The following is a 144,179-nucleotide window of genomic DNA, read 5'->3' on the forward strand; positions in this document are numbered from 1 at the left end:
AATACCGATGGGTTTGATGGATTTATACTGCATGTAAATTTCTGCATTGGAGAAAAGCATAGATCTAACGTGACAATGGGAAATTTAGAAGAACATTTGCGACAAGTGTAGAAGATGAATGATAATGACCATGTGAATGAGGAAGAGGCTGAGTTCCCCAGAAGGAAAGTGGACAGAGACATGGACAGACAAACTGACTGGAACACACAGCCAGTGAATGCATGCGAATTCATTTGGCCTCAGTGGCAATGAGTAAACAGAAGGAAGATAACTACCTGGGCCATGACCTCCATGCTGGGTTGGCTGTGCACAGGGTCAGATGAAGGCCGGGCCGCACGTGCATTGTCAGCTGCCTTCTCTAGGCTCCTCCGTGAGGACTTTCACCCACACCCCTCAGTCAGCCTCCCAGGCCACTGAGCATCTCCCTGCATGAGATAAATGTGTCATCCACGTGAGCTCTCCGTGTTTCCATGAGAGACCTGTTTGTTTTTGTTTTTAACTTAAAAAAAAAAAAAGAACTTAATCAAATCCTGCAAGCATATACCACTGTCTAGAATGAATGCCTCTTGCCTGTGACTGTCTTTTTGCTTCTAGGAATCTATCCTCTAATGTCATCGAACACGGGCCGAGGGTGACAGCTGTAATGAAGTTCGAGTTACTTTTCCAAAGATATTTTTATGAAGAAAGAAGACTAGAGAAGTGGCTCAGGGGCGAAGAGCATCGGCTGCTCTTGCAGAGGACCTGGTTCGATTCCCAGGACGCATATGGTGGATCTCAACCTCCTGTAGCTCTGGTTCCAGGGGATGCAACACTTTCCTCTGCCTCTATGGGCCCCAGGCCTGCAAATGATACACAGACTCAAATCTGTCTACTTTGTGTGAATTAACTCATTTAACCCCTGCCCCCCCCCAAAAAAAAAGTTGTAGAAAGCAGATCCTGTATCTGTACACACTGCAAAGGCAAGGGGAAAAAATGCATGTATCTGATTCCATTGGCTGCTCTGCTACACTGCCACAAGCCTGGTGGCCTAACACAGCACAAATGTCTTCACTTGGTGTCTCTGGAGGCCAGAAGGTAAAAGTCAGATTTAGGAACTGAAGTCCAGGAATCACCAGTTAACTCCATGCAGACTTAATGGAGGATGCATTCCCAGCCTTCACCCAGCTGCATCGGCCACCTGTGTTCCCTGGCCTGTCACCTCTCCCTCCATCTCCAAAAGTCTCACTCCATCCCTGCTCCAGTCTACACACTGCTTGACTTCTGCTTCCACCTGACCGGGTTTCTATTATGTGAATGCTTGTGATTGTATTGTGCACCCTGATAATCAAGAACACACCTTCTATGCCATGAATTTTAGCCTGATCACCTCTTCTAAGTCTCCTTTGCCATCGGGGCAGAGGATGAGTGTGGCTCACAGCAGCAGCCATTATCTAGGCCACCACCTGAGACGGTGCTTAGTGCTAAGCCAGAGAGACAGCACTTACTGGCAAATGATGTGTTGGAGTTCACAGATAGTATGTTAAAGTGCTTTATTTTTATTTGCTTTTTCTTTTTTTGAGACAGAACCTCATGATATAGCTTTGGCTGTCCCGGAACTCACTGCGTAGTCCAGGCTGGCCTCAAACTTTGTGCAATCCTCTTGCTTTTGTCTTCCTACTCTTGGGATTATAGGCATGAACCACCACACCCAGATAACTTCTTTTTCACTTAGAACACCAAGGAGTGCATTGGCAGTCCGTGTTGGGCTGCTTCTACCAGGATCTCAGCCCATGAAAGGGGGAGTGCAGAGAAATGGATGAGCACCAGATTTGGGAACATGATGTCTCTACAGCTCCACACCCATCACTCAGAGAACTCCTGCCTTGGATCTGGCAGGGACACTGAATGTATGCACCATAGCACACTTGGAGGACTTGTTGCCCCGTATTATGAATGCATCGATAAAGACCCTCCCAGGCATTAGGTATCTGGCCAAAGTCACACTGAGGGGCTGTGTCCTAACTGGTTGCATAAGACCACACTGCCCCCTGGTATTTCCAGACAGTGAGTACATGGTTGCTGTTTTCTTTCCTGTAATGCTTTGCTGAGTTTGTACACACACAGTCTCTCTCTCTCTCTCTCTCTCTCTCTCTCTCTCTCTCTCTCTCTCTCTCTCTCTCTCTCTGTGTGTGTGTGTGTGTGTGTGTGTGTGTACATGTATTTGTGGGCAGCTTTGGGTTTCAAATGTTATTTATATCCTACAGAGAAAGAGAAGAAAGCCATCTCTAGAAAGCTCTTGACTTTGAAAGTCCAGATTGCTAGAACACACAAAATATGATATTCCTGCTACAGAGGTCCTCCCTGGAAGTTATAGACCCCCCAAATCCACCTTTTGGGTAGTGTTTCCTCATCACTCCCTGGACAACCTCTCTTCTAGCCTTGTGCCACTTCTCACCTGTCTTTATGAGACCTGTACCCTGTGTTCTGTGCCTTGGCCAAAACTCTTCCCTTCCTTTGAGAATGCCTGGCCCTAATAACAACAGTTCCTGGAAGAGTCCAAAGGTCACCTCCTCTGTGACTATTCCTGGATCCTTGATGAAAACTGACGCTGCTGTGCCCCTCTGCTCATGTACCAGAGCACTCACAGTGGCCAGCACACTTGGTCTAGGCTCACATGGTCAGGCTGTAGTTACCTAGAGGTGGAACTCTGCCTCCTCCGTCCTCATCCCTCCTGGATGCTGGAGAGTTTCTCCTCAGCTTTCATCATACCTGGATACAGAAAGGCTTCTCCTCAGTTCCCACACACTAGGAGAAGAGATTTCATCTCCTCGGCCTCCATTACTCCTGGAGATGGGAGTGCATCTCTTTAGTCTCCATCACACCTGGAAACAGGACCGCTTCTCCTCCACCTCCACATCTCCAGAGCACTGGCTGGCTAGGGGCAGATATGAAGTCCATCAATGGTTATTCAGTGAGTAAAAGTTGAACAGAAATAGGTGGATCTTAACATGGACTTTTGCTTTCCTGAGGGGTTGTTTAGATGAGGGAACCACACAACACATGAGAGTTTCATCAAATCTAGTGGGAACCAGGAATTTCCCCTGAAAAAGAAACATGGGAAGCCCTTCAGATAAGGGAATTGAAAACATAAACTCTGGCTGCCAGAAAAGTTTTTTTTTCCTTTCTCCTAAATTACTACCACTTGGTTCAAGGATGATAGATCATGTTTGTCAAGTTTAAATAGATTGGATTCTCTCTGCTCTTGTCAAATCGAAGATCTGTGAGTTAAACCTTCTTCGTGAAGAACATGACCCTGTGCTGGTCACGTTGCTGTTCCCTGTGGAAAGCAAGAGCTTTACAAACACCACAGTGCTCTGTGGGATTCCAGAGCTGTGAGTCAACATACTTACACCCCCCCCCCCCCCCGGTTTGGGGCAGAAAATCTGAAACACAAGTGAAAAACAAAAGGTTTTATGCAGTACAAGACATGGATGACTGGCTGATGTTACAACATTAAGTATTTCACACCACTTTCAAGGGCTGCACATAAGACATACTCCCTGCCTACCATTCCCGAGTGTTTCCATTAAATGATTATGGTTTAAACCCTGCTCTGTGAATTGATTTGTAATACACATTTGAATAGACCCAGAGGTGAAATATAGTACTTGAGATTTATGACCTACAGATTAAAGAGTGTAGAAGCTCTTAAGAGAGGAGTGTGTGTGTGAAATAGATGACATGATTCTGCTGCATTCTAAACTCTACCTTTGTTAATACGGCAGGGCAATTACTCTGAGCTAGATTAATGCAGCATAAACCATAGAAAATGCTGGGTTTGGGCAGGAAGTTGGAGGTGGCAAGGTTGGGTTGGATGAGACAGAACTCTCCATGAAGGGATTATACAACACAGGTCAGTGGCAACCCTGTTAGGAGGGGAGGTTGAGAGATGATGGGATCCTACTCACCAGCAGGGAATAAAGGTTCAGAGATGGAGTGGGAGGACAGGACTCCTGTCTTGTGGCAGCAGGCCTTTGTCCAATACAGGGAGAGAGATGTTAGGACTAAAGAAGAGCCTGGTTTCTTCAGACTGCTCTAAGGAATGTGCACCTGCTCTTTAGGGGAGCAGAGGGGCACAGCAGCGTCAGTTTTCATCAAGGATCCAGGAATAGTCACAGAGGAGGTGACCTTTGGACTCTTCCAGGAACTGTTGTTATTAGGGCCAGGCATTCTCAAAGGAAGGGAAGAGTTTTGGCTAAGGCACAGAACACAGGGTACAGGTAAGTGAGAAAGTTCCTCTGGGTGAGTACACAGGAGCCAAGAGGGAGGGGATGCTGGCAGAAGGGAGCCCAGGCAGCAGAAGATGAAAAGCACGGGGGAGGGGAGGGGAACGACAGGGAAGATGGACGTCAGTGACCGGAAGGAGGCAGGTTTGCAGAACAAGACCAGAGGCTCAGGGGAAACTCAAAGAAGGAATACCAGGCCATGCTCAGGACAAATGCAAGGAGCACAATCCACTAGCCATCTTTAACAGACACAGCTGAGGGCAGGCTTCGGGACTGCTGATATTTCGGAAGGGGTAGTGGGGTGCCAGAGTCCTGGAGTGCTCTTCTGAGGGACTGAGCTCTCAGAAGGTGAGAGAGGCAGGCCATGGTGAGATGACCACTGGTTATGGCAGGAACACACTCAGGACATTGCCTCTGCGTGTGCTGATGGGAGTGCTAGAACATGAAACAAGGCCATGGCGGCAGTTCACAGCTTTGCTCCCTAGGGAGGTGAACCCTGTTTCCCTTCTGCCTGAAGCTCTTCCTGGAAGGAACGGACTGATTCGGAAGCCCACTTCTCTTCTGTCCACTGCAGGAATGTCAGTAATGACGTGGCAGATACAGGAGGGCATGGCAGAGAAGGTTGGAATGGTGGTAAGTCTGGCACTAGAGGTTCCAGACAAAACTGTTTGACCACTGAGAGCCAAAAATGCCACAATACAGCACAGCACATTCCAAAAGTCATTTTTTGGAATCGTCACTGGGCTCACTGAAGTCTCTGTCATGCCTGGCCATTATACCATGATTGCTGAAGACCCGGACGGCTTAGCTCCTTGCCTTCTCTTGCTCTGATCTCCCTTTAAAGCCCACAGTCTTTTGAGTTATTCCATCCATGGGTGACAGCAGCACATCCAAACATGGTAAACTATGCATCCAAAACCTAACCAGCAGGTCGAGCAAATGCTAAGCTTGTTTGGTGGGAGAGTCTTAAAGGGCACACGGTATCTTTCACACTCACTCAAGTCGGGGTGCACGTTGTGGAACAATCTTTTTGCATACTGTGAAGATGTGTTGTTCTCACTGGTTCAATAAAAAGCTAAATTGCCAATAGCTAGTCAGGAAGAGGTTAGGCAGGTCTTGTTGTGGACAGGAAGAGAGCTCTCTGGGATGAAAAAGTGTGGAGTCACCAGGAGACACAGGAAGAAGCAAAATGAACATGCTGTGTTTAAAAAAAGGTACCAAGTCATGTGGAATAACATAGATAAGAAATATAGGTTAATTTACGTTGTAATAGTTAGTTAGCAACAAGCCTAAGCTACTTGCCAATCATTTATAATTAATAAGTCTCTGTATAGTTATTTTGGAGCTGTCTGGTGGGGCAGAAAATTATGCCTACAGGTGCATTCAGGTACATTTGGAGTTGTTAACATTCTCCCTATGCGTCATAAGAGCTGGTGTGGTGACCAATGTATCAGCTACTCAGTTTTTTTTTTTTTTGTTGTTTTGTTTTTGTTTTTCGAGACAGGGTTTCTCTGTGTAGCTTTGCGCCTTTCCTGGGACTCACTTGGTAGCCCAGGCTGGCCTCGAACTCACAGAGATCCGCCTGGCTCTGCCTCCCGAGTGCTGGGATTAAAGGCGTGCGCCACCACCGCCCGGCCAGCTACTCAGTTTTAATCTTTCTATCATGTAAATATGTACTCCATAAAATAGACAAATATTATTTGTCAATTTAACATTTTTAAGAAGACATTCACTGTTTTGAGAAGAAAAAAATTTAAATACAGTTTTCCATAGACTTGCTGGGCACTAGGCTGGAACCTGGCTGCAAACTGGGCCTCTGGAAGAACAGCAGGCCAGGCCAGACAAGAGTAAAGAAGCAGGGAGTGCTCTCCAGTACTCAGGAAGGCTGAATGTAGGAAGAGAGTCACCACCTCCTGTTTGCATCAAGAACCTCTTTTCTTGTCCAGAGCAAGAAACTCTGGGTACCACGGCTACTGAGGGCTTTGGGGCTCATCTGTGAACTGCTAGGTACACAGCCAGCAAGACGTGTCCTGTCCTGTGAATGTCTAATTACCAAAGTACAACTTGTATCTAAACTTCAGTTACATTGTGTTTTGCTTAAATCATTGACACACAATAAAGCTGATGCACATTTATAAAGCACAGTGTGCTAATTTCCTTTGACTCGTTGGGTCATGATCAGTTCAAGATAGTTAGCATTTCCTTCCCCTTAACTGTGTGTTATTTTTGTCTTAGGAACCTTCAAATCCTTCTATTAGTTGTTATAAAACATATTATAAACCATTCTCTCTCTAATGTTCTATACAATGCCAGAGAGTTTCAGCTTTGAAGGTTTCATTGCGAAACGAGATGAAGGTGGGTTGAAAAATTGCTCTTCTGATCACCCAGTCTATTGCATTGATCCATCTTTGAAGACCAGACACAACATTAATTGATTGCCATCACTTTTGCATTTGATCTGAATTAATTCACCCCAGGTGTCGATTTTTTGTCACAAGCAGGAAACTATGGAAACCTGCTGGCTTCATCTCCTTCTCCAATAATCGCTAATCACTGTAATTTGAGTTTGGGTGTCCTGTTTGTAGTCACTTAATCAGAACCACTAATCTAGCTAGGAAGCTAAGTAAATGGTCACTAATCTAGCCTTTCTCTCATTCCCTCGTTTAAAATAATTACTTGCATGAGACCAGACTCTGAATGTCCCATTTGCATAAAGCTCTTTAAATAAATGCCTAGAGACATACAAACCTTTTTCTGTTGAAGTTTTTACCATATCTTTATAAAGACATTGTTCCTATTTCATAGCTTCAAAGACAGACATTCATGGCTCCAGGTTCAGCTATTTGTCTCAGAAGAGTTGAGGCAAGTATTGGCTGGGCTAACTTCTACTGTCTCTGTGAGGAGGTGAATTCCAGTGGAGGAGACATTTTGGATTTTTCTATTCTATGACCCAACTCTTGGCACAAGGTTTCTCAAAGAACAGAGTGATAGCTCTGTATAATATGTTGATAAATGAACCAGTGAAAGAAATTGGTTTTCAGCTGGGCAGTGGTGGCTCATGCCTTTAATCCCAGCACTCGGGAGGCAGAGCCAGGCGGATCTTTGTGAGTTCGAGGCCAGCCTGGTCTACAGAGCAAGATCCAGGAAAAGGCGCAAAGCTACACAGAGAAACCCTGCCTTGAAAAACAAAACAAAAAACAAAAAACAAAAAAAAAAAAGAAAAAAAGAAATTGTTTTCACAGCAATCCCCTCCCCCTAATATGGTGTCTCTTTACCACTAAAGTCCTGGCTATGAACAGTCACCTTAGGAGAGCCAGTGGGATGGCTTAACAGGTAGAGATGCTTGCCACCAAGACCAATGACTGAGTTCAATCCCCAGGACCCACATGCTAGAGGAAGAGAATCAGCTCCATCAGGCTGTCTTCTGATCCCAGTGAATGTACACACACCCTGACACACACAGGTACGTATGCACAAATAAATAAATGTTAAAATATCAGTGAAATTAGGAATGCCAAGTAGCCGTAAGTGTCCGCCTGGTTGGGTGCCTATCATCTCTAAACTCAAAGGTGTTGACAGTCTGCCCAGGAAGTGATACCTCCACCCTTCCCTTCATGTGGTTCAAGCTAGACTCCCAGGAGCCAACACAATCCCTGCCTTTCCCTCATCCCACCAGCCCTGCTGACCTCTCTTGCCAGCACCACTGGCATCTGTTCACACTGGGTCTCCTTCCCTCTTGTTCCCCTGTGTGGACAGCAGCCAAGTGTCCCCTGATGTCTGCACCACAGCTATGGCACAGTCTCTTTACTGTCACCTCCCTCTCAACTCCCTAGGACAACCTCGTTAATCATGGTTCACACAGCAACGCTCTTGCATTTCTAAACTCAGTTTTATAAAACTTCTCTCCCTCAGCTTGCGAATGCCTATCCATCCTGACCGGTGCCCACCTCTTGCCTCAATTATTCCCCGCGAGCGGCCTTTGTCCTTTGCCCCTTTGCAGACTGCTGTGTCTTCAACACACCAGATTGCCCCAGACTCAGAGGCTGCTGCTGTTCCCACACTTGGTTCTTGCTTGTTTTTCAAGCAGACTTGACTTTTTAAAGGTTTTATGTTTGTTTTAAAAAGCGAGTAGACAGTACAGAGAGTTTTTTTTCTTCCCATGCATTCCTGTCCCTGCCTGTGTGCAGCTCCCGGTAGGACCGACTTCTCTCAGTGCTGAGTCATGCTTGTTGAGGAGAGGTTAGCGGTCCACATGAGGCTTTACTCTTGAGTTGTACTTTCCAAGGGTTTGTAAGGCTCTACATGCATATATCATAAGAACAGCTGCCTGGCTGTGAAACTCCCCTCTGCTTGGCCATTTACCCTTTCTTCCCTGGAGCCCCCAGGACCTTCTCAGTAACTCTACAGTTGCATTTTTCCCGGGACCATGACATGGAGTCAGAGAGCATGCAGCCTTCTTACATGGTTCCTCTCACTGACGAATCAGCATTTAAAGTCCATCCCCCCCCCCCCATACCCTTTAATGACTGGTGGCTCATTTATCTTGAGTGTTCAATAATATTCTATTGTCAGGATGTACTATGGTTCATTTGTTAATTCACCTTCTAAAGGACATCTTGGTTGGTTTCCCCCCAAGTTTTGGGATTATCAGTAAAAGTTTTCTAGATGCTCACAAAAAAAAAAAAAAAAAAAAAAAAAAAAAAAAAAAACCTGCACTCTTCTGTGGTCCTAAATTTTCAAGCCCTCTGGGTCAATATCAAGGCACAGCATTGCCTACCTTTTCCATTCCTCTTCTCCTCAAATTGTGATTTTCTTCAGATACCAGCTGGAAAACTTCATTTATTCATTTCTTCAATCCTGCTTCTTTCAACAACTATTTTTTCAAATGATTGTCATGTGTGAGGAATGATGTCAGCCCTGGGACACAGTGACGAGGAAAGACACAAAGACACGGGTTATCCTCACGGAAGTCCCCACTCCTGGGGAGAGAGACAGTGAGCAGACACATAGGCAGGCACTGTCTGCTGGGGATGGTGGCTGAAAGGCAGGGAAGGCATGGGGTGGGATGCATGCCAAGAAACTCTCCGACAGGGTGGCCTTGGAACAGGGATATGAATGAGGTGAGGTCAGAGGTCAAGGGAAGGAAAGGAAGCCAGGAAAAAATGAAGAGCAGGAAACACGGTGGGTCGCAGAGGGGACACGGCAATACTGGCGAGGAGAAGACAGGCAGGCATGAAAAGAGTCACTGATGGTCTTCTAATTGTAGGGTTTCTTTTCTTAATCCATGGAAGATATTGTGGACTTACATTTAAAAACACATTTATTTCGACGTGTGCAGCATATGCTGGGCATTGGGATGGGAGTTGACACTGCTTGTTTTGAGTCATGGTCAAGGCTGCACAGGCCATTCCTCTTCTTGTACTGCTACCCTGAGAAGCTGGACATGATTGTCCACCTGGGGAAAAGAGAGTTATGTGGGAGGTCTCAGCTTTGGGTGCTAGCTGTAACCAACAGGGATGTAGTTACATGTAGAGGCATGTCAAGCCTAGCACATCCTGATGGAGAATGAGAATTTATAGCTTGCAAACACTGACATCATGAGCCCCTTAGAGATTCTCTTTCAGCTCTTCCACATCTTCCAAATTCTTCTAGAAGACTCCCATGAGAAAAAAATCCTACATCCAGGTTCACAAATGTAGAAGGATGTTTCCTCAGATGGGACCAAAGACATCAAAGGGGTATTGTGTGAGGAACATTGAATGGAATCCATCAGCCCTTGTTTTAGTGACCACAGAATGGTGATGTGGAATCTGTCTCACAGCAAGGTCAACTTAGAGATGTTCTGATTCAGTCAGCAAAGATGTTCCCTTGACATGATGAGACACAGGGATCACAAACAGGGGGCCTCCCTATGGGAGTATCTCTTTGTTTCCTTGGAATATTCCCAGTGGCAGCTTGTGGTTATCTTAAGGGTCTGATATATTTTTTGTCCTACATCCATATATGGTGTATGGCAGGAGTAATGTGCATGATGGCTCCTTTACAGGAAACACAGATGACTTGGGTAAGCAGACAGATAGGAAAGAGAGGCAAGACCTAGACACGACTTGGCTAGTGCAAGAAATCAATCAGCCAGCAATGCCCTTGGCCTCCTATGAAGAGAGATGGAATTGGACACAGGGTTAAAGATCAATGAGAGCATGTTTGAGAGTGGTGGTGGGCAGGCTTTCTCACACAGACCTGGAAGAACTGGGGTGGGGGTTGGGGGGATGCAGACAAAAGTGTTGGAGGGGAAAAGCCCCACTTGTGCTTGAGATTGTACCCTGGGGGACCTGTCACACAGGACCTGCCACTTGATGATGCTGACCCCCAAGTATGAACTGTAAATCATCACAGTCCTTGTTAGAGTTGCTAAGACAAACAGACTCATCTACTCATTCAACAGACACCATGTCCCTGTGTGGTACTTTAGGCTCTGAGCAATGGTGAAGAGCATGACTGTGAGTTCCTAAGCTCTCATGCTCACCTACTTTGAATATTTTATAAATTATTTCAGGTAGTGTTATCCAGAGACTGTGGGGGAGATACCTGGGGGTGCAGGCTTGGAGGACCTGAGCTGGTTACATTTGGGCTGAGGGTAGGCAGCCATACAAGACTTGGAGAATGATAGGGACTGTACACAGAAAGTCTGACTTGGAGCAGATCCACCAGAAGGAAATTTGGTTTTGCGTCTGCTGCAGAAGTATCTGGAACCTGTCCAGGCTCTGTGTCTCAGGCGATGCTCACAGCTGGGAGGTGAAGGACAGTGAGTAAGGAGGGTGCCAGCGGGAAGGACACGGTAGTGCTCCCTCCAGGAATCCAGGGGAAAGCGGGGAGCTTGGGATGGGAGTGTGGAGGTGATGGGGTGGCTGCGGAGGTGACAGGGTGGCTGCGGAGGGAGACACGGCTAGTTGTGGAAACAGCACCAGCAGGACTCAGATGCGTGGGTACAGGGAGGGGTGGAGGTGCAAAGAGAAGGATCCAGAAAGATCCAGCACAGCATTGCATGAAAACAATCAGAGAAGATGCACCGGCTCCAGGAGACCTCCCGGATGAAGTATATTAACTGGACCTTGGAATCCTGGGAGGATTTCCTCCTGGGACAGCAAGGTGTGCCTCCTGCATGCCCCAGGCAGTCCTTCAGAGTGGCCACCTAGAGTGGAGCAGGGGGTAGGACAAGGCCTGGAGACCATAGGTCTGGTGTCCTCCAAGAGTCATGTGAGAGGTGGACACACATGACGCTTGTCTTAACCAGGGAGGGTGGTACAGGGGAAGGGGTGCTAACTCAAAGCCAGTGTATCCATTGAGGATGAGTAATCACTGCCAAGGGATTTCACTGGGGTCTCTTTTAGCAGCCATCTCAGCATGGACCTTGGCCTTTATGGCCCCTCTGAGAAAACACAAAGTCCCTTTCAGCTTGCTGGTCAGACCTGTCTGTCTTATCTTCCAGTTAAAACTTCTCCAAGCTCTTTGTCTCTCTTATCTTCCAGTTAAAACTTCTCCCAGCCAGGGAATTCCAATGGGCTACTGAGGGTCTAGCTGGGATGGGGGTAGGGCAGGAGGGCTAACCTTTACTCCAGGAAGATCCGGTATTCTCCAGCTGGCTGGCATTCCTCCAGGATTGGACAGGGAGAAGCTGAACATCTCCCATGCAGGACTCATTCAGCTGTCACATGCATCTATGAGGTGTTTTAAACTAATCCAAGGCCACAGTACCCTTCCTCTCATGGCCCCACAAGGACTGTGAGACTCTGAAGATCCTGCAACTCTGCCATGTGGCTCTCCCCTGCATGGCCTCCATCAAGGTCAGTCAGGAGCCCCAAATCACCCCATGACTGACCACAGATAAAGCAAGACAGGACCATAAAGATGTCTCACATAGGGCCATTGCAGGAGCCTCAAAGGAAGAAGAAGAAGGCCAAAGCTGAGCAGCTTGAAGGAGGAGCCCTCAGGATTGGGCGCTGCATTTGGTTTTGGCTACCTGTGCTCTTCTCTGGGGAGATGACTTCCCCCACGCTCAGCACTCCTTAGCTGCCTGTGGTTCTTTGTGTAGGGTTGAGGCCTCAGGAGCTCTCCGCAGCCCACGTTAGCATGTGTCTTGGTGTCATGATTATTCGGGTCATATTTAGGCAGCCTTATCGTTAGGACTGCATGGGCGTCGCTGCTCTGACATTTCTCTGACAACCTCACAGCAAACTTCTTCCTCCTCCAGCTCTTACAGTCTTCCCACCCCCACTTCTGCTATGAGCCCTGGGTAAGAGAACTGCTTTATAGATGGATCAGTTAGGACTGAGCTCCACAACTCTGCATTTTGGTTGGTTGTGGTTTTCAGCAGAGGTCTCTGTCTGTTGCAAAGAGAAGCGCCCTGGATGAAGGGTGAAGATTAGACTCATCTGTGGGTTTAAGGACAAATGTTTAGATCGTCATTAGGGATGGTTATTGTTTAGTAAAGTGGTAGTTTTAGGTTCTCCTCCACAATCGATGAGTTCACTAACCTTGAGTAGTTGACTAGAGTTCCAGTACCAGGCATGATTTCCCTCTTGTTGAGAAAGCCATAAGTCCAATTAGCGAGCTCCTGGTTACAGCCAAGGTATACATGCCACTGCTGCCTCCTTAGTGTTGTCACACTATGCCGCTTGTTGCTGTGGCTCACAGGCATCATAGCTGGGTAGGACTCTGGGGGACAGAGGCTTTGACTTGAGGCGCTGCCGCTGTGGTCTCTGCACTGGGAGGTATGATTCCATGGAACTGGGACAATAGTATGGAACTGGTTCTGCAAGAGACACTGCATGAGGGATGCAGACGCTGCTGCATGAGGGATGCAACCGTCACTGCCAAGGTGCAAAAGCGAGGGTTCGGGCACAGAGATGAAGCAAACTGGAGCAGGCGGCGTGAAACTCAGTCACTGTGTGACATGTTGCTGCAAGGCACACAGCCTGTGTCCCAACGTCACTGACAATACAAGGAAAGGGTTGGGATTGAGAGGTCCGCTCAGCTTGCAGTTCAGAGCCCCAGAGTCATGTTTCCCCAGTGAGTAGAAGCGTCAAAGGGCAAAGGAGAATCTTCCATTAATGGGCCACCAGGAGAACTAAATGACGGATACAAGGGGCCTGGAAGTTGCCTTGATGTCCAGGACAAACAGGAACAAGTTTTAGTAAGCTGATGGCATTATAGACTGCTGCCAGCGCCCTGGGGTCACAGGAGAAGGTCAGAGCTCCAGACAGCTGTGGTTCAGGGGATAGTACAAACAGGAGCAGTTTAGCCTGCCTTGGCCCTAACTGCTACCGAACACCTGCTGGCCCCATTCCCTACCTCTTGCCGTTCTCTTGGGTCTAAGCCACTGTGTGGTCTATCATAGCACACCGAACCCTGCCCTTCTTACCCCAGTGTTGTGAAAATGTAGCTCATTACATGTGTGTACCTGTTTTCCATAAGCACAGGTACCTCTGATCAAGGTCCCATAAGCAACCCACAGCTTCCTGGAAACCAGTTCACGGAACATATTCAGCTCTAAGTGCATCATTTGGTGGTCCTCACTGGCCCCAGATAAAGAGAAACACTTCCTTCCCTTTCATATCCTCATCTAGAGGGCCCCCATGTTAGCCTATGTCCCCTCCAGGCCTTACTTCCTCCTATGGGACAGGTCATGACAATCACCACGTACGCACAAGCGAGCACAGAGGTCCTGCCTGTGTCAGGGTACGGAAGCATGGGAGCCTGTCTCATTTCTGCTTCCGTGTCTGTCTATTTTGCCTGCTGTCTAGGCCATGACTGATTTAAAACAGGGGAGGCCTTGCTGTTCTTTGAGCAAGCACAGGAATTGTTCCCAGAACTATGCTTGTCCTCTGGCTTTGCTCATCCTGAACGGTAGAGCTGAGGTTCGGAACACTCCACTCTTCCTTAGGGACACCTGCTGCCCACTGTCCAGACAGGGGTATTCCAGAAACTGGAGAAAGGCCTTTAGGAGCAGGCATAGTGGACTGGCAGTGGGGGGCTAGATCACTGCTACAGAATCCGCTTCTGTAGAAGGTCTTAAGGGCCACATTCCCCTCCCTAAGGAGCTCCTAAAGGCTGTTGGAAAGAGGCTCTTTCTAAAACACGCACAGGGAAAGATGGCCACCTGGCGGCCAGATACTAACATTACATCACAGAACGAGAAGGTCACACTATCAGAAGGCGTGACAGAATTGCAGGCTCTTAGGGGTGGTTGGGGAATTTAAAATTCATAACAAAATTCAGCCCGCTTTTGAGTGGTTGATCAAATGAAAGACTCTCCTCTCCTTGTGTGTATGTGTCCGGGTGAAAACACACCTATGTGAGCATGCATGTGGAAGCTGAGGACATCCTCATGTCTCATTCATCCTTCAGGGGCCATCCATGTTGTTTTTGGAGACAGAACCTCTTGCTGACCTAGAAATCACCATGCGCTCCACTCTGCCTGGCTAGAAAGCCTCTGGGATCTGCCTGTCTCTGCTTCCTCAGCACTGAGATTGCAAGCATGCCTGCTTGTTTTCTTTGTTTGTCTTTTAAATGTGGGTTCTGGGAATCAAACTCGGGTCCTCTCCTCCTGCCTGTGCGTTGTGCAGCAAGCACTTTGACGACTGAGCTCTCTCAGCCCACAATATATCTTATCATAAAGCAAAACATAATTTGAAATAACAAGTAGCTTTCCATGGGGAGTTTTCCTTGGTTTCTAAACCTAATCTGTCAGCCACTCCAGCTAAGGCACTTCACTCATTCAGGCAGCCAGCTGGCTACTAATCCTACCAACCTCCAAAGCTTTGCTTCCTAGAAGCTGCATATGTCTGGAGGAAGAGAAGGTATGAGGTGAGAATGCAGGCCTTTAGGTAGATTCTCCTAGTGGATGGTGGGATTTGACAGCACAGGGAATCTTCTAGAGTCATTGCTGGAATTCAGGTACCCCACCAGGGCTGAGGACACTGACAGAAAAACATAGTTCGTGAAAGTCTGACAGGAAATATGATAGGTCTCTTCTCTTCTCTTCTCTTCTCTTCTCTTCTCTCCTCTCCTCTCCTCTCCTCTCCTCTCCTCCCCTCCACTCCACTCCCCTCCCCTCCCCCTCTCTCTCTGTGGGTATGGGTGTGTGCATGCAACCACATGTATGCATATGTCTATGTACCTGTGTGTGTGAGGGGGTACATATGCAAGTGTGTAAGGACCCATGTGTTAAGGACAGAGTTTAGGTCTCTTCCTCCAGTTCTCTCCAGCTTCACCTTTGAGTCTCCCATGGGGCCTGGAGTTTCTGTATCCCACTAGCTTAGCTGCCAGCATGCCAAGGAACCCTTTAGTCTCTTCCGTGCCAATGAATGCTGCGTCTTGCTTTTCATCTGGACACTGGGTATCTTAGTCAGGGTTCACTATTGCTGTGAAGAGACACCATGATCATGGCAACTTTTATAAAGAAAACATTTAATTGAGGGGCCTCAATTACAGTTCAGAGGTTCAGTCAATTATCTCATCATGGCAAGGAGCATGGCAGCATGCAGGCAGAGGTGCTGGAGCTGAGACTGTTACATCTTGCAAGCAATAGGAAATCAACTGACTATCACATGAGTGAAGCTTGAGAAAAAGACTTCAAAGCCCGTCCCCACAGTGACACACTTCCTACAGAAGGTGTGGCCAAGTTAAAGGCGTGTCCTCCGGCCTCAAGGTCTGGACTAAAGGCCTGTGTCATTCAGCCTCCTCCAACAAGGCCACACCTCCTAATAGTGCCACTCCCTATGAGCTTATGGTGGCCAAATACATTCAAACTACCTCATTGGATATCAGAACTCACGCCATGTTCCCAGCCTAGGACATGTGCTTTATAAAGTGCTGTCGTTTCTTATGAGTAGGCTGAGATATGTCTTGGGCTGTTTTCTGTTACTAATACCGTATATCCACACCTGGGTAAGATTTAAAAAGAGGTTTGCTCTGTCTGTGGTTCTGTAAACATCGAAGGCCAGGGGAAGGCCCTCCTGCAGTCTCAAATGTGTCAGTGTGTGGTATCACAGAGAGGAAGCAGGTGTCTGTCTCCTTCCAAAGCCACAAATGGTCATCTCAGGGGCTCCATTCTGGTGGCCATATCTATTCTTAGGCACGTCTTCAAGTCTCTTAATCTAAACACCGAAGTCTTAACCCTGGTTGCAGCTTCTGTGAGTTGCTTTGCTGCTGAATGCAGGAAGATGAATCCAAGATGCCCTGGGCAGTGAGGCCAAGAGTGCACAAGGCTCAGTCTCGGGCCACAGCAGTTCCTTAGCCTGACCACTCCCTGCGGTTGCTGGCCTCTTGGACCACGTGTACACCCTCAGCTTATAACCTTCTCACTCCTTTCCTGCCAGGCTGCAAGTATTCCAATGGGTCATCACTTTCCTATTTTGTCATGACTTTTGCTCAACAATCTCACATTGACTCTAACTAACAGTAGCCAATATGCCCCCACGGCACAGCTTGAGTGCTTCATTTCGAAATCTCGTTTTGAATAACCTAGTGAATCACTTTCCAGTCCAGCCTTCCACAAGCCTCAGGATGTAGGTCCTATCACCAAGTTACTTCGTTGTGATGTTGTAACAAGGATGATGTTGTAACAAGGGTGAGGATGACCTTTCTTCCGATTCCCAGTAGGAATCCTTCCCACCTGAGAGTAGTTCCCTCCTCTCATCTTCTTGCAGACCCCTTAGAATAGCAGTTCTCAACCTGTGGGTCACAACCCTCTTGGGGGGGGTGTTGAAGGACGCTTTCACAGGGGTCGCATATCGGATATCCTGCATATCAGATTTTTACGTTATAATTTATATTTATAACAGTTGCAAAATTACAGTTTTGAAGTAGCAACAAAAATAAATTTATGGTTGGGTGTCACCACAAAATGAGAAACAACTGTATTAAAAGTTCGATGCATTAGGAAGGTTGAGCTTAAAACTTACTAGGGCCTGTTCCTCCAAATTCCTTCCAGTCTCAAGCTATCACTCAATTGTAAAGTCACTCCTACATTGTCAGATACTTGCTACCAGAAATCCTCTCCAAACTCGATAGGAACTTTGTCTAGGTCTGCTTGCCGTTGCAATAAGAGGCCACACACTGAGTGATTTAAAGGACTGATTTGGTTTCACTGACTCAGCAGCTAAGAGAGAACACCTGGCCTGCCTTAAGCCTGGGGACGCCCTGAGGCAGGGCCTTGCAAGGTAAGAAACAGAGTGCATCTGTGTTTCTTCTCTGTCACCGCTTCTTCTTCTAAAGCTATGGTACCCCATCAAGGGGCTCCTCTCCAATTCTACTGGTCTCCCCAGGTTTCTACCTCTAAACGCTCACCTAGTGGTGTAAATTTCTATTCTCTTAATAGCATGCTGAGGGAATTAAACAACAGCACATGTTTGGGACGGGACAAACTATAGCAAAATGTATTTATCTGTCTTCCAAGATGGATAGAGCCACTAGTGAATGACAAATACTTGGTTTCTACATAGTGAATCCTGTGGTTAAAAAAAAAAATCACCACACAATTCAAAATTTGATCTTTGAAAAACTTGTTGAAACTAAGAAGCAAGCAGGGAAACGGGTGTTAACTTAGGACCAAAGAAAACGGGGAGCCTGGAAGGCCAAGTGGGACCTCCACACACCTAGGTAGACGGCAGAGTGTTTCAGGAAAGAGGCAAGCGCAGGAAATGAGCTGTGGCAGGTGGGCAGCATTTAGCTTCTCAGGACCGACCCACTCATGGTGCGCTGTTTTCCCAGAATGCAGTAGAGTGAGAGGATGCTGATATCTTCTGCTCTGCTAAGGCAATTTGCAATAAAATAAATAAAAACAAACCCACCCAGTTGGGAAATACAATTATGGTGAAGAGAAATCTGCATGCATCAGGAGTGAGAACTAGACAGTTGCCAGGGTCCATATCCATTTTCCTAGTCTCTAAGGGATGACACGGTGTGCTTCACAAGGCACATGGCTCCCTCCTGCATCGACTCACTCCCCCGGCTCTAACTGCCCCAGAAAGACTGTATTCGCGAGAGGCACCAGTGTCCCCAGCCCCATCCCCACTGTGAGACCGTTCACAGGAATCCCATGATGGAAGAAGAAAATGGCTAAAGCTGAGGTCCAACCAGAAGGGGAGCCTGTATCTAGAGAAAGAAATTTCCTCAGCTTTGACAGCTTGTCAGATCACCTTGCAGCAGAAAGCTGGAACCAACGAGATGATATGTTAGGCAAGACCACACCCTGACCAGAGCTGCCTGGGTATGCGTACCCCCTGCTTTCTACTTAAACCTAAACCCATGCCATGATTCTGAAAATGGACTTGGGGTGACGGCTGGGGGTAGTTAGTGGATCTCTTTTTCTTCCTAATGTGACCACGTTGGGTGCATCTTTTCCTGCCTTTCACTATTGTGTCCTTTAATTTGACATGTGGTGGATGGGTGGCCACGCCTAGCTTGTTAGTTACCAGGGACTGGCTCTGACCATTAAAAACTATGTTCCTCTTATGTACTCTGTTCAGTAGCCTCTGAGGAGACCTGGACCTTCTATACAGACTGTGTACAGTGTGTCAGATCATGGGCCTGTCTTGCTTGGGTGCAAACAATTCTGGGTATCCATCTGGTCCTTCAACGTCAAACAAAGAGGCTTGAAAAGGGGACAGGGTGTGAGAGGTTTGAGTGTTATCAATGGCACTTTCCATCTCCAGAGTTAAGAGAGGACCGCGGGGTCTGGATGCCCACTTAATACCTGCAACACTATTGTCGAAATCTCAGAAATTGGGACTTTGTAACCAGCAGATGAGGAGCCGCCAGACTCCTCCAAGTAGATACTTAATGGCAACAAAGAACGTTTCTGAGGGCGGTGGATACAATGTTCGGAGGTCAGCGAGAGTTCCAACCCTGAATTCAAGCCGCCGCTAACGCCTAATGAGAATGTCTCCCTTTCAACCTCTCCAGCATAAGCACGACGGCGTCTGGGAAACCGCTCAGAGAGGTTGCGGGGCTTGGCTGTGTGCAGACAGGACCCACGGATCAGATGTAGGGCTCATCTGCTAGGAGCACGGGGCTTGGAGGTTAGCCCAGGAGGCTCTCCGTCCCCGCCTGCCGCGAGACACTCCGGGAACTGCCGTCCTTCCTCCGCCCCCGCACGCCCCCGTGCAAGCCCAGCGGGAGACCACTGCGGCTGTGGATGTAACTGCTGCACTTTCCTGCCCTAGGCTAGGGTCCTCCTGCGGAAGGCTGCGTCCTAGTGGCATCACAGACCCCGCCCCTTAGAGGCGGAAGGGACTTAGGTGTCTACGCAGAGCCTGTAATGCGGCGGGCGGGCGGGCTGGAGAGGACTGACCAGCCTCCGAGGCAGGACCTAGCTCTTGCTCAGCTCTCCCAAGGACGCGTCCTAGGGCTTTGTCCTTGGCGGGCCCCCCCGCCCTCGCTCCGCGCCGACTTTCTGCTCAGGCGGCGCCTCGGACAGCCCAGAGAAGGGGCGGGCCCGGGTGGGGCGGGGACCTGGTGTGCTGTCGTCGCGCTTGGGCCCTCCGGGCTACGCCGCTCCCCAGTGCTCCGGGCTGCTAGGCTGGTCGGAGCCCTAGGCCGCCTCCACGGGGACCTCTGAGCACGCATGGACCTGCCCGCGCCCGGCGGGAAGCGGCCAGGCTGGAGGTGGCCGGGGCGGCGGGGCAGGGCCGAGGCAGCGGGCCCGTGAGCGCGCGCCCTGCAGGCCTGGCCGCAGCACCATGATGCCCGGCGAAACGCACCCCGCGGCGCCGGGGCCAGCCGACCTCGCGCGGTGTCAGGGTTGCGCCTCCCTGCAGCAGGTAACGACGATCCCCGGCCGACCCCCTTGGCGCTGTCTTGGGAGCGGGTGCCTGTGCTTTGTTTAGTCACGGGCTCCAGAGCTGGTCCACCTGGTGCGATGCTGGTGGCGAAATGAATGCGCCCTGCAGGGCCCCTTCCTCCTCTGCCCAGATTCAGGGTTTGCAGGGCCGAGTTGGGTTGGTGGGTGACCCTAAGTGCAGAGGGAATCTTCCTTTCTGGGGTGAAGGCCTTCTCGCATTCCTAATCATTTGTTACTTGAAGGCAAGGCTTTTATGTTTTATGTTGCGTGCCCGGGTCACGAGACTTCACGATTCGGGAGCTGCATTTCGTTTTACACCTATCTATTAAAGTACTATCCACCGTAGCTTTGGTTAAATAACGTGTTAGTTGTCTGATTAAAATATTCCATTAAGATGTGTACGTCGTGGTAGTTTGTTACAGTAGCATGCTCTGTTCTCAATAGCCGCTGCAGATGAGTTGTGGGGTTTACTGATGTAGTGGAAATAGTCCCAGTTCACCTCATTCACCTTGTCCCATTCACCTCATCCCCTTTCTGCCTCGTGTTCTAGACACCGTTCACATTCTGGTGAACCAGGTGGACACGAGTAAGATGAACGTGGGCAAGTACCACTTGACAGGATTTTAGATGTTGGGAAGAAAATAATGGGACAATGTCAGGATGTCCGAGTTGGTGTTTTTGAGGCCGTGGCAGATGTGAATGTTGAAAAAGCAGCTCTGGAGATCGGTTTTAACAGGTGGGACGGTTTCTGTGATGAGGAAGAGCTGTGCATGTTTGATGTTTGATGAGCAAAGCCTGTGGAAGCCTCATGGTTGGTGAGACGAGGTAAAGTGCAGTGTCTTTGCGCCAATTTTTATATTCCACTTGTTCTGGGAATAGGAGGTGGGGGCATATATGCTGGCACTCTTGTATAAAGAAAATGAATGAATCAAGCCATTTTGTAGCTAGCCCACATTGTGAGGGCATCTTAGAATCCTCTGCTTCCATCTCAAGATTCTCAATGGCTTGCTCTTGTATCTTTAATAGACCATATTTGTTTTTTGATCCTGTTCATTCACTCAAAGAATTTTTTTGCATCCCCTGCTGTCTTATAGCAATGTAAGAAGCAGAGGAAAATTATATTAGAAGTAATATGTTGGTACAAATAGAGTTAAAAGTAGGAGGGAAGAGTACGCAAGGACCAGGATGGTGGTTGCTGGGATTTTGTGGTCTCTGGGAAAATCATATTTGAACAAGAAAATGAGTTCTGTTCATTTCTTTGGAGACACACATCCTAGTGGATGCCTCAAGGCCTGGAGTAGGTGCTTTCCCAGTGTGCTTAGGAAGAGCAAGTGTGGTAGTTTGAGTGTATTTGGCCCCCATAAGCTCATAGGGAGTGGCACTATTAGGAGGTGTGGCCAGATTTTGAGGCTGGAGGGCACATCTTTAATTTGGCCACACCTTTTGTTCAAGTGTGTCACTGTGGGGGCAGGCTTTGAAGTCCTTTTCTCAAGCTTCCTTCGATGTGATGGTCAGTTGATTTCCTGTTGCCTGCAAGATGTAGCAGTCTCAGCTCCAGCACCTCTGCTGGCATGCCACCACGCTCCCTGTCATGATGAGATTAGACTGAACCTCTGAAACTGTAATTGAGCCCCCTCAATTAAATGTTTTTTTTCTAAGAGCTGCCATGGTCCTGGTGTCTTTTCAGAGCAACAAAAAACCAAACTAAGACAGCAAGAAAGCCAGTGAGACTGAGGGTTCAGGGTTTGCGGGGGTCATATCAGCAAGAGCAGCCCTGGTTGTGTGAGCCTCACACACCAATGCATGGGCCTGGTCTTCTCTGAGTCACTGGAGGTTTCTGCACAGAACAGCTGTGTGAACTGTGCTTCTCTGCCCTCCTGAGAGCGGCCTGCACACACTGCCCACCAGGAGTCTCAGTCTTGTTGAATCAGCAGAGGCGTTGAGACCTTCAGGTTGCTTGAGACCATCCTGGTGCCTTCTCTCACAGCCTGCATCCATTTACTGGTTCTCTTGATTCCCCATTTTTAATCTTACCATCCTTACTGTAGGAAGCATTCTAAACTATGGCCTAGAAGCTACTGTTTCCACTTCCCAAGGGCGCCCCCTTTCCCCTCTCCAAGACACACTTCCACTCTTGGTTTCCATAACAGCAATTAGAGGAGGGGTTCCTTTAGATCTCTATAGGCCTGGTCTGTAAACTTTTTTCCTTAAGGGGCAAGATCGTAAATTATTGGGCTTTTGGGACTTGTTCACACCTTCTCAGTTGCCATTGAGGTGTGAAAGCAGCCATAGACAAGAGTAAAAGAGTCCATGGCTGTGCTCCTAACAATAGGAATGTAGCTTTTGAAAAGGCTTTTCAGGGCAATAGTGTTCCAGAGACTGCTGTGAGTTCTGTCTCTGGAACACTTATTTAATTTGCAAAGTGAGTCAGGGAAGATGGGTCTCTAGCGGACATAGCGCATCGCAGCGAGGCTCTATGCTCATTTCCTGTATGTGTTGAGAGATGGAAGCTTTGTCTATTAACACCACCAAGGCAAAGTGTTGACCAGGATGGAAGTGTGTAGTGCACGTGGAGGGCAGAGGATGAGTTGATGAATAGAAGCTGGGTTTGGTTAAGGGTAAATTATCTCAATAATGTGACCTAGTGAGAGTATTACAGCACAGAGTTCATTGAAGCTCTAGGAAATGATAACAAGAAAAGGCTCTTGAGTGTGAGAAGCAAGACAGGGTGAAGCCTGTTAGGCTGGGTCTTGTGTCCGGAAGTGAAAGGTACTAAGATTTTAGTCTTTGAATAATTATATGAACTGTGATGGAAGGAAGAAAGGAAGCCAGCTGAGGAAAGGCTGTTGGGAATGTGGGGCTACAGCTTTAAAATGACATTAGACTGGGGAGTTTTAGCCATTTTCAGATGTTTGCAAAGTGTCTGAAATGTCCTAATGCACTTCCAAGGAAGTGGAAGCTGGTTTCTAGGTTTCTATGGGTGCTGAGTTCATAGTAAGAATCTTTTTCATGGGAAGGGGTTAGGTAGTCCTTTGAGTCATTTAAGCTTTGAAAACCACGAGCATCTTAAGAGAATCTGGCTGCTGGGGCTGGACTCTTGAAGAAGAAAGCATGGAATGGGGAGGGGTGGAAAGAGATAAGGAGACTTAAACAGGAAGTGGGTCACTGGCCTGTTGGGAGGAGAGAGATGACTGGACATTGCCACAGCAAGCAAGTGCTTGCTATATGCAGCTTAAACTGGTGCAGGAGAGAAGCCTTGTAGTTTTAAACCACTGATACTCTGGATCCTATGGAAGAGGTCCACATAGTCTTCTCACAATGGCACCAACTGCAGTGCTGGGCCTTCAATCTGACTTGGAGCCTTATGGTAGCAGGTTCCTGTTCTGAACTGAATAGTCTTTGCTTGCAGAACATCTTCATGTCTGTTTGGCCCTTGTTTCCTTTAGAATGGAAGAAACAGTTGCCTTTTTAATCTATTCCCTCAGAAATGTATCCAAAGGCAGCCATGCTTCCTGACATCGTAAGTATCTCCTGATAGCTTCATAGGTGACTCTTGACCTTTGGATTGTAGTAGTTTGTTACTGATCTGTAGCCCAGCATTCACGTGTTCTAGAACCTCAGCAGTCACAAAAACTAATGTGGGGCCTGAATCTGATGATACTGTGTAAATTAGGCAGGCCCTGCATTGCATAGTTTTAGGTTAATTGATTGTTGGAAGTTACCACCCCCCACCCCCCACCTTGAGCGTTTGAGACTCTGCACTTTTGCGTTAGAACTGGTCTGCTTATAAAAGCTACAGATACTCCCAGAGCAGGAAACTGGTCAGAAGTATTTCACTACAGGATCTTCCATGTGTGGAATTTGGAGAGAACTATCAGGGAAACCTGCAGAGAGCAACCTCCTCCCTTTGCAAAGAGCACCCCTACCTTGAGCAGTGGATCCCACCTGCACACAGGACTTGTGGGTCAGAAGGACCCAAAGGGCCCTGAACCCATCATACTCTGTTAATCTTACTATTCAGAGAGTTCAGTTCCAAACAACGTAAATGAACCCAGATTTGACAAGGAGAAAAAAATGTTCAATTAGGAACATTGCAGTATAAACTGGTGGGTGGTATCTGGATGTCTGACTCTTCACACTGACATGCACACAGGCCTTGGGCGTAGTGCAGAAGGGGCTGAAACAGATCATTTGGAAGGTTCTCCTTTCCCTCTTGGACAGTGGCTGTCAGCCTTCCTAATGCTGTGACCCTTGTCCTCGTGTTGTGGTGACCCCCCACCATAAAATATTTTATTGCTACTTTATAACTGATTTTGCTACTGTTAGGAATCGTATGTAACTATCTGTGTTTTCTGTCTTAGGTGACTCCTGTGAACAGGTTGTTTGACCATACACCCTGTTTAGTGATTGGGCTTTAGTTTTAGTTTTTCTTGTTGTTATGACAAAACACTTAGCATTTGTCGTGGTTGGAGGGGATACAGTCCATGGGGAACCATGGCAATGGGAGGATGAGATATGTGCTCACACTGTGGAGCAGGGAGGAGGCTGGGGGTGAGTGCTAGTGCTCAACTAGCTTGATCCTTGTCATTCCATGTGGGGCCTTAGCCCCTGGGGTGGCGCTGCTCATATTCAGAACAGGCCTTCCACCCTGGGTTAAAAACCTCCCCGGAAACACCCTTACAGACACTCTGTAGTGTGTCTCCTAGCTAATCCAAATCTAATCAAGTTGACCTTGAAGATTAATAACAATATTTTCTCCTTTCATCCCAAATGTGATATTTACTGTATGTTGGAGATTGCAGTGGACTGAACACTTAACGTGGCTGATCCTGCTGCCATGTCTCCTGTTAACTTAGGCTTTTCAGTTTCCCTACCTGAAGCATACATAGAACTGAGCAGGTGGACGGTAAGAAACTTTGCCCCATCACTCAGTAAGAGAGGGAGTGAGGATTAGTGGTGCAGGTTCACATGAATGTGGAGCTAAGGTTTGTTAGCTGTCTCTGGCGTAGTACTTGACATTACAGTGTGGCACCTGGAAGCAAGGCAGGAAAGATTCCAGATGGAGTAGCAAAGGACTAGAAGGAAAACGAGAAAAAGAGAAGCATTTCTGTTGCAGAGTGATGAGGAGTGCCCTTTCCTGTTGCCAGCTTTGCCTAAATGCCCCTCAGTGCGGCTTGGCATAGTGGCACACCCCTGAAGTCCCAGCATGCCCAAGTCCAAGGTATGAGGAGCTACAGCTTCCGGACTCGCCTGGGCTGCTAAGTGATGTACTTACTGTCTGAGAAGCCAACCTTTAATGCTTTCGTTCCTCCAGAGCCTACCACCACCCCTCCTGCTGATCCAGGGCTTGTTTCTGCCTACACGTGTGTTCTCCATCATTCTTACTCTTGGGTTCATGCTCTGGGCAGACCTGCTCACATCTTTTGGTACCTCTCTGAGCAAGGATGTCCTAGGACAGAAGTTTGTGGCAGATTTGAAAATATCTCTTATACAGAAGTTTGAATTTTCTTTCCAAGATGGGAAGTATCCCTGTGTAGGGCCCTCGTCTCTAGTGAGGCCCTTCCAGCTTCAGATGCTTAGAAGGTCTTTACCCTGTCTCCACCACTCTAAAATCATAACTCTGTTCTAAGGGTGGTGTCCTGTTGGGATCCACAGGCTTCCTGTTGGATATTGGAGGAGCACTTTCCCTTACATAATGGAACACTGTCTCCCACGTCTGTCTGTCTTTCCATTGCTTTGTCCAGAGCACTTGTCACTGGGCCTGTGGGACTGTTTCCTCTGACACCAGTATTCGGTGTCTGTTTCTGTCTTCCATCTCTGTATCTGCTTTCTTTTCTGGGACCTTTTGTTGAATTCTGTGGTCAGAATTTGTGAGTCTGTAATTATGTTCTCCTGGTTAGGATTTAGCTATAACTTAACTAGTGTAAAATGTATTATTTTGATGTGTACAATTAGTCAATGACATCTAGCAGTTGAGTGATTACCCACAGCCTCCTCCTGAAACATTCCCTCCTGCCCTCAAGGAAGCCTTTCCCAGCCAGCAGTCATCCCAGCCCCCTCCCTGTGTTGCCTGCCAAGTCCTCAGCTGCAGGTTTGCTTGGTATGGACAGTGTACATGACTGGAGTTAGTACACAGTGTCTGCGGTGGGTGCTGCAGCTCACACGGAGTTCTAGGGGTTCGTGTGGTATCACTGATGGTTGCTCATGGTCAGTACTGGGTGGCTCACCCGTCCATCCTGTGATGGGCCTGAAGCTTATGTTTCTGTTTGTAGTGTGAGCAGCGCTGCTCTAACTGTTCCTATGAACTTGCCATGGCATATGTTTTCTGCCCGAGTGTGTGCCCAGGAGTGTGATGCTTAGTCCTGTGGCAACTGCTTAATGTCCCATCAGCCGCTAGTGATTGGGGGCCAGTATCCTACATCCTCAGCAGCACGGGCTGTCCTTTCTGTTTTAGGTGTCCCAGTGCCTGATTTTCTGAGCACTCTCAGTATTCCGGTAACTGTCACATGGCTTCTCCAGTGTGCCATCGCTTATGGCACCATGCTAGTGCTGTTGAGGTTTTCTTGTCCACTTGTGTTTTCCTCAGGTCTGGCTCTGGTTTCTCTTTTTCCATTCATTGTAGCTTAGGTTTGGGAATCTGGTGGTTCATTAAGAGCCTGGGGGTGGAGTATGCTGGCTGCAAACTGAGTAGGCAGGGCCTTCTGGACTGCTGTGTGGTAGTATGGCTGAGTCATTTACTGATGGAGGAATAGCCGGCACCAGCACTTGGAGCTTACCTCTATCCTCCCTGGAAGATGGAGGACTGGGGTGACACACGGCCATCTTCCCATTAGGTCATCACGGGTCAGCACTGGAGCATGTGTGTGTGTCGAGTAGACACCTTGGGAAGACAGACTTTCTGCTGGATGGAAGAGGAGCACTTCCCTCACAGAGAGGAAAGCTGGAGCTGGCCCCCAAGGCTTAACAGAAAGCTTGTGGCTGGTTCCTGCTTGAGCAGCATTCTCTTTCACCTCCAGAAGAAACAGCACAGAGCAGCCTGCTGAGACTGTAGTGTGCCTGGACCAGCTGCTGTCTTGTCTCTCTCTGACTCTGAGCTGACACACAGCTTGCATTCTGTCTTCTTGTTTCGGTTTATGTTTCAACCCTCTTGGTTTGTGCTCTGTGTAGAGACAGTGGTTCCCACATGGTTGTGTGGAGACAGACAGTGGTTCCTACATGGTCGTGGTCGTGTGCAGACATGGTTCCGACATGGTCGTGTGCAGACATGGTTCCCACATGGTTGTGTGGAGACATGGTTCCCACATGGTTGTGTGCAGACAGACAGTGGTTCCAGCAAGATTTCAGGTGCTTTCAGCAAAGCAATGCAAACACCAGCTGTTCCTCCTTCCTGACCCGGTGAGTCTGAGTTAGAGCTCACTGATGTTTCTGATCTATTTTAACCTGATGACATCTGCAGAGAGCTTTCTAGGCAAGGTTCTTCTGAGGTAGGATAGTGGTGGCGAGGTTAGCCTAGAGAACTTGAGCATACTATAGAGCAGAGGACAATGCTTCAGCCGTTGACACTAAGCAGACTGCTCTTCACAGCTCACGTGGGTCTACTGGAAAAGAGTGGCAGGTTTTGGAGTCATTTGTAACGTTGTTAGGAATACTGGACATAGAGCAGAAAACAGTAACACTCAGTAGAGTGACGGCAGCTAAGGCGGGATAGGGGTTTGAACCAAATGTGGTGTTGCAATCTCTGGAATTAAGGCTGCTTCAGCAGTAGAAGTATTGTCGAAATCCACTACAGGTAACGAGGGAATACTTAAATAAATGCTAAGTGTATCTCATGAGGGGCACTTTTAGTATGGATAGAAGTCTCAGTGCATGGCTGTGACCATGCCTGTGGTAAAACATCACTTCAGGAAGGCCAGGGCAAAGGAAACAAGCACAGTAGTGGAAGGGCAGCATGGGACCTCTGATGGTGTAGTCAGGCACACAGACTGTCTACTGCTGACACTATTGAGTGTACTTTGTGCATTCTGTTGTGCAAACTTTTGCATGTATTTGTAAGTGGCATTGCGAAATGAACAAGTTGTTGCAGTCAACAAATACAAATTAGTTACATTCCTTCACACATCTGAGACCCGCTTGAGAAATGTAAGAGACACAGCAAAAATAGCATTCATGCAGGTGATAGAAACTGACTTGGGTTTAGGAAAGCATCTAAGAAGGCCTCTTACATAGAGGTAACCAGCTAAGGTTAGAGATGGAAACATGCCCCTTATATCCCTACAGTACATCTATTTGAGTTTGGAGTGGAGGGGAGAGGTTAGTCTTTGCCATCTTAAATTGCATTCTCCTAATGCCACGAAGGTGGTCCATACTCCTCATCTGAGCTAATGCGCCCTCCTGATAATGCATGTGCCTGCATGGAGTTGGTGAGCCAGGCTTGCTTATGTTAGAGCGTCTTTGACTTCTTACGTGTTCCGACTGCATCAAGGTTATTGTGTTGGTGCTCAACGCATGGTGTTTAGTGCCTGTAGAAATGTGAAATGTCAGTGCTGTGGATGCATCAAGCATTGTGTGCTTTCCTGTGCTTTGACAGTGTTCAGGGGTCACCTTGATAGTGGTAAGCCACTCCGTAACTGTAGCCCATGTAGAAAGCAGGTAGTATATAATGAAAGGTTTAAGTGTTGGCACCTTAAATGTGCTGTTGCTGAAGAGTTCATCTTCTCCCTTTTGATTTATATTTTGTGAGGCTGCATGCATAAGAATAAATCCTAGGAGAGTTATTGTGTTCCCTAAAATATTGTGCACCCTAATAAATTTATCTGAGGTCAGAGAACAGAACAGCCATTAGATACAGAGGCCAGAAAATGGTGGCACATACACCTTTAATCCTAGCATTCTGAAGGCAGAGATCCGTCTGGATCTCTGAGTTCAAAGCCACACTGGAAACAGGCATGGAGACACGTGCCTTAAATCCCAGGAAGTGATGGCAGGAAGCAGAAAGGTATATAAGTCATGAAAACCAGGAACTAGAGCTGGTTAAGCTTTTAGGCTTCTAGCAGCAGCTCAGCTGAGATCCAGTTGGGTGAGGACTCAGAGGCTTCTAGTCTGAGGAAACAGGATCAGCTGAGGAACTGGCAAGGTGAGGTGGCTGTAGCTTGTTTTGTTTCTCTGATCATTCAGCGTTCACTCCAATACCTGGCTCTGGGTTTGATTTTATTAATAAGACTTTTTAAGATTCGTGCTACAGAGTTATAGACATAAATATGAAAAAAGTATGTAAGTGCTAGATAGCATAAAATAGTTCTCATTTTCATATGAGAAGGACCCTGCTAAATTTGTTTCTGGAAACAGAGCCTTAGCATGTACTCAGACATACTCAGTTGTGTCAGTATTTAGACAGTTGTGGTTGCTGCATGAGTGTCCTTGAATGGTTATTTAGCAAGCATACATATGTATGTGCATATGTGATGAGAGGATACTACCTATCAAATACTGTAGCTCACAATGGATCAGCAGCACTAAGCAAGTGTCAGGCTGTTAAGGAAAAAGAAAGAATACCCAGAAGTGACTGAGAAGACCTCTCATCATTGATGAGGAGTAGGGAAGGGCTTGGGAGATGCCTCTGCTGGCAATGTTGCTTTCACACAAGCCTGGCAATCTGGACTCCATCCATTGAGCCAACTCCACAAAGCTGTCCTCTGACCTCCACACACATGCATACACAAACACACAAATAAATGCTAATGGAAATACCTCTAAGACTATCCAAGATCACAGTTGTGGCGAAGCAAGGAGATCCATTGCTTGTTGTTAGGAATGACTGAGCAGGACCAAGTGTCCTTCAGAAGAGTACTGGGACATTGAGCCCCCTGGGATAGGTGATAACAAGCTAAATTGTATGGAGATTGCAGAGGACCCACATTTTTCAATCAGTTCTAGCCTGGGTTTGTACATGTAGCTGCCAAAAAAGATATAGGCACTCTAAGTGGAAACGTTACTGTTCCTCTCCAAATCCTCTGGATTGGTTAGAGTCTGACTGTTGAGATAGGAGGGCTGGGGATAGTTCTTGGTGTGAACTTGTCTGTATAAATGCTGGAAAGCTTCTGTAGTGTATTTAAGACTGTGCTGTTACTCTTGAATATTTTACTGATTGGAAAATTGACATTTAAGTCAGATAAAGAAAAGAAAATCTGTGTTTTAGTTGTTGGGAACATCTGAGCAGTGAAACTAATAATGCTTTGATCTTCAGTTTCCTAACAAGATTTGGAACCGGCTTGGGATTGGTCCCTGAAGTGTAATACAGTTCCTCACAAAACGGCTTTTTAACTTAGTTTTGATCTCACTATTTGTTCTCTGTCATGTTATCTCAATTTGTGTTATTTTGATGTATTTTTCAGGCAGTTTCTGTGTTTCTGCTAAGTAGTAATCCGTCAGTAACTTGTTACTGCCCTCTGACCTTGGTGTGGAGGTACATTGTAGTTCTCACAGATAGCAAGTGTAAACAGATGTTTCCTGTCCCAACATTTCCTGTCCCAAATGCCTGTTACCAAATATCCAGCAGCCACTTCCCGAATTACCACACAGAGGCTTATATTAATTATAAATGCTTGGCAGATAGCTCAGGCTTGTTACTAACTAGCTCTTACAACTTAAATTAACCCATTTCTGTAAATCTATGTATTGCCATGTGGCTCGTGGCTTTACCTGTCATCTAGCATGTCTTGCTTCCTGGGCGGCTGGCTGACATCTCTCCTCACTCCACCCTTATTCTTCCAGCATTCTCAATTTGGCTTTCCCATCTAACTTCCTGCCCAACTACTGGCCTGTCAGCTTTTTATTAACCAGTGAGTAATGCATATTCATAGTGTAGAAAAGGATTGTTCCACAGCATTTTCCCCTTTTTGTCTAATTAAAAAGGAAGGTTTTAACCTTAATATAGTAAAACTATATACAACAAAAAGTTACTAAGAATTACAGAAACAATATCCAATCCATTTGCATTTGGCAAAATTAGAGAAAAGACTTAATTATCTATCTTATCTTGGTGAGTCTAAAGTTTTGTATCTTTTTATCTTTTATCATGACTATGAAAAACTATGACTATCTAGTCTTCAACTACATCAAAGACCTAGAAGGGTGAAATGTTACCTAATAACGGGGATAATCTCACTGCCTAGACAGTCACCCAAAGTTCCTCTGTGACGTTGCAGCATCCATCTTTGACCTACAGGCCTGGAGTATCTGACAGACTTTTCTCAGAAGCAGGAAAATTTGAAGGACTGTCGTACCTTGTCTTGGCAAAGTTTGGTAGTCACTTTCTTTTGTATCCTATTGGTCCAGTTTGGACAGTAACTGTCAACAATTGAGGAAAGGGCAGTTTCTTTGTCCACATAGCTAGCTTTTGCCATAAAGAAAGCAAACTCCATATGGAGGTTCTTCAGTGCTCATCATCTTCTTTGAAGTAGATCGGTGCTGCCAGGAATAGATGTATCTCATTGTCATGAGAAGCCTTTTAGGTTATTAAACATGTTAAATGTCATATTCTTAGGTCTTTGAAGTGTTTAAAGACCGTCTATCTAAATGTATCCTGTGTATGACCTTGAAAACATACTTAACATGACTAAGTTTGACTATTATGGATGATTAACTATTAACCTGTATTTCTTAAATTATGCATTACATTTTTAAATGAGCTACATAAGCACAATATCTTAAACAAGAGTAGAAATATACATATAGTATAACATTAATTTTAAATCTGTATCAATAAACTAAAATCCATACCAATGTAAAATATTTTGAGGTCAACAGTTTTTTTTTTTCCGATTAAAGTAGATTCAAAAACCTACCTCCTTCCCCTATCATTTCTATATCATATTCCCTCCTTCTTTTAGAAAGAGATCTCTGAACTTAACTCCTTTGTTTAGTCCTTTTTTGACTATGGCCAATAACAATTTGTAACTAACCCCTTAAACAAACATCCATAATCTATTTTTTGGGGAATGTAGGTGTAGTTCTCTAGACTGATTGGGGCCACTGGTAATCTTTGGGAGACCCAGAGAAGATTTAGGATAATGGTTAAATCTTAGCTGGAGTAGTCTGGGAGGCTGGATCATCTCAGCCAGCAGCTTTGAAGCCTTTCTGGATGCAGAACTCAGGAAACTGCAATAGAGGCACTCTGAAATGTTGGATCATCTGAGCCATCTGTTCCCATTGGAGATTTTTCAGGGGGTTTTCCTCAATCAAACCTGATTTTTCTTACCCCAGAATGAATCCAGAGCCTCTAATTTCCTGTGGAAATAAGAACAGAACCTCTTTCCCAAAGTAGCATATCGTTTGACTTAAATTTCGAAGTCAGGATTTTTTTTTGAATATATAGGTTGGTTTAATCTAGCAACTTTCATAATCAAATGTATCTTAGCAGTTACCATTTGTTCATCAGTAGTCAGAAAATTTAAAGGCAACCCTGCAAGGGCCGTGGCTGCAGAGGAGTCCTGCAGTACATGAGGAGCACTGTGAACCACCTGCTTATATTTATGTGTTGTAGGACAGTTACATGTAATGAAATGCCATAGAAACATAAGTAGCTGACTGTAACTTTTTTCTTTCAGAACTTAAATGAATATGTTGAAGCATTAATTGCCTTGAAACAGAAAATTATTAATACAGAGTAAGTATACCTGCATGTTGGAAGACTTTTGCCAGTCTGTCCAACTGGTTGAAGTGGGTGGTATTTTGGAACCCCGAAGTGGACCCAGTGGGTTCAGAAACATTGAACCCCTTGCTTAGGGGCTCACACAGGCTTTAGTAGAAAATCATCTTTGCTAAGTTAGATTTTAGAAGCTGTTTTCTCTCTCAAACTGTTCTGTATGCTGGTGTCAGATTTCCTCGCACTATTTATGCTACATTACAAGATTTAATTCTTTTCAATATTCTTTGATAGTATCATGTTTCAGACTAAAAGCTCATAATACTTGTGGATTGTTTAGGAATCAAGGTGATGTCCTCCTAGCATGCTTTTGTTTTGGGGACCAAAGAAGAAAGGCCATCTAGAGCGATGTGAGCCGTAGCTTTCTGTGGTGTACTTGTCCAGTGACGCAGGAGCCTAACCTCTCTTTTCTCTGTTGCAGTAACCTGCTGACGGAATATCAGAAGAAATGCGACGATATCCTTCACTTGTTTTTCCCTTTGGATGTCAGCACCGACTTATGTATAATAACTCAAAAGATAGGAGGGCTCTCCTTTTTAATAATTATCTTTCAAAAGGCAGTGTCTGTTGACGTAAGGGAGCCCTTCTCAAACACAGACAACAGGCCTTTTAGTGCCGTAGCAATGGGTGTGTGGTGGGGGATCCTAAAGTGAGGCAGCTAGCATCTCTCTTGTTTCTGTTGCTTGTTCTGATTTTTATTATGGTCTTCAGCTTTTAATGAGTGGGTTTTCCTCTTGTACAGGGGGTGTGACATCAAGTGAGTGGATGCATTATTGTGGATGCAGTAGTGCTTGCTGCTTGGTATCTTTAAATATACTAAAAATAACCAAGATCATTGAAATGGTTTGGAAATTGATCTTGCTCTTATTGTAGAGCAGTAATGTGTGCATGCATGAATCAGACAAGTAATGGAATTTTATGGTTGTAAGACAGTGCTTAGTTTAGACTCATTGGCTAAGCAAGGGTTGAGCAAGCACCTTTGTGTAGTTAACACTGTTAGATGTCTTCAGCAGTAAGAAAAAGCTGGTCTTGCCACATCTGTTAGTAACACCCACCTTGGGTTAAATCTCTCAAAAGGCTATAGCATTCCGCCCACCACCACCCAAAAAATAAAGCATGCATAGACCTGTGGAGATTGGCAAAGAGCTGGGACAGTCCTGGGACAGATTCTGTTCTTGCAGAGGTCGAGTCCATGGTCTGCAGTACTGAGGCCATTTAGTTGTGGCACCAGAGCTTGCAGATTATTTGAGCTGTTGTAAAATCTGTGTCAGAGTGACTTTAGAGCCTAGATTTCACATTGAAATGAAAGTCACTGGAAATTCCCACAGTTGATTTATCTACTGAAATGTAAAATACAACAGGACTTTAGGAGTAGTATCTTCCATTGAATATAGATGCTGTCCAGAAATAGTTGTCCCAGCTGTTGATAGTGAAATAGTAACAGATGGTGGACTCAGTATTAGAGCAGTGATCTCCCAGCACTTCAGAGAAATGATGGAAACTTTTTGGTAATTACATTTGTACTCTCATGATAGATAAGTGGTCTGATTTTCTAAAAGTTTCCTATCAAAATTTAAATAAAAAATTCTTTTTCTTAAAAATTATTTTGTGTCTGTTTGTGGGTATGCGTTAGCATTTAGGCATCTGTACTGGCCTGCCCTTAGGGTCCTGACAGGATATACCTCATCTGCAGCCACTAAGAGCATCCCCCTGTGCGCATTTGCTGTGTTTCCTTATAAAAAAAGACAGGCCTTGCCCACCTCCCATCACTTTCTCTTTCTCTTCTTTTGCTCTCATCTCCAGGGACCGGTCTCTTTCCCCTTCTCTGCTCCTCCTCTCCCCTCCCCTCCATAAACCTCCCTCGTGAGACTGCTGTGTGTTGGACTCCTTCCCGCCCTTTTTAAAATACAAAATACTGGCCTGCTCTTGGTGGCTGCAGCTGAGGAGGGGTCCTGAAGTCCTGTCGGGACCCCAAGGCAGGCCAGTACAGATGCCTAATGCTAACAGTATGTGCACATGAGTGCAGTGCACATGAGTGCAGCACCCATGCTGGCCACCTGCTGTAGGTGCTGGGATCTGAACTAGACACTCTGGAAGAGCAGTGTGCTTACTCTGAGCCACTGAGCCACATCTCCAGCCCTAGAACAGCTCCTTAAGGAGATAAAACTTGCAGTTATATTTTGAGATACAGAGATTTGGCTTCAGCTACAGAAACTAATTTTAAAAATACTCTTGGCATTATCCTCAAGTATATATTTGTTACAACTCAGAACTGTAACTGTCCTACCAATAGGATGCCAGTGTCTAGTCTTAATGTAGCTTCTTCCTAATTGAATTACTTGTAGCACCTCTTCTGAAAGACTGGAGCATGTCCACATGAGGTCACTGCCACCACTGTGGGACTGAGGAGAGCAAATGTGCTCTTCTTGATCTTAAGAAGAAGTGTAGTCCTGCGTGGCTTTGTGGATGCCTAACTTTTGTCTACTAGACTGTTTGAGAAATGGAAAGTTTGGAGGTTCTGTTGTAAATTAAAGTATTTTCCTTCAGTCGATTAGTAGAGAAATAGATGTTTTGACTTGGGTTCTGTCTTAGTCACTATTATCATCATGGTAGGAGCATGGTGGCATGCAGGCAGGTGCTGGAGCAGTAGCTGAGAGCTACATCCTAATCTGTCAGCAGAGAGGAGTCAGAGGAAGGGATGCTGGGCCTAGTGTGAGCTTTAAACAGCCAAGCTCACCCCTAGTGACACACTTCCTGCACAAAACCACATCCAGCAAGGCCACACCTCCTAATCATTCTAATCCTCAAATAGTGCCACTCCCTGGTGACTAAGCATTCAAATATATGAGCCTGTGGGGGCCATTCTTGTTCAAACCACCACAGATTCATACATTGGTAAGTAGGGATAATGTAGACTCGCCACTGTTAGAGATGGGTGTGTGCATATTGTGTGGCGTTATGGTCCAGCCTAGGTGTACGTGATTACTGTAAGACAGAATTTATCTTCAGACAAATATCAGAAGATGAAGGTTCAAGTTTTCTTTAACAAATTTTACAACTGCAGTTTGCAAGAAGGTGAGCTGCCTGGCTTCCGTAACTGTTGACTGCGCCTGTGAATTCTTGGGTAGAGGTGGATATGTAGCAAGCCAGAGCCTGGGAGACCTGCCTCGAATTAAACTGCTTTGGGTGCTCCCCTTACAAGCAGCTTTGCCTTGTCCTATCAAATCCCTCAAATGTATTTATTGCATAGGTTTCAAATTGAACCCTCATGGTTTGCTTCAGTAACTGTGACCACATCGTGAGCTGAAACTGAAGTTCTATTATTTTTGCTCACACAATTACACTGTTCAACGCCATTTATCTTGTGTTGTTTATAACAAAATAAAGCCACTGAAATTGTAATGATTTTTTATGCTCTGACTACAGTTATCACTTAGAAATCAACATGAGGTTATAAATCAGATTGCATTTATATTATAGTTTACATTACAATTGTATTTAGATTATTACAGTGCTCACTTAAAAGTCAACATGAGGTTATACATCAGATAGAGCATCCGTGTATCACTTAATTGGAACAAATGGGGGAAGATGAAGATTGGATGTGCCAGATGTTTGGCAGACTGTCCTCAGACAGCTTCTCTGGTGTATTGAAGTCTGTTGGACTGGTTTCTGATGTTACTTTTTGGTACAGTCTCATTAAAAAGTTGGTTATGCCTAAAAGATCAAAAGCAGTCTGATTGTTAGTATGAACAGGAAAAATCATTAAAGTTAGTATTGAATAACTCACTCCAGCTGGTCTGCTCAGTGATGCCAATGCCTTGTCTGTTTTCAGAGAGAACAGCATGCTGCATCACCAAGTGGAGCAGATGCTTCAGAAAATCTCCCCTCTGCAGAAATGCCAAGAGGAGCTGGACACCTTGAGAGCAGAGCTGGAGGAGAAAAAGGTGCCCAGAGCCACTTTCCTGTAGAGGGTCATTGTCGTTTAGGATTGACTCGTGCACTTGCTGGCTGGGATTCAGGGGCGTTGACATGTTAGCAAAGGATGTGAGTGCTAGAGGAAACCCTTCTGTGTCTCCTGGAGAGCACCCTGCTCTGACTGATGTGTGGCTTCACAGTGATTCCTGGGACTCTGCACAAGTGTAAAAAGGGTTATGTGTAAACTCTTGTGGTTTTATATTCCCTGTAGTAATTATCTCTGGTTTTTTGTTTTTTGTTTTTTCATTTAAAAAGTTTTCTTGACTTAAGTGGGAAATAACATGTAGACATTCAGAATTAGTGGTAGGAGAATCATTGTGTGACTGTGGGTGGAGGAACTGGATTTCCATAGTAGTTCAGATCTAGCCTCAGCTCAGTACTCAGGGCCTCTGCTCTGGTAGAGTTCAAATGTCCTTGGAGGACCTCTGTTGAATCTTGAGCAGTTAATATGAATGAATGGTCTTGACAGATTGGTTTGGGGTTTGGGTAACTACTTAGTCCCTGCGGTTTCTCAGGGCTGTGAGGTCCACAGAGAGCCACTTTCATTCACATATCTCAAGTTCTTAGAGGTGAGTGGTCATTTCCTTTACTCGAGGGAGATGGAGCCTTGGGAGAGATGCTTCAGATAGGAAACTGATACTTTGACCTCTCATGGGCTCTCTTCTTCAAAGTCAAGCCTTTGAAGCAATCCACTCAAAGTGCTGTAAATGCTTTTCTGTGTAAAGTTTGTATGTCCTTTATAGGAATCCTAGGAGCACATCCAGTCCATGGAGTTTATAAGTAGAAGCATCTGAAGCCTCTAGCTAGGTGGCTGGCCTGAAAGGAGGTGGAGCTGTCTGGGTTATTATCCAGCCTGTGTGTGTTCTTTCTGGCTCTTTTCAGAGAAGATTGCTATTATCCATTATCCACCTGCCTCTGTTGTGGTTTCAGTATGTACAGTTGTCTGGGTTTTCATGTACTGTGTGCTTGTACATGTCAGCGTTCCTGTTTCTCTAGGAATTCTTTATGGTTTAACTGCAGTGAAAGCGAAACAGCCAATCACAGTGTTCAGTCCTCTATGCTCTTGGTTATATAATGTCCATACTATGCCCTCAAGGAAGTGTGAACCTTGGAGTCAGACCTCAGTGGTAGACCCTCTTAGTCACTGGGTGACATGTCTTGCAGGAATATGCCATCCTGTCAAATCCTTTGTGAAGAGGGCTTGATGAAGCTCATCTCTCAGAGCTTTTAAGGTTAGAGAAATGCCATGTACAGACCACAACATGGACGCAGTGTCTTTCCAGCCCATAGGGTCATCATGGAGGATGAGTCAATGTTCATACATTTTCCCAGCTAATTTTGATTAGTAACTTGTTTTCCTTTTCCTGACAGTAATAATGTAACACTTACTGAGCCCATATCAGCTTGGATTCTGTTACTATAATTGCTGAGGGGAACATTTTAGCTGTTTGGTGTTTAAGCCAGTGGTGTATTGTGCAGATTGGAGTTGTGTAGATTTGCTTGTCTGTACTGTCAGCTCTGTCTTCTGGGAACCTAGCCTACTCCTGGAGATGCTCAGTAACTTCTGGGCCTTGCTGACAAGTCTGGCTGTGTACTTGGTTAGTCTTGTGCTACCAGATGAGAATTTAGCTTACGGTGAAACAAATGAGTACCATGATCAATGGCTCTTGGGGAGATACTTACGTTTCCTGTTTCCTTGTTAGAGTTCCCTGAAGCTGTATCAGAACACTCACCAGGAGTACGCTCGTGTGAAAGAAGAATGCTTGAAAAGTGATGCCCAGTAAGTGGGTTACTGTTGATACGGGCTTTCACCGTTGAGACTAGATGTTTGTAAATAAGTGTTTTCTTCTGTTTCTATTCATTGGTTGTAATTAATTAGCTGTGCAAACTTGGGCTAATCTCTCAGCCACGGTTTTCACCACTGTCACACGGGGTCAGCACTGTTGTGACTAAGGTGGTCTGGTGCTGGAGGGCTGCACGAAGAGGTATTGTACATGCTCACTTTATCGTGTGTGAGCTGTAGCTGTGTGTCCACACACAGTCGTGGGCCTCCTGTCTTTACCAGCCTTGTACAGGCATCATCTGTTGTAGTATCTCACGGTAGAAGGAAGGGCCTTTGTTACCAGCAGTGAAGTGGGCTGAGCCTCTTGCTAGTTATGTAGAAGCTTGGTACCTCAGCCCCAGCACTAAGATCACTTGTGCAGCTGTGTGAGCCACCACTTGTTGGCTGTGACAGCAGCAGCATCTGGAGACTTTTCTGAGCTTCCTACCTTCTCCACTCTCGGAAATCCATCTCAGAGCAGGCGAAGCTCCCCCCTGCTGCTTCCCTTGCTCACTGTGCACGCTCTTGAAGAGTACCTGGTGAGTTAGATGCGTGAAGCAGGGAGATCGTTTGGACACACCCAGAGATGACACTTAATGTCCTGAAGGAGAGGCCTCGCATGTGTTTGTGGCAGAGACTCAGTAGACTCTCTTTGTGTTTCTCAAACAAATGTCAGGTCTTTAAAAACCTGTTTTAGGAATACTGTACAGTAGACGGATTAGTGTTCTTTCTCAGGCTTCTATCATAGCTCAATTGCTGGTAATTTAGTTGACATGTGATACTAATTATGAGTGAAAAAGTCTCTTATATACACCGTGTGTGCTGAACTGTCATTTCTGCGTCTAACTGACAAGGTTTTATTATCAGGAAGAAGAAGCTGGAAGCTAAGGTGAAGAAGCTGGAAGGTAAGTACGGCTGTTGTGTGTGGCCAGCAGAGCCCTGTCATTGTACAGACCCTGGTAAGTGTGCGGCTGTGAGTGTCAGCGGGGTGTGCCGGGAAGGGAGTTCTGTGCTGCTGTTCCAGTTAATCCCCTTCTCTGTGACCCTTTGCTGGAAACAGGCAACGTGGAAGGAAATGCAGTGATGCAGTTTTGAAAGTTGGATCTTGTAGCTATTTTTGTTTCTTTCATTTCCAGTTGAAGTTGGTAGTTACTAGAGAAGGTGCCACTTCATGTGTTGTCTTAGTTGGGTTTCCATTGCTGCGATGAACAAGGGGACCAAAGCGCCTTTGAGCAGGGAAGGGTGGTTTGACTTGTATATCAGAATCCATTGTGAAAAGCCAAGACAGGAACCTGGAGGCAGGAGCTGATGCAGAGGCCGCGGAGGGGTGCAGCTTACTGCCTTGCTCTTTGTGGCTTGTCCAGCCTGCTCTCTTATAGAACCCAGGACCACCAGCCCAGGGGTGTCACTGCCCACAATGGGCTGGGCCCTCCTGCTCAATCACTAATTAAGAAAATGCCTTACAGGTTTGCCTACAGCCTGAACTATGGGGGCATTTCTTCAGTTGAAGTTCCCTCATTTCAAATGACTCTAGCCTGTGCCAAGTTGATGGCAAGGAACTGCTATACATTGATAGTTCTGGCGCGTGCGCACACGTGCATACACACACACACACACACACACACACACACACACACACACACACATTTCTATGAAGTGCCCCACCCTGGCCCTCCCTCACACCCCACTTGAGTTAAGTGCTTCTTGTTTCCAAGTAACCAGAAGGGCATAAGCACTGGAATCTGTTATGTCCTTACATCTTAGCTAATTGTGCTTTCAAAAGTTGGCTAGGAATGGAATGTCCATTTTGTTTGCAGTTACTCAGGGATGGAATCAGGTAGAGGCAATGGCTGTGCTGTCACGCTCTGCCTATGTGGACTTCAACATCCCGGTGGTTGTACTCTGCTTCTGAATGAGGTGTTTCCATGGAAGGTGTGAACTTAGGAGCTGGGGACATTTAGAACAAGAATGGATGATGAGTTCTTAGTTTAGATATCAGTTCTACAGATGGTTGGATAATATCTCATGAATGCTGACAGGCACTAAGCTCATGGCTTTGCTCTCAGCTTGTCCTCTTGTATATGGGATAAGTGGAATGTCTGAGAGACTGTGTGCAACTTTGAGAAGAGACCTGTGGAGTCAAATGTGGCCTTTATTTTTATTGTAAGAAAATTTTCCCTAGAAATTGATAGGACAGAATAAAAGTGCTGAGCACAAGCTCAGTGAGAAAAGAAGTGTTGCTGGCGTCTTGCAGGACTTTGCTTTCCTTTGTATGTGTGCGCACGCGTGTCTTTGTGATGCCAGTTCTGGCTAGAGTCTTGCTGGTGTGTGTATTGTTTGGCTTTTGAACCAAAAAGGAATGAATGATTTGCTCACAGTCTAGGGTCTGCACACTGTCCTAGCCAGAGTATTGCATGGGAGGATTTGGAGTTGCTGTATCAGGGGTGGGAAGGATCTTCATAGCCCTAGTCAGTTCTGTAGCTTCATGAGAAGACGGTAACTGTCTGTGACATGTGTCGAGTTTTAGGGGAGGGAAAAAGCTGGCATGGATCACACAGGTCCGGGCCACTCACTGACTCTCCCCTTTTTCTGTTGCTTTGCTGTCCCTATTACACATAGAGGCTGCTGTCAAACACACTCAGGACTTCAAGCAATTGAGAAATGAAAAGAAAATACTTGAAAAGGAATTTAAGAAGACACAGGTACTGAGTAAAATGATGCACACACATTACATCCCTGACTTCTGGCCTCTGTGGACACAGGTACTGGGTAAAATGATGCACACACATTACATCCCTGACTCCTGGCCTCTGTGGACACAGGTACTGGGTAAAAGATGAACACACTTTACTTGCTCGACTTAGGGCTTCTGTGGCATCCAGGCTGTGGCTACAGTCACTGTCTGTTGCCCTGCACCCGTCTGACCTTTGTCCCACAGTGTTTGCTTCGTACAGCATAAGCACTCTTGGTATTTTTCTCCTCCAACACAGGAAAGGTTTGATGAATTTTCCAAACAGAAAAATGAGAAGGGTGAGTATTCAGTTAATGCTTACTTGGAGAGCCAGTTTTAATGTGCAGTGTTTATTTTAAACTCTTCTCCTTATGTGTTTTTAGAGTTGAGACACATTGGAACACAGATCTCAAGTGACTCTCCTGGAAGCATAGATAAAAGTGAGTATCCTAACAGTGTCTTTGGTTTTATGCATTGTTTACTGTGGTTAGTAGGCATATGTACCTCTTAACCTAACTGCAAAAATACTGCTTTGTAGATACTTTGTTGGAACAAATTTTGTTATTTTGGATGGCTGTTAGTTAGTTTGCATATATCCACATTTACTTATCAATGTGCATAAAGACAACTATTTTCGTAAAATATATGAATGGAAGAATCAAAGAAGACATTGATTGGGAAAGGAAAAGTACTTATATAAGCCCCACATTTTTCAGCAAGTAACGATAGGTTTCTGTCTAGATTACCGCCTATCAGATTAATTCATTAAACTTCCTGGGTGCCAGAGCAGTGTGAGGCGGGAGAACTGTAGTCACATCTCTGCAGTGTGTTTTCTAGGGATAAGACAAGGAGGAACCCATAACTGAGAAGTCAAACACTACTGGTTACAGAGCACAAGCAAGGCCGATGTGGCATGCTTACTTCCAATAGCAGGCATGGGGAGGCCAAGGCCGCAGGTGAGGGATAGGACTTGGCATTGAGATACTTTGTGGATTGTTTGACCCTTGGCTGCTTTCCTCCTCTTTCTGGTCTGTTTGAAAAATGGAGATAGGACTTTGAATTTCTGTTTAATCTTGGAAGTTTTTTTTGAAAATAAAATGCTACGGTAGCAAATGAAGGTATTTTAGTTTCACAAAGACTTGACTTTAGTCAAAGTCAAAACTGAGAAGTGACACCAGGTACATCGTATCTCAATAAGTTCCCCCTTTCTCCTTGTGTTTGCTTGTTTAATTCGGGAAATACGTTCAGGTTTTTCCTAGCTTAGAGTTTGGCTGACAGTTGCTGATGTGGATGGTCTTGGATTTGACTGTCGGGTGCTGATGTGGTGTGGGAGCCCATTTTCAGGTTTCCTAGTGGCTTTACCCAGCAGGTCTTCATAGAGAGGATGATTGGACCACGGGCCTGAATGCAGGTGTCTGAGATGGTCTGCACTTGGCTGTGATGGGGGGGGGGGGGAGGTCTTTTGCTCCACCCCTTGGCGTCTCTATAAAAACCCTGGGGCAGAGACAGTCTGGGCCTGTTGGAATAGGTTCCAGGCCCTCTCGAGGCTAGCCTGTATTTTCTATCTGTTTATCGCCACACTTTAAGTCCTCTGTCTAATATTTCCTGCTGCTCCTACTCAAGAGCACCCTAGGGAGATGTGGGGTGGTGGGTAGCCCCCCCCCCCCATGTCAGTGGTCTTGAGTTTGGCTGTCAGGTACTGATGTGGATGGTCCATGGAGTACTCATGCTTAGACAGTCTTTTCCTACCTGTGTGAAAAGTGGGGCCTTAGCAGGTTTTGCTGAGGTCTTACTGGCTCACCCCCCAGTCAGTGGTCCACTGTGGAGGTTGTCTTTCCTTCTGCAGTCTGTGTGCAGCCTTCCTGCTGAAAACAACCCCCATACCCTCCTGTCATGTTCTCTGTCATTATGTCCTGAAGTGTTTTAACACCAAAGAGTTCGTTACTGCCCCAAGTCATTTTATGTTGTGTTTTTAACCTTCCTTGTTGATGAGGACAGGAATGTTTTCTATTGTATATTTTTCAAGTCAATAAAGTCAGCTATGCACCTGGATGCACTGACTTCATAGTTCTTAGCTGACCCCTTAGGATTTTCCCTATTCATGCTTGGCTTTGGGAAGAAATTGACCAGTTTGTCACTGAAGAGTGTTAGATTGGATTTCTTTTACAAAAGGCTGACCAAGGCTGCTTTTTCTTCCTACTGAGTTCCAGTAAGCAAAGACTTGATTTAAATGGAAACAAGTAACTGTGTACCTGAGCCCAGCTGATGCTGTAATTCAGCATGTGGAATGTCCTGGAGAGAGCATCTTGAATCTAAAGCCACCTTGGCTACATAGTGATACCCTGTCTCCAAAACCAGAAGCCGCTCTCCTGGACACTTTAGGTCAGTGGTTCTCAACCCTTGGGACCCTTTCACAGGGGTCGCCTAAGACCATTGGAAAATGCAGATATTTACATTATGAGTCATAACAGTGGCAACGTTAAAGTTGTGCACTAGCAATGAAATTAGTCTTATGGTTTTGGGTCACCACAACGTGAAGAACTGTATTAAAGGGTCAGAACATTAGGAAGGTTGAGAACCACTGCTCTAGATGTTTAACATCAGTAGAGAAGAGGGAGTGTAGAGGATGGAAAGCTGATGGTCACCATAGCAGAGAAGAGCAGAGTTTCAGCAGTCACTCTTCCTAATCATGGGGCAGAGCATTAATGTTCTGCAAATAACTGATTAAAGGGGACGATAGACCAGCCTTCTAGTTTTAGAAGTCGTTGCTTGAGTTTTTTTCAGACACTGTTCCCAAGTGTAGTTTATTAAAGTATGACCTATGGCTGAGAATTATTAGAGATGAAATAATTGGGTAGTTAATGGCTGCTTTGAGTGCTATCCCCTTCCCCCTGCTCCCATAAGATGCTTATACATGCTGTATGAATTCTCATAAACGGGCCCACTCGCCAGCGCTTCCATGGGGTTTATGAAAGGACAACCTACAGTGACTGACAGGTAGTAGACTCGGAGTGTAGGGGAAGGAAGCAGACTTTGTCTGCCATCAGTGTTTGCCTAAACCTTTCACTAAACCTTTGAAAACTAGAATTGGCAAGAAAAAGCCCTCAGATTCCAGAAGATTGAAGAATAGTATAAACTCATAAATAAGAGAAATGTTCAGACCTGCTCGTATTCTTGAGCATGTTCAGGAACATGCCCCCAGCCACTGGCATCACGTGATGAGGAGCCCCTGAGAACTAAAACAACAGCCACGTAGATGAGTATGGACTGGACTAATGGGCTCATTTCCTGACCCAGGAGATGAAGTGTAGGGTGTCTGAGAATGTAGTCAAAGATGGCAGAGAAACAAATGCCCTGAAGTCTCGGCATTCATCTGTTAGAACGTTTCATAGCCAGGAGGGAGTCATAAGGAAGAAAAGGAAAGTCCCTGAGCAGAAGGCACAGGGTGTGTGTGTGTGTGTGTGTGTGTGTGTGTGTGTGTACACCACAAGGGTAAAGCAGGGCTCTTAGGGTGATATGACACATGCCTCAGATCAAATGAAGCAGAGAATTGATCATGTGGGACTGACTTAAGGTAGGCTCAGCAGTGCCTCTGTGAAAGTGGTAAGGCCAGTAGTAAGTCCAGTCTTCAGAACAATTCCATGTGGATTAAAGGTACTGCCCATTAAGAAAGTACTGCTGCTGTGTACCCAAGTATATGGAACTATGCCAGACAAACCTCGTAGGGGTTCCTGAGGAAATGAGACAGTCTTCATGGGGAACTTACATGTTTGTCTATGAATAAGGGGGTGTGAGAGGCTGGAGAAGCACCTGCCAGAATGACCATATATGTACACCATATACTCAGAGTTCTTTAGACCATTGTTCAAAACTTCATAAAGGTTGGCTAATACAACTAAAAATGTAAATATGATGTTGATAGAAGTTTTCTCCCTAAGTCAGTAAAGCAGAAAAACCATGCTGGTTACTGGGCCTTTGGAACTGGCTCTTGGTGGTGAAAACACAACCCCACTGTGAAAAGGGTTAAGGACAGGAGAGCCTGTGCTGGTGCAGGCTCCGCAGCCACAGCAGAGTTCAGTCCCCAGTGTTGTTGAGCTGTGGAAAGTAGAGGACAGATCGATTTCCAGGACATCATTTTTCTGGCCCCAGGATCTCCAGAAGTCTCACTTGGAAATGGGCTTAGAACTGATAAGAGTGTGAAGTTGTGTCAGGTATCATGCAGACCTGCAGTGTGCTTTATTGACCCAGCTGAAGATGAACAGAATAAGAGCTGCCCTTTTTCAAATGGCAGGTGAACCCTCCAGTGTCTAAAGACCTGAGGCAGTGCACAGCATCCATAGGAGAAGAAGGGTGGAGCATCCCTAAACATTTCTAACTAGTGTTGCTTCAGCTCAGCAGGTATTGAAAAGTGAAAGCTGTCCGAACAGTAAACTCCTTTAAGGAGAACTGAGCTGGACCTTGTTCTAGCCACATTCTGGCTCACTCATCATGACTTGAGAAGATGCTCTTGATCCCGAGAGTGGCAGTGGAGTGCAAAAGTCAGAAACAGTTGTGAGCACCTTAGATTGTGATAAAAGAAGAAATGCTTCGGAGATTAAACATACAACTAAGTTACAACTAAGTCACCCAGCCCTGAAGAGTTTTCTCTGCTTGTTGGGAAGGCTAGCCTGGGGACATCCATGAGAAGGCATGTGTGCTCCATGGTTTTCTGACTGTCCTCCAGGAGGATGGAAAAGGATCTTGTTTTCTTTGTTTTTAGGGGTCCTTGTTTGCTGCTTTGGGTATGTGTACTGAGCAGAGATCTGGTTAGGTCATGTAAACAAAGGGGAGGACAGTGTTTGGAAGCAGGCTCTGGGGTAGGTTAATCATAATTCAGATAAGCTTCTCAGCCGTAGGGATTGGAACTCAGACTTCTGGAGCCTCCAGTGATAACTGGGTTGACTTGGAATAGGAAAGGTAGGGGCCAGCTGTTCTGGACACCCTCTCCACCCACAGTCTCCTGTTATGCTTAAGCAGCCCTTTCCCAACTCGAACAGGTTTATCCATCTCCTGGGCCTCTACCTTTCCTTCTGCCTCTTCTACGATGTCTCTCCTGTCTCTCCTATCCCTCACAAATTCAGGGGATGCTATCCAGTGCCTTCCCCGAGCTAGAGAAGATATGGCCGAGGGCTCTCCCAGTGCTACTCTTCTGGTATCAAATCCAACAGGTGCCAGTTTGTTTAGAGCTGGGGCAACTTCCTGTGACCTGGGCTGTCCCATGCATGTATCACTCCTTTTAAGTTTTTCAAGCAATGCCAAGTAACGCTGAGTGTCCGCTGTGTATTCTTCTAATGCTGATTCCACAGAGGTTCTAAGTGGGGCGGAGTCACTGTCGCTGGAATCTGTGAACTCTCCAAAGTAGGATTCCTTCAAGTGACACAAAGCACACTGTCATACAGATGCTCAGTAGACCTACCCTGTCACGACAACTAAACACATTAAGAAGAGTGGGTGTGACCTCATTCTGTGGTGACCCCCAACCATGGAATTATTTTCATTGCTATTTCATAACTGTAATCTTGCTGCTATTAGGAAGTCATGTAAATATCTGTGTTTTCCGATTGTCTTAGGTGACCCCCACCCTCACCCCCATGAAAGGGCTGTTCAACTGCCCCAAAGGAGTTGGGCACAGGTTGAGAATCACTGTTCTAAGGAAAGGACTCAGAAGACTCAGCCCGTTTGTTTTTAAAGGCATTTAGGGCTTTTCTCTATTCGCGTGTGCCTTTGTTCCCAATGCTATGAGATGGGTACAACAGTAGCAGAGCGTTCCTCAGTTCCATGAGTACACCACCAGGTGACCTTGCAGCACCACCCAGGACTGGAGGACTGGACAAAGTCCATGGGTGTGAGGTGGGGTAGGGGACACGGCAGGAGTGCCTGCAGAGGACACCCACAGCAGCAGGGGAGGACACGCCTTCACAGGGCCGGAAATAGCTGCAGAAGCTCTGACTCAAGCTGAGAGGCCGGGATGTGAAGAAGGGCGGATGGGAAGCCTAGGATAGTACAGTGAGGGGGTAAAGTGCCTGCGACTCATTAAATACACAGATTCCAAAGTACCAATCGAGGCAGAAAATATCCGAACACAAAGGGCTTGAGGTGAAGCATGGATTAAAATAAATATAACCTATAGTAATTAAATTTCAATGTGAAACAATTTGGAGGCCAAACAAGCTAAGTTCCTAAATTAAGCCCTCACTTACAATAAAATATTTAACCCAGGGTGGCAGCATTATGAAGTTGAAAACCACTGCCCTAGAAGAAAAAGCAAGCAAACCTATGGCCAGTCTTCAGTTTTTAGGCAAAGCATTGCCTGACTTTTGTTGACAATGAACTGATGTGCGTGTGATTGTAGTGGGAAGGTTGGGTGCTGCTTCCTGAGTAGATAAGGAGTCCTGGCTCCACAGAACTATGACTGATCTCGGTGCTTTGCTGTTCCCAGGGAAGGTGAAAGTTCTCCTGAAAGAGCTGTGGCTCTGTGTGAACACGGCTCACAGGCTGGCTGGGGAGAGCGGCAGGCGCATCCCAGGTGAGAGATCCCACATTGGCTCCTCACACATGAGCGTGACAGCGTTTGCCATGGGCTGCACCACGGCCTCCGATGTGTAGCCAAGAGTGGGTACTTGAAACTGTGTGAAGTAGTGTGACTCTAATCCCAGCAGATTGCAGATTCAGTCTGCTTTCCATACCAGCTCTCGAAGAGCACTGGGAGGGGAGGCTTAGGCGTCTGTCTTTGGCCTTGTGTGGAAGACCAAGGAGTCCTCCTGTGCTACAAAGTAGCTTCTTTGAAGTTACTTTTATTTTCACACAAGAATGTTAAACAGTGGGAAAACTCCGTTAGAACTCTTTCCCAACCCTGTTAACTATGGGGTTCATGGAAATTGCACATTTTCTCACTTATACAGGATCCAGTCTCAGACTCCATTTCCCAATTCTGCTCAGGACTCTGTGCTGGAGACTGGTAACAGGATATATGTTACACTGTGACCCACTAAGGGTCGAATCCATGGTAGATCTTCCTTGCTTCCAATTTTCCCAGTGAAGATTTTTTTTTTTTAATCTCATTCCTTCTGCGTTTAGTTACTGGAATTCTTGCATAAAAAAGGCTGCCCCTCTCCACTAATGACTTTCTGGTCTGTTTCAAATCAGTGTAGCTCAACTGCTTTCCAGTGCATTGCAGTCCCATGCTCCTCTCTGACACTTCCCAGTGCATTGCAGTCCCATATTCCTCTCTCTGACACTTCCCAGTGCATTGCAGTCCCATGCTCCTCTCTCTTCACACTTCCCAGTGCATTGCAGTCCCATATTCCTCTCTGACACTTCTCAGTGCATTGCAGTCCCATGCTCCTCTCTGACACTTCCCAGTGCATTGCAGTCTCACACTGGAAGCTGCTCCAGAGCAGGTCCTATGTGCCTCAGACATACTTGTCCTGCTTGGATCACTCCTCTGTTCCAGTCTCACCTTGAGTTTCTGTACCACTAGCATAATCTCACTTCCCTGAAGAGGTCTGGCTCTTGTGTAAACACTTTCACAGCTTAAATGCAACAGATGGTGGTTGCCATGATGCCATGGATCCATATTTCTTGGCTGAATAATCATTATCAGCTGAAGTTCATGAAACTCAAAACTCCCTCTCCCCAAAAAATTGCCTCTTTGTCACACTATGCTAGCATTATTTGAGGAAGCTAGTAGGTGGCAGAGAAATAGATCAGTGCATACAAGCTGAGACAGTTTCATCTTCCAAAAGGAATCTCAAGCCAGCCAATGTCAAACCTACCCATAGGCATTCTGTCCAAGGTGCATGAGACTGTTGTTGACCGGAAAGCATCTCCCAGTGTGTGGTAAGGCAGTAAGGCCTCTGTCCCTGCCTCTGTGCTTCAAGCTGGATTGTGGTGCCTCAGTGGATCGCTCTCCATCCACATCCCTGTCCCAGTCCATGAGATAACGTTACAAGTTGACTGGTGACATTTTTAAAGCTTTCTACTCATTTCAGCTTAACTTTGCTAACAGTTTGATCTGCTGTCAGGATGCGATTTGTAAGTTTTCTGGGCATTAAATATGTGATGCTTGCTTCTCTCCTGCTCAGAAAACCCTGCCAAAGAAAACAGTGTATCCAGAACTCCTGGGGAAGATGAGTTGCTCCCAGTGCAAGGCAGTCCTGCCAGGACCTCTGATATGCGTTCTTTCTTCACCAAGTTGTCTATGGAGATGGAGGGTGACCTGACTTCCTCTGAAAGTACAGAAGAAGAGCTGCCCAGGGGAAGGAGCCCTAGCACTGAGCACGCTCTTCATGAAGAGAGTCATCCTGAAGTCTCGGGGCAGAGGCCTGGTGATGGCAACAGTGACCTCGGCAGGACCAACATCTGTGACCATGGACACTTTTTTGACGATGATCTGCAAGCTGCAATTGACTTCTTCAAACTTCCCCCTCCTCTTCTGTCTCCAGTGCCCTCGCCCCCTCCGATGACATCACCACACCTCTCTTCCTCCCTGGCACCTGTGAGTTGGCTTACTGAATTTAATTCCATGTGGATATGTTTGTACTATGTCCAAGGTATTTCAAAGGTATTAGTGTACTTAGGCAAAACTGTTCATTTTAGCCAGTTTTACGATGAAGTAACATCAGAAAATAAAAGGCTGTGCCAAGACTCTTTGCATCAACGTATGTGGTGTGATTTTCTTTACTGTGTATTATGGTTGCATTTTATTTGTCTTTAATTATGCATTTTATATAGGAAGATAGTGTGTATTTGTATTGCTAGTGTGTAGTACATGATAGACATGGAGAAAATGAAGTATATTCTTGCAGACATGGACTGTTTCCAGAGACAGAAAATCTCCATGTCTAACATTCCTGACCCTTTGCCCAGGAGAGTCTCAGCTTTGCGTATATCTTCAAACATTTAAAACCTGGGTGATATGTAGACTGGGACTCAGGAGAGCACTGGTTATAGGAAAGCAGTAAGAGTGGGATCCAGCTTCATTAAAGATTGGGTAGAACAAGCGCCATACCAGATCCTGCTCCACTCTTCACAGGTATAATTTTGAGAACTTCTTCAAGAAGTACCCACTCTTTTAAATGTGTTTAGTTGTTGTGGCAGGGTGGGTCTGCTGAGTGTCTGTATGACAATGTACTTTGTTGTCACTTGAAGGAATCCTACTTTGGAGAGTTCACAGATTCCAGCGACAGTGACTCCGCCCCACTTAGAACCTCTGTGGAATCAGCATTAGAAGAATACACAGCGGACACTCAGCGTTACTTGGCATTGCTTGAAAAACTTAGAAGGAGTGATACATACATGGGACAGCCCAGATCACAGGAAGTTGCCCCAGCTCTAAACAAACTGGCACCTATTGGATTTGATACCAGAAGAGTAGCACTGGGAGAGCCCTCGGCCACATCTTCTCTAGCTCGGGGAAGGCACTGGATAGCATCCCCTGAATTTGTGAGGGATAGGAGAGACAGGAGAGACATCGTAGAAGAGGCAGAAGGAAAGGTAGAGGCCCAGGAGATGGATAAACCTGTTCGAATTGGGAAAGGGCTGCTTAAGCATAACAGGAGACTGTGGGTGGAGAGGGCGTCCAGAGGCTCAGCAAGGAAGAAGGTAGCCAGAGCTGGGGAGTCAGAGGTTTGTTCTTCTCCCTTTGGCAAGAGGACATTCAGTGAACTCAGAGGATCTGAAGGAAAAACCCTGTCATCAAAAGCATTTTGCTCACCCCAGTCGGAATTTACTAAATGGACACTCACCAGTGAATTTGCTTCCAAGTCACACCACATGTTGGGTTCTGGCCGTTTTCAGAGAAAGGAAAAAGATGCGCAGGAGTCTACTCTGGAATCAGGTGTTCGTGCAGCTGCAGCAGGACGTGACCATTCAGCCAGTCTTCCTTCCTCTTCTACCTCTGTACCAGTGTCTCTCTGCAGTAACCGTAAGGCAGGTACCCCAGACCTGCATCGTTCTGAGCAAAAGTCACCAACTAGAACTTCAAACACATTTCTTCTATGGTCTGAGCCACCAGCACGTTTTCCAAAAGAAAATGACCCAGAAAACAGCTTGTCTGCCTTGAGCCCCAAGTCAAAATTAGGAGCATCTACATTTAGTGATCTGAAGAACAGGGGCCCAGAACCTTTAAACATTTTTAAAAGCACAGGGAAGGCACACTCAATTCCCCAGTCAGTATTTCAGAAGCCAACGAGAGGTGGGCAGTGTGGAGGTCGAGGCCGGATTACACTGCCTAAGTCCGACTGGACTTCCTTAGCACATTCCCAGGCTGGCTTCACCAGGAGGAGCCCCAGTTCTGCTGACAGCTCATCATGGCACCGTAGTGATGTACTGAGGAGAGGTGGCAAGGGCAACCCAGGAGCTACCTCAGAACACCAGCAAAAGACCAGGCTTCAGCCAGAGAAGGCAGCGTCAGCCTCACAGAACAGCAGATGGACAGCTGTGCTTGGACCTCCTGGAGAAAGTACCATCCCTCTGGAATTCAAAGCAGCTGCTTCTTTGCTGCCAAACCAAGTGTCAGTCATAACAAAGCAGGCAAGACCCGAGAAGATGCAGAGTAGCAACCTGGAACACTGGCAGCCACGTGGGAGCGCACTGAGTCCTTCTACAGACAGTGATGAGGAGACAAATCCATCGTTATCAGAGTATGATGGAGATGAGGATCCCATAGCACAGAGCACTGAGGAGAGAGCTGATGAGGAACGCCCTTCTCCAGAAGTATCTCTAAGTGACTCCATGCCAGCAGAGAATTCTGGTTCTTCTACAGATAAGTTACTTTTTTCCTCTGAAGACAGCCTCATCCAGAGCCAGTATGTCATGAAAGAACTCCTGCAGAAGCTGAGGAAGTCTCCCCACACTACAGAGTCAGGTGCCAGTAGTCTGGAGGCTGGGAAGCTGCTTCCAGCTGAGGTAACATCCAGAGACTGTTCTGCTGGAGAGATGCCCTGTGGAGCTCATCACCAGGCAAACACTGAGGCCCCTGTAGTTGCAAGAGATTCTCATAGTATTCCACAGAATGCCAGTACACCTCCCACAGTGCCAAGCAGGCCGCTTCTCAGAACCCAGGTCCCCACCAGCCCTGTGTGCCCTTCAGGGCTTGGGAGTGCAGATGAAGAAACACAGAGTACCTCCCAAAGTAGGCCGCTTCTCAGAACCCGGGTCCCCACCAGCCCTGTCTGTCCTTCAGGTCTTGGGAGTGCAGATGAGGAAACACAGAGTACCTCCCAAAGTAGGCCGCTTCTCAGAACCCGGGTCCCCACCAGCCCTGTGTGCCCTTCAGGTCTTGGGAGTGCAGATGAGGAAACACGGAGTACCTCCCAAAGTAGTCTTCCTGGGGCTTCCTGCTCCTACACTGGCGTCAGAGAGCAGCGAGAGGACACTGAGGGAGAGGACGAGGCCTTTAGCTATAGTGAGGGAGAGCAGGAGGCTGAAGCTGTGACGGGGCGCCAACCGCAGGATGCAGCGGGAGACTCACAGAGACATTTGGGAGACCCAGAGGCCAGGGTGGATGTGGCTGGTCGTGCCTCAGATGTAGGTGATCTGACCTCAGCACTGCAGGAATGTAACTTAAGCACCTTTCTTTACATAGACAAGCTTTCTACATCAGAGGTGGTTATGTTTCTTGAAAGTTGTCAGTTAAGGGATTATAGTTCAAGGGCCTCTGTTTCAGAATGTTCTAGCAGAGGAACCCTAAATAATGAAATGAACAAAGAGTTCAAGCAGGGCGAAGTCTTCAGAGAGAACCATGGGAAGAGGTTCAGTGAAGAAATGCTCCCAGCCTCCTCGGAAGAGCGGGTCGAGTCAGAGGGAGGCAACTGCCGTGTCAGGAATTCAAGCCAGCATGCTCAGGGTCCGCTGGAAATGCCATCTGATAATCTCCCCAAGGCCACAGAAGAACTTCATGCAAGCCGTGGGGACTGCAGTGGGACAGATGCGGAGCAAGTGTTGCTCTTAAGTACTCATCACAGCCAGGCAGCTGAAGATCGGATAGAACACACTCGGTCTGAGGAGACATCCAGCTCCGTGTCCCACACTGCAGAGTTGCCCGAACCAGCTGCTGTGGGTGCTGGAGGCAGCCCCCCCCTAAGCGGCAGGTCTGACCCTGAGCACATTCCGAGCAGATCTGAGGATGAGACCAATTATGCGGGGTGCCCCAGCACTGGGGAGGAGGGCCTGGCAGAGCCTGGGGAGCTTCTGGCCCTGAGCTCTGACTCTCTACCTCCACCAAGGACAGAGCAGAGCTCAGACTGTGTGACAGAGACGGCATTTCGCTATCAGATCTCTGCAGTGACCTCAGAAGTTATAAGTGTACTTATAAATAAGGATCAGGACCTCGTGATTGAGAAGGGGGACAACTGGACTATCATCAGTGGCGTCGCCATCTCCCCTGGTATGGAACAAGTCGTTCTGTGTGACACTCTCGAAGCTTTTGCTCCTCAGGACCTGGGAGGCCTAGACAGTGACTATGTGGAGAAGTCCCCTGAAGCCAGTCCTGATGGCCCTCTGCCTCAAGGGTCTCCGTGTGGTGGCGGTTTCTCTGCTGCCCGGGAGGATGTTTCCAGCAGTGGCCAGAGTGCCAACTTTGATAAGAGTCGTCTTCGGAACAGACCTGTGAAGCCCAGCATCTGGATTCGTTCTCAGATATATGACCAGACGCTTGAGACCGAGAAAGTTGCATCTGATCACACATATTATAACTGGAAATTAGAACCACTTGGTAAGAATAGGACTCGATCAAAGATTTCCAGCAAAGATCAATCAAGCAAACTGGCAAAGACCCCGGGACTCACCAGAGGGGAAGTGCATCTGAATGAAGTCCCTCAGCCAGTATTAGGGGAAAGAACAAACACAAAAATGCCAGGAAGCCAAGTTCAGTCCACCATGGCAGGTGCAGATATGTCCACCCCTGCCAACTCTTCCCCTGATACTCTGAGCAAGATCCGGCAAGAAGTGGGGCCTCCATTGCCTCCTTTGCTCCCCCCACTGATAGCCACCCCTCCAAGGACATCACGGCCACTGTCTCCTCTGATACCAAGTTCTAGTCCGTCCTCACTAGCCTCACCTGCTGGCCGTGTTTCCCCCTTGCGTGAAATTGCAGGGGCTCCTGTGCTGTCTCCGTGGCCTGAGGAGCTCCAGCAGCCTTCCCCGTTGGATGCCTCCCCATCCCCATCTGCTGCTGCAGCAGCCAGCGGAAGGGTAGTGTCTTCTCCTTTGCAGTTCTGTGCTGCTACGCCAAAGCATGCGCTGCCCGTGCCTGGCCGACTCCCATCCTGTGCGCCTGGCCATGCTGCTGTGAGTGGGCCACAGGAAAACTCCGTTAAGATCCTTGACACGATGTACCCAGAGTTGTCTGCCAGGGCCCGGACCCTCAGCCTCCTCAAAGGAAACATGCAGCTGTCCCGAGGCTGCTCTGTGGATGGGAAGGTGCTGCCCGGTCGTGTCAGTGCCCTGCTGGGACTCAAAGCCATCACCTCCACGTCCACTGCTTTTGTTCTGACGGGGGGCAGCTCTGGTGGTGACAGTAGCCAAGGTAAGTCACAAGACTTGAATGCACGGCAGGATGCAGGTAGGAAAAGAACATTGGCAGCATCCATGCTAAGAAGTGCTAAAAGACTGCGACTGGAGAGTGAGTCCCCGGAGCCAGGCACCAGCCAGGTCACTGCAGGAGGCGTCCCCGAGGATCCTCCCGGAGGCACCGCACCAGCCGAGCTTGTCCCAGCTGAGGAAGAGCACACTGCTGCCCTGGTCTGCAGTCCAGCATCACAGCTGCATGTCAACCCACGGGAGATGGCAGAGTCCTATAATACGGCCATCTCTCGGGCTCTGAGGAAGATCGCTGAGTCCTCCTTTGACCTGCTACCTGTCATTCGCAGTCACGTGTACGTGGGAAATATCTCCAGAAAGCCTGTCATGAGAGATCAAGAGAAGGAAGTTGTTTATGAATTCAGCACCACAAACAAGGTATGTGGCAGCCTTTCTCTTTGGGTGTTTAAGCAGGAGTGTCTGGCAGGGACTGGCTAGTGCAGGTGACACTGAAGATTACCTCTCAACATTAAGGCCTCCTTATCTCTCCCCTACATCTATAGCTTAGAAGTACAAGAAGACAGTGAGTCTTGACACATACAACTAGGGAGAAAAATCTGTCAGAACAAAAGCCTCCCGTTTCCAGATGGGGCTGGCGTTTCAAGTGAAGTGTCCTCCCTCCTTGAGCGAGCCCATCACCATGACCTGCAGTCTTTCCTCTCGTACAGGGCAGCATTGTGGGGGCCAGTGTGCGTTTCCTGAGAACTTCTTAGCAGTCCTCAGGAACATGCCTCAGCTCCTTGTCCAGGTGACTCCAGTGCCTGCTGGATCACTCTTCAGTGGCCACTGTCACATGCAGGTGCCCTCACGGACTAAACACATTGTTTCTGATTGCAACTGTTCAGAAAGCCCAAGAGCTCAGGTGTCTGAGAGACTGTCCTCTGTGTGAATGGTGACCAGATTTTTAATAACAATTCTCTTTCAAGGGAAGGAAAAATAGCACCTAATCTCATAAAAATCTAAATAATGGAATAAATGGAAATGGGGCAGAATTAGCCCGCATGGATTCTTACCAAAGAAACAGTAAATTATAATTTGAGTGACAGCCATGTCGTCATAGGCAAGGGGTGTATTTATAGATGTGCTGTGGTGTCTGTAACTTGACTGATCCCAAGAGGTCAGTCATAGGGAATTCTCACCTCTGGCTATCCCCTTGGCTACCATACTAGACAAGTTGTTATCAGTTATTGTGGCCTCCCTTTTGGTGTTATGTAAGCTTTATTTGTCTGATAGATACCTAATTAGGATTGGTTCTTGCATCACTAACCATAATTCTTTTATCTTTTTCCCAATCTAGCATTTAGGAGAATACTTACTTCGCTCTATTCTCTCAGAGCTAAAGGTTCAGAAGACATCTCTTGACCACAGTTACATCCATGCACTGTGCAGAGTATATGTGGGCATTTGTCGGCAACTTGGAGACTTGGAAAGAGCTCGTTTGTTCTGTTACAGCCTTCTGAAAGAAGGTGTGTGCAGCTTGCAGCACGTGTATTGAACACCTGCTGTTACACTTTCACTTACACTTGCTCCTGTCTTTTCAGCTGCTTCTATCTTTAAAAATAATGGTTTTCATCTCTGAGTATGAGGCTAGGCTGGTCTGGAAATACTGTCTCAGAAAAGTTTTGGTGCACTGGAGGGCTTAAGTGACTCTAATATACTGGACCGTGCTAGTTCTCAACTGAGTGTACTTAGACTTAGTACACTGGCACATGTACTTCTGTTTGTGTGTAGGTTGTCTCTCGTGGTCCACTGTATATTCACTTTATTCCTGTGTTGCACAATAATGGGAATCCTTGTACAATGACTGTCCATAGTGCTGTGTCCTGGCTAAAGGACAGTAACTATGAGAGGGATTTGCAACCTCATGAAAAGAAGAACCGTAGTGATGGAGAGCAGGCGGAGGAGCAGTCCTGTTCTCACTTAACTCCCCTTCACTGCAGCCTCCTCGTCTCCTCTCTGGATCCACATTAGGAGTCCTTTGTGACAGCAGACCATCAGTACTCATCAACAAGGAAAGATAGGAACACAGCGTAGTCTTGTACCAGGAAGTCGATGTCAGTGTGCCCACATTGTTCACTGGTTTGTTCAGAATCCTTCATGGGGGGCATGCCATGTGGCCATCAAAAGGGCTGACGTCCGTGGTAGCACAGGAACACAAAGCAGCTGAGAGGAGGGATGTGTGGTTCAGCAAGTCCCGTGGGTTTCTTGTTATTTGTCACAGGTTCATTCAGACCGCAGGCTTTGTTCTTACAAATGTCTGTCCGTCAGCATTCACTCTTGATTTCTCAGGTGTCCTTAACCTTCTGTCCCATATTCTCCTGTTGTCTTTGTGGCACTTATCTTCCTTCCCTTTGTAGGATACAGGTCTCTCTCCCATTAGATTGTATAGTCTAAAAGGACAAATTCTTCCCACTCCAGAACAGTGCATAGTTTACAGCCGTTAGGCATTTGTTGAGTAACTGGATTATACTTTGGAAGGTGGATTTGATAGTCTGGGGCAGGACTCAGGGAAGTGTCCCCTGTCTAGTGAAGAATGTGGGTCAGACCTAGGAGGGGGCATGTGGAAGGTAAGAACAGCTGTACAAAGCAACACATCAAAGTAGTGCATCAAGTTTATGCTCTACTCACAGTAATCATAGACAAGGTAGAAGAAAACTTTATTGAGACAAACAGGACAAAGCTCCTCCCATTAACTGCACTGGACAACTGGTGGTGTTTGTAAAATTAAGACACTCACTACATAGTAAGAAGTTCCACTTCTAGGTCCTTATTCAACAAGAGTGGAGACGCCCTTACACAGACTGTTAATCATAGTAGCCTGTAGTTGGAAACAGATGTCTGTCCGTAGGTGAACGGACAGGACAGCATACTGTTAACTATTGAGTAACTGAAGACTGCATAGTTGTGCAAATGAACAGACTCCTCATGCCTGCAGCATCACAGATAGAACGTGGAAGCTAGGCTGAGTGTCCGAGAGAGAGCACACAGTGCATGAAAGCAGCATGTCTGTCTGATTTGTAGTGGTAGTGAACAGATTCAGGGTTCTCCCTCTGGGAAGGAGACATTCTTTATATATGTTACTGTTTGTCAAGTTTATTTAAAAAGAGAGAAGCCTGGAGACTGGAAGAATTTGCAGCAAAATAATTACATACATATAAAAAAACTGTTCCATGTTAGAAACTTTGTTATATTTTAAACCTTGTACAAAAATATAAAATGTAGTATAGCCAGGCGGTGGTGGTGCACACCTTTAATCCCAGCACTCGGGAGGCAGAGTCAGGCAGATCTCTGTGAGTTCAAGGCCAGCCTGGTCTACAAAGTGAGTTCCAGGAAAGGCGCAAAACTACACAGAGAAACCCTGTCTCGAAAAACCAAAAAAAAAAAAAAAAAAAAAATGTAGTGTGAAAAGGTGGTATTGGCCAGGAGGAAGGGATCCATCAAAGGAGAGAGATGTTAGAACATCTTACCTCTAAAATGTCTTCAGGGTCAGAATTTTCCCGTTTGATACACAATATTACAAGACAATTTGTTTCCACACAGCCGTTAGCCATTTGTTTAGGTTTAAAGTCTAACAGTGTGCCAAGCCAGATGTGGCAACTCATGTTTATAATCCCAGCACTTGGGAGATAGACCAGTCTGAACTTCAGAATGAGACTCGTCTCAAAACAGAAGAGAACCTAAAGAAGTACCCAAGATGGAGACATTGGAGACCGGAGCCCCCTCGCCGTCTACTTAAGCCTGTAGCTGTGGGTGCCTTGTGGGGCACTTGGGAAGTAAAAGTCCATGCCTAGTTTTTAAATCAGTTTCCTAGGTGAGACATAAAGGCTCTTTTTGCCCCTCTTTCTTACAGATTTTCCAGAATCTGAGAAGTTGACTCTGTTCATTGCCAACATGTGGCGTGAAGTGTTTCTCTCCCAGTCGGCCGTTAGTGAGGCCATGCAGCTGGTCGCCCGGCAGCGGGCCAGAGGAGAGGTGTTGAACTGCCTGAGGGTATTCCTCAGCTGGGAAAAGGTGCGGTTTGCTTTTCTTCTCTTCTGTGGTACTTGGAGAACGAACCTAAATGTTACTGTGCAGGCTTGTGTTTCCTTTTGTTCAAGTTCTTCAGCATTTTAAAGATACTTATGTTTGTGTGTTCTCAGTGTGTGTGTGTATGTCAGGTCAGCCGCAGGAGCCTGTTCTCTCTTCCACTGTGTTGGCTCTGGAAATCAGTCTGAGTTCCTGAGGCTCCGTGCCTACCTGCTGAGCCATCCCACCAGCTTGTTCTTGGGCATTTTAGAGATATTATTCTTCACAGTAGATCCTTTAAAACATCGTCTTAGTCTAATTTTAAGCAGTTTATTCATTAAATATCCATGACATCCCAGGAAAAATTCCAGACCTCCAAAATGTATAAAGTTACACTAATTTATGACTAAAATCCATGGGTCTGTGATCTGCTGAGACAGGGACTGTAAGGTACTTGATTCTGCAAAAAGTACTTAGGTGAAAGATTGCTAGCCTCAGCTTCCTCCTGTTAGGAGTTTCTGTGAATCTGACCATCTACATCATTATTTCCAGTTGATGGGACTTGATTTTATTGTAAATACTTTCTTTTTACATTAACCTTTTGTATTTTTTCTTTAATTACTGGTTTATTAAAGTAATCTTCAGATTGACACTTGCTTAGTCATAGATCTCACCTAGTGAGGATCTAGTGGACAATAATAAACTATGAAAATAGATGCTGAAGTTGGTGTAGGGTTTATTTTTATCTTGTTCTTTTCTGGTTTTTATGAGCTTACAATACTTTAATGTTTTAGAAAACTCCCTATAGTTTATATGCATACCATTGTACTTTCCTGTTATTCTTTGAGCTAATATGTGTGAGGCTTTATATCTATGAAAGGAAGGGAACACAAGTTTGTAACCACCTCCTTATCAAACAACAAGGCACAACCCTGGTCTGTGTGGCTCATGCCTTTAATCCCAGCACTCAGGAGGCAGAGGCAGGTGAATCTCTTTAAGTTCAAGGACAGCCTGGTCCATGTAACAGTTCTAGGAAAGCCAGGCTACATAGAGAGACCTTGTCTCAAGACGAACAAAACATACACATATGCACACACAGCTTTTAAGTTGGTGTCATGGACTCTACTGAGTTATTTGGTCCTGAGAGTGGAGAGGGCACAGCACTTGCCCAGCCTGCACAATGTCTTAAGTTCCATTTCAGCATCATATAACTAAATAAAAAGGGGGACAGGGATAAAAAGAAAAGGAGAGAAATGAAAGTTCCAGATGCAACCAGAAGATACCACCTCGTCCCCTCTGCCCTTGTCCTGAAGCAGTGCACCTTATATAAGATGCACGTGACTAGAAGTGTTTGAGATTCAGAATTGTTTTTCCCCCCGAGTTTGAAATCCTTGTGTGGATTTTATACATTGAATGTTCCTGATCTGTAACTCTGTAATGCTCTGATGTAAGACTTTTTGAGGACTCTGAACTTCCATGTAAGATAACCCTGTCAGAGCTGCACAGTCTGAGCTGCCACACCAGGAAGGATTTCTCCAGCCTGTCATGGCCAAGCTACCTCCATGTTCATTCCATGGAGTTGACAAAACCCACGAAGAGCTTCTGTGTGGAAAAATAGTGACTTGGTATAAGGTCGTACATGGTTTTAAGGCTTAAAGTTCAACCAATTTTTAAAGCTTTTAGCTTTGTGATTCTTGTTTTATTCATAAATCAGGTAATAGTTTAAAAAGTACGAGTGACCATACTTTGACCATTGATTAGTGTGGTGTTAAGGCACATACAACAGATTACATCTCCTAAACAAACAGTCTTTATAAACGTGAATCATTTAGTTATCAACATTTTAAGTAATCATAAATGATATGTTCCTCAGAAGCTTCATACTGGACCTTCAGCTCTAACAAGTAGAATCTTGTTAAGCCTTTAACCTCTGAATGTTAAAAGTCAAGTTGATCTTACCGTCACTGGATCAGAATCCATCCCTGGTGCATGAGCGGGCTTTTTGGAGCCCACTACCTATGGTGGGACACCTCGTGTAGCCTTGAGGCAGGGGGAAGGGCTTGAACTTGCCTCTACTGGATGTGTCTCCCCATGGGAGGCCCTTGCCTTCTTGTGGGGGACAGTGGGAGGTGAGTTGGGAGAGGGAGGCTGAGGGGCGGGAGGAGGGAAGAGGGGGAATCTTTGATTGGTGTGTAAAATGAATGAAAAAAAATTCTTGATTAAGAAAAAGACAAGTTGAGAATATGGAATATGAACTGCATTGAATGTTTGTTTTCATAATGGAGTCTGTCTTCTAGACATTGTAATTCATGCCGTTACCAGATACTTTAACCATAACTACAACCTAGACTGAGAATCCCAGCATTTTCCATAATCAGTACTGCTACAGACTCTTAGCACAGATCAATGTGACTAGATGTATCTGAATGTTTCTGCATCTTCTCCACTTGCCAAGTCACAGACTTCTCCAGGAAAATGTACTCCTGGAAACCTGAGAAGTGTCAGTAGCTCAAACAGATATCCAAGCTCAGGCTTTGTTCTGTGTTGATCTGAGCCTGTGTTTGCCCCCAGGACTGTCTTGCAGTACTGGTGGGATGCTGAGCAGTTCAGCCTTGTTGAGGGTTGCATGGTTCGCAGAGTTCCCTACAGTCCCACCCCAGCCCTTTTAGGGAAAGGAAGCTTTTCACAACACAAGACATGTGAATGTTCAGAGAAACAAAACTAGGTACGATCTGGTATGCTCTTTGTGGAGAGACATGATGCCCTCAGTCAGTGGTGTGTCCATGTGCCTTATTACTCAGTGGGAAGAGGAGTCCTTGAGCTGCTCACACAGGTGAGAACACAGCCGAGAATGCTGTCCTCAAAAGTGAAGGAAACTGGCTGTCATCATCCAGTAGCTGTGGAAAGGGCAGATTGACCAACCTTCGCAGAAGGCAGCGGAATTCATGGAACTTGAAGTGCTAGTCTGCATGTTATACCCTTAGTTCCCTGGTTGTGCTGACTGCAGTCTGTGCTGCTGTCTGGACTGCAGCTCAGCGCTCTGACTGCTGGGGATGGTGGCCCCAGCGGCTCTGGTTGTGACTACTAGTTTCTAGTTCAAACTCAGGCTGCTTCAGTTACCCTTAGGGTAAATGGCAGTTTGCCAGATGCTTGTTACAGTCTCAGATTGCTAACATCCTAAGATGTTGCTTTTTAATATGTTTATTTTTGTTTGCCAGAATGCTCCTATTGATGTTGGAATCGTGGTTTCTAAGCTGCTTTTGACCATACAGCTATGCCCCAAAACAGAATTTCAGTCCAGTGAAGAATTTGGTGAAGACTTAAGTGCAAACATTTGGGAATACATATTTGCCATTGATCTCCTCTGTTGCCACCAGAGGTGGATTTGGACACATGATAACATCATAAGGTAAGCAGCTTTGCTGATTTAAAGTAAAGCTGGGTTAAGGGAAGATAACCTGTTAATGCTGGAGTGTGGCTTAGTTGTGTTTCTTTCTTACACAAGGCACTTGAAATACAAATAACTTTGTATAAGAGTTAACAAAAATACCCCTAAAATATCTGAGTCACCATTAAATCCCCCTGTTTTGTTTCTTGTATATTGCTAGTACTTTTCATTACTCCTAGTAATGTCTCTCCAGAAGTGACTGGAGCACGAGGGCCTATGTCTCCTCACCTCTTCAAAATGGCATGGACACAGGCACCTCAGAGATACAAGTTAAGGAAGTGCCACACTTGGCACCTTCTTGTACCGACAAGCTAGAAAACAAACCGGAGGAACAGTAGTGCACAGATTACGAGTCAGCTGCTCCTCACTAGGAGAGAGTGGATCCTGGTTCCCAGACAGCCCCTGAATTTAGTTTGCTGAGCTATCTCTGCTTGTCTGTGTTTCTGGATCTCACCATGCTCTATCTCTTGAGAGAGGAGAAAATTGTCCTCCAAATTAAAAAAAAAAATGTGTTTGAACTCCGGCTGAGAAAGCCTGTAAGAGAGGATATGGTATTAAACCACTCACCACACAGTTGGTGACTTGTGTCTTTGAAATACTTGGTTTCTGTGAGAGTCACTTTTGCAAGGAGCTGTCTGTGCAGGAGAATCTCATTTTCACTGTCCTGATCCAGGAAAGACAGACATGAGTCTCACAGTGAGAACTGACACATTTCCACTTTTAGAGTGATCACTACGTCAAGGTGATTGTCTGTAAGGAGGTCCATGTGTGTACATAGAGAAGCATGTTACAGCCAGTCCTACATAAGGAAATGACAGAGTTCTGCCTAGTGCCTGTCTGAGGATGCATGAGCCCAGGTGGAATCCTTAGATGAACTCAGAGGCGGGCCATTCTTTCCCAGGAACAGAGGAGGGACCCGAGCTGGCACCTGTCAGAATGCTCTGTCCTTGTCCTGTCAGTGACTGCAGATCCTGTTCTTCCTGCTTGTTACTGTGTTCTCTTGCTCTGTCATCTGGAAACAGAAAGGGGTTGGGGGCTGGAAAGAAAAGCCAGAATTACAGGAACAGTCCTGTGGCATTGTCTGGTACTCTCTGCACAGTGACCAGCATGTATCTATGTAGCTGGAGAATTTTTCTCCAGCTCCCGCCACCAAGTCCCGCCAGTCCCAGAGCCCATTAGCATATCTATCTTGTCGTGTTGTTTTCTAGTAAGGAGCTGTGGCCTGTAATGGACAAGTGGATCAAGTACAGGAAAGGACATTCGAACATTGCATACACCCCTGATGTCATCGTAGCGTCTGTACTGAGACTGATCGGTAAGTTTGTTTGATTGTTGTTGTCGCCCTTGTGCTTAGGATCTTGGTGTGGACTAAGAGTATAGTAACATACAGTGTGTTCACACTGTCAGACTGGTGTGGACTAAGAGTATACTAACATACAGTGTCTGTTCACACTGTCAGACTGGTGTGGACTAAGAGTATACTAACATACAGTGTGTTCACACTGTCAGACTGGTGTGGACTAAGAGTATACTAACATACAGTGTGTTCACACTGTCAGACTGGTGTGGACTAAGAGTATAGTAACACACAGTGTCTGTTCACACTGTCAGACTGGTGTGGACTAAGAGTATACTAACATACAGTGTGTTCACACTGTCAGACTGGTGTGGACTAAGAGTATACTAACATACAGTGTCTGTATTCACACTGTCAGACTGGTGTGGACTAAGAGTATACTAACATACAGTGTGTTCACACTGTCAGACTGGTGTGGACTAAGAGTATACTAACATACAGTGTCTGTTCACACTGTCGGACTGGTGGGGACTAAGAGTATACTAACATACAGTGTGTTCACACTGTCAGACTGGTGAGGACTAAGAGTATACAAACATACAGTGTCTGTTCACACTGTCAGACTGGTGTGGACTAAGAGTATACTAACATACAGTGGCTGTGTTCACACTGTTGGACTGGTGAGGACTAAGAGTATACAAACATACAGTGTCTGTTCACACTGTCGGACTGGTGTGGACTAAGAGTATACGAACATACAGTGTCTGTTCACACTGTCAGACTGGTGAGGACTAAGAGTATACTAACATACAGTGTGTTCACACTGTCAGACTGGTGTGGACTAAGAGTATACTAACATACAGTGGCTGTGTTCACACTGTCGGACTGGTGTGGACTAAGAGTATAGTAACACACAGTGTCTGTTCACACTGTCAGACTGGTGTGGACTAAGAGTATACTAACATACAGTGGCTGTGTTCACACTGTCAGACTGGTAGGTTTGTGCCTCACTACTCTCCTTACTTTTTCTCTTGTTACACCGAATCCTTTAGCCATCTCTGTCAGAGACTAAGATGCTCCATATAATTCTAGAGTGATGTGGACACATACACAGAGAGGTCTATAAATTGCTACCAAGTATATTGTGGTCTTGTTCAGTGTCTAAAATATCATCATGGACCTGCAAGATGACGTAGTGTGCAAAGGCACTAGCTGCTAAGCTTGAGGGCTTCCATTCAGTCCTCAGGGGCCACAAACTTGGATCCCTTCCTATAAGCTATCCCAATTAGATGTCTAACAAGAGTCACTTCAGATTATTGTAGAAACTAAAGTCACTGTTTGAGAAAGCTCTGAGACCCAGACTCCTCGCTGTAAAATCTAGAGCAGGTCCTTAGATTCCTCCCTGGAACCTCAAGGTTTTAGTTTTACTTATTTGCTCCTCTTTGCCTGACCTGTGGCAACCTGCTGTCCACTCCTTCCGGATCATCAGTAATGCTTTCTGTCCATCAACAACCCTCAGCCTTGGTTTGACCTGTAGGTGTCCTCCTATCTGAGGGACACAAACCGAAGCCACCCTGGTCTGTTCAAAGAGCTCTTTGGCTAATTAAACTTCAAAGGCAATACTGTTGAAAATAATGTTACCATTTGAGAATGTGCTATGTGAATAAACCTTATAAGTACATAGTGAGAAGTACAATGTCCCTGCTGATTGTCACTGTCTACAAATGTGTGTCTTCCTCCTCGTGAACCTCAGACAATAGTTAGTCCTGCTGTGCTTAGAACATGTATAGAACATCTAAGACAGAAACTTGACTCTGGGTTGGAACGTACCTTCATGGGAAGTAAGTAAAAGTGTGTGTGGTATTATGTTACCTAATAAGGAAAGATGAGAACCAATAACAGCCAGACTAGAGAGTCACGAGAGCCAAATCCAAGGATGGATAGGCACAGGCATGGTGATCCCATGCACCTCTAGGGCAGTCTCAGACGTGCTTTGTCGAGTTCCTTGGTTGGTGACTGTTGTATCCTAGAGCAGGAGGAAGAAGTAGGAAAAGGGCCTGTGCCGGCAAATGTCCCATCGAGTAGTGGGTATGTGCCAGGGCCAGGGCCAGTGCCAGTGGTGGTGCTCTCCCTCTGCTGTGACCGACTGCTAAAGTGGAGAGCTTTGGTGAGAGAGTGCAGAAATAGGAAAGCTGTTTTCAGCTTGTCAGTGTCTGCTGACCTGGGTGGTTCACACTGGAGGAAGTGCACTTGCTGATACGGTGACAGCAGGGATCGTGTCTTTCCTATTGTGGTTATTCATAAAGCTCAGGTGTGTATGTGGCATTTTCCCTGGAAGGTGACTTTATGAAGCCACACTTGGTGTGTGCATGCGCACATCAAGTGTGCAACTGTGTGTGCATACCTGTGTGCACATATGCTTGTGGGGGTCAGAGGACACCTGTCATGTCTGGGATGTCATCTACTTAGTGGGTTTTGTTTATTTTACTTCTGGGTTTTTGAGACATTTTCTCTCACTGGACTGAAATTTGCAAAATTATCTAGGTTACCTGACTATCAAGATCCAGGGGTCCAGCACTAGGGTTGCAGTACCCTTAACTGTGAGTTCTGGGGATCACACTGAGCCACACTTGGAAATGGGGATTTTGATGTTCTTGTTACAGTGATTGTGTTCTGTGTTTGTTACTGCAGTGAGGTGGGTAGTCAGGTGGAATGCAGTTTTGGTGGTCGGTGGTCTTGTGCCTCTGTGGTTCTTACAGGAGGGGCAGCTCCAAACTGCCCAAGAAACTTGTCCTGTCCTGAGATAGAGAGCAAGGCTCTGCTGCTTCTCCAGCTGGTTCTGCACAGCCTCCCAGGGAAGCTTGTCTTGAGGAAGATGGGGAAGTGTCCAGTTGCTCTGAACAGGACAACAGGCACTTTGGGTTCGATGTCACCAAATGCTTTCAGACCAGCTACTCATATTATGTAAGCGCTTGCACTAAAGGTGCCTCATGGAAAGGCTAGTTCTCTAGTGAGCCAGGAAGAACATGCTGGAATTTTTATCCCAGAGCCAGAATACCAGCAATTGTAGGGACAAAACTCCATTTGTTCTTTTGTGAAATTAGGGTGAATTTGTTTTTTTAAATCTTAAAGTCTTCTGGCTTTCAAGAGAGAGTGATTTAGAGTAATGTATTCTTAAATAATAGTTACTATAATTGTTATGGACAAGAGTTATTTATTAATACATACCTGGCAATGCCATATAATGATAATTCATAAATACATAATACGTACTTTGAAGAATGGATAGCCATCTTCAGTCCAGATTATGTTCTGTAATGGAAAACAAGCTTTCTGTCCGTGTGCAACACGGTATAATACTGAACTGAGCAATAAACATGGCTGTTAGCCATATTCAGTTCTTAAGTAGGATTTGCTCCAGCACACCTTACCAGTATTGTGTTGGAGATCATCCAGGAAAGTGAGGGGAGGACCTGATGTGCCAGGGGTTTGCAGATGTCTTAGAGCTGATGCCTGCACAGCTTGAGCTTTGGACAGAGCCACTGACTGAGGGTGGCAGAGCCAGGACAAGGGTGTGTAGCACGAATTGTTAGAAGGTCTTATTAATAAAAACAAACCCGGTGCCAGGTATTGGGGTGAATGCTGGAAGATCAGAGAAGCAGAACAAGCCACAGCCAACCTTACCTCACAAGTTCCTCAGCTGATCTCATTTCCTCAAACTGGAATCCTCTGTGTCCTCATCCGAATGGATCTCAGCTGAACTGCTGCTCAAAAGCCTAAAAGCTTAACCAGCTCTAGTTCCTGGTCCTCATGCCTTATATCCCTTTCTGCTTCCTGCCATCACTTCCTGGGATTAAAGGCGTGTGTCACCATGCCTGGCTGTTTCCAGTGTGGCTTTGAACTTACAGAGATCTGGATGGATCTCTGCCTCCAGAATGCTAGGATTAAAGGCGTGTGTGCTAACATTTTCTGGCCTCTATGTCTGTCTAGTGGCTGTTCTGTCCTCTGACCCCAGATAAATTTATTATGGTACACCATATATTGGGGAACACAACATCAACACAAGTGTGGGTGAGAAGTAGGGGAAAAACAGCAGCTTCTCCTTGGGAAGAGGCCATCCCACCAGGGGCGTGGGGGCGGGGAGGGGAGTCTTGCCCTCAGGTAATCAGTCACTTGAGGATAAACACCCACTGACCCTCTGAGAGCTTACCTATTGTTGATTCTAGAGCCAGTCAAATGGACCAGCTGCGCTGTTGGGGTCCACAGAGGTTTCCTAGCGAGATCTGAGCTTGCTTTATACAGCAGGGCTGCACAAGGGGATGGATTGACCACATGCATGGTCACCAGGTGTTTTGCTCCACTCCTTGGCATTCCTTTAAAAGCCCTTTAGCAGAGACAGAATGGGCCGGTGGGTTTTGACTCGGCCCCTCCCGAGGCTATTCTGTGTTTCTATCTGTCTGTCTCTATATTTCTATCTAAATATTCTCACTTCTCCCTGCTCAAGAGTACCCTGGGGGAAAAAGTGGAGGCAGGCCGCCCACACTGCACTTACCCATTATTATGACATTTGTAGTTAAAGATCATGGTACTTCCGAAACAAAACCAAGGGGCATGGATGGCATTGCCTTCTTGGAGTCTTTTTCTTAAATCTTCATCCTGTGCTGTGTTGTCTGGGGTCAGCGAAAGAAGTGACTCTTATGGGGCAGTGGTGGTGACGCCTGTAAGGCCAGCACTCAGGAGGCAGGTGCCAGCAGAGCTTTGAGTGCCAGAACAGCCGGGGCTGCACAGAGAAACTGTTTCAGAGAAACGAAGCAAAAAAGGAGATGACTTGTACAGAAATGTCTCTGACGAAGTGGAGAATGTGAAGAGTCTTTCAATGGCTATTTCAGGTATTTCCAGATATCATCCTCTTGGTTTTTCCTGAGATGGGGTCTTGTGGCTCCTGTTGAAGTAGTAAGTTCTTGAAGTTAGTTGTGAAACCTGAAATCCACCAGTCCAGCTTTCATGGTAAAGAAACCCATTTGCCCACTTTCAGTTGTGATATGCAATGTTCCCCTGGAAGCAGTTGGTTAAACACATCTTCCAGATGTCATCACTACCCAAAATATACATACAAGGTCATGCTTAGAGGGGAACTTAGTATTGGCAAGCTCCCAAGCGAAGGTGGCTGGTGGAAGTTGTCAGTTCTGCCTTTGACTCAAAGCTCCCATGTCACCCTTGCCCATGGTGGTGACTTCAAGTTGTATTTTGTATTTGAGAACACATCTCCCTTTACCAAATGGCTCTGACTTATTGGTGAATATGACATGGGACAGTGTGCCTGGCTTCACTCACAACTCACCTTTGGGCACACTTCAGTATGTATGTATGCTCAGTGTGCTGTGTTTTACGTGCACTCCTGTGACCTCCCATGTCACACGTGTGTGCACCATGACCCAGGTTGGATGCAAGTAGCTGTGCCTGCTCCTCAAGCACGTGTTTTAGTGAGATTGGCATAAGCACTGATGGTGGAGAATCGCCCCGTCCAGTGGGACCCGCTGTCTTTGCACTCAGAGCTTGTTGTGTTAGTGACAGGCCTTTTCACTGTGGCTGCTGCTCTGCCGGCGGCGGCACAGTTTGTCAGTGCGGCCGTAGCCTGCCTTCTCTGTTAACCTCGAAAGTTACCTGTCTCACGTTTGCCTGTGGTGACCACTATTTAAATTCTGTTGCTGCATTGCCTCCTGTCGTAGTTAGCAAAAGCACCTAAGGTGCATCATGCTTGAGCTCTGCGGCCTCCGCTGTCTCACTGAATGCTGGCTTCCGCTACAGTCCAGGACCTTCAGGCTTAGACTGTACCGTGTTAAATGAAAGAAACATGAATTTACAGTTTCTAGGAAGTATTATCTAGCATTTACTGAATTCTACTTATACTGTATTTTGTTTCTCCAGGTCGATTAGGCCAGTTGGGTTTGAAGGAAGGGTTTCCAACTGCTGTGAAGAATATCAGCTCGGTTATTGGTATGTTCATACAGCATGCTCAGGATGAAGGTAAGACTGGCTTTCGTGTCTCTTAAGCTGTTCTGCATGTCGTGAGGACATGAGCCAATGCCCCTCCAAACTGAAGATCATGTGGTTTTGGTTTTCATAGTGTATTATTTCTGCAAGGGTCAGTTTGCGCTATTGAGCTGTACGTCCTTGAAAGAGGGAACTCTGCTCATGGGGCTGGTACCCGGCCATCCAGGAGGCATTTTGAGGATGGCTCACCACCTCTCACCCGTGCATAAGCACAAACACCTGCTGCTTTCTTAGGTCGGTAGTGTGCTAGTTAGTTTTATGTCAACTTGGCACAAGCTGAAGTCATCTGAGAGGAGGGAACCACGGTTGAGAAAATGCCTGTGAGGCTGCCTCCTGCAGCTGTATCCTCAGGGAAGCAGCGGGACAGCATGAGGTGAGTGCCCTGCAGCGGAGTGGGCCCATGTGCTGGCCATTTATGGATTTCATGGCGTGAGATTTAATGTCTTACTCTTTTGTGGGAGAAGCTTACTCAGAGTAACACTTGGAACAGTGGGTCTGGTTTCTGTTTGAATATTGAGCAGTCAGTGATAATGTAGTTAAACAGCTTCTCACTAGATAATGCAGACTGGCAGCCTAGACGCCTCCTGGCCCTGGCCTGATCCTAGCCTGGCGGGTCTTTGTCCTCAGCCATTGGTGAGAGGTCTGATGCACCAGGCCTGCGGACAACAGCCTGTAAATGCTTTCTCCGAGGCGCTCTGACCAGGTACTTAAAGTGAGAAATCCACAGGAGTCTGCTTGAGGAGCACTAGGGAAATTTATTAGGACAAGTTGAGGAAGTACACTCAGGAATACAGAACCGAGTAGACAGCTGACGTCATCCTCTGATCTGACCGGGAGCCCATCCACCTGGCAATTCAATCACACCGGGAACAGGAAGCAGGGAGGAGGGGCTCGTGACCCCTCTCCCTTTCCTTTTAAGAGGTCAAGTACAAAGGCAAGAAGCACCGCCTCCTTCGGGCCCTTTAGCCCGAGGAGGTCATGGTCGGAGCAAATACCACTGAAGGTCCTAAGGCATTGTCTTCTGCTTCATGTGAAAATGCTCTCAACAACAGTTTTGGTGTATCTTGGCATACAAAAAGTAGTCAGGATCATAGCTGATGAGTCATCTTGCCAACACACGCAGCCTGGACTGTTGCGGTTGCAGGTGTAACTGAGAAGTCATATATCATGGGACACTGCCCAACCTCATTACATGCATCCTAGACTCCATGGAGGTAGAGCAGCACTGTCCTTGTTTCATACTCTAAATCACAGAGGGAAGAGTCTGTTGGTGCAGGCCTGTGTGCTGCAGTCTGGGAAGTCTGCACCGGCTTACAGGTGCATGGTTAAGGCTGTTCTCAACGCCTCATTCCTATCTCCCTGAGCCCGGGCCCCAAAGGGAGCCGTAGTCTATGCTTTTCTTGAATCTTCAGATCAGGAGAGAAATCCTTTTAAAGAATCAGTTCTCCTATACAGTAGAACTAACATTTAGACACATGGATTTCTCTGGTGTTTGTCTCCTGCTTGAGGAGCGGAACCTTCAGAACTGCCCTTGGCAGAGAGTGAGCATCACTCCTATTCCAAAATCTAAAACTTTCTGGGCACTGACAAAATACTATAGCTATAAAATTCCATGCCAAGAAACTGCCTAGTGCATGAAATTATTACAGTGCTGTGCTGAATTACCTTGGCTGTGTGGGGAAGGCGTACGGGGCCATAAATGAAAGTCCTGGTTGGATGAGGATGTGCGTTGGAAGGAGGGGCGCTCAGCCTGAGATTGTGCTTTGCCTTCTTTACCCCGCCTTGCTCGTAGAAGGTGGAAGATAGAGGGTGTGGTTGATAATGAACTTTCCCTCCTCAGTCATTTAAATTTCAATGAATGACATTCACTAAGTTATGAATTAATAAGCTATATTTTAAAAATTAAGTTTTTGCCACGATAGCTGTCTGACTAAACTAGCTCTGACACAGGCCTGAAGTTACAGTGGTCTTAGAGTCACACTGGCCTGGAGTCAGATTGTCATAAGAGTCATACTGGCGCCGGGCGGTGGTGGCGCACGCCTTTAATCCCAGCACTCGGGAGGCAGAGGCAGGGGGATCTCTGTGAGTTCGAGGCCAGTCTGGTCTACAGAGTGAAATCCAGGAAAGGCGCAAAGCTACACAGAGAAACCCTGTCTCGAAAAACCAAAACAAAACAAAAAAAGTCACACTGGCCTTTGAGTCACACTGGCTTGTAGTCACATTGGCCTTGGAATTTCACTGTCCTGGAGTCACATTGGCCTGAAGTCACACTGACCTTAGAATCACACTGGCCTTAGAGTGACACTGGCTTGAAGTTACACAGGCGTTTCACTGGCTTCAGAGTCACACTGATCTTGAATTCACATTGACATGGGGTCACACTAGCCTAGTATCAAATTAGATTGAAGTCATATTGGCCTTAGGGTCACACTGGCCTTGGAGTTAGACTGGACTGAAGCCACACTGGCCTTGGAGTCACACTGGCCTTGGAATTAGACTGGACTGAAGCCACACTGGCCTTGGAGTCACACTGGCCTTAAAGTCACAGTGGCCTGGAGTCACACCGGCCTGTAATTACATTGGCCCTGGAGTCACACTGTCCCTGGAGCCACACTGGCCGAGTCACGGTCTCATCTGCTGCCACTGTGGCACAGGATGGGCTTTTATTTAGTCTGTTTTGTTATGATTTTCATGTCTGTGTCCATTTAGAGACAGCACTGGAGGATGTTTGAGTTTACGCTAGTTGGTTGTTTCAGGATCCATGTGTTTTTACAGCTTCATGGGGGCAGAGGAGCTCCACAGTCCTTAGGACAGCCATTGCTCAGATGTACAGGGGGCTCTTTTATTTTTCATTTTTAGACAGGTCTTGAATGAACTTTTTTATTGGGAGACATTTTTCTTTGGAATTTTCATTGCTGGCAGAAAATAATCCATGTCTTAGTAAGTCCTCTAGGTCACACATGGGGATTCTGAATAACATGTTTTCTTTGTTGCTGTGTTATAACTGATTGACATTTCTTTTCAGATATCCCATGGGGTGTACAGCTTGCAGCTGTTTATGCCCTTTGTGACTTGAGTCCTAGCAATCCAGCAGAGATATCCAGGATCCTGGAAGCTTGGCGGACACAGACTTCCAACACTATTCCATCTGCAATCGTCAGCTGCCTGGAAGAAGTTGGATCCCTGAGTGTTGAGCGCTCAGCTGGCTCCACAAGTACAGGAGACTCTGCACCCTGAGAGCTGGGGGTTCAGCTCCCTGAGATGAGAAGGTCACCTGCAGGTCATGGTCACTGTGCAGAGAAGTGCCTTGACACCTCTTGTTGTGAAGGATTAACTGCCTTTAGCTAACTGAGGTCCAGCAGAGGAAGGCATACAGCAGAGGGCAGTGCGAGGCTCTCACATGGACTGTGTACAGACGGCCAGTCTGAGGCGGCAGCAGAGCCCTGTGGGGTATGTGCACAGGGACAGCCCTGTGGGGTATGTGCGTACAGACAGTGCTGTCTATGATGTGTCTCACATTGGATGATATTCCACTTTCGGAATTTTTGTATTTGTATATAGAAATGGGTTTAATAACTCACTGTGATTCCAATTTGTCTTATATTCATCATTTCTTAAAACTCTTGTATGTGTTTTTATAATAAAAAATAAAAGCAAGCCATATACACTGTTGTTCTGATTAGTTATGTGTGATGCTCAGTATCTCATGTCTAGTGGGAATGAAGATGTCTCCCCGATTGTAGAATCAAATGATTCTCTGTAGGCTTCGCTGATCTTTTATAATTGATGCTTGTAAAATCGCATTGACAATGATTCTGGTGACTCACCCTGTTCATTAAGCAGCTTTCACAAACATGAATGAGCGATTGCTCCTTTGGAAGCTCTTCTCTACTGCCCCCTCCTGCCTGTGCTGTGAGCTGGGGTGCCCAACAAGCCTGCGAAGACATTCTCAGCTCTCTGACCTGTGACTGAGAGAAATCTAAGTTATCACCACTCAACCTGGGTAAAGTGAGTGCAGAGAAGGGGCAGAGATGTCAGCATGAGATGTGTGGGTCGCCTGAGGAGGTGAACGTGGAAGGACCCAGACGGAGGGCGTCAGCCTAGAAGAGGGAATGGTAGCATCCTTCCCTGTGCCGGAGAAGCCCTGCTGAGTGCTAGGAAGTGCCTGGTCCCAACGGAAAGTGATTGTCCCTGAGATCCTGCTTGACAGCAGCCGGCGGAGCTAGGGCTGGACTAGGTCTTCGTGGAATCCTGGGCTCCGAAGGTGTGATGGCGGCTGTTCACTGGGGCTGCTCTAGGGGAGAGGAGGCTCAGCAAGTACAGAGGAGAGCAGACTGACCAGGACCTCACTGCCCGGGGCCTCGGGACAGGTGCAAGGCACTGTAGGTGGCCGTGCAGGTGGGCAGCGGAGATGGATTTCAAGCCTGACCCAGAGGCAGGAACAACGTGCTGTTGAAGTGTCTGAGGACCTGGGTACTGAGCCACTAGGTTAAATGTCCAGGAATAGGTACACAGGCTTGTTGGTGGGGGGTCATAATGTGTGCTTTCCCTTTGCCTGGTGAACAAGATGTCCAACCATTGGTGGCCTGGAGCCTCCATAAGCAAAATTATATTAGAGGTCAGGGCAGAGATTGGGGAACAGTAGCTGATGGAGGCGAGTGCTTCCTTGACTTATCTGTATTCATAGCACCCCATCTCCCTTCCCCTCCTCTTTGTCTCATCTCTTTCTGCTCATCTAGAGAGAGCAGTAGCTTCCCCTAGGTCCTCCAGGGTGCAATGTCCCTGTGCTAGATACGGAAGTGAAGCATCAATGGTGAGATGGCCTGTTGAGATAGAGCAAGCAGGAAGTGAGACCAAGGGGGCAAGCTTTGCATGTCTAGGGTGCCCAGTGGTTGAGCACCTCTGGAAGTTTCTGTGGACAGTGGCATTTTCCAGTCTAGTCGCACCAGCTCCAACTCTGGCTGCCATACTTTTTCTATCCGTGGCACACCTACAAGGACAGAAGCCGTCCGTAGTGCTGCGTGGCTCTGTCGGGGTGAGGCAGCTCCAGGCTGATACTGATTGCTGGTACCCAGCAGAATGCAGGCGGAAGCTTTTATCATCTGGACTGAAAGGTGGAGCTGGGTGGAGTCACGTGGGCATGACTGCTGGTCCTCTGTGGTCGGGAGCTGACCTGTCAGGAGTAACAAGGTCATGGTGCAATATGTCCTTGAAGCTATTGTACTGGCCCAGTGAAGGTGGTCATTTTGTTTTTTCCTCATTATTTGTGTAAAAATAAAATGTGGCTATGCAATTTATCAAATGCAATTGTGGCAGGGGGATGTTTTGAATTGTGGCCACCAGGGGGCGCCGCAGACCAGCGCATGGGCAGAGGTGGGCTACCAGGAGTCTGCCCATCAGGAAAGCCCTTTTCCACTCCTAGGCGACTAGTTTGCCTGCCTGGGCCCATTATTTCCACAGGACGTGGCAGGTGGAGGGGGTGCATGACAAGTAAACAGGTACAAATAATTTTTAACTGTTCAGTCAAATCCTCTTTGGTGATTTCTAAAAATAATCATAAAATAAAGTGCTTTGGGGTAAAAGCAAATGTGTCCAGGTGGGTTAGTGGCTGTGGCAGTGACCGGGGTGGGCAGGGCAGACGTGGCACTCTGGCCTGACTCATGAGCAGCACAGAGCCATCCAGAGGACAAGGGCTTCTCATCAGTCTTAGACATGCACTCCTGTGGGAAGCATTTGGAGTGTGACTAGCGACTATAAATGTGAGTTATCCACTTGGTTCCTCGAGGCAGAGAGAGGCAACGATTTTAATGAGATGGTTCTAGAGATTGATTTTCTAGAGCCAGGGAGGAACCAGTGTGTAAGCCATTTCCTTTCTGCTTCTGTCTACCTGTCAGACACTTTGATGAGTGTGATTGTGAACACTGGACATTCCCTGTCCTGCCTTCCAAACAAAATATTAGCATGTTTTTATATCAACAGATTGCCGTCTTAATGTTTGTATGCTGGGTCACCACTCTTTGGGGTCAGTTTATTTACTGCTAGTAAATAATTCTGATTGCAGATGAAGATGGAATGTGAGTCACTGGCCAAGGAGAGTTGTGTGGAAGGGGTACATCTACAGCATTTATGAAGGACTTTTTGCTTTTGTGGAGGATGTTAGGTCTTCAGCAGGCTCAGCGAGGATTACCCCTGGGTGTCTTATCGCGGTACCAGCCTCTGAACTGAGAGCCCCAGCCACACCCCATTTCTTGCTGGGAGCTCACAGGGCAGCTTAGATCTCCTCTGAGGGATGAAGACTGTGAAGATGTCTGAGTAGGTTCAGTGGAAGCCTCACTTCAGATGGAGACTGAACCACTTAATGTAGAGGAACATGTCGGTGTCAACGAAGGAAGGACAGTTAGCGTTAGCCAGCAACTAATGTTAACTGGATCAGAAAAGACTGACCATTTTCTCTCTCACATTGGGACATGACAGAGACACCATTCAACTTTGTTCTGGATTCCTAGCAGAGGAATCAGACTGGCAAAAGAAGGAAGAAGCAGTGAGACTGGAAAAGAGGAAGGTCATTGTCACTGCAGATAATGTGACCTTAAATAAGGACCTCCAAAAGTGTGTTAGGACTAAAGAATTCGCAAAATCTCCGAACAAAGAAAACAGTATTCAAAAGTCAGTAGTGTTGCCTTTGCCAACTACAAGATCTCTGGAACAAATCAGGGCAGCAATGCCATTTACAATAACCACCAAAAAGGACACACAGATTGGAAGACTGCCCCCTGGTTCATGGCTCTAGAACACCACTGTAGAAACCGCTGGAACCCACAGCTATCTCGGTCCAATATGGCGGCCTTCACAGAACTGGACAAACACTAGTCTGAACTCTGCATAGAACCACAGAGACCTCCAAATAGGAAAGCAGCCTGAGCATAAAGAACAATGTACAAGGAAGGCATTGTGCTGCTGCACCTGGAACACTCAAAGCTGTGGTGCCAATGTAAAAACAGACTCCCAGATCAATGAGACAGTCCCCAGATAAGCTCACATCTAAACCAGCTGAACATAAGCACAGTTATGAAAGAATATGCAATGGGAAAAAGTCAGCAAAATGTGCTGGGAATTGAATATCCATGTTTCGCTAGTTTAAAGAAAAAGGATTGGAAGCCGTAAAACAAGACAAGCTATTCAAGGAAACGAAAATGCTCCAGGGTACTGGAAGAGGTGGGGCTCTTGGGGAGGGGGGCTAGTGTTTTGTTTTCTCTTTACCAGATCTCAAAAGCATAGGCAAACAAAAAGGAAAAAATGGGTAATAGGAATCACATCAAACTGAAAAGCTACTTAGCGATGAAGCAGCCTGAAGAATCAACCTAGAGAATGGAAGATATCACCTACAGAGTGTACATCAACCCAGGCTAATGTGGAGCACGTACAAGGAAGTGTGAAAAGTAGAACAGGAGTGAACAGTGGGATCAGTTTCTTTTCCCATCACCAGGATAAAAACGCTGGACAAGAAGCAACGTAAGGGAGAAGGGGAGTATTCTGGCAGTCCTAAGGGACAAGTCCATCGAGGTGGGGGAGGCATGATGTCAGGAGGGTGAAGTCGCTGGTCATATTTCATCCACAGTCAGGAAGCAAAGGGTGCTCAGTGCTTATGCTCAGCTCACACTTTCCCTGTTGATCATTGTGAGCCCCCAGCTGGTGGAAATGGTGCCAGCCGCATTTAGACTCTGTCTTTCCATCTCAGCTAACCTCATTAATCTAGATCTCTCATAGACACGCCTAGAGATCTGTTTCCATGGTGATTCTGAATCCCATCAAATGGACAATCAAGATTAATCATCACACCCATTAAAAATGGGCAAGCCGCCTAATGTCTCTCAGAAGACATGGGAATGTCTGATAGATACATGATAAAATGCTAACTACTAATCGCCAGAAAAATGTAGGTCGAAAGTCATAGGAAGCTGTCTGTCTCTCAGTCCCAATAAGTGTGTCTGTTGCCAGTGAAACAGGGTAATGGGGCCAACGAGTGTGGCTAAGAGATAACCCTGCCACATGTACTTGGAGTTAATGCTCCAATGAGGATGGTCTGAACTGAAGCACAAACACCACTCCTGGGGCATATGGCCAAAGACAATGGAGTCAGCATGTTGCAAAGACATCTGCACCCCCATGTCCACAGCAGCACCATTCACAGCAGCCTGGAGCCACAAACAGCCTGTGTGTCCTCCCACTGATGGATTGATGTGCAAACAGACTGTAAATGCATGTGAGACAATATGATGTATGCACACAAAGAAGGCATCATGTTGCTGTGACTGGAGAGAACTGGATATTGTGTTAAGTGAACTTGGGCACAGAAAAAACAAGCACCGTGAAGTCTTGGAGATGTAGAAACGTTGCTCTTGTAGAAGCTGAGAGTAAAATGGTGGTGACCAGAGATTAGGGGTCGTGCAGGGAGGGAGAGCGCCCCCTAGTGAGCAGATGGATTCTAGGAAGAGGTTCTGGTCCGCAGGTGACTTACAACAGTGTACAGTGTACACTCACACCACACAGTTTCTCACACATGTGACTGTCTTACAAATTAAATTTAAAATATTAACCGAAACCTCCTGGGAAATCAGAATCGGGTCCCGTGGTGGCAGCTGTCGGTTCTGTTGAGAGCAGCGATGACCTCTCCCAGTGGGCTGGTCGTCAAGGGATCCCTTAGGAAAACTAAATACGACTTCAGAATGCCAGCATGTTCCTTAGGTGACGCTATGAGGCAAGTTTGCCGAAGAAACAAGTGTGTGCTGCCTGCTGCGGGCCACCTGAGTGGTAATGACTTCACATCCACCCCCGTGGACAGTGAGAGGTGTGGCTTAAGCAAACAGTATCTGTACGGAATGTCTGTACCAGGCCTGTGGGCAATCTGCTCAGGAAACCTGCAGGTGAGCCGAGCACGGAGTGCCCGAGCACTCTTTCTGGGCCCTTTCTGCTTTGCGTTGGTAGAGACTGGAATTCAGCCCTTATCACACAGGCCATTATCCAGAGTCATATTTCAAGTGCATGTCTCTGTTTGTGAAACTTGTTTGGTAGTGAGAAAATAAATTTTCTGAGTTTTGATATGATTTTGTGTAGCTAATATTTTCTGAGAGTTTTATACATCGCTTCCACCCCTCCCTGTCCCTCCCTGTCCCTCCCCCAGCACACACAGTGCCTTATTCTCTGTATTTGAACTGGTGTGTCCCTCTGTAATAGGCTCAGTTACTTCCTTAATGAAGGGTGAGAACCTCAGGCGCTGGTGCAGGTATAGAGCAGGCAGACATCATGTTGGCTTAGGAAGTGGCAGCAGTGCCTCCCAGGCTCATGGTCTCTCCAGCCATGGGAGCTGGCTAGCTTTACAATGTCAGGCATGGGCTCCTTCCTGCTGAGGGGGTCTTAGTCCACCCAGACAGCTGTTCCCAATGATGCCTCTGCAGTGCAACCCCTAAACCTGAGTCTGCGTTGGGCAACTCACTTGTAAAGAAGAACCTGGGCATTGGGTGGGAAATGAAGCAGGATGTAAATCCAGGAGGCAAGCTCTCTTTCATGTTTCCTCTCATTCTTCACATGCACATCCCCATTTAAATGCACTCAAGAAAAAATCAGTGCCTCTGGGAACAGGTCACATTTTTCACAAGTTGTACATCATGTCCCGTTCATTCAAATTCTACAATAAGGCCAGGCTAGTACGCAGAAAGGAGTTACGAAGATGGAAATCTCAAAACAGAGCCTGTACCTGTTTTGAGGTAATAAAAATAAAAAAAAAGCCTGTCCAAGGCTTTTATTTTGTTTCGTTTTAAATTGTTGTTAGTTCCATGCAAGGCTTTTTAGTGGAAAATCTGCTGAAACCACAAGGCCTTGGCAACCTTGTCTTCCCATCAGGGGGTGCTCTGCACCCTGGTCAGGAGGCCGCTGCTCAGACACATTTAGAAACAAAAGGTCTTTGAGATCAATCCAACTCCATCCTCCTTTAGAAATACCACCCTGATTTTTATGTACGTATTTGCTGTGTTAGGGATCAAACCCAGGGTCCCTCACATATCAGGAAAGGATCCTCCATGGCTACAGCCCCAGATGTGAAGAATTTCCTCAGAGGTAAAGCCAGTACGGCCAGGCCTCTAAAGAGCCAGGGAGGGACCTCAGAGGGTCCAGATGCCCCCTTAAGAATGGTTAGAGTGCCGCTTACCTGGAATTCTCACCGACAGGGAGGCCTCCAGGTGGAGGAGAAGTGGGGAAAGGCCTCCGACTCCAGGCGACTCCTGGCATTCTGGATGCTCAGCTCAACCCATGGTGTAGCAAAGATGAAGCAGTCTGTGTGAACCCCAAATAATTTGAGATGCAGTCTTACTCTGTGGCCTAGGCTGTCCTTGAAGTCACTGTGTAGTCCAGATTGGCCTGCTCTCATTCCTCCCGCTTCAGCCTCTGGAGTGGACTGTAGGTATGAACCACCACACCCGGCTCACAAGTACTGGTCTACTAAGTGTCCTTCGGGACTCTGGGCGGGTCTTAACATCCACACAAAATGCATAGTCCTGATGTCCCGTTGCACAGGGAGAGTCGGACATGGCATCTCAACCCAAGGGCTACGAACTCAGAGCTGGAAAGCATGCTGCTGGAAGGGGAAGGTGTCTGCTGCTTTGTGTCTGTGCACCAGTGAGGAGAAGTGAGCCAGGATTTGCTTCAACATCCCAGTTCACACCGATGGTCGCCGCACTCTTGGTTACTATTAAGGTGGTATAGGCTGCAGTCCAATGAGCTCCACAGCCTCTCTGCTGGAGAGAAAATGCAAACCCTCTCAACAGGGAATGTTACACCTCTGTCTTCCTCGGGGCAGACTGTTATCATCAGTACTACACCTGCTTCTACTACTCCTGCTTCTAGAGCCCGAGGCACACGCCGACTAGACTCAGACACTGGTCGGTGGCAGCAGAGTCTCCTGAGAAGCACTTGCTGCAGAGCCTGCCTTTGAGAACTCACAGCCACAAGGCGTTCACCAACGGTAAGATGTGTTTCCGGGGTCGACGTCAAAGCATTTCGTGTTAACTACACAAGAGTGTGGGGAGGCTAGCCTCTCTTGGTAGCCATGCCCGGCCTCATCTCCTGGGAATAGAAAGATGCTGTTGATCCCGACCAGGTGAGCAGGATTGGGCCAACCTCGAGAGACAGATTGGTTCCACAAAGGCAAGAGCTGCCAGTTTGCTTGCCTGTGACTCCCGATGCCTGATGGTCCTTCACACAGGCCTGCCGAGGTGACTTCACCATGGAAACATCACTGCAGCATATGAGTTAGACGTGTGACAGGCAGGGGGGACACAGACAAGGCCTCTCTGTCTTTGCAGAAACTGCCTTCTCCTCATGCCTCCTGCTCATGACCCTGTCGTGTGTGCCAACATGAGGTGTGTCCTTCCCCCGATAAGAGGATGCCTTCTTCCTAAAATAGATCACACCACATCTCACGGCATCTTTGCATAATTCCAGAGGCGGACCGGCACTTTGCTTTTAAATTACTCATTCTTACGAAGATTTAATCCATCAAACATTTATTCACAAGATTCCTAAACAGTAGTTAAAATAACAGTGTCTAGTCATTTTAGGACATAGACGTAATTATTTCTTCCCAGTGATTAATTTCAAATTAGAAATGAAGGTTGATACTTTTATTTTTCAAATTATTTGAAGGGGATGTGGGCAGAGAGGTTTTTTTTTTTTTTTTTTTTTTTTTTTTTTTTTTTTTTAGAAATAATACATTTTTAAATTCAGCCTTATTCTGCTAGAAATGTGCCTCATTGATAGAGATTGCCCTGACATTCACAAGGCCATGGGCATGGTCCTCAGTACTGCTAAATACATACATAAATCAATCATCGTCCACATTCCCCTAACACTTACAGATACTGCAGTACAAGCTGCATAGAAGTCACTGAGGCGATGGTGCAAACCTGTCCCTTCTGGTGCTCTGCACAGCGGACTTGGTGATGGCGAGGTCCCTTAGCAGACAGGATGGGCCTCTGCTCTTATCCAGAGTCTGAATGAGTGCTATACACATGGCCATGTGGTGGCATGAGCATCATGGCTGGCAGGACTGAGCGAGGCAGAGGAGAGGAGGAGGGAATCCCACAGAGACTCTCCCCGCAATGCTGAGTAGCAGATGGTGACTGTGCCCTGCACAGGTGAGCTGGCAGAAGGGAGTCTCTTAGAGGTGAGAAAGGACAGGACGGCTTCCATGGCAGAAGGAGTGCTGGAGCTGTTCTCTCCGGTCGGGAAAGGGTGGGGGGCTGGGCAAGCCCTGCTCTATTCACTGAGCTGTACCCTTGAGTCAACAAGAGCTGGATGTGGTGGTACGGGCTGGTAATCCTAAACCTCAGGCTGGGGGCGCATAAATATTGGGAGTTCAAGGCTGGCTGGGGTATGTGAGACCTTGACACCCCCCATACACACACAACAAGAAAAAGGAAGATTCTTATAGACAAACTTCCAAGGAACATGGCTTCACACACCTACAAAATATTAAAACACAAGAAACCAGAGAAAAGGCCGTGAGATCACCAACAGAAATGGCTGTGTGCACAGAGTCGAGCGAGTGTGTGTTCTTTATGCATCAGGTTAGAACACACAGCAGCAGGGAGCTCAGTGTGTTTAAAGATAATAGGCGCATGGAGATGAGAGCGTGCCAGAAGGAGAGACTGAAATTTTTAAGAAACTTCGAAGGTCATATGAACCTCCTAAAAACACAAAGACATGCTTCAAATTATAAAGCTAAAAGGCAGTGTGAAAAAATAATCACACATATGTATACACATGTAAGAGGGGGTAGAGGGAGGGAGGGAGAGAGAGAGAGGGGGAGGGAGAGAGGGAGGGAGGGAGGGAGGGAGGGAGGAAGGAAGGAAGGAAGGAAGGAAGGAAGGAAGGAAAAGAAGGAAGGAAGGAAGGAAGGAAAGGCCCAAACAAACCAGGAAACAGTCCATGGATGCACGGTGATAGAAAGGAGGGGTAAACAAAGTGGAAGATGTCTGGTGTGTGTGCAGAATGTAGAAAATGAGATTGTTCCTTTCAATAACGCAAACTTGATACATAGATCACAAAACCATATGCTTTTTACATGAATGTTAGAGCTTGGTTAAAAAAAAAAGGGAAGTGAACTCAAGTCTAGAAAATGGGCAGCTTCTTCCGAGGCCCAGAGCTGCACTCACTCTTGTAGGTATGACAGAGGGAGGAGTCTTCTCTGGGCAAGGGCGAGGGGGAATTGTCGTGAATTTTGGCAAGCAATTATAGCACAGGTTATAATTTTGTGGGATCTTCCAAACAGTCAGTGCTTCCTACAGCCCTCACCTCAGGCCCAGGATGCCAAGACTAGATAAGACTGAGAGCTCCCAATTCCAAAACTGCTCATTAAAGGGGGGCAGGAGAGTGCATGCTGAGACCACCCAGTCTTTGGCACTCTGAGCACAAACGGAGACCTGAGAGCCTTCTCTCTGGGGAGCAGAAGCCTTGGCTGACAAAGTTACAGGTGGACAGACAGAGCAAGATCTGCACAAAGGCCCAGAAGGAAAGCTCAAAGTTCCGACTCCTCGGTCCTGCTGTAAACCAAAGTGAGATGTGTTCTGGCTTGGCAGCTGGTGATTTCGATAATGCAAAGAAAATTTGGTAATTCCTCATAATCCAAGCATTGCAAAGCAGGAGATTCTGAGCCAGCTTGCAAAGTATCTGAAGGTAACTCTCAATAGAAGCAAATATTTGTCCAAAAGCTCAGACCCAGCCGGACTACAGACCAAGTTTAATTAAAGTAAAACTTCCTTCGATAACCACCTTCTAATGTCTCAAGGAGAAGACAGAAAATGGCTAACAGAAGCACACCCGCTGTGGCTCACAGGTTAGAGTTATTTGACAGGACTCTTACAGTAACTGGAGCTAGATGAAATGACCTAGTGAGTAACCTCTGGCATGTTGGAGGATATGTCAGGCCTTAGTAATTTCCTGCATGAAATGGGACATACACTGTTGGAAACGAGGAGTTAATGGGTTCGAGGACAGAGTGACTGTGCAGAAGAATAGTCCGTGTACTCTGGGGTGGCTAATAAGTATCTGCACTGTATTCCTCAGTGTTGTGAGTGAATATCTGACAAGGAGCAACTTGAGGGAGGAAGGATTTATTTTGGCTCACAGCTCAAGGGGACAGTCTATTGTGTCAGGGAAGCTTGGAGGTAGGAGTGGCCCTTGGCTGCCATGGCAGGAGTATGAAGCTGCTTGCTCACATCTGTGTGGATCAGAAAGCAGAGAAAGGGGGAGGCTGGCTCTCAGCTGTATTTCTCCTTTTCCCTTGTGATTCATCCCAGGCCCTCAACCCATGGGATGATGTGGACCGACTTCAAGGCAAGTCTTCCCTCCTCGGTTAATTCCCTCTTTACAAACCCTCACAGACACATGCAAAGTTGAGTCTCATTAATACCTTAGGTGTTTATCAGCCTGATCAAGTCACCAGTCAAAATTGAGCATGGTAGTGTTAGAGCTGAAATAAAAAGAAATCATAGAAAGCAAGAAACAAAACTCTGAGGCAATCTCAGCTCTAGGGAGGCTGAGGCAAGTGAATTGCCAGGACAACAAAGCTAATCTAAGCCAGAGAGTCTCAAAACACAAAGACAAACAAACGATAAAGAAAAATAAAAAGCAATAGTAAATACTAACCCTTTGATTTATGGAGAAGGTCATGAAATACAGTGCAGTGGGGTCTGACGTGTAGGGAGAGAAGAAGAAGGGAATGGATAGACGTTTGATAATATATTACTGAGGATAAAACTGGGGAAAGACGTCAATCCATAGACTCAGAACACTCAGAGAATACCAACTAGCACGGACACGAAGCTGTCAGGCACACTACGGGTGCCTGCTGGAAACCAGAACTGAACAGCAAATAGTGAGCAGCCAGGGAAGAGTAGACACCATGCACAGGGAAGCCCTGAGTTCTCAGCAGACATAGAAGTCACGAGAAACTATCAACAGTCACCTTTAAAAGGCACGTGCCTGTAAACACACACAACCACCAACCTGGAATTCCATATCCTGCAAAAATTGGCTTCAAGAGTAAGGACAAGTCACTCTTCTAATATTTTCCACTGTGAAATATGACTTCAGAAATGAAATGACAGAAAGCAAAGGCATCATTGATTGCCAGTGGTCATAGGTGTTATTGATTGCCAGTGGTCACAGATGAGTGGAAGGGGAGAGTTTAGGTCTTGTGATAGCACAACATGAGAGACCCCTACACCAATGGTTCTGCCTGCATCGACTGCATCTGTCCTGATTACGATGCCTGGCTGGGGTTTTGTGAGCTGTGCTCATGAGGGACATGGGATCTCTGGCTGGCAACTGTATGTAAATCCTGTTCTCATGGAATAGAATGATTAATTTAAATAAGGCAAAGGGAGCACATGGTCAAAAGATAAAAGTTAAGAGAATTTTCCCCTCATCCTTTCTCTCCAAGCATTACTAAAATAATTTCCTTCAGCTGAAGAAACAGTTACATAAATCCAAACCTGATTCTCCAGGAAGCAGTGAAAAGCCCAGAATGGTGGACATTTGTGAATGTACAAGAGCTGAGTAATGCAAGAGACACTGTCCTCCCCGACCCCATTGTGTGTGTCTGTGTCTCTCCCTCTCTGTCTCTGTCTCTCTGTCTCTGTCTCTGTCTCTGTCTCTGTCTCTGTCTCTCTCTCTGTGTGTGTGTGTGTGTGTGTGTGTGTGTGTGTGTGTGTGTGTGTGTGTTCTACCTTCTGTAGAGCACCTCCACCGTAGACCGCAGCAGTCTGGGGACTCAGATCCAAGGGTGGCCCCAGCAACTGCCCCTGAGTTTCCACACAGCCATCCTTGTAGATTTCAGGTGCGCCAGCAGCCTCCCTAAGAAGAATGTGGATTTAGGAATGGAGAACTCTGTCCCCCCTTCCTCCTCTCCCCTGTCTCGATCTCTCTGTTTCCTGTCCACCTGAGGCTTAGAGCGGGTGAGGGGAGGACGCCACCTGCCAAGTGCTTTTGTTGTCATGATGGTCTGTCCCTATGCCTGGAGCCAGCAGAGCCTGGGCTGAACCCTCTGAAACTGTGCCTCAAAACCCACCCTTCCCCCTTTTCCAGATATTCAGTCATAGAGATGTGAAGTCTGAGTACTGGAGTCTGTCTGTGTGTCTGGCATCCCTCCATCTACTGATTGGATCTATCATCTATCTTGGGTTACAGTTCTCAAGATCCAGACCACCTCTCCCTCTCTAGTTACAGAAGACCTAGACTAACACCGTGGCTGGATTCCGTTTGCACCAGTCACTCATCCAGGCTCAGGGAGACAGGTGGCCTCGTGTGATAGGTCATTTATATGGAAGAAAACATTCCTGAAGTGATTGATGAGCATGTCTCTCAGCTGGCACATTTGAGGACAAAGACATTCATATTTTTGAATCTAGACTTCTGAAACCAGAGTGTTGCAGTCCTCACCACATAATTCTTCATGATGTGTATGTTCATTATTTCCTCAGTGAAAAATAGTAGAAGCCTACAAGGTTGTTAAGCTGAAACCACTCCATCTCAGGGTCTGTGAGATTTTTTAATCACAAGGTGTCTCTTTGTCCTCAAGGACAATTATATTGCTGATTGCTCTCCTGTGAACTCAGCAATCAGGTGAAGGCCAGGCTCTCACAGGCATGCTATGGATTAATGCCTCACCCATGACAAGCCCCAGACAGACCTGGAATACAAAGGCTTCGTCCAACCACCTGGATGACTGTACCCCAGCTGTCTTAGTTTGCTCTTGATTGCTGTGATAAACACCATGGCCAACAGCAACTTAGGTCACAAGGCATCCCCGGGGAAAGTCAAGAAAGAAACTCAAGGTAGGGACCTGGAGGCAAGAGCTAAAGCAAAGATCACAGAGAAGTGCTGCTTTCTGGCTTGCTCCCAATAGCTTGTTGAGCCTGCTTTCTTAGACATTCCACAATCACCTTGCCAGGGATGGCACTGCCCACAGTGAGCTGGGCCCTCCCACATCAACAACTAATCAAGAAAATGCCCCTGGAGGCATGCCTGTAGGTCAATCTGATGGAGACATTTTCTCAGTTGAGATTCTCACTTCCCAGTTGATTCTATCCTGTGTCGAGTTGAAAAAAATATTCATTGACATCCCAAGTCTAGGCCATGTAGACACACAGACCCATCCCTCAGATTTTGCAAAAATCCCCTGATTCTGCATATTTAGCCAAAGGGTTCCCTTTGGTAATCCAACTAACCCTTGGAAGGCCCTCAGTCCTCCTTCCCCAGGACTACTGTGTTGTACAGAAGTCCACAGGGTGCCAGCTGCAGCCCCTGTGCTGTGCTGCATGGATGGATGTGCAGCTGCTCTCCATGCATAGCTGGGTGGACAGGACTCTTCATCAGCTGGGGAGGTGGTACAACCCGTGTCGCAAGAAGCTGAAGGTGGGGGCCAAGTGGGAGAAGGTAGCAGGGACAGCCCCAGTGCCCTCTAAGGACTTCAGTCCCTAGGTACCAACTGCAGATTAACCCCCACTTCATGTTTGTGCCAGTCTTGGCCCCCACTCCTGTTCTCCCTGTGAGAGGTGCTGGGCAGGGTCAGGGCGACCAGTTCACACAACAACCCAGGAGAAGCCTTTAGTCACATTCTGCCTTGGCTGCATTCTGCTGGGCATACATGTCTCTTGCATATTCATTGCTGTGGTTTGATGGCAGGGCTGGTGGCATGGATCACTACCATTTGCTTTTCAGATCTCCAAGCTCTGTTCCTCCAAGTCCCACCCGCACCATGTTGGCTGAGGGTCGTCTCCAGAGGACCAGATTTGCACTGGGTGACTGAGTAATAGATGTCTTTAGAATTTGTATCACGACACCCGTAGTTGGAGATTCCTTCTGACCATTCTTTTGCACAAGCACCACATTGTCCCAGTGCAGTCAAAAGAGAACCTTTCTCTTCAGCTTGTTTCCTAGACTTTAGTTAGGAGGCACTGCACCTTCTGATACTACTCCAGGTTCTGTGCCCCTCATTATGCATGAATCCCCCCATGCAAACTCCATCTCCTTTGGCCCCTCTCAAAGATGTGCAGTGGATTATTCCTCTAGGCCTTTTCCCCAAGAACCACATGAGGTAGCAAGTTATTGTATTAGTTGTGTTTGTGTCACTGTGACCATAGTCCCTGACAGACAAGGAAGGAAAGGTTTATTTTGACTCACAGTCACACTGAGTCTTGTGTCCATCCTGGTAAGGAAACTGTGACAGCAATATGTCCCTTGGGTGGTGGCAGGAGCATGTGGTAAAGCCTCCTCACATCATGGTGTACACAGGTAGCAGAGAGCTCTGGCCACCTCTGGTAGCCTACATACACCAACCAGGTCCACTTCCTAAGGTTTCCATGCCCTCACAAAACACTACTGGGGAGCAAATTCTCAAAATGTCCCCAAACATTTCTGATTCAAGCTGTAACACTCTTATAGCCCCAAAGACTCATCATTTTTTACTACAAAATACATCTAGTCAGACTCCAAGAGCATTCAACAGTTTAAAAGATCCAATATCGTCCAAAAGTCCAAATCTAACTCTCTACTAAGACTCCCAGCAGTCTGTCAGCTGTGCCTTGTGAAACAGAATGTCACAGACTTCCAATGTGTGATGTCACACAGTAAACACTATATACCAAAAGGGAAGCGTGGAAACACAGAGAAGTGGGCAGAGTGCAGCCCGAGAGGACTCCCTCCACCCTGTAGCCCAGTGGCTGCACACAGGACACTCGACACCCATGGCCTTGTCATTTGTACCCACACAGCTGCTCTCTCGCCTTGGCTTCACTCATTACAGGCAAGTTTCCTTTGTAGGTATCTCATTTTCCTGCCCTTTCCAACATCCTGATGTCTCCGTTGAAATCTATGCCTCATCCTATCAGCTTTATGCATGGCCCTCTTAGACAATTGTAAGAGAGAGAGAGAGAGAGAGAGAGAGACAGAGACAGAGAGAGACAGAGACAGAGAGAGACAGAGAGACAGAGAGAGACAGAGACAGAGAGAGACAGAGAGAGAGACAGAGGCAGAGAGAGACAGAGAGAGACAGAGTCAGAGAGAGAGAGGAGAAAGACAGAGACACACACAGAGAGAGTTTTCCTGCATGTATGTCTGTGTTCATGCAGTGCCCATGGAAGCCAGACAGAGCTTTAGACCTTAAGCTGCCTTGTGGATGTTGAGAACTGAGCCTGAGTCCTCCGCAAGAGCAGTAAGTGCTCTTCACCACTGAGCCATCGCTCCAGCCCCCTTCTCAGGCAGTGCTCTGGGGAATCTGACCGTGATACACATTCTCTGGCCTCAAGTTTTTTTCCCCTAGAAACCTTCATGAGGCTTTAACTCTTGCATTCTCTTTGCTTGAAAAATTAGAACTACATGGGAAGTACCATGGTTAGCTTGAGCAGAGGCTGCCCTGCTTGGACCATGGCTGAAGTAACTTCTGAGTGTTTGGGTGACTAAACATGGGAGACCATGTCCCTAAGTGGCTTCCTGCAATCAGGGGGACCTGGAGAAACTCTCTCATCAGAGGAAAGTGTTTTAAATGTGTTTATGTTTTTATTCCCTGGAACCTGGGATATGTGGAGTCTCACAAGTCTATCTATCTGTGCTATAGTAATTCCATGCTTGATTTCTGTATTAGACACTCGTCTGTAGCACAGGCCTTTTTCTGCAGCTTTTAGCATGCTCATCTGGCAAACTGTAGTTTTTTCCTGCATCTTTGTAAACCCAACTGAAAGCCGCTGACCATAGCCAGGACGCAGCATGAATACTGTGATTTCTTCACGTACTTCTTGCCCAACCTCACTCTAATTTTCAGGACACAGGCCAGAACCTAAACCAAATCACCTTGGTTCCGTTCCCAATAGCATTATTGTTCCTGTCTGGAACCCCCTGAGCCAGGCATCCATGCACACCGCTGATCTTTTCTTCTCTCAGCACATCACTGGCTTCTCTAGCCCACAAACCACCCCACAAGAGAAGAACCACACGTGTGGTTTGCTGTAGGTGCAGCAAGGCTCCGCTTCTCTGAATCATGCACTTCTGTGTTGCTATGACATCCCCTCACTGAAACATGAAGGGCTTGTTGATAGTTATTTTGACTCCTGCTCTCATGGGGTTTTGGTTCATCACGGCAGAACAGGCCTGTAGAGGAGCTAAGTTCATACTAGTAGAGGAGCTAAGTTCATACTAACAGGAGTATTCGGTGGGGGCTGTTCACACCATAGAAGACCAGGAAGCAGGGTGGGAACCAAGCATTCACAGCATGAGCTGCATTGATTCAGGGTTTTTTGTTTGTTTGTTTTTAATTTTTTTTCCTGTTACAAAATAATTGAGGCTGGGTTACTTTATAAACAAGACATACACTTTTCACAGTTTTAGAGCCTTGAGTCTAAGACCAGGCGGCCTAATCAGTTTGGTCTCTGGTGAGGGCCTTATGGTGGATGACTTCACCGGGGTGGGATTGTGTGTCCATGGGATAACTATGGCAAGAAAGAAGACCTGGGAGTCCCAGGGGAGAAGATAACTCCTTACAGTAACTGTCCCACTGTGGGGAATTAGTTTGCACCTGTGAGTATTCCCACCTAAACGAAGTGCCCCAGGGACCCAGCCACATCCGCATTGGTCCAGTCTCTTCGTACTTCCACACCCTCTCCACATTACCACAGCTGGGTTCAACCTCCAGCACGTGAGCCACTGGGGACATGTCATGTCCAAACTAGATCAGCCAGCATCCCTTTCTCCAATAATTCTAAACCGCTCCCAGACGGCTTTCTATGGGAAATGCTGCTTTCGTCTACGGTTGAAATGTGTGACCCCTGTACTGTGAGTAGTGTGGAGGGATGTGAGGGGCAGTCAGACTCAAGCGTGACTCAGTTCCTACAACCAACAGTTATCTGTTTTCTTGAGATTGGGAAGTGGCCTATAGAACCAGCACGCCAAACGGAGGAGAGAACCATAAAATTGAGTAACTTCTCAGGGCGACAATAAAGCCAGCGCACTACACATAATGTTAGACCTACCACCAGCGTCCAAAAACATAAACCTTTATCAGTGCGACACTTCTGCATTATTAAGAATCTTGTGGGGTAATTTAATGGCAAGCATTCTGCAGTCCACTCATTTTCTTGATTCAAATGGAACATAGGACTTATGGAGATGTCACAGGAGAAGACTAACACAGGGCTAGCGGCTGACACTTAGGGACTACTGCATTGCATAGGAATGCTGAAATGAAGGAAAACGGGGACTCATTTTAACTCAACAGTCTGAGGGAATGAGCCACCATTCACAGATCTCCTGCCTGTTTGCTCACTTTATGGATACCTCATTGGGAACAGGATGTGCTGGGGCTGGACCCCTGAGAGACCTGTGCACCTCTGACCCCCATCCAAGACAGACCCTGAATGAGTCTTTTCAAGTCCTTTTACCCACCTGTGAAATGGGGTGATGCCAGACCACCTTCATGGGTGAGTGTGTGTTTGAACAGAAGCAAGTTCTACACATAGTTAATGTCCAAGGTGAACGTCTACCCATCCAAGGAATCTCAAAATCTCAAATCAAGCTGGGACACAATGTTGAGCATGAGCAACCCCTCCACCTTCCCAGGGCCACCTGCTCCAAGCAGGGCCCCCAGCACTGAACTCACTTTATGGCTCCAGTCTTCTTGGCTGCTCCTCCCACATCAAGGAGCCCCACAGCTACCAGAGCCTGAATCATGGAAGTGACTAGGGGCAATGTAGAAGGGAGGCTGGGGAGCTGGCTTTGGGCTCTTGGTTCAAAAGCCAGGTTGGTGGTTATCCTGCATTATATAACCAGAATCACTGATCACATCTGTTAAGGCCATGTGATGCATTTTAAAGCAAGTGTGTATTTACACAAAGTCACGACCCCACCAAAGTGCATGTAATGAGGCGTGGGTACCACAAACCTTGAGTATCTGGAGAAACAGGACAGTGTAGCAGGTGGTGCAGAGGAAAGATGTCAAGGAAAACGTGAAAGTGCTGGTGTCAGTGTCCCACCCACGACTCGGTCCCTCAGAAGTAAGTGGAAATGCTGAGTATTTTAGAAAACACAGTGCGGCTCTTTCAGCGAAGAGCCAATCCAGGCCACGTCTCTCTGTGGTTTTGGATGCTGTTCATCTCAAGTGTGTGTTCCAATCTCCAGCCATCATCAGAGGGGAGCGCGGGTGGTGAACTGGTAGCATCGCTGGTGCGGTGACACCCTGGTTAGAGCGTCATCCTGGCATGCAGTAACCCTGTCTGTCCTCTTCAGTGCCTCAGCCTAACGCCCACCTCAGCATGGTGACCCGGGAATGCACCTGGCCTTGCAGGGAACCCTGCCAGACCCTGCTTTCCTTTTCAACCATGGTTCCATCTCCCTGTTGCTCATCCCATGCTTCCTCTCTCTCCAGGCTGGACGGCCATTCTCTTTGATTTCTTTCTCCGGTTAAATCACTCCTCATTTGGGTCCTGTGTTCCGGCTGTGATGTGGCTATTACTCCAGCTGCCCTCACTGTCACTCCCCATCTACGTGTGTTTGGGAGATGATTCAAACTATGAGTTTGAGGCTTCAAATTAATTGTTTTCTTAATTACAAAACTAAATTTAGCTGGAGAGGCTACAGTGAAGCAGGCGTACTCATCTGTTACTGGTGTCACTTGAGTTCTTCTGACTCTCTGGAAATGCGTGTGGCAGAATGCCTCAAGAGCCCTCTGTCATTAGTCCTCCTTAACCCGGTAATTGGAGTCCTGAAAATCCTGTCTGTGAAATGAATTCCAAACCTAAGCACAAAACCAAGGAGAGATTCAGGATAGTATTCTTCGTAATTATCCCCAAATGATCCTGTAATAGTCAAACGGCCTCAAGAACAGGAGAAAGTAGGATGGAGTGGAGAGGGGGCTGAAGGACGATGGGCTGGAAAGAGCTGAGACGGAGACCCCAGATATGTTCAAATCCCGTGGTCTTAAAGTCCACATAGTTGCAGGCCAGGACCTCAGTGCTGTAGACAGCAAGTTTGTGTTTTGCTCCCAAGTTCTGTGGACTCCCACTGAGAAAAAATGAAATAGCTAGGTGACCAGGGCTGAGAGCTTAAAAACAGGGAGATAGAAACATCTAGAAGTTGCTTCACTTAGACGTCAGGTCCTTGGGGTTGGGCCGGCCTGAAGGTGGACACGTTAGGACAGTTGAACATGTGCTGATTGATACATGGCCTTTCAATATGGCCTGAGCTTCTGGCCACAGGGTACTTGGGTCTAAAAAGAGTAATTCTTTGTGTGTGTGTGTGTGTGTGTGTGTGTGTGTGTGTGTGTGTGTGTGTGTATGCAAGGGTGCATGTACACATGCAAGCATGTGGAAACAGAACATATCCCCAGCTTTCAGTCCTCCTCGGGCAACCCAGCCACCTGAAATTTTGAGACAGGATCTCTCACTAGGACATGATTAGGCTGGCTGGCTAGTAAGCCCATCTGCCTGTCTCTGTCTCTTCAGAACCAGGATTACAAGCATGTGCCACCATGCCCAGGTTCTTACATATGCACTGGGGATTTGAATGCACATCTTTATACTTGCATAGCAAGACTTTACCAACTAAGACTATGCTATAGCCATACCCCAGAGAAGGGGAATTCTGAAGCCACCTTCCACTTAGAGACCAGTTAGGAGCTGCAGGGCACTTATAGCCTCACTCTAGAGGTCACAGAGAGTCACTCCCATCACTACTGACTAAATCCACAGTGCTTACCTAATCCCTCAAAAGCTAATGTGTCATGAGGATGTGACCTTTTCATCAGAAAAACACAGTGGGAAAGGCATCATTTAAGGCTTTTGCCTGAACATCAGGCAAAGAACCTCAGACCCCATCAATTCTTCCATGATTGCAGAAGAAACAGCCTTGTATTCTCACCTTTTAGAGTTAATTTGTAGGAAGCATCTTCCCTTTGTTTAGTTTTTGGGGATTTATTAACAGAAATTGAAGTCAAACTATGATTTTTGAGATGCATTAATTACCACCAAAGGCCCATTAAACCAAGTCCTAGAAAGGCTCCAGGAAGTGGATCTTAAATGTAGTATAGGCAAGGTTTGTTTACGTCCATGTGAGGATTACATGAGAAATGACCTGCGCGGTCATGGGTAATGACAGAACAGCACAATGCAAACACCATGGAATGTCTGTGTGAAGAAATGGAAATAACATTTATGAAAATGACATGTATGAAAAGTCTGTACATGTTCCATACAGGTGAATTTTAGCCCAGAGACTTTAATTGTATTTGGCTCACTCCACAGAGGTAGACCCCCTGGGGGCACTCATGCTACCCCCTCTCAATATTAAATATTTAAAAGTTAAACGTGTGTTCATTCAATCATTTATAAATCCCTATCATGTTTTCCCTGGTGGCTATGCAATGGCACATGTCACATCCAGTCTCAGGTGTCATTTCTCTGCTTAGACTATAGCTCACTGTGTGCTAGCACACCTGTGTGTAGATCACAGCCTGGGGTTGGGACATACTGATTAGTTGATGTTAGCACACCTGAGTGTAGATCACAGCCTGGGGTTGGGACATACCGATTAGTTGATGTTAGCACACCTGGGTGTAGATCACAGCCTGGGGTTGGGACATACTGATTAGTTGATGTTAGCACACCTGTGTGTAGATCGCAGCATGTGGTTGGGACATACCGATTAGTTGGTGCTGGCACACCTGTGTGTAGATCACAGCCTGGGGTTGGGACATACTGATTAGTTGGTGGCTAAAACAGCTGTGAGACATCTTATATTGATGTTTAGTTTCTAATAGGAAGGAAATCCAGATGTGTGTTGATTCATACTTACTTCTATGTTTATGTTAATTCATAGTCTAGTTTCCTTTTCATTGTTGTGATAAACACCATGACCAAATGTAAATTCCAGGTAACAGTCCATCACTGAGGGAAGTCAGGGCAGGAACTCAGAGCAGAAATGCAGAAACCATGGGAAACACCATTACTAGCTTGCTGGGGAAGCTTCATTATACAGCCCAGGCCACCCACCTAGGGATATGACCCATAGAGGCCTGAACCTTCCTTTATCAGTCAGCAGTTTCAAAAAGTGCTCCACATGGGCCTGAATAGATGGCTCAGTGGTGAAGATTGTTTCTTTTGCAGAGAATTTATGTTTGGTTTCCAAGATCCGTATGGCAGCTCAAAACCATCCATAACTCTGGTTCTATAGGATATGATGCCTTCTTCTGACTCCCAGGGGCACAAGGCACACATGTCTCACACACACACACACACACACACACACACACACACACACACACACACACACCTTTGGTGTTAGGTACTATTCCCCCCCCCCCAGATTTTCATTGAGGGGATTTATTAGGTTACTGAAGTCTGAGAATACACAAAAATATCAGCAGGCTCCCTTCTGGGAACTAGGCAGGGTAAGACTATCTTGAGTAGGTCAGACTTCAGGAAAACAAGAGACCAATAGTCATCTTCTGGATGCAGACTACCCAGTTCCTCATCCCTGCCATAGAAAAAGCAAGTATTCCCTGAAGAAAGACAGCAGATGCCATGACCTTAGGTGGTCCTTCTGACCATACCAGGTCCTTACGGGCATGCCTACAATCCCAGAACTCAGAGGCAACAGGCTGATTGCCACATGTTCTAGGCCACTCTTATCTACATAGTGAACTCCGGGCCAACCAAGGGTACATAGTGACATTGTGTCCCAAAATTAATAAAAAAGGTATGAAAGCCCAAACCCTGGAAAACAACTAGAAACAGAAGCACAGAGAATCTGCTGACAGTGTCAGACATGAACATCAGCCAACCGTGGTTGACATGTTCCAGAAGTAAAAGTCAACTGAAGAATCTCACTGGAGGATGAGAAACTAGGTGAAGACGAATCCCAAATGAAGTCTAGAAAGAATAAATAGTAGGAAACCGAGCGAGCATTAAAGGGACATTAGCAAAAGCAAAGGTCTAATGTTCACACAATTGGTGACTCTAAGAATAGGAAAAAATATGGACTGGATCAGGGTTACTATGATGGAGAATGTTCCAAAGTCAACAAAGACATCCATTCACAGGTCTAGGCCTGCAGACTGCTGCCAGTACACAATATCTCCCATACTAGACATGACTGCTCTGGTTTTCCTGTATGTTGGCCACGTTATAATTATTTGTTAAGGTCCCATGAAGTACTTAGGAAAGCAAAGATCTGGTATTGAACAATAGAAACATAAGTCAATGTGATGTGAAAGACATACTGGCAAAGGGAATTCCATGCAGACAGATGGAGTGGTTGTATATCCAACTCAAGTTCTTCATCAGGTAAAGAGAAGACAAGGCTGTGGAAAGATGGATGGCTTCCTACTCACTCCTGGTTTGCATCTCAAGTCAGCAGCTCATCAGTTCAGTTACATTGGGCAAATTAACTTATTTTCTTTGAAGAAACACTAATACTTCCCACCAGAGGTGCATCCCCTTGCTCCTCTCTGAATCTTTCTTACTCAGGAGGGCCAGTGCTCTGGGTCACTGCTATCATTCCCTACTTACTGCAAGTGCAGTAGAATGAGGCTAGAAAGGTATGCAGCACCCCCGTCTTCTCTTATTGCATCTGTGACTGCTGGACTGAAGTAGGCTGTTACACTATAACCCACAGACCACCACCCGATAGCACTCCCTGGGGCCCTCCCCTGATCTTCTGTTTTACTTGAATTTTTTGCTTTAGTTTCATGGAGAAAATGGAATGACTTGAAAAGGCTCATTACATTACCCTAGTCTCATCCTTCATCCCTGCTCACTGAGCTACCCTGCACCCTCTGTTCTCTCTCCTATTACTGATTTCCAGTCCATCTGGCTGTCAAGAGCATTGTGTAGGTGATTCTTTCTCCTGCTCCCTGATCTTGGCCAGTTTCTTCTTCCCTACTGGGTCATTTTCATCAAGAAGAGAACAAATTAGTTTCTAACATCTAAAACCTGACATGGGAGTAACCAACCACTTACTGATTGGACTTAAGGACCACTCTACAAGATAAAATCCCATACTTGGCACTGATATTGTGTCAAGAACCTATGTCCAGACAGGTCATAGGCCCTAAGGGAGAGCCTACTACTACTATTCTGCTAAATGTAAATAGTATTAAACCAACTCAGAATAACCCATCATTATACCCATTAAGGCATCTCTCACCCACCCCTCATCCGAGAAGCTTCTCTTTGCAATAGATGATGATCAACACAGAGGCCCACAACTACTCAAAGTACAGGGAATAAGAGACTGAGACTACACAATACCCAGCCCTACAGGGAACATATATACCATACCCCCTCATCCCAAGGCTCAGGGATCATTAAAGAAGAGTGGATTGGGGACAGAAAGACTAACAGCCAGAGGTGGTGGATGTCTACAAGGAAGCAGTGTCTTCTGGATACAGGAGGACAGCTGTACATATGAGCTCAGAATGGTTGAGACACCATAGATGAAACCTGTGGAAGCCTAAAGCAGACAGAATCCCAGCATGGATGAGGGGGTTGGGCATCAAGTTCTATCCCTACCTCGGAGCTCTTGGCAGTTCCTCAATGCTGGGGCAGGAAGGGTCAGTTTTCTCTAAAAATGTAGCCCCTTAATAAGTTGACTACATTCCAGTAGAAGGCCACATATCCAAGAACATTGAGTAGCAGAAATTGGTCTTTATGGGAGAGATGAAGGACACAAAGTTCAGTGGGAACAGAAGGGGGCTTATGCATCTCAGAGGAGCTGGAGGAGGAGAATGAATAATCAGAATGCATTGTATGAAATTCTCAAATAACTAATAGAAGAATAGGAAACCGGACTTTCCTCTTTCTCTTCTCTTCCTCCTAGCATCTGGCGTAGTTTTGCTTTAGAAGCAGCTGGAACCAGGAGTTCGTCTCTGCTGCTGCAGTGGTCTCTGGGGAAGGACACAGGTGGTGGCCCCAGTGCCATGTCCAGGGTTTGCTTCTGAGCAATCATTCCTCTCCCATCTAGCAGCTGCTCTTCTCTGACCTCCTTCCTGAAATGCCTTCAGACATTTCGAGAACCATGTTTGGCTTTGCTCTCACCTCAAGGATTTGCTTCTCACCTCCGCAGCCTCCTATCTTATCCTGATTTCCACACCTCAGCATGGTTTGGCTTCTATTCTCCAACTCTGCCCCTTGTATCATGTGTTTACTGTTAGTTTGAGCATCATGTTTCCAGCCATGGACATCAAGTCCTGAAGTCAGATTTTATTGCTCACGTCACATCAGCATCTGGAATAACTAATGTCTCTCATTTATTATGTCTACAATGCCCCTCTCAGCACCCCCTTGCCACCTGCCCCACTTGCCATGGTTAGAGTATATATTGATGCCATCCACCCAGATGTCCCAGCTCAGGACTGGTCTGATTGCTCTCTGCTTTCTCTCTCTTCCTCAGCCTGGTTCCTCGGACAGCCATTATGGCTGTGCCCTTACCATGCATCCTGAACTCAGCTAGTCCTTTCCAGAGCCAAGCTAACACTAGGTCTGAGCCAACTTCCACCTCATCTGAGCTTAGCAGCTGTAGCCTCGGAGATTCCTGCCACTCCACAGGCTGCAGACCAGCAGCCACAGTGAGCTGCAAACGCACCAGAGCACACCTTCCTCTGTTTTCCTGTGCCACTCCACAGGCTGCAGACCAGCAGCCACAGTGAGCTGCAAACGCACCAGAGCACACCTTCCTCTGGTACAACCTCCTGCTGCTTCTTGTCTTGCTTATGGTGAAAGCCGAGGGTCTTTTTTGGGCTGTCACACTCCTCAGCATCCAGCTTGTGCCTTATCTGACGTCCAACCCAGGACTTTCCCAGCCGGCCAGTCTACTGGCCTCAAACCTGAATGACCATCTGGATGTCAAGATCGTGACTCAGTTCTCCACATTACCCAGAATCCTCTCCCAGGGTCACAGCCAGAATTGCCCTGAATTCAGCTTTCTCTGATCCTCTCCATCACAGAGATATCCTCCTGAGCTCCCTCTTCCCTCTGCCGCGCATCCCTCCATCCATCTTAGACCACAGTGTTGTGTTTTTAGTTCTGCCCATTGTTACCTCCCCTCTCCCTTCTTTGGGCAGACTGCTCATCTGTTGACTAGAGACTGGTTCTGTAACGGTGTCCCAGGGTCCCCGGGGAAGCAGGTGCTCAGGGATGTCTTGTGAGTGAGTCGAGGTGATTGCAAAGGTCCTGGAGATTAGAATGTACTTTCGGATTTTCTCCCACCACCTTCACTTGCTGGTGCATCTGAGAACTGAGTCACATCCCCAGATGGCTGCACACAGGTGCCCGATTCTCCTGCTGCAGATGTTCACTCATGACCCAGAAGGGGGTGTTGAGGGCTTACCTCCTAGAAACTTCAGAATGTTCAAGGAGAAGATGAAGCTCTGATGTGGGCTGTGGGCACCTCGGCCCTCTATGGGTACTTCTGTTATCTTGTTAGGACACAGGCCAACACCCCTCCCTGTTGGAGTACCTATGACTGCTGCTGACTGACCTATGGATACACCTTGCCCCATCTGTCTTCTTTGGAAGCAAATCTTTCACTGGTCTTGATACTAGTTTTGTTATTAAAATTGTTTAATATTAATTTTTACTCACTCTTGAGAATTTCATACATGTATACAATGAAAACATGATTATATGCACACCCTTTTCCTACTTCCTGCCCCCCATCCCCACCAACAAGGCCCCTTCCAAAGTTCATGTATTTTTTTTTTTTTTGTGTGTGTGTGTGTGTGTGTGTGTGTGTGTGTGTGTTTTGACATGCCCTAGTCCAGCTGGTGCTGTCCACACGTGTGTGGTGGGAAGGCTATCCACAGAAGCCTGGGAAACCTACTAGTGGCCACATAGTAAAACAACAGTGGTTGTTCCTTCACCAGAAGCTATCAGCTGCCAATATGGCCTCAGTAAGGGACGGGGCCCAGAAAGCACCTCCGTGACTGTGCCTGACTCAGGCTGACCTCATGTGGGTGTTGTGCAGACGAAGCACAACTGCTGTGAGGTCATGCCGAGTCCACAGGGCAGCATTTCACAGTGCTCCTCCCCACCCTCCAGCTCTCACACTCTTCCCACACCCTCCTCTACAATGTCTTGATGGCAGTGGGGTCAGGGGTGGGGGCAGTGGCCAAGATCAATGTCCCAAGGTAATTTGACACTGTGATCATTTAGCAAACTCACAACAGCAGTTTCTACCCCATGTTACAGCATTTTGGTCCATGGTAGTGCACTTGAGTCTGTGTTAGTGCACTTGGGTCTGTGTTAGTGCACCGGTGTCTCTGTTAGTGCCACAGAGACACCGGTGCACTACCATAGACACAGGTGTGCTACCGCAAACCACATTGTATGAGGGGAAAAGGCCACGTACAGTCCTGAGGATCAGAGGTATCCATGTAACCTGAGCCATGTGAAGTGGGAGCCGGGGAGGTCTCCTAAAGAGCAGCCTGACTTGGTCTCCAGAGATGACAATATGAACCAGAAACTAAGGTGGGAAAGAGAATTCTGGTCCCTGAACAAAGAAAGGAATAAAGAAAACTGCTCACACAACGCAGCCTACCTCCGAGCCTAGGCATTGCACCGTCCTGGATCACTGGTACAGATCTCGGGCCCTTTTTGGAAAAGAGGAGAAGTGTGTCGGGGGGATGGGGCAGAGGCTGAGCTCAAGGGAAGCCTGTGAACTGGGCTCAGAGTGCTGGACTTGCCTCTCTTTCTGCTGACATGATAGAGAGCTTAGACGGGGGAGGAGCTTGGGAGAAAGAAAGAATATAAGGAGGAAGGAGGGGCAGAGGGGACCATTGGTTGGGGGCAGAGGCCTCTCAGGGTCGCCAGCTGTGGCCAGACACGCGAAGAGCCATATTCAGAAGTCACTGTGACTCTCCTTGGGTTCATTAAGTTGATTTTGTTTACTACGTGTGTGTGTGTGTGTGTGTGTGTGTGTGTGTGTGTGTGTGTGTGTGTGTGTGTTGTTTCTGGGTGTCCCATTGCTTCAGTGGGTGTGATGCAGTTTATCATCAAAAAGCATGTTGAAAGCTTAGCTCCTAGTGCTGTGACTGTGGCTGTGTTTGGAAAATGGGTTATTGCAGTCATAATGAGGCCTTCTTACATTAGAGTGACCTTCTTTTAATTTTGGTGTCATTAGAAAGAGAGAGACACAAAGAAAGGGACACAGAAAAGCCACTTGGAAACGGAGACAGGTATTGGCACAATGCCCCTGCCAATCAAGGCAATCCAAGGGAATCTTAGGATTCAGGGGGGACTATGGAGAGTAAAAAGATTGTTCCCCAGGGTCTGTGAGACCTGCTGACATTTGCTCAGACCTTCTGGTTGAGAAGTGAGAGAGTACCCCGGGGAATTCTGTAGCTCCTCTTGTGAAGCCTTGTGCCAGCATCCTCTCTGGTTAGAACACTTGGCTACACACGGCAGGGAAAAGACAGGAATGATAGAAGTCACGGAGTCAGGGATGCTGCATGTGAAATGAAGTGGCTTTGGGAGACTCATGGCTGTATGAAAGGGCCAAGGAAGAGAGAGAGGGGCAGCACAGCGACCCCCGGAAGTGCAGGATGGTCTGCTGGTCAAAGCTGACTTCAGAACCTCAACTGTAGATTCACCATCCCTGAAAGCCATGCAGACCTTAGGAAACACATGACTAAAGCTAAGAATTCCATGAGTACAAAAGGCTGACAGAGCTTGTGGAGGGCTTCACTTGAGGGACCAATTTCTTCCCTCCCAGGTACTGGATGCCCATATTCCCAGGCCTTACCCCTTCTAGCTCCCAGGCTGCCTCTGACACAACTTGACTTGTTGAAGGTGCTAACTCTTGGCCTCCATTCCTTGATAGTGAAGGGGCCGGTGGTAGTTTCTGGGACTTATCCAATAATGGAGCCGAGAGAGATGACTTGAAGACACAGACACTCTGCCAGTTCTGGAGCGCAGAGGTCTGTAATCAAGAAGTCACCAGGAACACACTTCCCTGGGAGTTCCTAGGGAGAATTCACATTGTCTCTCCAGCTCTTGATGCTCATGGCTGTTCTTGGCATTCCTTGACTCATAGACACATCACCCCAGGCTCCCTCCATCTCCATGAGTTCTCCGTGTGTTTGTTGGTTTGTTTGTTTGGGGTTAGAACTCAGCCCTACCCAGGGTAACCACATCATGACTAATGACATCTGCAAACCCCTACCTACACTGACACAAGGTCCCAGCCTGAGGCTGAGGATAGATTGGGAGCGCTCTTGGCCAAGATCCACACTGTTGGAACTCACTGTCTCCAGCCCACGTGCTGGTTGTGCTGGCCTTCCCTCGTGGTTCTTGTTTATTAACTCCAATGACTTCTTCTTAGCCACGAGTGGGTTGTACACTATGAATGACTTGAGAGTCATAAAAAAAATGGCCAGCAATATGACAGAGTCACACCTGCACTCACACAGGGATAAAAATAAAGTTGCATTGGAGCAATCCATAACTGGAAATATGGAGTTTTTATTTATTTATTTTCAGTGCAGCTAGGTGCAGAAATCCTACTGGAAATGCTGTGACAGTACACATATTTTGTACATCATGAAGTAATGCCCGGGTATTCTAAGAATGCAAATGTTTTCTTTAGCGAAATCAACCAAATGAATAATCTCTTTCCTCAGCTTGGTATGAGAAGTGATGTTTCTCTGTGGGTGTTTGTCTTTCCAGCTAGGGTTCGCGGATCTCTCATTGTGTTTTAAGCATTCTCCTTTCCCCTTGGCATTCAGTGCTCTTGTGTGGATGTACTGCGCGGCATGTGACTTCGTCTTAGCACGTGGGTGAGAAACCCTCCGACAGAAGGCAAACTTGTTGTTACGACACCCTCAGACCCTGGGGTTGCTGCTCTTTTCATCCCTCTGTGTCCTCATTTTTCACTGTTGTCTTGACTTCTCTTGCTTATGCTGTCGAACCAGGTTTACCTCCTGGCTGCTGTCTTCTTGTTTGTTTGTTTTTCCGTTGCTGAGATAAATTACCCTGACAAAAGTGACTTAGGAAAGGAAGGTTTTGCAATGGGGAAGTCGAGGCAGCAGGAGCCTGAGGCAGATGGCCGCATCAAGTCTGCAGTCAGGAGAGCGCAATGCATTCAAGCATGCTAGCGCTCAGCTCCTTTTCTTTCTCTTATGCAGCTCAGGATCCCCTAGGGCCTAGGGAATGTGCCATCACCAGTGGGTGTGTCTTTCCATGTCAGTTAACATAATCAAGATAATCCCCCCAGATATGACCAGCAGCCAGTCTCCCAGGTTCTTCCTTCTTTCAAAGTGACAGTCATCACTAACCATCACAGCTGCCGCAGAGCTTGGGGGTCCTGGGAGTCAGTGTTCCAGCGTCTTCTTCCAGAGGGTTGTGCCAGTGCTGTATATATCACAGTAGGCATAGTCATTGCCCTCCTGAATCCTCCTGACTTCAAAAGACAGAAGCGTTCAAGTGTTTTATTGTGAAATTAGGGCATACAGACTTCTTCCCAAGGCTCTTCTCTTTTCAGAAGAGTGTGAGAGATGGTGCATCCATCTGCATTTGCCAAGGCCTTGAGAGTGAATCTTTTCAATAAAAGATTGGATTTTCATTTGCTTTGATTAAAAACAGCAGCGTTCCCTGCTGCCAGAGAACTCACCTGGGCTTCATGGCCATCAATCAATGGAACAGGCGAGCAGGTCACAATGAGCTTCATTCAGAACATCAAGGCAAAGGGTCTCAGAAAGGCTCCCTGCGGCTGCAAACCAGTGGGACTTTAAAGATCACAGGCATCAGGTTTCTTAACATCCTGACACTCAGCCATTTAGACTGACCTCCTCCTGGGCCTCTGTCCTTCTGCTCCATGTCCACTGAGCTTATGACCATTTGTCCAGCCTTGTCTGGAGTGAATGTGCCTCGTAGAAGACACAGTTGGCTGTCAGTGTGTGTCCCTGCTATTAGTGAGAATATGATTCAGGTACTTTCCGTTCTAGAGGTCTGCGGTGGAGCCTTCTGGTGAGGGGAGTGAAATTTAAAGAGAAAACGGCAGAAGCAATCTACCACTTCCAGAATGGTGTTGGTGGAATCCATGGTGATGGGGACAGTGAGGGTGGTGGTGGTGCTGATGCTCACAGTGATTATAAAGAAACGATGGTCGGCATGTTGGTGGTGATATGATGACAAGGGCATGGCGCTAACCGTGGCCAAGACTGTGATGATGAAGACACGGATGGTCATGATGGACATTCATAAAGCTGATTCTGTCTTCAGTGCCCCTCTCTCTCTTAAGCTGTGAGCTCTAGGATGGAGGAACAATTTGCAGCCTGGTTTGAAGGACTTAGTTTTGCTTGGGATGGATTTGGTTTCTTTTGTTTTTGTTTTTTTACAAAGACATCATGTGGCCTCGTGGAAAGGGCTTCTGCATAGTCTCACATGTACACTGCTGAAGGCAAGATACCATCCCTGTCTTGTGGTCCCCTGAGGTGCACACACTGAGACCACAGAGAATAGCATGCAGGGCAGCAAGGTGGATGGACACAATCTTGGTCAGGGCTTGTAACAAGGCCAAGCCAGGAAGAGAAGGGTGCTATTTCAGGGCAATAGCTGTCTAGAAAGCCTTTAAAGAGCGAGGGAAGGTGGGAGGGAGAATATATGTAACAGTGCCCTTTGGACTCCAGAATCCAGCTCAGGTCCTCAGGGTGCACAGCAAACGCTCTGACCTGCCGAGCTGTCTACCACCCCGACATTACTCCGATTCCTCGTGCACAGCCCTTTGATGCTCCGATACAAAGCCTGGGTGCTTGCCCATCTGCCCTCTCTCCCTGGACTCTGTACTGACTCGAAGCTCCTATCCCTCAGATCCTCTGGAACTCCATCAAAGGCTTTGCTCATTCTTACTCAGTAGCTTCTTTCTGATGGAGACAGGGGTTCTAGAGGAAAAATAAGCCATGTAGCAGACTCTCCTGTCAATATTTAATTTTTCTCTCAAACCTTGGCTCCACATTTTTTAAAGTTACTATCTTGGAATTTTAATTTTTGACAGCTTTAAATACATTTAAGCAACATTTTTGTAGTTTTCTGGCTATTGACACTGAGGGGAATTAGTCTGAAAAGAGTGCTCTGCACAGTACTGCCTTAACATCAGTTAGATAAACCCATAGCTAAGAGTGCTCTGCTTCCTTCCCTAGCAGCTGCCCCTGCCCTCTAACTGAGATCTCCAGTTACCACCTCTCCCTTCAGGCTGCAGTCATGCTGGGAGGCAGCTACCATCATAAGTACTGCCATGCCGTTCTTCGCTATATCCCCATCACCTCAACTGTGTTTTTGCTCATGAAGTCCTGTGAAATCAGTCCCCTAGCACCACACTCTTCCTGGGTGCTCTTCCTATGTCCCCACCTGCCTTAGAATTACCACAGACCTGACCATCACCACTGTGTTTTGCCTCCTGGGAAGTGGCCCTGTATTGTGACAGGGTTGTCAGAGTCCTCATCAGAGGACACTTTTGTCACAGTACACCTGACAGACACTGACTTGAAACCATCCTGAGTCACTTTTACAGTGATCACCATTCCCGACTCGGCCATTAAGCACTTTTCTTTACAGGCCTGATTCCTCCCCCTCACACCACTCTGTCATTTTTCTGTTTCCACACCTACTTTATAGATTAGGAAATGGCGCAGGAAGATGAATTTGATTGCAGAAGATAATACAGGGAGGCAGTGCAGGAGCCCAGGAGAAGTCTCAGAGTGGATGATTAGAAGCCTGTGATTCTTAGCCATTTGAAAGATTTTCCTGGGAGACACAGCTGAGGTTCGGAGTGTCTGTGGCCATGTCAAAAAGTGCCCAGCACCCCCTACTTTGATTTTTACTGAGAGACAAGTAGCTGAAGAAACCAAGAACACTTTCACCTGCAGGTCAGCTAGTAGTACATCTTATACACTTTTATTTTCATTTTTTCATTCACTTTTGCTTGAAGATGGGCTAACGTAAGCTACCTGAATAAAATTTCCCTCTGCTTTTCTTTCCACATGATGGATAAATCTATCAACTTGGCTGTGCTATCATATCCATTTTTTTTGTCCAATATCAGTCCATATGTCTGAAAACATCTCCCAGTGACCTATCATTAAACCCATAGATTAAGGCATCTCTCATCCCTCATCAGAGAAGCTTCTGTCTGCAGTAGATGATGATGATATACACAGAGACACAAAACTGGCCAAGGTGGCGAGAATAAGCCATAACACTCATCGTTAAATGGAGCGTATATACCGAACCCCCTCCTTCCAAGGCTCAGGGATCATTGCAGAAGAGGAGGCAGAAAGAGTGTAACACCCAGAGGCCATGGATGACTACAACAGTGTCTTCTGAACACAGCAGGGCAGATGCCCATAGGAATGCACAGTAGTTGTGACATCATGCAGAAGACCTGCCATAGGAATGCACAGTAGTTGTGACATCATGCAGAAGCCCATAGGAATGCACAATAGTTGTGATATCATGCAGAAGACCTGCCATAGGAATGCACAGTAGTTGTGGCATCATGCAGAAGACCTGCATAAGCTTAAGCCAGACAAAAAGCCCAGCATCAAGAATGGAAATGGTCACAAAGTCCCGCCCCTACCAGAAGAGCTAACAATGATTGATAGCTGCTGGGAGTCAGTTTTCTTTAAGAGTGTAGCCCCAGTGTGTGTGTTTGTGGGTATGCTTATATAAAACCATATACCTATTAGATTAACTATTCTCAGAAGTTTGAAAGGTGACTCATGCTGGTGAGGATAAACATTAAAGAGATCTCTCTCTTTTTCAAACTGTATTTTTATTTATTCTCATGTCTCCCAATCTCACCCATCTTCCCCCGCAAAAAAAAATTTAAGAGAAGAAAGGGGGAAAAATAAGAAAGGAAGAATCTCATCATGGAAGCCACAGTGTGATACAGTGAGTCACACGGTAAGCCCCTTTATCCACAGATGTCTACAGATTTCTACATTCATGCGTTCATCCCAAAGAATCGTTGGTCTGGTTGGAGGACCCTGTTCTCTGCTGCACCATTGACCCTGGGCTCTCACTGGGACTCTTCCTGGACATCCCTTTGCTGCCCTGTGTCAAGGAGATCCTGTAGCTCTGGATCCACAGGACTAAACCTCCACCCCCATCCCCTCCATGCTCCAGCAGATCACAGATGGGATGGATGTTGGGGTGGGCCAACACTTAACGCTGGTTCTGGGCCTGGATAGCTTCAGGGTTGGTCAACCCTCTAGCTCTTCCCTGTCTTAGTCACTAGGGTGAGCTCTCCAGCATTGGCCTGGCTAGTTCACCCCTTGCAGTGATGAGCAAGGGGCGGGGCCATTTCTCCTGTTTTCATGTCCTCAGGGTTGGCTCTTCCACACCTAGTGAAGCCAGCTCTACTGTGTTGCCCATGGGGGGTGAAGGGGGCTGCTTTCCCTAGTGCTGCAGCTGATGGGGGCAGGAACAACTCTCCTGCTCTTATAAACTTAGGGCAAGCTCTTTCACCTGCCTCAGGAGTTGATGGGCTGGGGTGGGGTGGGGTGGAGTATCTCTCCTCCACCCATGTCACCACATGACAGACAACTCATGGGGACAGCTCTCCCATGCTCACAATGTCTGGGCTGGCTCACCCACACCTCTATATGAAGAGATTTCTTGTATACTGTTGATGGAACTGTAAATAACTAGATCCATTATGCAAAAGAGTTGTGGGTTCCTAAAAACAAACAAACAAGCAAAATGAATAGAATATGGTGAAGTACTACTGGACATTAAGAAAAGAATTCCATTATTTAGAATGTCATACAAGAACTTGGAGGATATTACACTAAGTGAAATATGCCAGCCAGAGAAAGACAGATGTTGCATAATCTTATATGTGAGATCTGGAAAGGCTGAACAGGTACAAGTACAGCCCAATGGGCACCACAGGGACTGGAAAGGGGAAGATACTGGTCAGAGAGTACAGAGGTTCAATTAGGTAAGAACACAGTTTTGGAATCTACTGCACATGCGAGTGACTCTTGTTAGTCGCATATGGAAAGGTAAGTTACCCAAGTGACATTGGTTACTGTGATGTAGTCGTTCCTTGTTATGTACCTAGGGCATAACTGCACGCAATTTTGATTTGTCAAGTCAAAAGACATTATCAAAAATCAAATAAAATGAAGCCGAGCATAGCAGGTTCTCCTCCACACTGTAAGTGGGCCTCATCCAATTAAGGGAAAGTCACCTTAGGGACCTTCTTGTGACAGTAGGGTTGACAGAGGATCCTTATGGGGGAAGCCTTTATTCTGGTTCAGAGTTTGGGAGATTCAGTCTGAGGGTGGGAAAGGCATGGGAGCAGGGGCAGCTTGTAGCTATGGCAACAGAAGCATTAAGTGGCTGACTGTAGCACACTGATGGTCATAAAGTACAGAGGACCGGGATGGAAGCAGAGCTGAGTCCACCTGCAGTGACCCACTCCCTTCAGCTAGGCATCATTTTCAACGGGATCCACAACCTCCTAAAATGGGGATGCCACACATGGGGACTGAGCATTCACACACAGGAGCCTATGGGGGACGATTCATAAGGAAACTATAACAAAGGATTTAAGGAGAAAGACTGGGAAGTGCTGGGAACAACGAATCCTACCCAGATACTGGTCAGATCCGACACAGCAATATTGGTTTGAGCTCTATGTAGCTGACCCACTTTGCATATCTCCCCAAACCACCCCACCAATACCTTTTCTCTCTCTCTCTCTCTCTTTCTTTCTCTCTCTCTCTCTCTCTCTCTCTCTCTCTCTCTCTCTCTCTCTCTCTTTCTCTCCCTCCCTCCCTCCCTCTCCCCCACCCCTCTATATAAATATACACATCACACTTCAGTATACAGAAATGAATATTTTATTTGTAAGCAGATTAAGGTCTCATCTAAACCTTATACTTACTGTAGACCATGATCTGGGGAGAATGTCTGTCAGTTTGAATCTAAAATGTCCCCTAAAAGATCATGTTTGGAGTGTTTGGTTCCCATACTGTAGCACCACTTGATGAGTTGGTGAGACCTTTAGGAATTAAGGCCCAGCTGGCAGATGTAGGTCACTAGTGTTGGGCCTTTGGTGTGACCTAACCTCTCTTTCTGGTGCACTTTCTGCTTTCTGGTCAGTCAAAACATCAGCCACCTCCACCTCATGCTTCCATGGCCATGGATGGATCTTTTCCTGCTGCTGTGTGTCCCTCCATTATGGACTGACACCCCTCGAAAACCATGAGCCAAAATGAACCCTTCCTTTTTTATGTTGTTTCACATCAAGTATTTTGCTATAACAATGCAAAAGTAGCTGATACAGAAGATTAATACCACAAATGGGATTGTAGATGTAGGCTCCAGCTCACCATGTGGGTCTTTTAGAAATGGTTTGTGGAACAACGGACTAGAAAAGCCCTAGAATGCTGTGAACAGGGATTAATGGTCAAATATTATGGGAACCTAGAAGGTAGAATGGTACTAAAAATGCGGAGCACAGTCTGGGACAGTGAGCTTTCGGAATGTGAGAACAGCATTCCTGTTGAAAATCGATCGACAGGCCCACTCTGGCAAATACGTGTCTACATGCTGCCTGTGCTTTGAAATTTTAAGTGAGACTGAATTAAAAGGAAATGGAGTGATTACCTTGGCAGAGGAAGTTTTAAGAAACCATAACATTTAGGCTGGGGCCTAGGTACAGGTTCTGCATTTAGCCGTGCTTACAGCGAAAATCGAGAGCAAACAGCAGAACTGAGCAGGCTGCAGAGACTGGAGCAGCGTGCACTGGGCAGGCACAGTAGGTGCTGGGTCCTCTGCGTGTGTAGTCGGGCTCTAGTTTAGTGTTTCTACGGGATCCCCGAGCATGCGGATGAGTGGGTCTTGTGCCTTCTCTTGGGCTCTTTCCCTTCTGTTGTCTTGTCCAACTCTGATGTGATAGTTTTTTTTCTTTTATCTTATTTTATTTTGTTATATTTCATCATTATCCCTTAAAATCCTGTTTTCTGTGAGAGAGAGAAAGGGAGTGAATCCAGAAGGGAGGGGTATGGGGTGGAACTGTGTGGAGCAGAGGGAAAGGAAACTGTTATCAGGACATATTATGTCAGAAAAAAAAATATTTTCATTAAAAGGAAAAAAAAACCCACAAAAAGGCAGCAGTTTGGGGTCACGAGTGTATTCTAATATGTGGACAAAGCAAGTACATATGCTGTAATTGTTAAGGAGACTCATTAGTGAAGACACTCTGCACAGTGCGCACTGAGACAATATGGACATTGTCTTGAAGGTGAGACTCCACGCTCTTCTCACTGAAGATGCCAAGGTGACAAAAGGCACACAAACTTGAAAGACTTCTGTTTAAAAAGGCAGAGCCAAAGAGATGCCTTCTGGAAGAAGGGTGTCTGGAAACAGCTTTCCTATCTGCGGTGCAGCAGACGCTCGGAGGCCACTGTAGTGTGGTCCAGGTGGGGCAGGCGACTACATCTTGAACTGGCAGCTAATGTGCATGTTTCTGGCATTTGAGGAGAGCAGTGGTTGTAAAATCATGAAGGCTTTCACCAAGCTTCCAGATAAAAGCCCCAGAGATGAGACCATGGACAAAAGGGTCATATACCATGCCTGGACCCCCTGGATGTCTGTGCTTAAAGTTGGCAGGGTGTAGCTTAAGTTACAGTGATGTTGAAGATACTGGAAACGTATGATGCCTACCATAGATAGATGCAGACCTTTTATGGATATGCCCCAAGAAGCAGGACATTTTTAAATTATTTTTTTTCATTTATTTTACATGCTAAACACAGTTTCCCCTCCCTCCTCTCTTCCTGTTCCATTCCCCTACCTCCTGTCTACTCCCCCACCTACTCCTCAGAAAGGGGAAGGCCTCCCATGGGAGTCAGTAAAGCATGACATATCAAATTAAGGCAGGACCAAGCTCCTCCTCCTTTATCAAGGCTGACCAAGGCATCCCTCCATGGGGAATAGGTTCTAAAAAACCAGCTCATGCTCCAGAGACAGGTCCTGATCCCACTGCTAGGGGCACCATAACCAGACCAAGCTACACATTGTCATCCACATGCAGAGGGCCTAGGTAGGTCCCATGCAGGCTCCTTAGCTGTTGGTCCAGAGTCTGTGAGCTCTCAGTATCTCAGGTCAGCTGTCTCTGTGGGTTCTCCTGTCATGATCTTGACTCCCCTCTTGCTCATACAATCCCTCCTCCCTCTCTTCAACTGGACCCCCAAAGCTCAGCCCAGAAACCAGGTCCCAGGGAAACTCCCAGGAATCCACAAGGATGACCCCCAGCTAAGACTCCTAGCAATAGTGGAGAGGGTGCCTGAACTGGCCTCCTTCTGTAATCAGATTGGTGACTACCCTGATTGTCATTAGAGAGCCTTCATCCAGTAACTGATGGAAGCAGATGCAGAAACAGGCCAAATTCTATGCAGATATCAGGCCCATACACTGCTTGGTGACATTCAAACCCACTGAAGCTGAGATATGGAATTACAGAATGCAATATGAGTTAGTGGACTTTCTTTGTTCCTGCTTTTCCTGCTACCCACTCCCCAATTCCTCTCTTTTGAATGGGAATGCACACTCTTCGCTATGCTGTGCTGGAAGTATGAAACTTGGTTTTAATTATTTAGGGGTGTGTGTGGAATCTTTAGAAAATGGAGCTACCTGGAAGAAGTGGTTCACTGGAGATGCACCTCTGAAGGTGACCCAGGCCCTGCTTCTGGAATAGTCTTTGCTTCCTGAGCCATCAAACTGTGAGAAGCCTCCTCATCAGACTCCACTACCACCAGAGAAGCTGCTATGACGGGTCCTTTTCCATGACCACAAGCCAAAGCAGACCTTTCTTCCTTTCAATTCAGTTTGGTGACAGCGGCACAGAATTAACCACTAGCATAGAGAGAATGATTTTGTTCTTGTCTAGAAACACCAATAACCTACTTCCAAGGATTAAGAGTTTCTCAAATCTCAATGCCCAAGATCACTGTAATAATTTACTTATTATGCCGTGTTTATTTTAAATGCATTCCTGTCTGTGTGGATGGATATACCTAAATCCGGGTATACACAGAGGCTGGAGGAAGGATCCAAGTGTCCTGGTCTATCATTCTGTCATATTGTCTTGACACGGGGCCTCTCACTGAGGCTGTAGCTAGGCTGGTGGCTTGTGAGACCCAGTGACCCTCTTGTGTCCATGCTTTACAACACTGGGGTCATAGATGAGCATGGAACATGCAGGACCTTTCTGTGGGTTATAGAGATTTGAACCCAGGTTCTTACACTTGTTCAACAAGACCTCTAAACCACCAAGCCATCTCTCCAGCTCCTGATAGTATTCCTAAGTGATCAAAAGTACTCGATGGATGATTTTTCAAGTGTATTATAGAACACAATGGTTTCTGAAGTAATTTGGAAGATGCTTGTGCAGTGTTGGAGTCATGAAATCTTAAGTAGAGAGAAAACTTAGATGTTTGAGTATTCCTTTCCATTTACATCTAAGAAAGCAAGGAGCCAACTGTTACCCTTGAGAGGAGAGTGCTCATGGCCACAGTGTTCAGAGAAATTCTGTCTGCTGGGGGCTGTTTAGAACTGTAGACCCTACCGCCATGCAGGGATGGTGATTACTAATGTTCTATACAGCTTCTGTGGAGCCCAGACTGGCATGCCACAGAGCTAGCCCCTGCCACATGTTGTGTGGTAGCCAGGGGTTGAAAGGTTAAAATTTTAGCACTTAATTCTAAATATTTAATCATAGAAAGTAGAAAAGCACAATGTGCTATTGACACCATAATGTTTAACTATAATTTTGATACATTAAAACTACTCTTAGGAAAATAGCCTTGAATTATTACTGTGTGATTCATTCCCCATGAACAAAAATTCTATTCAAATTCTGAACCCGACTAACTCTTACAGAAAAAGAAGGCTCCAGATTCTGTATGAGCAACATCATGTCATGGTTTGAGTGAGAAAAGTCCCTCATAGGCTCACATATTGAACACTTGGTTCCTGGTAGAGGGGTGCTTTTTTGGGGGGAGAGATTATGGAACCATTGGGAAATCATATTGTTTGCTTTTCTGTTTCTGTGATAAAATGTCATTACCAAAGCAACTTATAGGAAGATGGTTTATTTGGGTTCATGTTCCAGAGGGATAAGAGTCCATCACCATTACAGGGGGAGGCATGGCAGCAGGCACTTATGGGGGCAGGAGGATGAAGCTGATGGGTCACACCCTGAACCTCAAGGACAAAACGGAGTAAACTGCAAAGGATGATGGTCTTTAAATGCTCGAAGCCTGTCTCTGGTGACATGCTTCCTCCAGTAAGGCCATACCACCTAAATTCTCCCAAACAGCACCACCAACTAAGGATCAGGTATCCAACTGCATGAGCCTATGGAAGCCATTCTCATTCAAACTACCACAGAGGCAGAGCTTTGCTAGAGGACGTGTGTCCCTGAGGATGGGCTGTGAGAGTCTATAGCCTCTCCTTACCCCACTTCCAGTTCTATCCCTGCTTCCTGAGTGTGGATGAAGATGTGGTCTCTCAGACTCCTGCTCTGGCCATGCACTATCCAATCTCCCTCACCATAGGGACTCTACCTATGGAAATGTAAATCTCCAAAACTCTTCCTCCTATAAGTTGCGTTGGTCATGGTGTTTGATCATGGCAGCAGGAAGTAATCAACACACACTGCGTCCCTTGTCTGTCCTGCATACGATATGCCAATGGTCATACAGCACTTTCAGACAAAAGCAAATCAAGCCCATATAAAGAACGCCGTGATGCTTGTTAGAAATCAGAAGATGAAGATCACATGTTATGAAGGCTTTTTCGTTGTTCTCATAGCATTTTCCTGAAGCTCAGGCGCCTTGACCCATAGGAGAGGCCCTTCGGCCATTTTTGCTCTCACATGGTTTGTGGGGCCTTGCTCTGTGCAGGCTGCTGGCGCTTCATCATAACCCCTGGACACAGCTGTTGGAGTAGGAAGGCAGCCTTACAAAGATTACAAATGAATGCATCGTCTTACAGTGATCGGCCCATTAATAAATTAACAATAATAATATCAAGCCTCTTGTTTGCAAGGTCAGAAGGCAGAATGGTTTTGGCTGCTGCCTAAGGTTTCCTGGTTTTTCGTTTACCACCTGTGCCTGAGGACAGGTACCCTCAGTTGTGATGTGTTCATCATGTGACGCCGTAAATACAGGCTGCACACATGGATAAACGCAGCACGTGGATCAGGGTATTATCTGTGTCTAGACACCCTGCATTAAGAGCTGAGTATGAACGCGTAGCTGTCACTCTCTTAAGCCTCACACTTAATGGAATATTTTTCATTTACTTGAGGTACCTTTCAGCCCTGCTCACCTCAGGAGGTTCTCGGTGTCTTCGTTTCCAAGGCAATCTCTTTTGACATTCAGAGGAGCTCTATGCTGTGCACTTACTGGATATTGCAGGGAAATGTAGGCTAATGCCAAACACTGCAGCTGTATAGGGAGGCAAGGAGAGGCCTGGTACGGAGTTTCAGAAAGTGCCCCAGACCTGACAGTGGTTCAGGGGACATAATGCAAAGGGACGCAAGGGACATTAGAAAGGGCAAAAGGGCAGAGGGACGGGATGACATAGTGGAATTTCAACACCTCTTTATAAAGGTTCTTTAAGGATGTGTGAAGGGGACAGACAAGCTCCCGGCAGGCTAACTATGAGTAAGGAGGAGGCAGCTTCCCTCCCACTCCTTCAGTAAAACTCATCCATTGTCTGCTCAGGTGAAGGCTCCCCAAATATTTCTGTGTCTGAAATGACATTCGTGTAGTAAAAACATAACCATCTTAACCACATTAAAGCACACCAGTTAGTGAATTTTTTAACACATTCATAGTGTCATGTAGACATTTTCTGGTTGCAGAAACCAGCCATGCAGCCCCTGGTGATGACCTTTTTCTTGCTGCATATCAGCTTATTCTGGACATTCCATATAGTCAAATTCAATTGGAGGTGTGTGTGTGTGTGTGTGTGTGTGTGTGTGTGTGTGTGTGTGTTTTCTCTCACTCAGCATACTGTTTTCAAGGTTTGTCCATACTGTTGCATGCACAAGCACTTTATTATATTAAAGCACACATGCCCAGGTATAAGCACATCCACAAGCACACATGCACACACACATGCACACACACATGATGGATATTGTATTGTTGCCTTGGTTACTGTGATGTGTTTATTTTAAAAGACCTTTTTCTTTTTGCTTTTTGCTACATGTTTTTAAAAATACACAGGTCACTAGTGACCCCATCAGGCTCCAGTGGAAAGTCCTAATCCAGTTGTAATCACACGGATGGCCCTGGTCAGTTGTAACCACACGGATGGCCCTGGTCAGTCGTAACCACACGGATGGCCCTGGTCAGTCGTAACCACACAGGTGGCTCTGGTTAAAACTAAATGTGTTACAAACAAAGCAAAAAGTCAAGAATCTTGGAAAGGGGTCTCTGGGGAGATAGTGTTAGGGATGGGAGAGAGATAAGAGTGGATAGGCAAAGAGTAATTGGAATCCAGTGTATACAAGTACAACACAGTCAAATAACAAACCAAACTAATAACAAACAATACATAAAAGGATGTGGGAGGGGATCCAGGAGGAGTCGGAGGAGGAGGGATGGATATAATTATAAAGATTATTTACATGTATGAAGTTCTTAAATAATAATAAAAATAAAAACACACAGTTCACTCTTCCAAATGCATGCTAACCTACTTTCTGTGTATTCTCTTGTCCGGAGGGCAGAATAGCCTTTATTTTATGGGTGTCCTCTCTAACCAGATTCTGTCTCCACAGAAATTAGCCAAGAGGTGACTGGCTTCTACCCAGTCACACAGTAGGTGAAACAGGACACAATGTTGCCTTCTGAATTCTCATCCCAAAGTTGGCTGGTCCACTCTGCTGACGTTCTCTGCCAGCTCTTCCTCCCAGCATCTTCCTACCCCATCACTGTAATTATGGCTGGCTGACTTAGCAGCACCATTTTGAATGTTGGAATCCTGTACACCAGAGAAAGAAGGCAGACCGTAGGCCTGAGGTGGTAACTGATTCCTGCCTCAGGGGTAGCCCGGGCAGTCACAATTCCCTCATTAATCAAGACTCCTCAGTTTCCACTCATTTGACACTTTGGCCCAGGCAATTATCCCCAGGCTCTCCTGTGTATGGCAAGGTAGCTACAGGTCCAGACTTCATGTGCTACATACTAATAACACCGCTCTGTTCTTCCCAGGCAGGAAAAAAAAAATCTCTGCACACATTGTCCATGTCCTCTGGAGAGGCAAAAATCATCCTTGCCTAAGGGTCCTGAGTCAGATAGAAAGGGATCAGCTTATTATTTTCCAGAACTCTCTGCCTGATGCTCTATGGGACTGGGAACATGTAAACCACTAAGACATTGCAGGTAGGAAAGAGTTATCTACCAGGGAATACACGTGTTTGTTTAGGCTCCACACGGTCTTTTCTAAGCAGTAAGTGGCTGATTACAGGCTCAGGGCTCCTCATTCAAAATTGCCCATCTGCCACTGCTCATTAGACAAGCTCTCATTTGGAATCTGTTTCTGGTTTGTGTCCTTTTTGAAGAGAGGAGTGAATAAGGTCACGGGGATTAATGGTTACTAAAAGCTATTCTGTTCCAACGTTTCTCCAAGGAAAACTAATCACCATGTTTTCTGAACGAGGAGCCCTAAAACAACAATGTGAGAAGCAGCAGCAGCTAATCTCTAACTGGATAGTCATGAAAACCTTTCTACCAACTGTTAAGTCCCCCTTTCAGATTACCCGTGGTCAGTCACTGTCAAAGAGGCAAATAGAGGTGTGTGAACAGAGTGCTTTAACCCAAAGTATCATGTCTTATTTATCTTTAAAAATTTAAATCATGTGTGTGTGGGGGGGGGTATGTGCACACATGCCTGCAGGTGTCTGTAGACTCCAGAAGAGGGGTGTCTGACCTCCTGGACCTAGGGTGGTAATCAGGAGCCGCCCCTGAGAAGTATGGGAATTGAACTTGCGTTCTCTTTGAGGGCGTTGTCCATCCTTACCTGCTGCACCCTCTCTAGCTCCTATGTTGGATGTGGAAGTCACTCCTGCTCAAGTTTTTTTTTTTTTTTCCTGTGCTGTGTTTTTCACGCTCATCTTCCAGGGTATGCCTACATCCTTCACCTCTGTGTAAATTCCTCCAGTGGCTAGTTTGAAAGTTTCTCTACTGCCTGCTAAGTTCTCTGTTCCCTTTGGACTTTTGACTTCTGGACTTTGAACCAACTCATTCCTAGTGACAGCCCCTTCCTCAGAGCCTGTGTTGTTAACTTGATAAACATGCCCTGTTATCCCATCCCAACCTAGGTTTCTCTTCACCCTCCCAGAAAGATTCCGTACAGTATGCCTCCTTCAGAGATGTTTCAAGTTCACACCGACTCTGAAACACTCTATCAGCCTTCTCTGTCTACGTTTTTCCCCACGTGTTATTCTTTCTGTTTTTGTGTCTTCTGACCCAGCCAGTGAGCAAACAGGAGTCTGGGGATCTGGATCACGTTCATCCACTGGTGATGAGCAGCTACCCTGCCTGGACCACTCGCTGGTGCCTTCCTCATCAGAAGGGAGCCGATGCCAGCGGAAGGCCTCTAGGAGACTACAGGGCTGGCCGCACTTCTCTAAGCTTTGTGGTCTCACAGTGTGAATCGAAGCTTGGCTCTGCCTCTTTTTATTTATTCACCACAGATTTCCCTGTCAGTCTTATATGTTTTCTTTATCTTCTCCTGTAGTAGAATCTTTTACATTTCCTTTTTTATTTTTTCCTGTGTTCCGTGGATCCATAATATGGAGCATGTGCAAATAAACCCCGATCCTTTCCAACTAAATGGCCTGAGTGCCAACGACGTATCTAGATCCAATGCCTCTTGGCAAAGGTATCTGTTTGATGAGAAAATGGGAATCCAGTCCTTCTGGAGAGAAGAAAAAAAGTCCCTAATAATTCTCTCCTACTTCTTTCTCCAAAGGAATCATCCTGCTGAAAAGAAAAAAAAAAAAAGATAACAGCATGGCCCTTGTCTTAGTCTATTATCTCCCACCCTCCTACCCCCACCCCGCCCCACCCCCGCTGCTGCCTCCCTCGCTCACATTTCTACTTGGAGAAAGCCTAAGAGAGAAACAAAGAAAGCAAAGAGCCTTTCCTCCCTAACCTGCAGAGGGCAGTAGTGGGCTGAGGCAGAACCAAGTGGACTGCTCTGGAGACCACTAAGAAAATCGGTGCTTCATGGAACGCAGTGTGAAAAGCAGAAACCACTGAACCACACTGGTTCCAGAAACAGGCACATGTCCGCAGTTGGGTGATGTCTACACAGGGGCTGGATGAGGGGGTCGGGAAGCACACAGAGTTCCAAAATCCGTGCTCAGCCTGACGCTTACTGGTTTCTTCTTTGGGATCATCCATGAAATCAACTCCCTGGCTAGTTTCCTGGTACTTTTTATCATTCTGCTTTGGTGCTAAAAAGAAACATTTAAAGTTCTCTTGTCGGGGAACAGAACGTGATGAGGGCCTCTACTGGAGCCCCGAGCTGCAGCCCGCATCTCAGACTCAGGGACCCTCAAGGCTGGGGGATTTTATTGCCCATCCTTTCTATGCTGCAACTCTGCCATCCTTTCTCTCCCCTACGTTCTGTTCAGCGCTCATCACTCTGAGTTCCTCGGCAAAGCGAGCTGTCCCCATTGAACCTCCACAGACCATGCAGTTTGACGATGTGGTACCCACAGTAGAGGGCTTCCCGCACCACTTCTGCTCTGGGAGGCAGAGAAAGGTTGTCCCTCGTGCCAAATAAAGAATTCAGTCTCTGTTCCTCAGGGCAGCACAGTTCCTAGCCAGTGGCCCCGAGAGGGAGGGCTTAGCAGCCTCCTTCGGTTTGGGGATGGGTAATTTTATTCACAGTAGATCCACCACTCTGTACTCGTCTGCAGTGTTTGTTCTTGAGGTAACAACTGAGAGATTTTACTGCTGTAAGGGATGCTCAGTGGAGCTGACAGCCAGGAGGTACACACAGTCTGTAGTTTAGTCTTTGGTGGATGATTACAGTGGCGTCAGTGTCTTCTGGTCTTTACAAAGAACCTGACTTTTAAATTTTTAGATAAATTAAGGAAGAAAGGAGTATTGCATTTCACAACTTGTGAGTAATTTTAAAACTGTGAAGGACCGATGGTGTCCCACAAAGGTGATTCTTAGATATCCAACTTTTTATATCCTTGGGATCTACTTGGCATAAAGAATGTACAGGCACCGGGCAGGCTTTCTAGTCAGGAGAGGAAACTAGATTGTGTGTGGAAGGCTATTTGGCAATGGCTACCACAGGGAGATTTTACATTTTCTAAAACCCAATGACTCCATTTCTAGAAAGCTATCTTGACAAACACTTATAAATCAACTCATTTATCAGTCTATAAATGTGCTTATGACAATATGCCTGGTAAGAAATAGTGATAATATAAACACAAAATTTTGATTTATTGGTTAAGTCATAAAAATTATTCCTTTTATTGTGTCAAGGTAAACTTTAAAAATTAGTTAACAGAGTCATTGAAAACTCTGAAATGCTGGCACAAATGGCGGCATATGGATCAATGGAATAAGTTTGACAGTCTAGAAGCAAAGCCACACGTTACAGTGAAATGTTATTTATTTATTTATTCTCTCATACAGTACATCCTGACGACAGTCCCCCCCCCCCAGTTCCTTTTCTCCCAACATACCCTCTCCCCTACATCCACTCCTCCTCTGTTTCCCTTCAGAAAAGAGCAGGCCTCCCAAGGAAATCAACCAAATACGGCATAACAACTTATAATAAGACTAGGCACAAATCTTTATATCATGGCTGAACAAGGCAACCCAGTAGTAGGAAAAGGGTCCTAAAAGCAGGCAGATGAGTCAGAGATACCCCCAATCCCACTGTTTTCGGAATCCCACAAGAACACCAAGCCACACATCCATAACATACATGCAGAAGACCTAGCTCAGACCCATGTAGGCTCTGTGATTGTTGCTTCAGTCTCTGTGAGTTCCTATGAGCCCTGCTTAGTTGATTCTGTGGGCCATGTTATCCTGAAGTCTTTGGCCCCTCTGGCTCCTACATTCCCTCATCCTGTCTTCCTGGAGGTTCCCCCTAGTGTTTGGTTGTGGGTCTCTACATCTACTTCCTTCAGCTGCTGGATGAAGTCTCTCTGATGATGATTGAGCTAGGCACAGATCTTTTGGTTCTACCCTAGGTCTCTGGCCTTCTGGTTCCTGGCTATCCAGGCAATGTTGGGCATGGGCTCCCTTTCAGGTCATGGGCCTCAAGTCAGATCAGTCATTGGTTGGCCACTCCCACAAGTTCTGCACCACCATTACCCAGCACATCTTGTAGGCAGGAAAGGTATAGGTCGAAGGGTTTGTGGCTGGGCTGGTGTCCTGGTCCCACCGCTGGGAGTCTTGCCTGGTTACAGAAGATGGCCAGTTCAGGCTCTGTGTCCCCCATTACTAGGAGTCTTCACTAGGGTCACCCTCATAGATTCCAGGGAGTTTCCACTACACTAGGTTTCTACATTGCCTCCCTGTGATAATGCTAACAAATACTCTAGAGAAAGAATAGTCTACAGATTTAAAACGATGCAATGTACTGGTCAGTCCCACAACATAAGGGATCCTGGGAAGCACAGTGCGGGGTGAAGGAAGATAATGCAGATGCTTTCATGTTGTTAATGATTCTCTTTGTGAAAGACCCAGACCATGGAAGTCCTTAGAAACACCATGGAAGGCTTGGAGACGAGGAAGAAGAAACCAGCAAGATTAGACGATTTTCCTTGGGAACAATAGTAATAATTTGGAATTATAATGGAAACACAATTCCGGAATACTCTGAATGTACTAACTGTCACTGGGTTCTACTTCAAACAATTGCATTTATGCTATGCAAATGTCTTCTTAAGCATTATTGGTAGGATGTCGTTGGTGAGATGCCGAAACCTGTCCCACACTGGTCTGAGCAGTGCTCAGGTTTGGAACTAAAGTCCCTTGACCCCTCTGTCTCAAAGAGCTGACATGAGGATTGAAAGTGCTAAGGCAGGGCTTGGTGCACACCAGTAACCAGCTTTGATTACGTGTAAAGGTAATTTGCATTTTTCTGTTCATTTTCTGAAACTTCCATAATGGACAAAGCTTCATTATAACGTCTGTCTGAAGTGAAACGAGAGAGAACCGGACAAGGCCCCCTCTGGAGTGGGACCTTTAGTGCTGCAGAGCTGGGCTACAGAGATGACAAGAAATGTTGAAGTTGTCAACTTTCCTGGTTTCCTGGTTGGCAAAGGAAAGAGAATTGTAAAACAATTTTTACCAAACACCCCCCCACCCCCACAAACCTGGAATGATAATGTGCACTACACTGCTACATCTTTAAACATAACAAACATAAATGAAGACTTAATGGTGTGATCTTCTTGTCTGCCCCACCCCACTTTCCTCACTCCCCAAACTTTTAGCTTCATACTGGAATTGTGGGTCTCCCTCACTTGGGCCCCCGAAACCAGTTACTGGAAGCTCTGTCTTTTCCTCCACTGTGGCTGCTACTAAAGTTCTTCCTTCCATACTGAAGATGCGTGTATGAGGTCTGTTCTGTGACTGACCATCTCTCTCGCTAGAGAAGCCCAGGCATGATGGGCATTGCATCCTGTGTCTCCAACCCTTAGGGGAGAGGAAAAATGTGTTCAATATTTTTTGCATGAATCCACGGTGACCAAATAGCTAGAATTCATCAGTGATTCCCAGGTAACAGGCCTGATTAGTAGAACCCATTTCACCAGCTTCACAGAGGACAGTCCTAGGAGAAGAGGATGAAGATGGATGGGCTGTTGCTAGTGCTGAAGGGGTGGCACAGGGTACATCAGCCATTTGAAGACAACTAGTTCCTTTTCTAGTTTGATTTTCCATCCAGGACATTCACTCATCACTGCATCCTCTGTCCCATTTTTTTTTTTTCTAGGATGCCTGGGAAATGTCACAGGGTCCCAGTATCTCTTTTTTACGTTTTACATTTATTTATTTTATTTTTTTGTATATAAGTGTTTTGCCTGCATATATGTCTGTGCACTACATACATGCCTGGTGGTCAGAAGAAAGTATTGGCTCCCCTGGAACTGGAGTTACAGGTGGTGATGAGCCACTATATGGGTACTGGGAACCAAACCTGAGTCCTCCCACCAAACCTGAGTCCTCCACAAGAGTGGTCTGTGCTCTTAACTGCTGATCCATCTCTGCAGTCTCATCCAGTATTTCATTCACATATGCTGCAGTAGCAATAAGAAATGGACTGGTTCTGTGCTGTTCTTCCTTGGAGTGTACACCTACTCAACACCGATTACCATGATGCATGGACGCAATCCTCAGTGGGGACTTGGCTTATTCAGTGGTGACTATAACACAATGCCGCAAACTGAGCAATTTACAATAAACAGCAACATTCTTCCTTCGTCACTTTTATTGAAGATGGAAGTCCAGACTGTGAGAGCTGTCTGATGAGGGATTTCTTGTGGAGTCATCATCACACACTGGAAAGTAACAGGGAGAGAAAAAGAGAGCTTGGTGATGGTGGGTGAGCAGTAAACCCTCACCCAGCCCTTGCTTTCTATAACAAAGCCTCCCCCAGGATAACAGTTATAAGGGCAGAGCACCCACAGCCCAGTCTCTCCTCTTATTAGCTCAGCCTCACCGTCCTGAGGCGAAAGAAGTTACACCTCAGCCTCAGACTTAAAATTTGTTTATTTTATGTGTATGAGTATTTGTATGTGTATCATGTGTGTGCTGGGCCTATGGAGATCAGAGGACATCAGAGCCTCTGGAACTGGAGTTGCTGGTGGTTGTGAATCACTGTGTGAATGCCAATCATTGAACCCAAATCCTCTGCCAAAGCAGCAAATACTCTCACTCCCTGAGCAGACTCTTCCTCCCTCCAGCCTGAGATTCAGAAGGACAAGCATTGGCACCATAGCATGAAGGTCTCAAGTGTGCCTCTCCAGCATGACCCTGCCCCACGTATAGAACCCTCCACGTATAGAACTCTGGCTTCAATTTCACAAGGGATGGCATGATGCTGAAACATTGAACCAGAGTCTGTCACGGGATGCCTACACTCTCGAATTTACAAACTCTCGGAGGTGACTTTTATGAAGAGGCAAACCCAGAAAACAGACTCTTTAAAATGTAGCAAAACACTTAAATTTCAAAAAAAAATGTTTTTCTTTTATGTGTCTGGGTGTTTTTCTGTGTACTACATGTATACCTGGTACCCACAGAAGTGTGAAGAGGGAGAGGGTTTCCCTGAGTTTCCTGGAGTTGCAGATGGTTGGGAGCTGCCGTGTGGGCGCTAGGAGTCAAACCTGCATCCTCTGGAAGAGCAGCCGGTGCTCTTCACCGCTGAGCCATTCCGGATGGAAGCTGCTGTCTTCCACCCTCTCACCTCTCCCACGTTCTCCTCTGGTATTGGTTACTCTTGATTGTCATTTTGACAGGACTCAACCCAGAGATAACTTTATGGACAGGTCTGTTGATGACACACCCAAAAATAATGAACTGGGGCTGGGGGGGGGACTTTTCAGAGCAGGCAGCATCTTCCAAGGATGGCCCGAATCAAAAGAGGTTGGAGAAAGAGCAGTGTTGTTAGCTTTACTGCTGTTCTTGCTGTACGTGCATCTGTCCTGCTTCTGAAGAAGCTGCTCTCCATCACTGATATCTAACTCCAGTTGCTTTGGTTTCCCAAGATGGAGTGAAGATCAGAGACTCCAGGAATCTCAATGACCTTCAGCACAAGACTGGGACTGCGAGAAGCCAGCTTCACTGATTGAGCAGATACCTGGTTCATAGCCTCTTTAGGGTACAGACAGGGTTTGTTTTACTACCCTGTCCTATGATGGAAGCCAGTATAGTGGGTTTTCTTTAATCACACACACTTGTGCGCATGCACATGCACGCGCGCGCTCTCTCTCTCTCTCTCTCTCTCTCTCTCTCACACACATACACACACACACACACACACACACACGTGTGTGCGCATGTGCACATGAACACTTCTCCTCTAGAGAATCTTGACTGTTATATCTATGCTTAGAGCTGTTTGGCCTGAAGCTCTGGCATCTGGCAATGCCTCTTGTGGACTCCATCACACCCGAGGAGAGTGGAGGACACGGCCAAACCCAAGACATCATTGGTTTGTTTCTCTCTTTGCTGAAGAAATAGTATTAGAAAGTCTCACTTGCTAGTTGTCACTTTATTCAAAACAGGCACGGCTTAGTGTGCCCACTCAAGCTTTCTACCCCGACAAACACTCGTGACCACAGTTTCAGTATACTACTCCTAATTAAATCTGTCTTTGAGTGTGTTCTTTATCGGGCAGAGAGAATCTCTTTTCTCAGAGAAAAGCAAGCTGGGAAACATTGCCTCCATGAGTTGATATTTAACGTGCTCCGATGAGATGTGGGCTGGGAAAGGAAGGGATTCAGTTCAGTATAGATGAGGTATTTTAAGGCTGTCTATTGAAAGGTCATTGGCATTTGTAGAGTTGAATCCAGTCTCAGTAAACAGACAGTAGCTGAGTGATGGTTTTCAGTAACAGACTGCAGCAAGCGACGGTTTCAGGCCTTCTATTGTAGTGTAGTAACGTCTGCGTGGTGGGCTGTGACAGGGTAGAACACTGTGCCAATCCGCCAGGAGACGGGCTTTCTTTGCATGCCCAAGACATCTTATTTGATGAGTTCCATGTCTGGGGGCCTGGCCAAGCCTGACTTCCTGATCCTCTATGCTTTGACCTGTGTGCACTTATTTTTTTAATCCGAGCTCAGTAAGGTGAACTCCAGGGGTGCGGCTCTGCATGTCAATGGGTTCACACAGACATCTGAGGTGTGCACCACTAAGAAAAGATGGGAGTGTTGCAACAGGGTTCTGTGAAAGGGCCATGGGGCCTCAGCCACCACCAAACTCATCTGTGGAATGAAACTTTGCTAAAGAAGGCAGAGCAGGTCACTGAAGACGCCCCATCCTCCAAAGCCTGATTTCCATGCATTAGCCATTAGCATGGAGTCAGTGAGTTCAGCCCTTATTTAAGGTGATGGTGGAATAGGAGCCACACCTCTGAGTCAGCGCCTGCCTGGACCCTATAGGAAGCTGACTTCCCTGTGATAGTTTTCTTAAGGTACATAAATCCCTTTAATGAATCTTTATTGGTAGTCATGCCCTACTTCTCCTTGGGTTACAAGAAAGAAATCACCAAATTAAGGACAGTATATTTAAAATTACATGGGCCTCTGAGGCTTTGGATCTTGTGGGTCTGTTTTCTAGAATGTTTATCATCCCTCATCTCCCAGAAACCCAGCAGTTCTTTGACCTACACCAGACTTGCCCATGACTTTACCTACAGCTGCCACGCCTCTATCTATAACACTAGGACCCAGGACCCATGTCTGCCCAGTCTCCCCTCATCCATAACACACTCCCGTCAAGTATTCCTCTGCTTCTCTCACCTGTCTCCTGGTCCTTTGCTCTTTTCTCTTAGTTGTCTTCCCTGTGCTGCTCTGGAAGGGCCTTCCCTACTGATGTCCACCCTACCACATCTCAAGTCTTTTGTCCACCTAAGCCCCCTTTTATGCCAGTGACCTTGTCCCCATAGCTGTCTCATGCTGATGTCATCCTGGTCTCCTGGCTTTGGAACTTGTCATTTCCTTTGCAGGTCCTGGGGACACTATTTTCTCAACCCAGAGGTGTTAGATTGCAGATAGAGGGGCATGGCAAGGTATGAATATCCAGGTAGGTTTTCCTGGATGTACCCTCCACATGGAATCCATCCCATGCCTAGTCATCCATGAAAGGCAAAGCAGCACCTTTATCTTGACTAACCCCCACAATTGACTTTTGATAGGTTGACAGTCAACTCCGTACTTGGTTGTGGCACTAGGATGAGGTGCCCTGAGATGCTAAGCTCCGAAAGGTCATCTGATACCTCACTGGGTGCAAAAATCAGACCTTGAGACACTTGGTAGGCATCGGTAAAGTCAAGTGGAGAGTGTCCATTTCAGGTGGGGCCTGGGTTTCCCATCTTAACAAGCTGCACACACTCTATGGGAGGTCTCACTGCGTTTTGTGGGGAAACCAGGACCAAGACGCCTAGGCCGTAGCTAGATGGTGTCCAGGGACCCGTGAATGGGGTCTCTAAGATAGAGTAACAACGTGAATCATGAGTTGTTGAACAGGATCCATTCTATCCTCTTCTGGACAACTGGGCCTTCTTAAGGCCCTTTGAGACCAGGTGTGAGAATAAGACTTGCAGATTCCCAAAGCAGGGTTAGTGGACTGGGGCTCAAAGCCCCAATTCAACCTCCTAACCTGCCTTGACCCATCCTACAGCCTCAGCGGCTCACTCACCCCAGCCCTGCAGACTGCTGTATCTCCCCAACCCTCCACCTGTGATTCTCACTGTGGTGGTGGGATGAGCTAGGGTGGAGGGGTTCTGGAGGAAAGCTAGACATAGGGCTTTTGGGATAAGGAACTATAGTATTATGCATTCACAGAATTTCTAGAAGCAGTATATATACACTGGCTCCAGGTAGCACATCCCTTAAACCACATGGCACATTTGTTCTGGTAAAAATTCATGTAGCTGGAAGCTGGTGAGAGGGGGTCTGAAAGTATAAGGCCGAGGAGACGGCTCAGTGAGTTGAGAGTGTAGAATTTGTACAGGACACTGCTGGAGCACAAGGGCAGCTCTGATCAATACAAATAGATGGGCCCTGGAAGGAAAAAGCCTGGAGTCCAAGGAGGATCCCAGAGCTCATACGGTAGAGAAGAGGGAATACGGTTTTCCCTCCCAGGACACAAACCAGTATCTCAACTAAAGAGGAAGAAACACATCCCCTCTCAGCAACCTGTTTCATGGAAGTAAGTTATAACTTAATTTACTCAGGTGCCGGGCTAGTTGGAGAAGCTAAACAATTCCTCCAGTGCAGGAGCTGCCCCATGCAGGAGCTGCCCCATGCAGGAGCTGCCCCATGCAGGAGCTGCCCAATGCTTCTCTGTGCCTCCATCCAGCATGATACGGCCTGCCCCCATTCACCATAGAGGAATATCTAAGACAGGCTTGGCAAGCCAGACAGATTTGTCCATGAAAGCAAAGCAGAATCATGTCCATGACTTCTCCAGAGTCTGAACTTGAAGTCAAAAAAAGCCCCTAGGGAACAGGAGGAAGACTGTCCCCTGGAGCAAGGCCAGCCTCCTAAGGATCATGGCTTGGCTTGAGATGCCAACTGCCAAAATACCAGTGCACAAATGTGAGAAAACCTTGCTTATGCCTTCATCTGTCATAGTCTGGGTGGTAACACCTGGTACCATGAGGACTCTGCTTTAATGTCCAGGGAGCCTGTGGCCAGAGTTGGATGGCTTGCACACTAGCTGTGGCTCTTCAGTCTGGCAGAGTCCTTTATGAGGCATAGTGCCTCATTATCTCATGATCTCTGACTCCAAAGTCACTGGGAGGGGTCCAGGAGTTAGTATATGTGAAACAGATGCAAATACACTTTGCTTTCTGCCCACTTCTAGGGAAAGTACATCAGCACACACAGGCTGGAGGGAGGGCTCGGGGAATCCCAAAGATGAAAACGTAGAGGCTGGGCATAGTTTCTGACAACTTCAAGGCCACTGATTCCATGCCAGTCTGCACCTCACCCAAGCCCATTTTTCCCATATCTATTAGCAACCCTGGATTTGTTGGTCAGATGAAAAAGCTTCCATCAAATGCCTTTATGCTGCAGAGTCTATTCCTAGGAAAGCACGAACAAATGCTTTTTCACCCAGATAAGGAACCCACACCAGACCAAAGCTCAACTCGGTAAACAAATGAGTTTTTTTGGGTTACACACATGACTATGGATGAGGGGTAACTTATGGGATCAGAAATGACTCAGAAACCAGCTGCATCACCAAAGCCGACAACAGATCACAGCAGTCAGAAGCCTGGAATGCAGGCTACAGATAACACAATAGGTTGAAAAGTTTCCTTTCCTGGCGACTCAGTTTGTCTGAGCGTCTTCCAGGTAGTGCTGGCAGTTTCTGCTTCTCGGCAGTTCAGCTTATCTGTGAGTGTCTCAGCAGCACTCACAGTTCACTCAGGGAGAGAGGGGCCAAGTGAATTACATCAGTTTCAGGGACTTCCTGCAGCTATTGAGTTGATTACTTCCTGAGCTGAAACTTCCTTTAAAGAGATTGCCACCCAATACTAATGCAGGCGAGGCTTTGCATGGACCTTCCTCTCACTCTCTGCTGAGCACTCTACCTCAGCACCCCACCATCTGCCTCCATTCGCACCCCTACTTCATACTTCTCTTTCATCTTAGTTGCCCCCGCAGTGTCTGTTTTGGGACTTCACCCATGACATTTTTCTCAACAGTCTAGCATCATGAGTGTGCTTCCTGGATAGTGCTATGTAATATCCACCGACAGTGGCTGGAGCAGCAGGTGAGAGGGATGGGCAGTTAGACATACTGGTCAGTTTGCATTGAGAGAACACATGCAGTTCAGAGAGAAGCATGAAAAGCCGTGTGTACTCTGCCCTTATTGCCCTGAAACCGACACACATATGCTGCAGTCTGTGGCAGTCTCTGTCGTCTGAGGTAACCATTTGAGAAGAACCAAGGTGGTTGTGCTTGTGAAATCTCAGTCCCTTGCCCTCCTGAGGATAGACCTGAGATAGCGACTGTGAGCAGACAGCTCTCTCCCACAGCAGATTCCTCCTGACACTTTGCATTTCTTGCCTAAATGGGCTTCAATTCAGTTTAGCTGAGTAGAAAAAAAAATATCGCTTCCCGGCTGGAATTTTAAGCAGTGATTCATTTTGGTGGAAGTGCTTATAATTAAAAACAGCCACAACAAAAACGAGGCGCTGGAACATGTGAGCCCCGGACAGTTCTGGAGCCCAGGAGGCCCAGAGGTAATGACAGCAGATGTGAGAGTAAATTAAATTTACAGATCGCTTGTGCCCCTTTCCAGGGGCGAGCTCCCCAAATGGGTCGGTTGATGGGAGCGATTATAAAGTGTGGAATGCCTCTCGGAAATGATTCTGCATATTTAAAAGTCATTAGAATGTTAAGAATTCATAGGTGTAAATGCCAGGGAGAAGGAAGAAATGCTTCCTCTGGGTGAGTCAGCGGCACTCAGCTCCCTCCTGTGGGATGGAAAGCAGAGCGACTTTCCTGCCTGTGGTGCAGAGTCAAGGTCACCTCAAGGTGGGGATGTTGGGACAGCACCTCAATGACACTGTCCCCTATGAAATGGGGGAAAGGAAGATCCTTTCCATGTCTCACAGCTCCAGGAAGGCCTGCTTGGGCTGGGTCAGCAGAGGGAGCTAGAGGGATCCATGATGGGGAGGAGAAGTCTGCTCAAGGTGTCTGTTGGCTTTTCTGAGTTCCTGATCATCAGCATGGGGGCTCAGGGCAGGGTCCTTGGGGTGTCCCCATGACCATTCACAGGCTGCAGGGGTTCAGTGCAGGCTCCTTAGAGTGTCCCCGTGACCACTCCCAGGCTGCAGGTCTCCTATGCACTCATTCCTATGTACATGCCTCTGCAATATTTTTACTTTCTTAGCCATGCAAGGGTGCTGTTGGTAGGGGTACCAGGGTGGGGATATCTCCCAAGGATGTCTTAGTGTTGGTCAGTATCAGAGGTTCATTTTGGTTCTGACTCTGAGTCGGGAAACCAAGGTTAGGGCTAGGCAGGCTGGAGGCTGCAAGGACATCCTCTCTGCTGAGCCCTCCTCTCCTCTCTCTCTCTCTCTCTCTCTCTCTCTCTCTCTCTCTCTCTCTCTCTCTCTCTCTCTCTCTCTGTCTCTGTCTCTCTCTCTGTCTCTGTATCTCTCTGTCTCTGTCTCTCTCTGTCTCTGTCTCTGTCTCTCTCTCCCCCCCCCTCTCTCTCTCTCACACACACACACATTTTGACTCTCTCTCCCTTGCTGTTTCAACCCGACACTGGGTCCTCCTAATCCCTAGGGAACATGGTCCTAGAGTCCCACACTGATGATCATCTGGTCCCAGAGGAAGGAGAGATCCTGGCAGAGGCTGAGCAGAGAGTGCTGTTGAGAAAGTGGTGGGTGGACAAAGAACTAGCTTGTGGTGGAGACTAAGGACAGCCTGATAGCCTGACAGTTAGGGAGATACCCCACTGTTGCTCAAGTCCCCAGATAGGCATATTACTGGAGCCTATTCTTTAGGGCTGGGCGCACCATGACATGGTCCAGCTGACGCCAACAGCCCAGGTGACCTTCCTCTCCTCCTGTCTTTACAATGTAGCTGCTTCTGCTGGGTTTTGGAGCCCATGGCTCAGGAGTCCTAGGATCCTGCAGCATGTCTGTTAGCCTCGGTGTTGGATCTCTGTCAGAGCTTAGAGCTAGCAGGTCTGTGCTGAGCAGAGATGGGCAGAGACGCGAACTCCAGCTGGCCACCACTAGAGTTGAGCTGTCAGGGTGGACAAGATTGCATTTCATTACTGATGCCAGAGACCCAGGGCTCACCATTCTTAGCCAGCTCTGTGCCATGCACTCTGTGCTAGATGTGTGCATGGGAGAGGCAATGACCAACCAGGCTCCTCTGGTCTCTAGATTACTGTTCTATTGCTGTGAGGAGACACCATGATCATGGCAGCTTATAAGAGAAAGCATTTAATTATGGGCTTGCATACAGTTTTAGAGGGTTAGTTCATGATCATCATGCTGGGGAGCATGGTAACAGGCAAGCAGACAGAGTTCTGGGGAGAGAGAGAGAGAGAGAGAGAGAGAGAGAGAGAGAGAGAGAGAGAGAGAGAGAGAGAGAGAAACTAGGCCTGGTATGAGCTTTTGAAACCTCAAATCCTACCCCCAGTGACGCATTTCCTCCAACAAGGCCATACCTCCTAATCTTTCCCAAACAGTTCCACTAACTGAGGACCAAGAATTCAAACATGAGCTTATGGGGGCCATTCTCATTCACACCACCGCATCAGGCTTCTGAACTCCCACTGTATCTGAAGACTTTCCTTGTTGCCTGGGTTCTATCTGCGGCTCTGTGTCTAAGGGCAATCCTCCACCACACAGCCTGCCTGGGACATGTTTGATAGGAAAAGTGCAGCTTAAGAACTTCTCAGGAAAGACCACAGCAGTGTATTGGAGTGTCTGTCAAGGTGGTTAAACACAAAATGTTATTCTGTCTCCAAGTAACAGATACTGATCTCTGGAGTCATGGTGCCTTCAAGAATATGGAGGATCTGGAAGGAGATGGGAGATGAGAAACTGTAATCAGAATCTATTTTCAATAAAAAATAATTATAAGAAAAAATCTTCTGCCTGAGATCGAGAGCATGACTACTCTGGACCTCTCTCTGACCTTTGCATGGCACATGGCCCCTCACCAGCATCGCTTGTGAATGAAAGTACTTCCTGGCCATTGCTGTATCCCTGTGCCTGTCTGCACACCCCCTTCTCTATGCTGGATTTGCCTCATGCTGCTCCAGCATGACCTCATCATAATCTGTCCAATTACACCTGCAAGGACCCCTTTCGCACACAGAGCCGTGTCTGAAGCACCAAGGGCAAGAAAGGCCTCCGTATATGGATCTGCTGAACAAAAACACCCAAGATAAGCAGGCAACCATGTACTGTTGCAGGATGCCCAGAATATAATGCAGCTGCATTAGGCTCTGTGGAGAGAAAGGGCTTCACTTACCTTTTATGACAGCAGGGATTCTGCACTGTAGAAGAGCAGAGAGGGGAGGAACCACGCTTTTGAATGAGCCACGGAAGGACCCTGGGACTATTAGTTGTTTCCAAATCAGGCAACAGAGCATGTGAGAAGTGGAGGAGGGCCTCAGTGCCAGCAACAGGGAAGCTGGGGTTCTCCACACAGACTTGCATGAGAAACACGGTTTATTTTCTCGACTTTCTCTGCCCCAGGTGACAGAGGGACAGCTGGAAGGAAAGGCTTTGGGCAAAGATAGGAACCATCTTGCCAATGCCAAGGGCTGAAGGAGACTGGGGAAATGAGGTTTTCAATTGCTTTGGATTATTTTTTTTCCATTTTGGGTGATTTTTTTCCCCACAGAAAGCCAAAAACATCAAAAATCCTTGATGCATAGACTTTGCCTGAAGTCAGACTTAATTATACCTTTCAGTAACCCATATGGACTGACGGAAAGTCAGAGGGAGAATTCAGGAAGAGATGGGTCCTGGCAGAGAGCTGGGCAAAAGTCAGTGAGAGGCACCGAGCTCAGGGCTATCTCCTATAGTGTCCTCACCCTCTCTGTAGAGTGACCTTGGCTTCCTTGAGTCTCCCTATTTCTGCAACACACCCTAGACTCCAGTAACCCTGGCCCTGGGGTCTTTTAATCACCTTGACCCTTGTGTCAAAGCTGCAGCACACTGATCTTTCCCCTTGTGTCTTTCAGAGGATACTATACACCATGTTTCTGTGGTGCTGTCTGTGAAAATCTACTGGTTTTCCCCAGAGTGCCAAGTGCCATTCCCAACTCCCGAGCATGTGGGTGTGAACAACACGCAAAGAGCAAATGTCGGTTCACAGGCAAATGTATCCCCGTGGGTTCTCTGGGAGAGAGGAACAAGGTTACCAGGGGAGGCTGGAGGTGTTGGGAAGTGTGGCCGAAGCAGTCCATGTCCTAGAAGAGAAACTCGGAGAAGAAAAGCATCTGGGAGTTCCCCGGGGTAGACCACAAAAGCATGAGAGGAGCATTCCCCACAGCTGATGTTCTGCCCAAGCCAAACTCAGTTTTCCAGAATGTTCCAGGGTGAGTGGAAGTAAGATGGCAGAGTCATTGTGGTAGAACGGTATGTAGCTCGGTCGTGTCTCCTGGATGCAGACTCCTCACAGGGATGTTGGTTTCTATGGCAGCCACTTTTATCTCAGCATCACGAGTCCCTTGACAAACACTGAGTACCTTTCCTGTGCATGAGGAAGTTGGGGTTTTCTGCTCTGGCAGCAACGATGGATGTCCAGTATCTTGTGTTTGTGGCGACTCTTTGGTGAGTGCTCCCTCTTGCCTTCTGGAGAGATGGGAGGGGGTAGGACTCTCCAGCTGCCTCATCCTGCCCTGTGCCTCCTGGTGAGGGTGACTTTTCAGGCATCTTGCAGAGATGATTAACCACCGAAGTAATGGAGGCAAGTGCATTTAATCACTTTCTAATTAATGTATTTGTTGCAGCCCCTCGCTGCTTTTCAGGCTGAGAATAATGAACCAGAAGGAAGTGTCACGGGGATCCCACATTTTCACCTAAAGGTTAATTAACCTGGAGATAATCTGTGTGCGGTAGTGCCCACCCCTTCCCGGGGAAGAAAAAGCAAAGTGGATACCAAGTGCATGCCATGCCCGAGCTGGCACAACGCCACTGGAAGTGAGAACTTTGGACGGCGGCCTCAGCCTTTGAGAGAATGTTAATGTGGATATTGATGTCATTCAGCACAGCCTGTGTTGTGCTTGGAATTTTCTGCCACATTGAAAAGGAAAGAAAGGGGATGGGACTGTCAGTTGAAAAGATGCCTCTACAGTACATGGTGAAGAGAAACAGAATTAGCCTCTGTTTACATGTTGACCTGGGTCTACCTTCCTCTGCGGTATCTACACTGAGGTACGAAGCTCTCTCCAGTGAAGTCACCAATGAGTCTTGAGGCGAGGCCCTTGAGCAAGACTGCAGAGCTTCCAAATGTGTGTTGCACACAGTTTGGGAAAGGCCCAGATTTCCAGATTCTGGTGTCAGGGGGCACAGTACTCAAGTTCCACAATACATCCCGCACAGCTAGCAGCAAGCTGGAGCAAGAGAAGCTCAAGGAGAGAAAGAGCCGGGCACTTTCTGGGTGGGAGTTCGTCTGAAAATGGTTTACTTCCATGTATGATAGAATTTGTAAAACAACGGGATGAACAAATGAATGAATAAATGAATGAATGAATCTTTTTTTTTTTTTTAAATCCCAACCAGTCTGCAAAATGAAAAACTGGGAAGGAGAACGATTTGGAAATTGTACATTGGAAGTCTTCAAAACTCAGCAGTCACAATCACAAATTGCCATTTAGATAAAGAATTACAGAAGTGCAGACACATTTGGCCTAGGAGATGTCCAGTGTATCATTTTTAGTAGAAGGTAGTGGAGGACAGTCTAACGTTTTTTATCTGTGTCACATCAGGCAAGTTCCCACTCGGCTTCACTTTCCCCATATGCAGCCACACTGGGTTGGTTAAAGTTTGAGTGAGTGGGGAGCTGTCGATGATGCTGATGTCATGAGCCACCCAGCCACCACCTTGCTGCTGAGGAGACTGAATATAGACGTGGCGGGGTAGGGTGGGTGCAACTTATGCTGGCCGTTAAATAATGCCAGCTATTGTCTGAAGGAAAAGGTCTTCATAGGGAGTGAAAATGTGAGTACCAGTGTCCGATGTTCAGACATGTTCTTTCAAACTGCACATAAAATACAGACATCTGAAGACCGAACAGACTTAGTGAGGGACTTTCTTTGGATTCAGGAAGAACATGGGTTTGGAATGCAGTCCTTGCATTTTTACCAGATTCCTAAATTTTCTTCTGTAAAAACATAATTCATTTTTTAGTTATAAAAAGTTCTTAGAAATAATATCTGCTAGACTCTGTACCAGATTCTGACTGAGCTTGTGGTTGAAATATGAACATCTTTCGTGTGAGATGCAGATAAACACACAGCCTATATGCTAACCTTACCCCTATCTGAGGATATCATAGTTGTGGAGACAGCAGAATGACCAAGTAAGAGCCAAAGTAGGCATCGGTCACCCAAAGAACCAGGGTCAGAGTCAGTCTCAGACTGCTAATGTTTAAATGTCAAACATGCTGGATTCTGTGCTACAGAAGGATTTTAGGACTGAGGGTCCAGACCCTTTGGGTTGTCCTGTAGGCCCAGAGGTCAGGAGAGCAGGTCAAAGGCAAAGTGTCAGCCTGGATGAGAAGGGTCAGAGGTTGCCTGGGTCACATGGTTGTGATGATGTTGGCTTCCATCAATGGCTCCTTGTTCAAACAACACAGAAGGACAGGATGAGGAAATCAAGATGTTTAGCAACACTTGTGGCATTTTTCATAAAACAGATGGGAGCTGGGACCTCAACCAATAATACCATTGTTCTTAGGATTCAGTCTGAGGTGTTTGAGGTATGTAAGCTTGTAACTTTACCCAAAAATCTGGAATGGATACATGACAGGTAGCCAGAAGGAAGGAGCATTTGTGGGGATGAAAAGGGCCACCAGTGAAGTGGCCTATGTGTGATGGATAGATGGGGTAGATGGATCCTAGAATTTGGAAATGCTAGTTTGTATTCTATAAGCCGATCGCACAGGGCGACCTTGATATTCTATTACTTCCACAATTGAGTGATCAAATATGTGAGAGCAGCTGTGAGCCGAATGAGGAGCAGGGAATAAATAGGAGCACAGATAGGAATTGTACAAAGTTATCTTCCCCTCTGGTTTAATCCTCATTAAATATGGCCCTTAAAGGAGATAATGAAATAAGAATAGATTTTTCTTTTCTTTCACTTGAGCTAAATTATTGTGTCCTTCACTAGTGGTCCCATGAACAAGACAGAAATGATTACACAGGGAAAAGAATCAGAGTCTGTGGGAGAAATATTTTATAAAGACTTCTCTGTGCCTGGCCATCTTAGAGATGCTACCCCCACTTTTACTTTATAGGGGCAGGTCTGCAGACACCAAGGCTCAGAGTACCCACTGTGTCCTATTGCACAGCTTCCCTCAGCCTCGTGAGGGTCCTGTTCTGGCCAGGTTCAGGCATATCTAATGCATCAAGCTTTTTCCTAGACTAATTTCCAGAGACTGACAATTGTGTAACTATTTAACATTTTATATTGTTATATATGCTTATTTTAATTTTCCTCTTCATAGAAGAAGAAAGCACTTCAAGATTCTCCTTTGGTTTTGGTTCTGGGTCAGTCCAGCTGGAGACCTGTGGCTTCCTGTCAGCTGTTGTGGGTTGGCCCTTCCTGTGACATTTGAGAAGCCATTGTCCTTCTCTTGATACAGTCCATCATTCTTTTTCTTCTTCATTTTTTTAAAGCACCTAGGTTGTGTTCTTTGATATGTCATGTTCTTTATTTCATTTTTATTATTTTTAAGTTTTTCCACACAAATTTCTCTTCAGCGACACGAGTCTCTTAAGAGTGACGGATCGCTGCTTTGTTGTATGCACTTTAATCACACACACTCACCTTTCTTTTTCTGAACAGATTAGCCAGTTTTGTTTAATTCAGCTTAGCTCAGGTTCTCAGGACATGGGCAGAAGAAGGCCAGCTTCTTGGCCAAAATATCACAAAATGGCCCATAGCCCAGTTCCCGAGAGAGTCTCTCCCCTGTGTTTCTCTGAGCACTACTGTTTCCCATTAGAATATACCACTAAGTTCTGTTTATAGCATTCAAGGGCTTTTCTAAAACAAAACAAAACAAAGCAAAAACAAAACAAACAAACTTCAAATTCTTCCACATCGTAGTCCTATTTGGGAAGAACTTCTAAAACCTTAGACCCCCAATGGTCAAGGTTACCACAACCACAGACGAACTTCTCCAAGGCAGTTTCTATCTTAGTGTCATTTCCTATCGCTGTTATAAAATACTCTGTTAAAGTCACCTTAAAGGAGCTGAGGCCTATTCTGGCTCACAATTTCAGCAAACAATCCATAATCATGGGAAAGCCAGCACAGCAGCAGTGTGAAGCAACGGGCCGTATCCCCTTCACATCAGGACGCAAAGAGAAAGGATACACAGCGGCTCATCACCCTTTCTCCACGTACACTGTCCAGGATCCCAGCCAGACAATGGTGCCCCCCACCGTGGATGGGTCTTCCTATATCATTTAACTCAATCAAGGTAATCTCCCAGAGGTGTGCCCAGAGGCCTGCCTCCCAGGTGATTCTGAGTTAAAGGCTACAATCATCACTGGCACAGTATCTTTCCCACCTCAAGCTCTGTAAGTCGTGACCTTAATCTCTCAATGACTTCATGTAGATTCCACCAACATTTAAAGTTCACCCACCACAATGCAGGCCTTCTTGTCAATGCAACTACTCTCTGGCCCTCCAGAGGATTACTAACTACAGGGGTCATTATGGTGCCTTTACCAAATGCTTCCCATGGTGCAGACACTAGGCTCAGGATGAGACTTAATTGCTTTCAAATTTTGTGTTCACACATGACATGGTAAGAATTTCTTATTAATAAACCTCCCCTACCACCAGATTCATGTTTGTTACTTCATGATTTAAAACTTCACTTTTCACTGTTTACTAAATAAATCCCAGATACTATGACCTTGGTGCTGTAGGATAACGCTCTTGTACACTGTAAAGATTTGTCACTCGAATTGGTTTAAAACACCTACTGGCAAGTAACCAACCAGGCAGGAAGTACAGGTGAGGTGACCAGACTAGGAGAATTCTGGGAAGAGGAAGGGCAGAGTCAGGAGTCACCAGCCAGATGCAGAGGAAGCAAAATGAGAATATTGCACTGAGAAAAGATACCAAGCCACATGGCTAAACAAGGATAAGAGTTATGGGTTAATTTAAGTATAAGAGCTAGTTAGTAATAAGTCTGAGTGACCAGCAAGAATTTCCACCTAAAACCTGAGCAAACTTAAAAAAGGATTCTAAGCACATAAAAACAGAGTCAAGCTTGTCTTCTTGGTAACTGCTTTTTCTCCAGTGAGCTCTCTCTATGGGTACTGATGGGAGCCATGTGTATCGCCCCCAACTCTGGGGAGGTTTTAGGTCCATGCCTAGCCACTGAGTAGCATGCTGCCTGCTGCTCATAAACACCATATAAGTCTTAAAAGAGCCGTGCAGTGTTTGCTGCTAACACTGAGTCAGGAAACTGTCTCTTAAAGGAGCCATGGCTCTGCTCACCACCAGCAAATAGAGCCCACCAGAGAAAGGGCAGTTACCAAAAAGTCAAGTTTGACTCTGTTTTTTTTATAAATGTTTGGCTGGTAGCTCAGGCTTATTCCTAACTAACTCATACACTTAAATTAACACACAATTCTTATCTATGTTTAGTCACATGGCTTGGTACCTTTTCTCAGTGCAACATTCTCATTTTGCTTCCTCTGATTGCTGACTCCTGACTCCACCCTTCCTCTTCCCAGTATTCTCCTAGTCTGGTCACCTCGCCTATAAATACTTCCTGCCTGGCTACTGACCGATCAGTGTTTTATTAAATCAGTTAGAGTGACAAATCTTTACAGTGTACAAGAGCATTATTCTGCAGCACAGGCAGGCAAGAGAGAAACTTCCATCAACACTTGGATGCTAACTTATGTTGCAGCTCTTCTATCTTTTGTCCCTTTGGTCATTCATAACACTGAATCCTTAGAAGCCTCAGAAGACTCATGTTATCTGTTGATACCTACTAGGTTTTCGGATTCCCTCATCTATTCAGGAGTAAGTTACTCAAAGAAAGAATCTAAGCTGACTCCTGTTGGCACTCCTGGAGTGAGGCATCACTGACCCAAGCTCCATGAGGGCAGAAAGAAACACTGGATCAAGGTAGAATTCAGGTCTCAAGCCTAGGAAGGAAGCACAGCTAGGTTCCTGAGATCATATGCTGGACCATACAGAAAACAACAGCTTAATGTATACATTGATGACATGTATTCTACTTCTGAGAGGGATTTTTTTTGTTAAGATATGGTGTGTGTATTAGGACTGCGATCTAACACTGATGTCTTTTATCCACTTCCTCTTTGGTATCTAAAATAAAAAGAAAAAAAACCCCACTAGCGTTATAATCAGTATTGAAGTCTTTTGCTTAAAAGTCAACCTCCTCCCAGTGGCCTTGGTGTCCTGTTCTGGTATTCTTGGACATTCTTAATCTCTGCCCTTGACATTCTATAACAATGCTCAGCACTGATGGAGACCATGGCCTGAGATTCTTCCTTAGTGCACACCTGATTAACAAGGCAGATATGAAGCTGCTGATCTCACATCATCTGTTGTCTGACAGTCCCTTTAATGATAAGATGTTAGGACCTTGAGGGACTTGGCATTAAAAAAGACAAAAATCTCCTGGTGATCTAATGGGCTTTAGCGAAATTGCTATTCTGATCACAGTTTGAGCTGGGGTGTAGAGTCTGCAGCTAACTTGGGTCCATTAAATGCACTGAATCCCAGTCTATGCACATGGGAGCAGAGCCATTGACACATGTGGGCATATGGTAATACATGTTGTAATTTGGACCACAGCAAGGAGTCAGAGCATGAGACTTGCTGCAGATCTCCTACTTAAACTTCATTGTCATTTGAAAATGGACTGTTGGCATCAAGCTTTGAAGTTGTTGGGAGTGTTTACAGTGTAATGAGGTAGCAAATGGCCATCACTTAACCTAGGGCCCAGCACATAATAAACACAAAGAACTGAAGGAAGGAATAATGAAAAGAAATAACTAAGAATAATTGGTTTCATTGTGTATCACCTTGGGAAATAGCATACTTTCCAGACTGTGATAGATGTCGATTGTGAATGTCTAGCAGGAGCTACTGCTAAAGAACAGGGTGTCTGGGTGTGTACTTTCATGATTATATAAACACAGGCTGAAGCAAAAGGATGGAGACAGTCGGGATTTACTCACAAAGTCCAGATACAAGAAATAAATAGGACACTCAAATAGAACCCAAATTTAGTTAGGATAAAAACAAGAGCTGGCCATGGTGGCACATACTGGTGATTCCAGCTCTTGGCAGGTAGAAGCAGGATGATCACAGTATTCCTCCATGGTCCACAGATTTTTCAGTAGAAGTAAATAGGACTTTAAGAAGTATAAATTATAAGATGTGTCTTTTTGTGAAATCAGTTGAGCCTACATCACCTAAGATACAATTTGAGGATTGAACAAAGATTTATTTAGTACAGGTGGTACACCTATACCTGGTCCCTTTTCCCAAGAAGACAGGTCACATCTATCATCATAGACGAGTCTCCTTACTAGCTCCACAGACCTTCACGTTTGATGGCAAGTAGGGTTCTCATCACAGTTTCTTCAGGTGTTGCATTTAGTGGATCATTTCAAACTGTGTCTGAAGAATGACTAAGTATCATTCATCCTCATATGATCTGTGGAGGGGAGGAAGGCTACAGAACACTGAAGAACCCTCCTCTCCTGATGCATTATGGGTACTCTTCTATTACCATGGCTGAATCCTGATAGGAAAGTGATCATGGCCAACCTATATATGTTGATCTGTGATCAAACACAGTATAGTGGTTGAGATCTATGATGGACATTCACATCCCACGGGCTGAGAAAACCTGGGAGTAGTGAGCCATGAGAGAGAGTGAAGTTTCTCATGAAGTGCTAGTTTATTTCTTTCTCTTTCCTTCTCTCTCTCTCTCCTTCTTTTTTTTTTTTTTGTTTTTTTTTTGTTTTTCTGAGACAGGTTTTCTTTGTGTAGCTTTGGAGCCTATCCTGAAACTCACTTTGTAGACCAGGCTGGCCTCGAACTCACAGAGATCTGTCTGCCTCTACCTCCCAAGTGCTGGGATTAAAAGTGTGTGCCACCACCACCTGGCAAAGTGCTAGCTTCTTATAGAGCAGTTCTGAAGTCTCCACCAGGTCTCCTTTGGGAAGTAGTGCATTCTTGCTTATTGAAATTAGCAGAAGAGACTCTGCAAAGGACCCACATCTCAAATGAACTTGTGGAGCCTGTTCACTTGCTAAGTGATAAGTCAAGGTTCTCTGTGAAGATGGCATCCATGACATTACAGAAGCCACATATTCAGACATGGAGAGAGAAGACCAAGGGTCAGCAGGTGGAGTCCTACACCCACATGGGGCTCCACAATCTGGGATCCTTTCACCTTCACCACTGTGTATTGCTCAGAAAGATCCTGTACATGGGTCAAACATTGCCAACCTTGAGTCCTATTATCAAAGGCACACTTGCTACTATCAAGATGGAAATTTCCGAGTGTCTATTTTGCCGGATTGTCACCAAGGGATATATAGGTCACCAAGCTGTGTCTGCATTCATTTCCTCTCTATCACACTCTCCTGCATATCGTGATGTGAGTGCTGTGCGAAGACCCAGACGGTGTCTTGGGCAGCTGAACTGTGTCCTCTGAACTTCTCTGTGCTGTGCTTTAAGCCATGTGCTGAAGTAACACCTTCTATTGCAAGTGACATCGTCCCTTGACACGTCTTTTGAAGCCCTAAGGGTAGAATAGCTGCTTCACTGAAGGCAAGATGGGAGGGAGGCACCATGTGCCACCCCACATGGAACAGTGGTTTTCCTTGGAGGCATAAGGCAGTGTGCAGGTGGTGGATGGAACATTAGGAGCAGCCAAGTCACATGCAGGTGGCACGCCATGGCCATGGGCCCCATCTTGGATGTTGCCTGAAAAACTCAACAGTGTTGAAAGCAAGCAATCCTAGCCATCTGTTTGGCACCTGCTTTCGGCAGCCTGCGAGGATGGGGGCGGCCAGTGTGACGGGGATGAGCTGCCCTCCACAGAGGACTCACCTGCTAAGAACGAAGCATGGATATTTGATTAGTTGGACATTAGGTACAGCTTGGGGAAGACTTCTCTTGTTATCTGAGCTGGCTTTTCTCCCTATGGGTTTGCCCTCTGCTGGGCCTGTGATTTCTGTCTGTCTCCTTGTTGAGAGACCCTGGCTAGTAGACATACGGAGTTTTGCCAGCTGGCCTAGTGTTTGGGCACAGGCTTTGCCCGACTTTCCTGACCGGCGGGGAGGTACAGTGTCCTCAGCCCAGGCTTTAGAAAGTCAGCTTCATCTCTGTCCCTTCTTATTTGGAATACCATGGGCAAATTATTTAACCTTCCAAGATTGCTACTCCTTTGCATGTTTCTAAGCGATAAAATTAGCATCCGTGGCTTCATGGCAATGCAGAGTAAATGGGATTGGCCATGTAGAGGAGTCCATGCAGCTGTGACCTGCTGTGACTTCGGTGTTCTGTCTTGTCACTCACTGTCCGGTCACTGTCATGCGGTGGGAAGTAGGTTGGTTGGATTATTTCAGTTCCTGTAACAACCTCTGCTCTCTGGTGTTTAACCTTGCTAAATTCCAGTCCTGTTGGCAGAATGCAAGGAATTCCTCTCCCCCTCAAGCACTTAGCTCCTAACCATCATACTTTAACCATTTTAGTGCTATCATTGAGATGTAAATGGCTTTGCTACTATTTGTAGCTCTTAGCTATAAATTGAGTATGTTTTTCAACCATTTCTCACAAGGTATGTGAAAACTCAACATACATTAAACTGTTCAGGATAGCATTCCATGCTACACATGGGTGTGGGGGAGGGGCAGAGACAGAGAGACAGTGAAATAGAGGGAGATGCCTAACAAGTTAAGAAGGAACAGCTCGAGTTCCTGGGCTACGTTCTGGTAGCAGTTAGACTCACAAGGACCCCTAGGACCTTGTGCCCAAGCTGTCCCTCCGAACTGTAAAGTAAGAGTCCCAAGGGCCTGTGCTGCTGGGTGCCCTGCCCCATGTGAATTGGTGTTGAGGCATTGTCTCTATCTATTTGGGCATGACAGAAAATCTCATGGACAGGGACGCTTAGAGTCAGCAGACAGTCATGTCATACAGGTCAAGGCATGGGACCCACAAGGTCACATGATCAGTCTCTTCAAGGTTCCAGACTGCTGACTTTCATTAGGTCTTCCTCAGGATGAACAGGGAAACTGGGCTCTCTGGCTTCTCTCTATAAACACATTGGTCCTATTCATGATGGCTCTACCCAATGAATGGGCTGCCTTCCACAGACCTACTTTCAAATGCCTCCACACTGGAGCAAAGATTTCCTCATGTGACACTTGTATACAAGACACACAATTAGACCATAGTAGTAAACTAAATACTCCCGAGAGAGAGAAGGGAGAGGCCTCCAGTCTGTACTCAGAGTGAGACACAGAAACCGCTCAGTCCTCGGTCTTACCCTCCCGACTCCAGCCAACTAGTGTCATGTGTAAATCTGTGTCCAGAATTACCAGATATTTTAAGTTATGAAGAAAAGATGGAGCTGCAACAATTGATGTCTGTGGCTTTAGATGTGGTATAAGGATCTGAAGATTTAGGGCCCAGGAAAGGATGACTCACTTGCTGCTATGGTGGCTGGTGGTTGTTGAGCTTAAGGCATGCCAGCCCTCTCAGAAGCTGGGCCTGCCTGTGGAGGGGAGGTGTTGAGATGCCTGGGGGGCAGGGAGGGGTGGGGTACCCATGAGACAATGGTGAAGAGAGATAGAGAGCCAGGAGGAAGGGAGAAACGGCTCCTTTTGAGAGCTGAGGTAAGGTGAATTTCATAACTGCCCACATTCATGCTCTCATGTGCGTCTGTGACTTTTGATCATACCAATCACATCTGATTAGAGAGTAAAAGACCCCACCACCCTGACCTTCTGTATCCTGCAGCTGTGACCTGGAGTCACCATACACAAAGGGCACTGGAAGTTTCCTTCACTGCTCATGGGGAGGTCAAGTTGCTGTGGCTTCCATTGACCCTGGGAGGGAGAACCCCCTGTAATGGCTTAAGTTGGGGTGGGAGGCAGGAGGGAAGCCATGCTCTAGGGTTTAACAGGGTCATCTGGTCTTTGAAGGCCTTCCACAACAGGTCATGAAATCACTGTTTCCGGAAGACCTTGTTTGAGGATGCTAGTGGCTGACCATGAGTTTGGGGGAAAGGACGGACAGGCCAAGTAGGGTGGCAGCTTTGTAATGGTGTCAACACAGGGGTCCTGATGACAGAGCCATACCCAGCAGAGGAGCTGCAACGAGTGATTTACCCAAGTAAGGTGGAGACTTTTGAGGCCATTGTTCAAGGATGCGTGTGGACCTAGAGGAACGAGTAGTCACTGTGAAGGGAAGAGAGGCCACACATTGACCAGTGGGTACTAGGATGACCACTCCCTAAGGCACATTAGACATTTGGGAGCTGACATAGGAAGTGTACTCTCAGCACCCTCTTTTTATATTCATTTTACATACCAACCACAGATTCCACTCCCCCCATTTAAGCCAGAATTTGAGGCTCTTTTTAAAAGTCATTTTTAGTCTTATTCATGTGCATGTATACATGTGCATTGGTGTGACTGTTTTTTACCTGGGTGCAGGTGGTCACAGGGACCAGAAGAGGGTGATGGGGTCCCCTGGAGCTGTAGTTGCAGACAGTTGTGAACCCCCTGACGTGAGTGCTGAAACTGAACTCCTGTCCTGGAAGATCAGCACTCTTAGCTCCTGAGCCATT

General features: G+C 46.5%; 1 protein-coding gene across 1 annotated transcript; it reads left to right on the plus strand.

Moving 5' to 3' along the window:
* The first annotated feature begins 19,806 nt into the window (after positions 1-19,806).
* Positions 19,807-73,439, plus strand: Ice1 (interactor of little elongation complex ELL subunit 1). The gene is made up of 19 exons (XM_059276651.1): positions 19,807-20,089; positions 32,715-32,773; positions 33,234-33,268; positions 35,869-35,887; positions 36,648-36,759; positions 38,494-38,570; positions 39,480-39,517; positions 41,232-41,314; positions 41,603-41,642; positions 41,727-41,783; positions 47,822-47,908; positions 49,467-49,879; positions 50,533-55,341; positions 56,261-56,429; positions 58,814-58,974; positions 62,187-62,377; positions 63,625-63,731; positions 69,642-69,740; positions 72,793-73,439. The coding sequence occupies exons 1-19, from the start codon at positions 20,009-20,011 to the stop codon at positions 73,002-73,004; spliced, it is 6,849 nt and encodes a 2,282-aa protein (XP_059132634.1). The 5' UTR covers positions 19,807-20,008; the 3' UTR covers positions 73,005-73,439.
* Positions 73,440-144,179: the final 70,740 nt, after the last annotated feature.

This window comes from Peromyscus eremicus, chromosome 11 (assembly GCF_949786415.1).
Source record: "Peromyscus eremicus chromosome 11, PerEre_H2_v1, whole genome shotgun sequence".
In the NCBI taxonomy this organism is placed as follows: domain Eukaryota; kingdom Metazoa; phylum Chordata; class Mammalia; order Rodentia; family Cricetidae; genus Peromyscus; species Peromyscus eremicus.

What these genes read in the sequence shown, in the direction of transcription:
- Ice1 (XM_059276651.1), top strand. Translation starts at nt 20,009, where the DNA reads ATGATGCCCGGCGAAACGCACCCCGCGGCGCCGGGGCCAGCCGACCTC. An exon ending in CAAACAGAAAAATGAGAAGG is followed by an intron (nt 41,643 to 41,726) that starts GTGAGTATTCAG and finishes ATGTGTTTTTAG; the next exon opens with AGTTGAGACACATTGGAACA. An exon ending in TTACAGCCTTCTGAAAGAAG is followed by an intron (nt 56,430 to 58,813) that starts GTGTGTGCAGCT and finishes TCTTTCTTACAG; the next exon opens with ATTTTCCAGAATCTGAGAAG.